The sequence below is a fragment of the Ictalurus furcatus genome, chromosome 15 (assembly GCF_023375685.1).
Source record: "Ictalurus furcatus strain D&B chromosome 15, Billie_1.0, whole genome shotgun sequence".
Lineage (NCBI taxonomy): Eukaryota > Metazoa > Chordata > Actinopteri > Siluriformes > Ictaluridae > Ictalurus > Ictalurus furcatus.
Window position 1 is genome coordinate 14,708,578 of NC_071269.1, and position 144,179 is coordinate 14,852,756.

At 38.7% G+C, this 144,179-nt stretch overlaps 9 protein-coding genes and 1 long non-coding RNA gene across 14 annotated transcripts in view; 2 read left to right on the top strand and 8 right to left on the bottom strand.

Annotated features, from left to right (window-relative positions):
* Positions 1 to 282, bottom strand: part of sephs3 (selenophosphate synthetase 3) — a 7,416-nt gene extending 7,134 nt beyond the window's left edge. Inside the window, exon 1 of the mRNA XM_053643972.1 lies at positions 1 to 282. This exon is cut by the window's left edge and continues 100 nt beyond it. Coding sequence (XP_053499947.1) covers positions 1 to 183 — 183 coding nt within the window. The 5' untranslated portion in view covers positions 184 to 282.
* A 1,976-nt stretch (positions 283 to 2,258) lies between these two features.
* On the bottom strand, positions 2,259 to 5,943 carry ssr4 (signal sequence receptor, delta). The gene is made up of 6 exons (XM_053644338.1): positions 5,792 to 5,943; positions 5,375 to 5,493; positions 3,143 to 3,217; positions 2,961 to 3,050; positions 2,752 to 2,817; positions 2,259 to 2,647 (listed from the first exon to the last, which is right to left on the bottom strand). The coding sequence occupies exons 1-6, from the start codon at positions 5,841 to 5,843 to the stop codon at positions 2,543 to 2,545; spliced, it is 507 nt and encodes a 168-aa protein (XP_053500313.1). The 5' UTR covers positions 5,844 to 5,943; the 3' UTR covers positions 2,259 to 2,542.
* Positions 5,944 to 8,114: 2,171 nt separating this feature from the next.
* ikbkg (inhibitor of nuclear factor kappa B kinase regulatory subunit gamma) lies at positions 8,115 to 21,828 on the bottom strand. 2 transcript variants are annotated; one of them, XM_053643740.1, is made up of 14 exons: positions 21,472 to 21,828; positions 18,248 to 18,441; positions 17,859 to 18,145; positions 17,641 to 17,712; positions 16,712 to 16,900; positions 15,028 to 15,086; positions 14,766 to 14,813; positions 14,474 to 14,576; positions 14,231 to 14,346; positions 13,951 to 14,103; positions 12,492 to 12,582; positions 12,178 to 12,321; positions 9,400 to 9,568; positions 8,115 to 8,755 (listed from the first exon to the last, which is right to left on the bottom strand). In XM_053643740.1, exons 2-14 carry the CDS (start codon positions 18,429 to 18,431, stop codon positions 8,616 to 8,618), a joined length of 1,755 nt encoding a protein of 584 aa, XP_053499715.1. In that variant the 5' UTR covers positions 18,432 to 18,441; positions 21,472 to 21,828; the 3' UTR covers positions 8,115 to 8,615. The 2 variants fall into 2 exon arrangements, with proteins under 2 accessions (XP_053499715.1, XP_053499716.1); XM_053643741.1 differs by lacking the exon at positions 14,766 to 14,813 and having other exon boundaries at positions 21,472 to 21,826.
* Positions 21,829 to 27,153: 5,325 nt separating this feature from the next.
* Positions 27,154 to 31,110, bottom strand: cav4b (caveolin 4b). The gene is made up of 4 exons (XM_053643209.1): positions 30,713 to 31,110; positions 29,332 to 29,510; positions 27,964 to 28,151; positions 27,154 to 27,775 (listed from the first exon to the last, which is right to left on the bottom strand). Exons 2-4 carry the CDS (start codon positions 29,503 to 29,505, stop codon positions 27,625 to 27,627), a joined length of 513 nt encoding a protein of 170 aa, XP_053499184.1. The 5' UTR covers positions 29,506 to 29,510; positions 30,713 to 31,110; the 3' UTR covers positions 27,154 to 27,624.
* Positions 31,111 to 31,314: 204 nt separating this feature from the next.
* arhgap4b (Rho GTPase activating protein 4b) lies at positions 31,315 to 60,848 on the bottom strand. 2 transcript variants are annotated; one of them, XM_053643208.1, is made up of 24 exons: positions 60,352 to 60,848; positions 55,043 to 55,492; positions 53,239 to 53,410; positions 52,982 to 53,144; positions 52,843 to 52,905; positions 51,843 to 52,016; positions 51,568 to 51,696; positions 47,947 to 48,168; positions 47,699 to 47,800; positions 47,251 to 47,436; positions 47,008 to 47,092; positions 46,840 to 46,867; positions 46,373 to 46,469; positions 43,779 to 43,839; positions 43,597 to 43,674; positions 41,414 to 41,542; positions 41,094 to 41,199; positions 38,223 to 38,453; positions 38,070 to 38,125; positions 37,546 to 37,672; positions 35,606 to 35,704; positions 35,321 to 35,509; positions 34,117 to 34,192; positions 31,315 to 33,846 (listed from the first exon to the last, which is right to left on the bottom strand). In XM_053643208.1, exons 2-24 carry the CDS (start codon positions 55,107 to 55,109, stop codon positions 33,628 to 33,630), a joined length of 2,859 nt encoding a protein of 952 aa, XP_053499183.1. In that variant the 5' UTR covers positions 55,110 to 55,492; positions 60,352 to 60,848; the 3' UTR covers positions 31,315 to 33,627. The 2 variants fall into 2 exon arrangements, with proteins under 2 accessions (XP_053499183.1, XP_053499182.1); XM_053643207.1 differs by having other exon boundaries at positions 37,546 to 37,717; positions 60,352 to 60,847.
* A 6,708-nt stretch (positions 60,849 to 67,556) lies between these two features.
* On the bottom strand, positions 67,557 to 76,497 carry zgc:103759 (U8 snoRNA-decapping enzyme). The gene is made up of 4 exons (XM_053644227.1): positions 75,713 to 76,497; positions 71,363 to 71,403; positions 69,346 to 69,571; positions 67,557 to 69,261 (listed from the first exon to the last, which is right to left on the bottom strand). The coding sequence occupies exons 1-4, from the start codon at positions 75,842 to 75,844 to the stop codon at positions 69,055 to 69,057; spliced, it is 606 nt and encodes a 201-aa protein (XP_053500202.1). The 5' UTR covers positions 75,845 to 76,497; the 3' UTR covers positions 67,557 to 69,054.
* A 14,568-nt stretch (positions 76,498 to 91,065) lies between these two features.
* On the top strand, positions 91,066 to 98,772 carry LOC128619310 (uncharacterized). 3 transcript variants are annotated; one of them, XR_008387914.1, is made up of 9 exons: positions 91,066 to 91,149; positions 91,368 to 91,479; positions 92,716 to 92,775; positions 93,382 to 93,505; positions 93,676 to 93,823; positions 95,063 to 95,171; positions 95,478 to 95,586; positions 96,763 to 97,552; positions 97,902 to 98,772. It is a non-coding gene; the product is annotated as an uncharacterized LOC128619310 (long non-coding RNA). The 3 variants fall into 3 exon arrangements; XR_008387913.1 differs by having other exon boundaries at positions 91,068 to 91,149; positions 92,716 to 92,796; positions 96,763 to 98,772; XR_008387912.1 differs by having other exon boundaries at positions 91,070 to 91,149; positions 96,763 to 98,772.
* Positions 98,773 to 101,867: 3,095 nt separating this feature from the next.
* On the bottom strand, positions 101,868 to 115,032 carry trpc4apb (transient receptor potential cation channel, subfamily C, member 4 associated protein b). Its single transcript, XM_053643413.1, has 19 exons — positions 114,872 to 115,032; positions 113,952 to 114,080; positions 113,742 to 113,858; positions 113,510 to 113,567; positions 111,900 to 111,955; positions 111,653 to 111,781; positions 111,355 to 111,556; positions 110,873 to 111,061; positions 109,677 to 109,819; positions 109,409 to 109,537; positions 107,642 to 107,700; positions 106,956 to 107,057; positions 106,769 to 106,852; positions 106,571 to 106,661; positions 106,333 to 106,473; positions 105,766 to 105,877; positions 105,557 to 105,669; positions 105,115 to 105,321; positions 101,868 to 102,615 (listed from the first exon to the last, which is right to left on the bottom strand). The coding sequence occupies exons 1-19, from the start codon at positions 114,992 to 114,994 to the stop codon at positions 102,478 to 102,480; spliced, it is 2,322 nt and encodes a 773-aa protein (XP_053499388.1). The 5' UTR covers positions 114,995 to 115,032; the 3' UTR covers positions 101,868 to 102,477.
* A 2,929-nt stretch (positions 115,033 to 117,961) lies between these two features.
* Positions 117,962 to 123,552, top strand: emp3b (epithelial membrane protein 3b). Its single transcript, XM_053643399.1, has 5 exons — positions 117,962 to 118,157; positions 120,680 to 120,768; positions 121,022 to 121,124; positions 121,239 to 121,379; positions 123,214 to 123,552. The coding sequence occupies exons 2-5, from the start codon at positions 120,691 to 120,693 to the stop codon at positions 123,387 to 123,389; spliced, it is 498 nt and encodes a 165-aa protein (XP_053499374.1). The 5' UTR covers positions 117,962 to 118,157; positions 120,680 to 120,690; the 3' UTR covers positions 123,390 to 123,552.
* A 963-nt stretch (positions 123,553 to 124,515) lies between these two features.
* nsfl1c (NSFL1 (p97) cofactor (p47)) lies at positions 124,516 to 135,652 on the bottom strand. The gene is made up of 9 exons (XM_053643973.1): positions 135,493 to 135,652; positions 134,812 to 134,909; positions 131,554 to 131,625; positions 131,070 to 131,235; positions 127,713 to 127,808; positions 127,507 to 127,616; positions 127,248 to 127,385; positions 126,339 to 126,509; positions 124,516 to 125,431 (listed from the first exon to the last, which is right to left on the bottom strand). The coding sequence occupies exons 1-9, from the start codon at positions 135,592 to 135,594 to the stop codon at positions 125,269 to 125,271; spliced, it is 1,116 nt and encodes a 371-aa protein (XP_053499948.1). The 5' UTR covers positions 135,595 to 135,652; the 3' UTR covers positions 124,516 to 125,268.
* Between the last annotated feature and the right edge of the window lie 8,527 nt (positions 135,653 to 144,179).

Consider the following 144,179-nt stretch of genomic DNA (forward strand, 5'->3'; position numbering starts at 1 on the left):
CTCCAGTCCCTGCAGGAGTTTGAGCAGTGTCTCCTGCGGGACTTTGCACCCTCATCCTTTCATATCGGAAAAGGCCGTGAGCCGAAAATTGCGGTCCAGGCCACGAGTTTCTGGAGCCTGGTAGCCGGCCGGGTAAAAGGCCGAGTGTCCTGCCGAAACAGACGACGGTGACGAACCGGACATGGCTAGCTCTCGCCTGTTAGTCGCCTCTCATTCACACGGCGAAATAACAAAACGGCGGGGACTAACAAATGTCGTTTCCTACAAGGAAGCGAATATGGATGATGTAAAAACGGTTGCAGCATATTGGCTGTTGTGTATAAGCTTGTATTCCAAATGGCCTTTTATGTGGAACTTAGTTTACTACAAAGGGCGTACAAACCATTATTTAAAACCCTACGTAGAGTACTTATCTAGGGAGTAAGTAGCCATTTGGGATTGAATCAGAAACCATTTTGGGTCGATACCATTTCAAGCCTGAGACAGGTAGTTAATATGCTATTGCCGTTTTTTTAAATTAGCAAACAATGTATTCAGCACAAGTGTTTTTTTTCCTTTTTAGCGAAACCCCTCGGAAAAACCCACTTGACAAAATAACATCAGACAAAACAGAACATAATTGGTACATGTTTGAATATGTTTGATATTGCCCCACCCTCTCATCTTTTTTCAAAATGGTATGGTCCATCTATTTCGGACGCCATACCACTTGCCAGTTGGAACGAGGGAGAAGAAAAATAAACCCTAGCAAAATAAAAAAAATGAAAAACCGTCCCTTTTCAGGAGACTGTATTTTAAATATAATTTTGTAAAAACCCTAATAACTTTACAGCTCTTTATTGGAAAGGGTTTAAACGATGTTTTTCATGCTTATGAAAAATGAACCATAAACAATTATTGCACATGCACCTGTGAAACAGTTCTGAAGACACGAATAGTTTACAGTCGGTAGGCAATTAAGGTCACAGTTACAATAACTTAGGACACTAAAGAGACCTTTCTACTGACTCCGAAAAACACCAGAAGAAAGATGCCTAGGGTTCCTGCTCACCTGCGTGAACATGCCATAGACCTGCTGCAGGGAGGCATGAGGACTGCAGATGTGGCCAGAGAAATAAACTGCAATGTCTGTAATGTAAGATGCCTAAGACAGTGCTACAGGGAGACAGGAAGGACAGATGGTCGTCCTTGCAGTGTCAAACCACCTGTAACAACACCTGCTCAGGAGCATACATCCGAATGTCACCTGCTGGACAGGTACAGGATGGCAACAACAACTGCCCGAGTTACACCAGGAACGCACAATCCCTCCATCAGTGCTCAGACTGTCCTCAGTAGGCTTGTAGGCCTGTTGTAAGGCAGGTCCTTACCAGACATCACCGGCAACAATGTCACCTATGGGCACAAACCCACCTTTGCTGGACCAGACAGGACTGGTGAAAAGTGCTCTTCATTGACAAGTTGTGGTTTTGTCTCACCAGGGGTGATGGTCAGACTCACGTTTATTGTGGAAGGAACGCACGTTACACCGAAGCCTGTACTCTGGAGCGGGATCGATTTGGAGGTGGAGGATCCGCCATGGTCTGGGTGGTGTCACAGCATCATCGCACTGAGCTTGTTGTCATTGCAGGCAATCTCAACGCTGTGTGTTACAGGGAAGATATCCTCCTCCCTCATGTGATACCCTTCCTGCAGGCTCATCCTGACATGACCCTCCAGCATGACAATGCCAGCAGCCATACGACTCGTATTGTAAGAGAGTAATATCAGTGTTCTGCCATGGCCAGGGAAGAGCCCAGATCTCAATCCTATTGAGCACGTCTGGGACCTGTTGTGTTGGAGGGCTAGGGCTATTCCTCCTAGGAATGTCCAGGAACTTGCAAATGCCTTGGTGGGAGAGTGGAATAACATCTCAGAGCAAGAACTGACAAATCTGGTGCAGTCCATGAGGATGAGACGCAGTGTAGTACTTAAAGCAGCTGGAGGCCACCACATACTGACTGTTACTTTTAATATTGACCCCCCCCCCTTTGTTCAGGGACTCATTATTCCATTTCTGTTCTTCTAATGTCTGTGAAACTTGTTCAGTTTCTGTCTCAGTTGTTGAATCTGTATGTTAATACAAGTATTTACACATGTTAAAATATTTGCTGGAAATAAAAGCAGTTGAACAAAGAAAGCTTTATTACTTTATAATCTAAAATATGCAGGACTGCTTTCAACTTTGTGGTCATGTGCAGGAGAAAAAATTATTCTGACACTATTAAAAATGTTTCTTTTTATTCAATGAATTTCATTGACAAGCAGACATTCCAAAAGCCAGAATGTGTCCTCAGTACATTTAGTACACATCTAATAACACAGGTTATTAGTCAGGCTTCTCCCAACTACATCATAAAAAAAAATTTTCTCCTGGCTGGAACAAATTACTTATAAAACTTAAGACGTGAGCACTTGCTGGTACAAGAAATGCTTAAAACCTGGTTATAAAGTATGTTTACAAGACTGAGTTGCTTTTTCACAATTTTTGCACTTGAGATATTTATGCCTGAATTGAACTTTTAGTGCTGTAAGCAAAATAGTACAGAACAATGCCGATGACAGCTGCTAAGATCTCAGAGGACACCCAAGGACCGTTCCATGCACCCTGAAATACACATGAAGCAGAGTTTGAATTGAAAGACATCTTTTAAATGTCAATACAACTACACTTGTACCTCATTTGAAGACACAAAGTACCACGTTACTCACCCTGTGCTCTACATTGACAGAAAACAGAGGCTTGATGGCTTCTACATCTTCATTATTTCTCTGGGCCTGAAATAATACAAAATGGTTGTCATCAGCACTATTTATGCAAATGGTGGCCTTGTGCATTCTATTAGCAATTCTTTCTAGCATAGCAAAACACTTTCATACATCACATATTGAAAATAAAGATTCAAATCGTTTTGCCACACCTTCCGCAGGGTGCTGTAAGCCTCCTCATCAAAGAACTTCACTTGATGAGTGCCTGAGCTGGCTTGGTTGTGGGGAACACTCCAGGAAACCTGCGAGAAAACAGTCAGGTGAACTGTATGTGCATCAGGCAACAGTCATGTTTAAATGGGTTTAATGTGAACATAAATATGGTATTATGTACCTGATATTTTCCAACATCCTGACCTCTGGTCACAGGAAACTGTTTTCCATTAACATCTGCGTAGAGGGCAACACTCTAGTAGCACGAGAGAGAGAGAGAGAGAGAGAGAGAGAGAGAGAGAGATTGAGATTGAGAGAGAAAGAGAGAGACCATGAATGAAATGTTTGCTTAGGCAATGTTGACTATAGGGTGTCCCAAAAGTCTCCATATATAGGGGAAATTAAAAAATTTTAGCGAAACATCTTCCACAATGTTTCATATTTAAGTCTATTTTATATATTGTATATTCTTTTTTTCAGATAGCCTTTAAGCATGCCTTTGACAAAAGAATGTATTGAAATCATTCTCACGGCTGGATCGGGAAGCTGTCGCAAGGTTGTGATGGACTAACAGGAAACAAGGCAAGCACATCTCACAAGACACTAGCTGCGTTTACATGGACAACAATAATCCACTCTTAATCTGATTAAGACCATACTCTAATTAAGAAACTACCATGTAAACAGCAATTTTTACTTACCTTAATCTAATTAAGGTCATAATCGAAGTAAGCAATAATCTAATTAAGAAAGGTGGAGTACTCCTGTTTTAGTCGCATTATGGACGTGTAGTAGTGACATGTAAACACCTTAATCACATTATGAACGTCGTGTGGGAGTTTTCACCGCATTTTGCGACAGGACACGATCACACACGGCAGTTTTACGTTTTACGGCGAACAAGGGAGTTCGGCTGTGTCCCAAATCGCATACTTTCCTACTATAGGCCTGTAGTGGGGAAAAATACATGTATCTCGGCTACTAAATAGACGGTAACTACGCGATTTGGGACACACCCACCACTTCAAGCAGTTGTCTATTAGCACGTATAGCATGACAAATAATTAACTGCACTTAAAGCGTTCGTAAAAAAATAAATAAATAAAAACACCCAAAAGTGTATACGGTACCATAACGAAGACGAACTGTATGTTGATACATGAAATTCTGGAGGGACGTCGGACGGCGTGGCGCGGTGACGTAATGACGCGGGCTGTTAATCTAATTATGTTCTAAAACATGTAAAACGGGAACATGATAGGAGTATTCTAAAAGCGACTCATGTAAACACCTTAATCACATTATTATCTTACTCAGATTAATGTCAATAATTAGATTACTGCTGTCCATGTAAACATAGTCATTGTTGCCAAACTTATTAACAAATTCAAAAGGACGAAGTGTCACAGACCAACCAAGAAGTCAACGTCCACGAACATCCACTGATGAAGGCACAACCGACGTGGTGCGGGTAAACATAATCCCCTAAATATGGAGACTTTCGATACACCATGTATAATATTTAACCTATGATTTTCTGGACAACACTTTATGTAAGCAGATTTAATGCACTTGGAAGTAAAAGGTACAATAGGAGATTTTTAAAATTTATTTATTCCTTACTCGTACAAATAATCTGGATATGAAGAACATGGTTCTTCATATACAAAAAAAACAAAAGAAAAAACAGTGGATTCAACAAAAGTGTATTAAGTTGCTGAGAAAACACGATTGGAAAATGCTTGTTTATGTTTGGGATGCACCTCCTGTCAGTCATTTGACAGACACTCTACAGGCCACCATAGAACCTGAGGGGAAGAGTTTCATGAACATAAGAGAAAATCATTCAAATGTCAGCTGGGATTCTCACAATGAAGCCTGGAAGTGCACTGTTTAAGGCAGTGGTCACCAACCTTCTTGCTTGAGCTCTACCTTCCTGCAGATTTCATCTCCAACCAAAATCTAACACACAACTTCTACTGCCAATGATTAGATGGTCAGGTGGACACAATTATGGTTGGCACTAAAGCCTTCAGGAGGGGAGAGCTCCAGGAAAAGGGTTGGTAACCACTGGTTTAAGGAAACCTAATATAATAAACAAATTGGAGAAATGTTTGTTTAGGGGTGCGTGGTGCAGTGGTGGCTTGACAGTTAAGGCTCTGGGTTACTGATCAGAAGGTCGGGGGTTCAGGCCCCAGCACTGCCAATCTGCCACTGTTGGGCCCTTTAGCAAGGCCCTTAACACTCTCTGCTCCAGGGACGCCATATCATGGCTGACCCTGCGCTCTGACTCAAATCTCCTGTATATATGTGACCAACAAAGACTCATTATTAATACTGTAAACCAAATTCAGAGGAACTGTTAACTCCTAGTCATGTGTACAGCTGGTTTCAACATGGTGAAGCTTTTTACCTGTGCTCCATTTCCACATGCCAGGCTCAGCTCAACAATGAAGACGGTCTCGGAGGAGATCACTGCATCAGCTGTTGTGTATGACGAGGTGGAGATCACCGGCTCTGTGCAAGTGTCAGCTGGGAGGAGAGAGACACTGAATGATTTATCCAAGCCATGGAAGACCTCAGACTTAGTAAGCCTAGCATTTCCCTACTCTAATTATCTGGCCTGTTTGATCAAAAACTCAGAGACTGTAATCCAGATTACAACCATCCAGGACGTTTAGTGAACTGTACTATACAGTACAGATAATATATAATATAAACATATATATTATCAGCTTTAACAGTTATGGCCATGGCTGGTTTAAAAGTCAAAACTAAACAGCGCACTAACCTCCCACACACAAAATAAACCAACATGAATAATACCCACCTGCACAAAGAGTCAGACAAAGAGCCAAAACAGCTGCAATTATTCGCCTCATTTTGCTTCTTAGTTGGTCGCGAGAACCCAAAGCGAGCAACTTCAGACAGGAAAGAGCAGCTAGAGGATCAGCCAATCAAATCCACACAGACACGTCATGTTTCTGTGAATGGAGTGGAGCGGGTTTAGAGAGCGCCCTCTGTCGGAACCTGCCGCTACTGCAGACACCCCGCTAATCACACGAACACCGCCAGAGTTGCCAAGTCCGCTTATAACACACGACTTTCGTAGTATTTTTTCTGAAGTCGCTTGAAAAAATCACGGGTCACGGGTTGCATTTTTTTTTTTTAAATATGCCTGTTAGGAAAATCTGACAAGCGAGTTATTTATTTATTTATTTTGTCTTACATTTATGGTCGCTATTTGACATTGTCTGCTCACAGCCTCCCAATAATACCAGTGCTCCCTCCCACAGTTCTTACAGGTTATAAACATAAATAAATACATACATACATAAATAAACCAAGCATAACATTCTCATATATACTAATAGTAAACTAGTTATGGTTCTAATGTAATCTCCTTTTCCACCTCTCCAATCATATTCTGCTGGCAGGTGATCAGAGATGAGTTTAAAGTGCTTGTCCTCACTATAAACTTTGTTGCCGTTTGATGACTTTATTTCTAACTAAAATAAATTCTGTATTTGTTTTTCAAACTGCGAGTGGTTTTAGTGTAATATATTGCAGGCTCAACAGGCTATAAAAATATTGGGCTTGTTTTTGAAGCTGCAGTTGATTATTTGTCTCGCGAGAGTTGGCAACACGGAACACCGCTGACACGTGATCTCCGGATGAACATAAATATGGTATACGAACCTGACCATTTCCAACATCCTGACTTCTGGTCACTGGAAAATGTTTGCTATCTGCATACCAGAGAGAGAGAAAGAGGGGAATGGGGTGCCTACATTGGAACCAAAACACACATCTGGGATAAAATTCTACCCCCGAATTAAACACACACACACACACACACACACACACACACAGAACATTTGACATTCTATCAGGGAAGTGAAAAACTTCCCTTCCTACTTGGAGAACGGAAAGGCACAATATGTTTTGGCCTGCCACAATATGAGGGACAGTGAATGATCTGTCTCGCCCTTGTGTCTCCTTGTAATTGTTATGATTGTCTTCTTTAGTGTATATATATATATATATATATATATATATATATATATATATATATATATATATATATAGTCTTACATTTATTAATAAATTCACTTATTATTCAGTAATTTTACTCATCTTTTTTCCAATGATTCTTTATATAGTTTTTATTTTGTCCTTAATTTATGTACATCTGCATTATTTTTGCTTGTTTGTTTATTTTAATCTATTAGTATCTTATTTTATTTCTCCTGTTTTTGCACTATGCATCCTTTGTACTTGCTTTAGCAATACAAATGTACAATTATTTGTCATGCCAGTAAAGCACATGAAAACTGAAAACAGAGAGCGAGTCTACTCCGAATAGACAGAGGAGCATCTCAGGCTGTAAGGATCTGAAGGACGAGTGACACACACACACACACACACACACACACATACACACACACCCACACCTGATTGACCTTTGCATTGATTGATTATTTATATATTTATTTTTTTTGCACTATTTTAATTTTTTCCCCTATTTATTAAAAAAAAAACAAAAAAAAACAACCAACAACTTAATTTTCATTTCAATACTTTGGCAATATCCTTCACAGCTGTAACAGTCATGCCAGTACAGCACACTGATCTGAACTGAAGACAAAGTGATAGACCTAGAAAGGCACACACATACAAGGAGAAAGAGACAGAGACACATTCTTCAGATGTTTGTATTTTCCCTTTAAGGAGCCTTAATTAGTAATTTTTTTTTTTTGCATTGTAACTGCCATTGTTAGCTAGTTATTTAGCTGATAGTTTTTGGGATCTTCTTATCAACGCCCCCCCCCGCCCTTTTTTTTTGTAAGTATGGGCATAATGCAACCGATGTTCAGAGATGGACACCAGTGGCCACAGCAGTGACTACTAAGTAAGTTGTATTTATAATACCATCGACGATGATGTTCCTCTAACATGATGAAAGGGTAAATGTCAGCAATAAGACTGAAACTCTGGTATCAAAAGTATTTCCAAAGCTCCCACTTGTCGTTACACCTTCAAGGGAGGCTTGCGTGCAGTTTTTAGGTCAGGGACCCATTTTATTTAAAATAAATCAGATTAAATCTGCAGCAAATTTGTTCAGCTGCATTAAAGTAATATTCCTGCAGAAAGCAATTTCAACTTCTGTTTTTAATCTTTAAATCTCTCCATAATAGTCTGTACAAAGTATTTAATACATTCAAGCAAGATTATAGACAATATTAACACACGAAGATATGAATCCATACATTCAGAACCCATACATTCAGAGAGACAAATAGCACATTTATAAAAGGACTGTTGTCACTGATAGACTTGTGCCATACATCAAAAACGCGTGCAGTACATTACACTACACTGTCACAGAGAGGCAGTACACATCTTTTCTAAAAGATAACTAATATACTATGTCAAATAGTACACTGCGGACAGTTCTGGCGCCAGGGAAAAAAAATGTCCATTGCAACTGCCTGGTTTCTTCTTTCTTGGTCAGTTGCCAAGGCCTGTTCTTTTACAAAATTTTCTGTTCATTGATTCAACTGTGCTTAGATTGTTTACGCTAAAGTTGCTGTAATAGGATTCCATCTCTGTAGATCACGCTCGTTATTTTTCCGTCTGCGGCTCTCCTCTTCTCACTGGATACAGTCCATGACGTGAATCTGCAGGGTGTCCATGTCCGGAGCATTGTACTGACACTTAGGGCATTGGTATTCAGGCTGCATCTCGGGGGCATTGCGATTCGGCTGTGGTATCCCAGGGCCTGGCAATATTGCTACCACAGAAGAAGAAGAAAAAAATAGGCCAGTTTGCAACTGTAACTGTATGTTACTATGGTTATAGTTGTTTATAGGCAGCACATTCATTTAAAACGGTGATTAAACTGACTGGAACTACCGATGTATTATATGCTTTTAAGGTACACCTTCCAGCCAATCAGAATCTAGTATTCAGACAGACCATGGTATTAATAGCTCTATATATACACATCATATATAAATATACACACACACACACATATTTGGAAATCTAAAATGTTTCTGTACTGACTCGATAATGTAGAAGTCATAAAATAAAAATCTATAACAAAGTTTGTACTAAACAAAATAGGCTGCCTAAGACTACCCTAGGTAGCAACTGATACTATTGTCACTTTTAGGCATATTGTTACTTGGCTAGTGTCTTTTAGTTAAAATGAGAAACAGTTTTATATATATATATATATATATATATATATATATATATATATATATATATATATATATATATATATATATATATATATATATATATATATACACACACACACACACACACACACACACACACACACACACACACAAACTCCAAGTGAGAAGAGGGGCTTGTCGCTTGCACAGGGTCAGAGGGAGATGGCAGATGAGATATTAAAGTGCATACCAGGTGGAGGTCTGTAGCTGTCCATGTGTCTTTGCTGCATCTTCTCCTGTTTGAGGAGATTGAGTTCAGTCAGTGTTTGGTTCAGTTTTTCCTGCAGCTCCTCCTTCTTTTGGTTGAGCTCCTCTCGTGCTCGTCTCTCTGCAAGGAAGTCTGACTTGAAGATCTCCGCCTGAGAAAGAGGACATGTGTATGAAGAGCTTGAAGTATTTTGGATGTATTGCTGTCTCACAAACATCTCATGAATCAGCCGTTATTGAAGGGTGTATATTACTCAATGGAGCTAATTAAAAGTGGGAAAAAAGGGAGTTACATCCATTATGTTATGGGTCAAAATGACTTCCACAGTTTAAATACACACAAAAACAGCAAATAACAGCTTAAAACAGTAAACCTTTATCATGGCTTGTCTGGGACAAGCATAAGTCCATGACCCTAAATCAGGTCAAAACATTTCAAAGGGAAAGAGAGAGTAACCTGCATTTCAGACATCTCAAATGTGGTAAAGGGTCAAACAGACCCATAACATAATAGGAGGGTTAATTAAAAAACAAAATGCAATTTTTATAATCCCTGTTATTTTTATTTTTTCTTATTAACATTTTGCAGATACTGCATATAAACTTATGACCTCAACTATGTTTGATTTGTTTATACTTGGTTGTTTCCAGGATCCTGTTGTTAGCTGGGAGTTTCAGGCAGAAGATGAATATCACTACATATCAACTACATAGAGTTGAGCTTGAATATAATGATTACAACACCAGTTTGACTGGTGACTATGACTATTGTCTATTAGTTCACAGACAGCCAGGACTGTCAGATTGCCAAAGCAGAGGAACATTCTCCCCACTCTCACCATTGCCCTCATGAGTGGGATTTGAACTTCTCCCTAAGACAGCACAAAAGCTCAGGAACCCAAGTCTTACGCCCTACCAGCTAGCCTGAGACTCAAATACTACTGAGAATCGAACATTTTGCATATTATTTCTTACAAGTTATACTAAAGTGTCTAGCAAACAGTTCTAAAGATAGTTAAAGATAGTCTACACTGTACTTCACACTACGCATCAAAACCTAAAGTCCCAATACATGCATGTACCTAATAACCCACATAACATTTTTTAAAAACTGTGTCACTATTAGCACCTGTTTTAGGACATACCTTCTCTTTGTGGTCTGGCTTAGCTTTGCACTTTGTGACATTTCTGTATCACTGAGACATAAGCGCACACTATTTGTGCCTGCAAACATTTTTCATGACTGTAGAACTGCTAAAGCCTTAATCAGTGTAACTTTCCATCAAACTAGCCGGTAGCAGTGCAGCAGGAGACAAGCAAGGGCAAACCACAATCTTACTATTTTTACTGTTTGCACCACACCCCTAGAAAGACATACAAGTACACCATGCAGCTTTGCCTCCCAGCTTGGGTAAAAACAGCACTGCAAAAAGAGTCCACTTTATTATTCAGACTCTGCCACTGCTGTTGAGTGTGTTTATGTTGCTGGGGAGCAGATGAACATTTGTTTGTTAGGTTTTTTTTAACGCAACGCCAGCTTCTATGGCTATTTTCATGGCGAGAAATGTCTAAGGAACTCTATATAAGCTTTTTAAAATCCATTTTTCCTAAAAACTCTAAAACTGCAATAGGTTTGACTTTGTTAAAAATTTCTTTCAGAGTGTTGACTGAATAAAAAAGGTTTCTCACGGGGTTAAGACCAGAACAGTCCAATAAAACATGTTTCAAGGATAATGGATTCTGGCAGAAGGTACATGTTGGTGAGTCTTCTCCTAATATTAAAAACTTGTGTGTCACCCTGGAATGAACTCAACAACGGGTGTAGACGATCTGGTCTCAGCGATTTGAAAACAGAGAAACGTTTCTTTCGCCAACAATAGGGCTGATTTCATGGAGTTCGTTCATGGTGCATTGGTCCCACTCAGTTTGTCATTTATTATTAATATACGAGTTTATTATGGGTTTTATGTCAGTGGGAGGTATTGGACACTTTTTGAAATCCGCTGATAATACTTCTTTTGCAGCAGTGTCTGCTTCTTCATTTCCCAGGATTCCACAGTGTCTTGGTACCCAGCAGAAGTAGATATTAAAATTTTGGGCCTCCAGATCCAGAGATATGCAAAGACTCTTTACAAGCGTTGGGTGGTCTTTTTTGAGGGATGACATTGCTTGAACACACGATTTTGAATCTGTAATTATCAGAAAGTTTTCCTGTTGCATAGTCTTTATGAAGTCCAGTGCTAAGACGATCTGTTGAGCTGTGGCTGGGAATGGATATTCCTTTTTTTTGTGGTTGCTCACGAATGCAGATCATACATGGTCTTCAGATTTTGATCCATCTGTATATATATAGGGGTATTTGACAGATATATTTCTCTAATGTAGAGGAGTTGTTGTTGGAAGTCATTTGGGTGGGTTTCAGATTTTTTGTTTCTTGTTAGGTCTAAAATTATTTTTGTTTTTTTAAAGTTCCAGGGCAGATTATACAGAAGTGTATCTGTTCCAGCATAGAGCAGATGGGAAAAGAAGCTTTAGCAGCATGCTTAAATTGTAGTTGCTAGCTCAAAAGTTCCTGAATCTACCTCTGGTAAATGCTTATTAAATGTCTCTCATAAGTTGTGAGAGACTTTAAAAATATTTAAATGAGCACATGAGGCTTTCTCTCCCACAAATCAAGGTAGAGGAAAGCAGATGACATGAAAAAACAAAAACATTACAGTTACCAATGAGGGATGCATGTGTATTTGTGTAAGATACACACCTGTGCTGTGAGCACTTCATTGGTCTCCTGTAAGGTCCTCTGCTGCTCCACTTCTTCTTTGAGTTTGTCGATGTGAGCTTGTTTCAAGGCCAGAGCTTTCTCAGCTTCCTCTAGTCTATGAGTAAGCGTCTCTGTTTCTCCACTCTAATACAGAAAGAAACACGTATACATATACAGAGAGAACATTTTTAAACACTTCCTTCTCCTGCCTGGCACTCAGACCATCTGAGCTAACCAGTTTCCTTACATGTAACCATGCCAACCACAACTAGTTTAAAAAGGATTCAAATTAATGGCCAACTTATTTCACACACCCTGTGATTGGCTAACTTTTCATTTTTCAGTTTGGAGTCATAATCCTGGAAGAGACAGGTGTAAGCGTGCTGGAGTTGAGCTAGCTTCCTCCTAGAAGGGAATAAACAAAAAGATGGAATTAAGATTAAACTAGTCAATATTCATCAAGGTGGATATGAACAGATGCTATTCCTAGTGGAAGGACAGCATGCAAACTGCTTGAAATAATGCACTGATTCAACACTGAGTCAGTACTGGACCAGTATTGGGATGATCGGATTTGACAGATTTGCCAAAAAAGGGACCAAATTCCTTTTTATTTAATTGGCTGATGATATGAAATCTATTACCAGATTTTGAAAGCACATCTAGCAATTTTGTTACTCACAGTTAGACATGTCACGATAATTACATCAATTTATTGTACGATATATGGACAAGACCTCAATCATTTTTGTTGACCTCGACATTCATTCTTACACAAGCATGAATGTCAACAACGTTTTAGCCATTTATGCTGCTTCTGTCCTCTCGTCTACTCTAGGGCTTTGAATATTCGGGGTAGTTACGATAAAAATGAACATTAAAATGTACACAATTTAAGATGTGTAATAAAAGAATATACTGTTTAGTGCTTTTTTAATTAAAGCATATACTGTTGAAAAAATGACGCAAGATATTAACAATGCACTAACAATTAAAAAAATCTACAAAGAATAGTTCTAATGTTTCAAAAAATCCAATAAGTCGATAACATCGGGGGTTGAGCCGAAGCTGAGCAGTGAATGAACAGCGGTAAACTGAAGCGGGTTATAATTAACTCATCCAAACACATCCTGTACACATATGATATTAATCAGACATATACACAACATAATCATCATATTACAATTCTGTACAAAATGGCCCGAATGCACAAGGGAACTTGAACTTTTTGACACTCCAATGTCTGAATATTCTTAAGAATTAAAACGTTTGTATTATCATTATATCAGTAGTATAAAATGGTCTTAAAATGACAATAAATATTGTTTATCGCAATTATTTCTGGGACAATATATCATCCAACAAAGTAGTTATCGTGACAGGCCTACTCACAGTAACACTTTTTAAACAGCTACTACATTTATTACAGTGAAAAATTATGCATTGGGTAATACTTTCTGATTCACTGAGTTCAGTGTAACAAACAAAATGATTTAAAGTATGCAGTTTTCTATACATCAAGATGAAACTCAATATTCTTGAAATAAACTTCACACATTTACAACTGACCTAGTTTTTGGTTGTTGTTTTTTTTTTTACAAACTTGCGTCAAGATTTTTGCTTGGTCATTCTATACCGTTCCATCATAACATCAACTGCAGAAAAAATTCATTTACTTAGCACAGCACTCCATCAAATCTCTGTAGCCCCACCCTCTTATTTGTCACCATGCACCTCTAGCAACTCACAGTCGAGCAGCAGCTCGGGCCTCACCTCTCCTCCACAATGACAGCCCGTTCTTTCTTCAGTGCTGCCTCCAGGTTCTGCGTCTGCAAAAGGAACTTGTCCACGGTCACACAATGCTGCTTCTTTTGCTCCTCCATGTCACGCTCCAGGGTCTGCAGGCTATCTGTCTTACAGCACAGCCTAAAGTGATACACATCAGCTCAATCAAAAATGCGCGTGCGTGTTTAAACCATTGTTTTGGCGATTATCCATGACTAACACACACAACACACAAACATGCATGTGTGCACACAACATGCTCACTCGCCTTTCTTCTAAACGTCTTTTATCATCTTCACACTTGTCTAGGGATGTCTGGCGCTCTTTCAGCTCACCGAGTAGAGAGGTGACCTGAGCCCTTAGAGCCTCACTGTCCTTGGTCAGCTGTAAAACAAACAAAATTGAGTTGCTGGATTTATTTATTTATTTATTTTTATTTAAGGCCAAACAGCCACCATTACACAAATGTCCAAGAGACGTAAAAGCAAAAGGAGTGTTTGTGTGTGCATACCTGAATACAATCCTTCTCCTTCTGTTTGAGTAGAGGCTCAATTCTATCCCTTTGCATTGTGTTCTGTTCTAGTACATTCAGTTTCTCCTGAAGCTCTCTATACCTACACCAAAGGACAAATACAAAGCATATACATCCAAATCAACACCCATCTTTAAGAGTACCTCATTTAATTATGTTCCTCGTCTTAAACAGCAAAAATAAAACATGCTCTAATTGGACCAGTGGCGACTCAACAAAGGGAAGGAGGTACTGTACATGCACACATACAGTGAAGCACAGCTCTCCTCACCTGCCTTGAGTAGCCTGAAGCTGTTCTGTTAGTTTAGCCAAGTGAAAGCTAAGCAGACACATGGAGTAGAAGGTTAAGATGAACTTGATTAGGGACAGTCACTAAGAAAAAGTTTGTGTTATTTACAGCAATCAAGAGAAAAGTGGAGTTTGTCATTCTCAAAACTATCACAGAACCCACACACATAGTGTAGAACTGTGTCGAGTCCTTATTGGCCATGGCAAAAATAAATCAAAAGGGTGATGAGAATGCTGAACTGTACCTTTCTGGAGAGACGGTATAAGGATTTTTATGCAATGTCTCCTCTGTCACAGCATCAGTCTGTTTTTAAAAAAAAAAAAGGGGGGGGGGGGGACAGCGTTTTAAGCACATTTTTAAGCTTGAAGGTGTTTTAATATTTCTATATTCCAAGTACTACTTTGACAGGAACACGTGTACACTTCATGCACCTAACCAATCAGTTAATCATGTGGCGGCAGCAGCACAATGCACAAAATGCAGATACATTATACTGCCAAAAGTATGTGGAATCCATCACATCTGTATGTGTTTGTTGAACATCCCATTCCAGATTTAGTGTCTTTTTGCTCTTATAATAATCTCCACTCTTCTAGGAATGTTTTCCACTTAGATTTTGGAGTGTGGCAGTGGGGATTTGCCCATTCAACCACAAGAGCATTAGTGAGGCACTGACGTTGGGCAAGGAGACCTGGGAAACAGTCAGCATTCCAGTTAATTCCCAAAGGTGTTAAGTGGGGTTGAGGTCAGGGCTCTGTGCAGGCCACTTGGGTTCTTCCATTCCAACCTTGGCACACCATGTCTACATGGACTTTTGCTTGATGTACTGGGGTATTGTCATGCTGCAAAATGTTTGGGCTGTTTTTTTTTTTGTTGTTGTCACCTGAGGCTTGTTATTTAGAAGTTAGAATGTATTTTCTTTTACCTAAGACTGTATGTGTGTGACACAGGTCCACGATTTCAGTAACAGAGACAAGTAACAGGGGAACTGAGATTTTCTCAATTTTATGCAAATTGGGTATGCGCAACAAATCCAAACAATTAGCTTAAATGACCAATCATATGGCGTGAGTGATACAACCTTTTCTCATCCCTCCTCTCCCAACTTTAGTTACTACCTGCAATTAGCTCCTATGTACTAAACTCGAAAAAAGGAATAAAAACTGTGTTTTCTAATCCTGTCATACAGAAACTTCCATTAAATATATCTTGTATGTAAATCGTGTGCTGCAGACTACATTTTGTCTGGGTTCACGCCATGCCAACAAAAGAGACAAACTAGTAATCACGAGTGACTTGTACACTAATAGTTTCTGTTAGCCCATCCTAGAAACTTAATTTTTTTTTTTTATCTCAGAGCCCAGGGTAGTGGTGTTAGTTGACAGAATATGTAAATAACTAACTGGAAAAAAAAAAAAAACAGTGAAAGTGGTGCTTGAGGGTCTCGTGAAAATTACGTGGCTCAGGCAGAATTTGAGTTTGACATCCCTGTGCTACATCATAAAAAGGCATCCTATACAATTGTGCTCTTACAACTTTATGGCAACAGGGAAGGCCCACATCTGGGTGTGATGGTCAGGTATCCACAAACGTTTGGCCATATAGTGTACAGGTGTGATTGTGTCAGATGGGTTGGTTTGAGTATTTCAAAAACTGATGACCTGGGATTTTCACACATAACGGTCTCTTATAAATCTCGCTGAACATATGTTTTCAATTTTTTTTTTTGATGGCACTCAGCTACTAAACATCAAGATACATGTATACTTAATAAAACAAAACCTTCAAGTATCACAATGTGATTTTTGCAATATCGCTCATACCCAGAAATTTACTTCTGTCAATACACTTACATCAAACAAAAAACATAAGTATATCAGTGGATCAGGTCACATATTTTATCTGCAGTATTTACTAAATGAAAGCACCTGAGTAAGCTGTGTCAGTTTGAAGCGTAGCTGGTCCACAGTATTCAGAAGGCCTTCATTTTCTTTTTTACTCTCCATTTTCTCCTTCTCCAGTTCCTCATTTCTCCTCTTCAGCACTCTCATTCTTTCCTCGAGCTTCTCTTTATGACTCTTCAGTATCTTTAGGATTTCGTTAGAACCTTCATTAGGCTACAGAACACAGAGTTGTATGGATTTAGCAAACCAGCAACACATATTGCATACTCATAAGCAAGAAAGTGTACTGAAACAAAGAACAAGTCCTCCCCACCCCACCCCTATTACAACTATTAGAAACATCCATGTTTATCTTAGTACATACATGCACAGTGCAGAATCATTTATCAAGCTTGAGACCAGTCAAATTTAAGCTGTTATTATGGAAATCAGTGTGCCTCCAGATACTATTAATAATCAAGTTACCTGTAACTGGTAACCTTCTCAGGTGATTGTCGGCATTATTAATATATGATTAATAAAACTGTGGGAAATGAGAAGTCTCAGCTAATCAAGATTTTCAAAATCATCTGAAATCTGGAGCAGTGCAGAATATCACCTTTTATAATGGCATAGGAAAAGAGCAACATGGAGCAGCTTAAAGAGATAAAACAAAACAAACAAAAAAAACAACGAAAACAAAATATAACCAAATGTGAAGATTTTTTTCTGGACTCATAGAAGCAAACACCCAGCTTAAAGAAGCTGGGAGGGTGGTGACAGGCTTACCTGACAGGCCCCTCCCTCTCGCCCATTGGGCAAGCTTTGACCAAAACCTGGAATAGAACTATTGATTGAACTATTCTCACTAGTTCCCTAAACAAGCGCACACACACACACACACACACACACACACACACACACACAAATAGACATTATAAATCAGACACTTTGTGGTGTAAAGTGTTCTCTACCAAACTTCGAGGCATTGCCTGTCTGTCAGTGTCTTGTTCTGCATCAACCTTCCGCTCAATCACAGCTAAGTCCTGGTAATGCAAAACAAAAACAAATAAACAGACTGGAATCAAGTTTTCGAGAGATGCAATGTTTACTCAACGAATTAATGTCTGAATAAAGGAGATTCTGAAATCTAAAAAAGAAAGGAGATTTGACACTGTTCGTGTAGACTTACATTAAGTTCCTCTGTCAGTCCGTTAATGTCTGCACGAGAACTCTCTTGGTTCCGATTTTGACATGCTGACTCTGAGCACAGAGCGGTGCCTTCAGGTGCTACATGACTGACGTCAGGTTTGAGTTTGCTCAGCAAATTCTTATTCTCCTGAGCCAGTCGCTCAACCAAAGCCCGTGCCTCATGAAACTTCCCACTCAGAAATTCTCTCTCCTCCCTAGATCTTCGTTGCCATCCCTCCATCTCCTCGCACCTGCTTTTCAGGGCATCATTGCTCCTCCTCAGTGCCTCTGTAGGAGTGTCAGAAAGTCACATAGCTGGCAAAAAAAAATGACGTACAAACAACAATCTGACTCTGCGTTGGTCATTTTGGATGAAATGGCTTACGATACCTCGTAACTGGTGGTTATCCAAAAGAAGTCTGTTGACCATTTCATGTCCAGGTAGTTCAGGTGGCACCCTTAGTGATCCTTGAGAACTAGTCGTTAGTGAGCCTTGGCTGGCAGCCCCCCCGGCCTCCTCTCCTGCCATGTCCCACTGAAAGGCGCTGTCCCCGTAAGGCTGGGGCTGGACCATGACCTAGGACCTAAGCCACACAGAACACCACATGTTCACGTGTTTGTATCTGGCACTCCTGAGCACTAAAACTTGCTCCAAACCTCATGGTTAGTTATTTAATTAACCCTTTGTTCTTTTCTACAACTTACACATTTCTGACCCAATAAGTCTACATCTCCATTAATCCGGATAAATCTGAAAACACATCTTTTTCTCTACGTTTTAGCCTTTCGTCCACACTGAGATGGTGTTTTTGTCCGGCGAAAACTGCTTTTTGAAAACGCCCACCGAAACATATAGATTTGAACACGCCGTTTTACAGTGTGGTCTGAAAAAGGGAGCTATTCAAAGACTATGATGTATTTTCAATTGTGTGACCCGCCCAACTCAAAACAAACAAGACAGTGGGTGATGCTGCACTGCAGTTGTTGTGCCCGCTAACCAGTTTGATAGAGCTGTTAAAGATTAATGCCAATTTGTACAACCTTCAGACTGCATTTTTAAATAATCCCCTGACGGAATGATGCAGGCAAAGGCTTCTTACGCTTTTATGCATGCGCGGTATTGGGATGTAAAAGTTTTCAGACTTTTCGGTGTGGACGAGCAATTTTTGGAAAACGTTTAAAAACGGCAGTGTTGACGGAGAGCATTGTAAAATTAAAATGCAGATGTTTTAAAACGAAAAATGCTGTTTTCAGATCTACCTGGATTAATGTGAATGTATCCTAACGTGCCCATGAAATGCTATGACAGTTGTGATTTTGATTCTGTATGTTGGCGTACTCCCGTTTGAAACAGAAAATCAGGGAGATCATGTCTCAAAGACCTTGACTGATTTCCATAACAGTTAATAACATCCGAGATACACCACACCTCCCGCCGAATCTAAACAGAATTAACAGCGGCTTAACAAACTGGCTGAATGAAAAGCGACACGTTTAAACAGAGCTCGTTTTCAAGTAGTAGGTAGATTTCTCACTGCCAATTTGGCCGCTGCAAACATGTTTGGTATCGTAATGTACAGATCTCCAACCACCGCATCCTCAGATTGGTACAAGGCCATGGGTCATTTGTTACCGTCCCAGGTTTTTACCTCTTCTCCATGGAGGACAGGGGAAAGGACTTGCCGTTTAACACGAGACAGTAAGATAAATCTGTAGAACAAACAAAGTCGCGTCTTGGTATGTCGAAATGCTCGCTAGTTTGCCGTTTCCTATGCATACATTACCTGTATATTAAAGTGCACCTCTTATGGTTTTGAAACGTGTTTAATTTTGTTTTAAAGGCCTCTCAAAATAGCTTTACATGCATCCAAGGTCAAAAAACACTTTAATGTGCTCATAATTAAACTGCAGCATTACCTTTATTCCCCCCAGTGTCAAAAATGACTCGTTACATGATTCGTTCTAAAGGATTCATTCATACTCTGCTCTGATTAGTCAGATGTCCCAGTCTGTTGTGACTGGTTTACCACTGTCAGTGTGTCTAAAAGGAAACGCCTACTACCATAAAGAATTTCAGCTCCCTCTGTTCGTGAACAGCCAATAAAGACCAGAGGTTGGGTTTTTGTTACAAACCTATGTAGGTTAGTACAGGAAGTAAGTCTGGAATTACTAATGACTCGTTTCAGCTGTGCAGAATCGGTTCCTTCTTTTGGGAGGCAATAACCCTGTTTGTTGTGCGTGTTGAATTTTTAATCTTTGCAGACGTTTGTACGATCACAAACGGCTCTATACACTCACACTACATGAAAGGTAATATTTGAAAAACCATAATAGGTGCACTTTAAACAGCACACCACAGCACAACCCAGAAAGGTCATACGTTTGAGCCGAACTCGAGATTTTGGAGAGGGACCGAGTGCAGACAGACACATAAACTCCAACCAAATTTTCCCCACACACAACGGATTGTTTTGAAGGAGGATAAAACGCAGAAAAAGTGAACAAGCACAACTACACAGCCAACCCATGTTTGCTACTGAAAAGTAGGGATGGGCAATATACCATTAGAAGTTCTCCCCACGATAAGAATTAATCTTCCCGCGATAATAACAATAAAACCTAGTTGGTGATGTATTTCTGTATGCAACACATTCGCAGCTCACGTGCAGAGCGAAAACAAGTACGGCAGAAGGCGGACATGAAGACGAGGAGGAGTTTATTGCTAATCGAGGAGTTACTTCTACAATCAGGAACTGGTTTGGTTACAGAAAAATACTTTACTTATAGATCAGTGTTTCTGTTTCTGAGGCTCTGAAGACTGCATGCAGCTGTCACATGTAGCCAAAATAGTGATGAATGGTACTATACTTATATCGTCATGGATATAGTTATCGCAATAAATACCAGAAAAAATCGTGATATAGTTTTAAATCCACATCACCCATCCCTACTGAAAAGCAATGTTCATTTAATTGGATGCAAAATGCAAATGAATGCAAATGAATACAGGATGAATCAGAAGAATCATCCTATTTTTCTCCTCCATAAACTGTAAAATTATAATAAAAATATCTACAAGACACACTTTGTGTGCGAGTGTGTGTGTGTGTCTACCCAAAAACACATCAACTTTGTTTTCCTGGCGACTTCAGGAGGTCTTGCAGCAGTTGTATTAATTACTGTGGCTGTATTTTAGATTTAAGCTCCCTTATCCTCCAAAATGTGGAGGAAGTAACGTTACTGTCAACGCCACAGCTGAAAGAAATCAATCGCGACGTGGCTTCGTTTAAACTTTCATTTCAGTCTTGACCATCATGTCTAAATTCCGCCAAACACAATAACATATCCACCCACAATCTTTACTGTGACTAGGACAGACAGCTAGCTGTCTAATGATGCTATCTAATATTCACATGAATGTTTAAAAATTCATTCTGGCTAGCAAGATGCTCAGCTAGTTAACTAGCTACCTGGCTAGCAAGGCAGAGAACATTAACTACACAGCTAATAACACATCAACAACACAGGTAACAACTCATGGGGAATTGAGAACAATACATAACGTAACAGATGTAAAAAGAAAAATACAACAACAAAAAATCAGAAACTGTTACCTGGCAGTCTTAACGCGTTATCTAAACGCTTTAGTCGAGTTAGCTAGCTAGCAAAACAGATAGCTAATTTAGCGTTGCTCCGAGTGCGGAAGCCTTGTTGAGGCGGCGGAAAAGCGCTGACAAACACCACAAGGCTAACAACGTTAGTAATTAACAATGGCCCTGAAATTCTGGTAGCATATTTAATCTAAACGCGCCTCGCAGACTAGCTTGCTAAAGCAACTCGATTCAGTACGTTCATGTAGGTAGCATAGCTCTCAGGAATTCCCCTTGTTTCTTCCGCACTTCATCACAGCGGCCCGACCGCCGCAGAGCCCTGTCACTACCCGACCTGCGTCCCTTGCCCGACACGTACTGCGCATGCGTAAACGTTTAACGCACTCGAAACTGGGACACCCATAAACAAGCCTGTAAATACACACATGCTTACTTTTATATGACATACACGTCGTGTATCTATATTCATTTATCAGATATATCTACTACATTGTATGTGCAGTTTCAGACTGTAGCCCGTCTGTTGTTATGCACAAATTGTTCTATCAATGGGTAAAGTAGAGAGAGCAAAATATACACAAAGATGGGCTACAGTCAGCAATTGTATAATACGTGAACCGAGTAAATGGTGGATAAAATGGTCAGTATAAACTTGGCACTGAATGTGTACCCACAACAGAAACAGATCACAAATGTGAAAGGGAAAATGTGAAAATGAAGACTAAGGAGCATTCTGGGGAAGTTAAAGTAATGGAATATCATAACCTAGGAAAAGGATGTAAAATTGTATCTTAGAGGGTGGACATTCCATTAAAGGGCTAGTTCACCCAAAAATGAAAATTCTGTCATCTATTACTCACCCTCATGTGGTTCCAAACTCATAAGACTTTTGTTCATCTTCGGAACACAAATGAAGACCTGGGAGATTTCTGTCCCTCCATTTACAGTCCAAGTAACCAGAATTTTCAAGCTCAAAAAAGTTCATAAAGGCATCGTAAAAGTAATCCATGTGACTCCAGTGGTTTAATCCCAAGTTTATGAAGCTATACGAATGTTTTGTGTGTGCAAAAAAAACACAAAAAATAACAAAAAAAATTAACACGAGATAACCATGACGCATGCGTGTTGTGTTGATGCAAGAGCGAACATTTTTTTTGTTGAGAGCGGACAAAAAAATGCAAGTCCTCCTCTATGTCAAAATCTGCAGACATCTTTGATACAAAGGATGTAATATGTGACTCAGTTTGTGTACAGCATTCCTCTTCCTCTGCTGTAAACAGTGCAGAGCTTATGGGTCCCTTTGTATCACGAGAACACTCTCGACAAAAAAAGTCAGCTCTCGCATCTACACAACACGCAAAAAAAAAAAAAAACTCCGAAGAAACTTCACCTTTCATCTCAATATGTCAAGGGACTAAACAAGCATCTGAGTGACTTCCATGGGGGAAAATTTCTGGATCTTACTGATGTTGTAAAGGAGAAACCTGCATGACTGCTAACAGGTCAGGTTAGCAATGTGAGGAGAGTTGGTTGTCCAGATTTACCCCAAGATGTTATTATCAGATTGTGTGTTCCTGCTGAGAGGTCAATGAGTAGATCATTTGCCAAATCTAGTGGAATGAGCTTCTCAGTATCATCCACCAGGGCCATGTTTGTGAAGTGTGTCACTTTGAAGCCAGACTGTTGACTGGTGGCTTTTTTTTATTTTATGTTTTTTTTACCCATAATTTTGGAGGTCATTCTGGGTAAGAAAAAGTGACAACTGATTGTATAAAACATATTCAAGAATTTTAGAAAGAATGTAGTGATAAGGTCAATAGTTACTGAGATCTGAGATATCTAGTATGGGAATTTTCAGGATGGGTATGACCATTTCTATTTTGAAGGCAGTCAGTATATGATGTCATTGACTATGGAAGTGATGAAAGGGAATAGGCTTCCATAGATGTTTTGGATCATTGTGTAAAGGATGGGATCCAGTGGATAGCTGGCAGGATTGGACAAAGGCATCTCTTCTGTGGAGAAAAATATGTTTGACAGATTTGATCTTCTCATCAGAGAAGGTGGCAGCAGTCAGTGAGCAGGGTGAGCAGGGTGAAGGGGGAATTGAGAAGTGAAGAAAAATTGAGCTCATACAGATTAGATGCAGATGCTTCTTTATGGTGTGGTAGGGTTTTATGATGCTGGAAGCTACAGAGGCGGGAGAAGTATAGTCGTGGTTACAAGACGTGTGGGAGGGGTATGCATAGTTGTTGATAGCCAGGGCAGAGAGGGTGAAAGTGAAGGACACAAAGTGAAAATCTGAAAAGTGGAGCAGGGAAACATTGATGTCTAGAGCTGAGGAAGGTCAGCTGAAGACTACGTCCAGGTCCTCTCTTGTGTTTCAGAGTTCCAGGTCCTCTCTTTTGACCACTGAAGGTCTGGTGAAAAGAGTACAAGAATGAGCAGACGCAAGAGGACTGGAGGCTGAAGTCCCCAAGGAGACTGGATGAGGTTTCATCAGAAGGGAAGAGACTAGGAAGGATTTTTTCTATGAGTTCATCTCTGATATTTCTCCAGGAAGTTGGGTGGGCGGTAGATAACATCACTATGAAGATTAATGGGAGAGATAACAATAACAGTATGTTATTTGTCCAGATGTCCAAAGAAGATGAAGGTGTGAAGTGCCATTTCTTGGTCAGATACGAGCCTGTGCCCCAATGACAGGGTAGAAGGGCGGCTAACAAATTGTGCATAACAAAAGATGTACTACAGTCAGTAATCTTTGTTTCTTACCAAAGCTTTGATATCTCTCCATGCCATTATCCCCAGTGGCAATAGTTACATATAGTACATTCTATCTCCCTAAACTGACTCATGAAATAGATAGTTGGAAAAAAGAAAAGTATGTGGTGGTTCATCAAGGTCAGGTATATTGTTGCCTCTGCATTATGATTTTATGTCTCGGTGTTCTTTCTCAGGTAAGTTCTTCAGACTATCAGGGGACATACAGTATATCTTATGACAGTGGTTTTCAAAGTGGGGGGCCATCAGGGGGCCTCAACAATTTGGTATTAAAAATAAATTCTCACTCTCAGACAACCACACACACACACACACACACACACACACACACACACAGACAATCAATTCCTAATGTAATGTAATGTAAAGACGTAAGATGTAATTATTAATAATAAATGGGGGATATAACCAAAAGTTTGTATTTTTAATGTGTTTTAAAGACATCTTGCAAAAGGGGGGCCTCGGTCGAATGTCAATGCCATTTGGGGGGCCTTGCCCTGGAAAAGTTTGGGAACCCCTGTCTTATGATCCCTAATTTTATTTACAGCAGCTCAACTGTTTGCTAAAACCTCACCATTAGAGGGCAGCAGCTTTCAGTGCATTGCCTGTCTGGCTCAATATGTTTACATGGACAGCAATAATCTAATTATTGACTTTGTTCCGAATAAGACAATATTGTGGTTAAGGTGTTTACATGAGTTGCTTTTAGAAGATTCCTTTCATGTTCTCGGTTATAGAACATAGATCGATTAATGGCACATGTCATTACATCCCCACGCCACAGCGTCCGACGTTCCCTCCAGAATTTCACATATCAACGTACAGTTCGTCTTTGTTATGGTACCATATACAGTTTTGGGTGTTTCAAGTGCAGTTAATTATTTATCCTGCTATACATGCAAATAGATGACTGCTTGAAGCCAAGGGCTGCATCCGAAACCATGTACTTACCTACTATATAGTACACAGTTTCAGACGCAGCCATGCTCTCTTGTTTTTCATCAACCGGTTGAGCACTGCTGTGTGTGTACGTGTCCTGTCGCAAAATGCGGTGAAAACTCCCACACGACGTTAATAGTGTGATTAAGGTGTTTAAATGTCTGTAATGCACGTCAATAATGCCACTAAAATAGGAATACTGCACATATCATAATTCGATTTGTGTGTACTTCGAGTATGACTTTAGTTGGATTAAGGTAATCAATAATCACTGTTTACATGGTAGTTTCTTAATCAGAGTATCGTCTTAATCAGGTTAATATCAGATAATTATTGTCCATGTAAATGTATTGACTGACACTAGAATGCACAAGCAAAATGCATATAGGATCTACAAGGTGATATACTGTACAGTATATGCTACCTTTGTATTTGAGATTTAGCCACCTTTTGTTACATGGAATAACGGACTGTATAGTACATTCACACATAAGTGTCTGGGAGTTGACCATGGCCATGTCAAATTTGAGGATGTGATTATATTTTGCTGCTGTTCATGGTTCACATGGAGTTTTACACAAAAGTGCATGAAAAATGCAGATATAAGACAGACATTATTATAATTCTGTTCATCCGCAGCAATTGAGAAATAGTGATTTCTTAGAGTAATGACATGTGGATGACATATACTAAGAGAATCCATAAAACAGAGCAATGTTATGAACACCATTGTAGTATATTAAATTGATCCAAATTGCCTAATGCTGTAATAATTAATTTCTCATGGGCACTGGGTAAATCCTTCAGCAGATTGGCAGTAGCAACATGGAAAATTGATGAACCTTGGTAATGCGGAAGCAGCATAGCCATCATCATTCCTGGTACTTTAGTTCCAGAGCAGTTATAACATGTCTGGGGGAAACATATACTTATTTAGGGGTATCAGTCACATGTTTTACTTGATCATGGACGCATTACTAGCATTGCTGTGGAATTTTAAATGTACACCAGTTGGATTATACTGGGGAAACCATTTTCCAGGGGTGTCAGTGTAATCTCTTTCCCCTGCGTTCTTAATCATAAAAGCAAATGGATGAAACTTGTAGAGTTGAAAGGAAAAAGAGAGATAGATTACCATCATCAGTGTTTTATTGTAAAGACATTTCAGATGTAATATATTGTAATACATGTGGGAAACTGCCTTTCTTCCAGTACCAGGAAACACAGTTCTTAAAAAATGGATGAAACTTGTTGAATGAAACTTGATAGCCTAAGTGAGATGTGTAACCTAAAATAATAACACAGATTACTTAATAAGCCATGCAATATAGTTTATTTATGTTGTCAATGTCAGGTTGTGTGACATACATGATACAAAAACACAACAACAACTACAACAACAACAACAACAACAACAATAATAATAATAATAATAATAATACAAAATAAATTACCTACTATCCAAACAACAAAATGTCTGATAAACTAGGGATTTACAGTCCTAATTGAGGTATATATTGGTTAATTAATCTTGGTGCATTAACTCTAGTTAAGTTTCACAGAGATACTGAAAACAGAACAAAAGCTAGAGTTACAGTATATCCGTCATACGACTGAGTGATAAAACCTAAAACAAAACATTCTATACTTCAAAGCATGTATTTAATTACAAACTATTTGACATGCAATGTAAAATTTACCTTACCCTGATGAACAGATAATAATAATGTTATAAAGCAACACATGGTGATTGAGCATACACAGGCTGCTCAATGCAGCTACTGGAGACATGTCATGATTTCTCACATGGGCACTGGGGAACTGAATTCTCCGGAACTTCGGGCCAACAGAGGAACTGAATTGTAAACAGGGGAACTGAATTCTCCCTAACTTCAGGCCAAGCCGAGTGTAAGGATTAAAATGAAAAATGGAGGGGGGCTCAGAGGCTTAGTGGTAAGCATGTTTGCCTCACACCTCCAGGGTTGGGGGCTCAAATCCTACCCCCACCCTGCGTACACAGGGTTTCCTCTGCGTACCACGGCTTCCTTCTTAAGCCCAGGCTGCTTGGCATTTCCAAATTGTCTATAGTGTGTGAATGTGTGTGCAATAGGACACACTGTCATTGTGTAATGCAATGGACCCTGTGTAGGATAAGCAGTACGGAAAATGGATGGACGAAACCTAGATTCTATATATATTCCTATATGTTAATATGTTATATGTTATGGTTGATTATATTTGGCATATCAAGCCACACAGCGATCAGTGTTTATTTAAACATTGTTTATATTCCATTCATTAAACTCCAATGTAGTTGTATTTAAGTGCACTGAATCTTGAAATACATTTTTTAATGTAATGAAGTATGTACTGTATGCTTTAATTTAAAAAATTATGGTTCTGATATATGGAGTGCATTTTTCACTGTGTGCCTCATTCATTAGAGAATAATACATATATTCCACTACAACAGTGAGCTGCAGACATGCAGAGTGGCATGATGAAGATATTCACCACACTCATCCACAGGGACCTAACACAGGGCAAACAGGTATGACACACCTGTACACAGGGCATCACACACCTGAGAAAAAGGAAGTGAGGAACAATAAAACTGTGAGAAGTATTGTTATATGAAGTCAATAGTTTGAGATGTGATATTTGCATCTGATATTGCTGTAACAGTAGTGCATTGCTTTTCATAGAGCATGAAATTTGTAACAAGAGAAGCAGTGCACTGGAAGGTGTGTGAATTCTGAGGATTGACCTTACCAGATGTGTAAGCAGGCCAGCAGTGCAAAAAGACAACCAGAGAGGCAGGAAATGGGGACTGCGAACAGTGCCGTGAGGCAGCGGTAACTCCAGATTCGTGCTGACTCAAACCCAATGCTACTGTACACCCAAACACGTTCGTAACTGTGTGACGAGGCTGGCTCGGCCAAAACATCACTAAGCTCCATCTGTAGAATCAACAAGAGGCCAAAAAAAGAGAGAGTCCAATTAGCTAATGAGAGAAAGGAATCACATGTACTTTTACTTTTACAGTATGACAATATCTTTGTACACACTAGGGATGTAATTGAATATGGACACATTATTTGTAATGAACACAGTGTGTTCTACACAGATATAAAATACAGATATGAATAGGAGGTGCACTGTTCATTTTGGTTGGTAAGAAATCTTGCTGAGTGGGATCCTGAGGGACATTCAGGCCAGCTAGGGGTTTCTACAGATATGATGCTTGTGGGCATGAGCAAGCAGTCAGATGATACTGTAAGCTTGTGGGACCAAAAATGATCACATTCATAAATATGCTTTTACATAATTACAGCATTTATTTATTCATCCTTAGTAACTGCCTGGTCAGGATGGCCGTGTTTTAAATTAGGCTCCTACTTTAGTTATATTTTGGTAAATAGAACTAACAGAAATTCATTAGAAATTGTTACTTTGTTGTGTGTCCCAAACACAAAGTAAAAAAAAAAAAAGAAGAAGTTTATGCCTGGCCTCTTCAGGTTTAAATCTGATGCTGCCTTCAAGTCCTGTAAAGAAATATTATAATTATGAGGTGAGAGCACTAAAATGACACCAAAATGTTGTTATTACAACTCAGGAAGTCAAATTTTTCTATGACCCCCAACTTTCCGAGTTGGGGGTGTGACAGTAAGAAAAAAGTCATGGCAGCCACCAATATGAATGTGACACCTACAGCAGACAGTAAGATTTAAGTGGTAATTTCTTCACTTTTTTGAGTAAATAAACTTCTTGTTTTCAATTAAACAAAAAAAAAACAATAAACAAACATAAGAAGTTTTCTCAAGCTGTCCATTTTTATGTCATAATCACCACGTCAAAACACGTACGCATGAACTTCTGAGCAGGACTTGAAGGCAGCCTTAAACAGGTACAGATAGTGGCATTGCGTTAATTAATACACACAAGCCTAAAACAACCAGTGTTGGTTGTGTTTGACATTATTAAATAGCTAATAAAACTTCTGTAAAAACTGGGCATTACCTTCTACATCATGCAAAAAGAATGACTTGATTTACTTCAGAACACCTTGGCATTTAACATTAGTCAGAACTTTGTCTACAATAAGATTGAAGACTTCCTTCAGTAAATCTACGGTCTCACCCTCAAGTGATTGTTGGCTCCATGGGGGTCTCTGGTTTCACCATAGCTTTTGGACACTTGGGAGCTGGAGCAGAATTCTGATGGGGGAGTTGGAGTGGGCTGGATCTTCATCTCTTCCTCGTCATAGTCATCATCATCTATTTTGCAGTCCACCAAGTACTCATCAGACATCATGGTGACTACAGTGCATCAGATCATACACAAATATTTACAACATACCATCAAATCAGTTATTAGTACATCACTTAAAAGTGACAGGTGTGATTTTCAAAATTGACAGCACTGTCTGAATAACTAGCCGGCTAATTGGTCTCTGTATTATTAGGCTAGCTTGTGATGTGTGGATGCAGACAGGCCTGTTCATCAATTATATAAATAACTAACACTGACAGGCCTATTCATCAAGTAAATAAATAATTATATCCTTTCATTGTATGAAAAACAACATTACAGGAAATGGTGACTGTAATGGATTATACACCTGATATAACACTGATAACTGATATAACAACTGACCTGTGCAAGAATAATTTTTTATTACATGTTCAGAGGACTTACTCTACTGACAGGTGTAAGTATAGCACCCCATGTAAATGTATACCCCAATATATGAATATATTGATATAGTACATAACTATAAAAGCAATAACAAGAATAATAATGTTAATACTAAAATGTTAGAAAAAAATAATATAATTGTTAAAAAATATATAAATATATATAGTTTAAAAAAAAAAAAAAAACCTCAATAATTGATTTTTGAAACTAGGCAATCATACTGACCCATGGCAATAAAATATAAAAGTCAGTTATCAGTTAAGAAATCATTTAAGTACAGACGTATCATGTATAAGAAGTATAGAAAAAACGTTAGTTTCATTTTTCATACCATTGACTCTTGACAGAAAAATTATACTCAGCAAACTTTGAAATATATTATAGTTATTGAATGTACTGTACCTAATGTGGAAAATCCTACGGCATGCAACTAAGTAAGATCCAGTTTGGAACATGTGTGATCATTACTATAGCTATAGAATTACAGTATGTCTATGAAGTTTCACGCAGGTCACTTTGGATGTCTTGTAGTAATAAGTTAAAACAACTGGACCTGTGGTATTTTCTTAACACATTTCTTCACTAATTCAAGGTTGCAGAACAGCTGCTTTGGCTGAATAGTGAAATGTCCATACAGGTCTAGTCACATACATTCATTACTGAAGCATTTACATTCTAACCAGTTGTCACAAGTCATCAAATCAAATTACTCTATAAACTGATTGATTCATGCACTTACTAGTAAGTACTAGTGTTTTTGTGTTTTAGTGCCATGTTCGACAGAGAGGGTATATTTAGCATCAGTGAATATTTTCTCACTTACCCACTTCAATTTAGTCCTGGTATGTTCCTGTACAATAATTTATATCTGCTGAAACAGGTTCTACTTTATAATATGGTTATCAGATAAGATGTCTGAAATATATCTTGGTCTGTAATATAGTATAAACTAGAATGCAGAAGAAGAGATGAGGGAGTCCTGTAGTTGTGACCTCACTTTTTTTTTCCTGACCATTCGCCTGTATCATATAGCAGGAGTGTCAGTCAAGTGGTGTGTGTGAGCATGTGTTGGTGCCCAGTGAAGAATTAGAAAGGGGAATATGGGGTTATTTTTGGGAAAGGAATGGCATGGGCCTATAGATGAAGAGAGATCATATTACTACTGAATAGACTATTCAAACACACACACACACACACACACACACACACACACACACACACACACACACTAAGTCATCTACTAAAAATAAAAAAGGTAGCTTTATTCATTAATACAGATATTTTAAAGAATAAAAATAATTCAGGGAAAACTTTTACTTGATAAATGATCACATAGATACTGTGTAATATCTTATATTATTAAATGTGCCTTTGAAAATATTTGGTTAAGTGAGTTATAAAGTTATTAAACACAGACACAGAAAATTCATTCTTGATCAAATGTATTTTAGAATTGACATCATTTATTGTGATAATATTTCAAGTCATACAACAACAACAAGTCATTATGTAACATATTTGTCATTATGCAACACATTATAAAACACGTTTTCAGAAAGGATATAGGAGTGAGTGGCACAAAAAGAAGAAAGGTGCAACATATATAGACTAAAAGCCCAGTCAGCTTGTAAGGCTGCCTATAAGTACACCTATAAGACCAAAGCAAATTTCATCATAGTTTTTCCTCAGTTCATACATATATTAGGAATATCTCTGGAATCATTTTGGTCAATTAATATTTGTTGACTATTTGAGCTTTTGAAGGTTCTTTAACTTAATAATTAGCCTAATCTTGGATTCCAGATACACTCACATCAATCTTTAGGACTGATACTCAAATAAACAAGCTTGCTGTAAGGAATGCACTTAGCTACCTTGTTACCCTGACAGGATTGCAGTATTTTCTCAAGTTATGTTTGTATCATCCTTGAACGTGGCACAAACTTCTGATGCCGGAAGGTTGTGAGTTCAAGCACTGCCAAGCTGCCATTGCTGAACCCTTGAGCAAGACCCTTAAACCTAAACCTCAAACTGCTCAAATATATAAATGAGATGAATGAAAGTCGCTCTGGATGAGGGCCTCTGCCAAATGCTGTAAATGTAAATTTAGCTCAAATTTGCATGATTAAACTAGAAAAATTGACATGATATGACTCATGCCCAGTCAGACTGGCTTGTGTTTTATAGGCTGTATGCAGCCTTAGAGGCTAAGCTGCCTTTTAGTCAATATATCTCTCCTCCCTTCTGAATGCAGTAAAGCAAGGGGAAACCCATGAGATGTGTACACTAGAGTTTAGTAGGAAGTGACAGTGCTGCTGTACTACATGTGGTTGCATCAGCTTGTTCACAGTTTGGTCAGACATATCAATCATTTCCTCTCCCATCTACAACTCTTAATTTATCAGTGTTCCTCTCTCTAGGTGCACCTGAACAATCAAATGTAACAAACACTTGTCTTCCCAGTTTTTGCATGTGTGTGTCCAAATGTGTCACTTATTGCACTTCTTGTACAATGATCTTTGACTTGAAGATTTCACATTATACATACGAGTGCATAAAGACTAGGGAGGCCTAGACTACTATTTTTGTAATCTTTTTTCCTTCTTCTTCTGTGACCATGTTGCAAACGCCTAGTCTTAGATTAAATGGCATATTCCAGCATTTTCAGTGGATAGTCCTGTATTTATAACAGTGGCCATATTGTTTTGTTTTGTTTTTTTAAAGGTAAAGGATTTGTCTAGTTTTAACACATCTCCTCTTCTGTAGAAAGAGTTCAAAAGAAGTTCAGTAAGGTCAGGTCAACAAATATAAACATCTAACAAAATGAAAATAAAATAATTAATTATTAAGCAAACAACTTGGAAATAAAAATAATCATTAAAAAAACAGAATTATTATAAAAATATTACTTTTCAAAAAAAATAGTTGTCTATTCCGGTTGCCAGAATGGAAATTTATGTTTATAGCCATGTTCCCTCTCTAAGTAATAGATGACACACTCATAAAGCAGTGGATTTTTACGTTTGTAGGCAATAACCAATAAGTTCCAATGATAGTGAAAGTTACACTACAATAAAATGCTGCATTCCAGAACTGTTTTTAATATGCCCTCATTAACTTTCACATTATTTCCCCTTAAGGGAATGAACAGCATCTGTGCGTGGGCTGTGAGATGATGTCTTAGAGACTTGAGGGATTTAGTAAACCCAACTGTAGTAAATACCAGAAATTGCCCAAAAGACACAAGAATATTTGAAAAATAGCATTTGGTAAGTTACATAGCCATATAGCAAACAAATGCATTCTGGTTGAAAAAACTGGGTACCACACATGAGGGGCTGTTGCAAGGGCATGTTAAAAACAGTATATGAATGTAAGGAAAGAAATAAGTTACTCCACTGCACATCACTATAATGAATTATCATTGAAACGGGGCAATAACAAATGATAAATAAAAGGTTCTACTGTACATTACCGTACCATTACGTTTATGATAAGCACAAACAAAACCAGTAACATGACCAGTGAATACTTTCAATACCATTATGAATGAAAGACTCACTGGCACTACATGAACCAAAGTCACTTTTCATAAACAATTTTTTTTTTCTTCAGAATTGAGGTCACACAAACATCATATTATATTTTAGAAAAAATATATTAATCTCTTCTGTATGTTAGCTCTTGGCCTTGCCTTGCATTCATGCATTTTCTGCTCTCTCTTTTATGCCTCCTCCATCAGTCCTGCTGGTCGGAGGGTTTGAAGAGGCCTCGGTTGCGCAAGCTGAATCCTGTCTGAATCCCCCTCTTTATGGACTGCCGAGAAGGTGCACTGGACACTGAGGGGGTGGAGGAGGAGGAAGAGGAAGAGGACATCGCTGGTGAAACATTGCTGTCTTGAGCAGGTTGCCGGGAAAGTAGCTCTTTGAATACCGAGTTCATCTGCCGGGTGATCTCCTGAGGTGGTGAGAGAGAGAGAGAGAGAGAGAGAGAGAGAGAAAGAGACTAATTAAACTACTGACTTAAGATTGAATTAAGTCATAAATGCAGTGCAACATATAATCCAGGTAATTTTGGTCACACATAGTCATTCAAAGACCAAGATCAACTGATTGAACGAGTGGAAACCTGTTTGGGATGAAAGCCTGCAGTCCTTTGCAGGTAATATTAAGCAACCCTGGTCTATACGCTAAAATACAGTAAGTTAGAAAATGTAGTAAGTTAGACCTTATCAACTGTCTGTCTCTCTGCTGTTCCTACAATGGGCCTGACGCTGTCCAAGGTATGTCTCCGTTCCTGTAGACTGAAAGAAAAAGAAAAGATATTTATAAGGTCAATCATTTGTGTCTTCTTTCCAGATGAATAAGAGTACTTAGTAATTATTGATCTGTTGAATTTGTGGTGTAATGTGCTGAGTGTATTCTGTGGTATAACGGGCTGAGGTTATAATTGAATAGACAATTCCACATACATGCATACACTGCAAATATTTTATATATATAGACAGAGAGAGAGAGAGACAGAGAGAGAGAGAGATTCGGTATATAATTTGAGATGGTTTATAGTCAGTTGGGAATGTTTCGGACCATGATTTCCATCCATCCATCATCCATACCACTTATCCTTCATAGGGTTGCAGGGGGGCCTGGAGTCTATCCCAGGGAACTCAGGGAACAATCACACACACATTCACACACTATGGACATTTTGGGACCACCAATCAACCTACAACGCATGTCTTTGGACTGGGAGAGAAACCAGAATACCCGGAGGAAACCCCTGAAGCATGGGGTGAACATGCAAGCTCCACCCACACAGGGCAGAGACAGGATTTGAAACCCCCAAGGTGCGAGGCAAATGTGCTAACCAAGTTACCATGTTCCCCCTTGACCACGACTTGTTTTTAACATTTAATCCAATCTGGCAACCCTGATTTTTTCATAATCAGCTTCTTTGAAGATGCATATATGCTTTACATCAATACTAACTTTATTCATTTGATGTAAAGAATTCCAGACTATAGAGTAAATATCAAATATGGATTTAAGTAAAATAACCATAATTAATCCAAAGACGAAACTAACTTTATAATTAGTTTAACCAGGGAGATGGCAGAAGAAGCCTTTATTTGTCTTATATATATTACAGTACAGTGAAATTCTTTCTACGCATATCTCAGCTTCTTAGGAAGTTGTGGTCAGACTGCAGGATCAACCATGATAAGGTTGCCCCTGGAGCAAATAGAATTAAGGGCCTTTGCTCAAGGGCCTAACCATGGAAGCTTGGCGGTGATGGGGCTTGAACCCCAACCTTCTGATCAGTAGCCCAAAGCCTTTAATAACTAAATAACTAATACTATTTAGTTATATACTCTACTAAATACTATTTAACTAAATAATTAAGGGTATTTTGCAATGTTCTTTTCTCCTACCCTGTGAGTTGTCGGGCCATGCCAGGTGATTGCGCCGGGAAGAAGAGTCGGCCCTCTGGTACCTGAATGGGGAATTTGCGTATTGGACTGATGTTTCCGCTGCCCCCTGCTTCTCCTACCACGACACCACTTCCACTGGTGGTCCGCTGCCTTCCTGGCAGAGACGCGCTATCGCTGTTCACCCGCATGCTGGGAGTGAGGTACATAAAGATATCAACAGTTACATCTCAAATCTTTAAAGGGTCACTTAATATATCTGTAATACGTCCGCTTCTAATGACTCACCGGGTGCTGTGTTCAGCCTGCTGCTGCTCATCAGCTAGATTTCCTGTACTGCCGCCTCGGCTCTCCTCCCTCTTCCCTCGCTCCTGCTTTCGCTCCGCCCTGGGTTAGAGGAGCATACAGTAAATGATTCTAATTTAGGATGTGACAAAATGAGTGGAAAATGAGTATGAGTGGGAAAAGGGATAAATGTATATTATTTTAAGATTACCAGATACCAGTTAAATAAGAGCATAAGTGAAGAAACTGTATAAAACATGCATTATGTTACGTTTATGTTAAATGGAAAATAGTCTCACAAGGCCAGGCATCATATCTAATGATAATACATTGAGCAAGTTTGGCTTAAAGGTGGGTGGGAACCTAGTGGGCAAAAAAAAGAGATGGTATGGGTAGATACAGGCCACCTCTTGAAACATGTAAGGGACAGCATGTAATGCTCAAGACGGCGGCTCTATTACTTCAACCCCCAATAAAACCCCCACTGGCACATATGGAGATATATTAGTTCCACTGGTTATAGAGAAACGTGTATGCAGAGGAGCCAGAGCAACCTGAAAAAGTTTTTTTTTTCTTTCCGTGTTATTGAAGACCACACTGTCATGTCACGGCAAACCAGTGACTCCATTTCCCAGAATGCACCACGAACTACAAACATGGCCGATGACTACAACTCCCAAAGCTACACACTGTCACAACAGGTGTGTCTGATTAGTTCTCAAGAAAAGGTTCTTGAGAACTAATCAGACACACCTGTTCCCAATTACAATATCAAGGACACCACACTACTTAAGAGACTCTCAGACACACATCCATTGTGAAGCATATGCTCAGTTGACTAGCTTTTTGTCTAGACCAAGCCTTGATATAGTGTTTGTTTTTCTGGTTTTGACTTTGTTCTCGTCTCTCTGCCTAACCTTGTTTTGCCTGTTTGCCTGATTGCCTGATTGCCTGACCTCTGCTTGTTTAAGTTTGTGGATTGTGCATTACCCTTTGGACTTGTTGTTTTTGGTATTAAACTACGTGACCTGCACTTGCTTCTGTCTTTGCCTCCTTTATGTGACACACACATTATTACATACTTTTTGTCAGATTTTAACATCCATTTCAAATTAGTGTTTAAAATGTCATATTGTTGATCTGTTTCAGATTAATGGGTCACTTCCATTGAAGCAGATAGGGGTCTGGCCTTGTATGACTGAAAATAGCTGTCATGGGGACAGACTTTATAAGGACTTGGTTCTATATTTCTAATCCAATCCAGTGGAGATGAAAGCTGGGGCAGTGATTGAAAATGGTACACTTGTGACTGACTGACAGCACACATACTGGATGGATGTAAGCCAAGATGGGCTAAAATATATGACATCATTTAAGCAAGTGTCTGTACCAGAACATATTCTAGGCAGTAAAAACAAACATTACTGTATCTTTTGTAAGCCCAAATCCATCCATCCGTCCATTTCCATACCGCTTATCCTACACAGGGTCGCAGGGATGTCTGGAGCCTGTCCCAGGGAACTCAGGGCACAAGGCAGGGTGTACCTTGGATGGCGTGCCAACCCATCGCAGGGCACAATCGCACACACATTCATACACTACAGCAAATTTGAAAATGCCAATCAACTCATGTCTTTGGACTAGGGGAGGAAACCAGAGTACCGGGAAGAAACCGCTGAAGCACGGGGAGAACATGCAAACTCCGTGCACACAGGGCAGAGGCGGGATTCGAAGTCCCATGACAAACGTGCTAACCACTAAGCCACTGTGCACACACCCCACCCCCATCCCACAAAGGCACAATGATTCAGTTAAGCACAGGATTGTTTTCGGACCAGTTCTTGAAAGAACTTGTTTATAGATGTGTATTACGTCTAACCTTTCTAAACAAAATAGAGGTCATGAATAATCTTGTAATAACATGATTAGAAATAAATTCTCACCCCTCAGGCACACTGATGTATTTATGTGGAATGAGGCCTTTGACTCCTCCTACTTCTCCTTTCCACCAGTCTGCAGAGGCCTTGCTGTGGAGTAGGACGTGGTCCCCCTGCTTGAATGACAGCTCGGCTGGAGACCGTGCAACATAATCAAACATAGCCACAGCCTCCCAGTCTGCACAGCCATACATACATACATACATACATGCATATACATATATGTGTATATATATATATATATATATATATATATATATATATATATATATATATATATATATATGCACAAAGCACAAGGAAAACAACACAGCATGGCCCGTGGACACAATGCACATGATGGCACATGAAACAAACAGCACACAAGCAAAACAATGTACACACAAACACAGAGATGAGCATTTGTGACCCAGGTGCACAAGTACTATTGTATTTAATGAATAGTGAAAATGTCTACACTACAACTTCCTCTCATTTTGTGAATCAAGGGTGTATTTATAACCTTTATAAGTATAATTTTACTTCCTCACCATCCTCACTTGGAGCATGTTCGGTCTCTCCTTCACCCTCCTCTGCAATAGGTTCACTGCAGATGGAAAGACAGATATTAATGGATATAAATCAAGAAAATTAGTCTACCATTACCAGCAGATGTTAATGCCACTAGTGATGAAGAGTCTCACCAGTATTCTTGCTCCAGGGTCATGCATTTCTCATACACAGGGCCTGGAAGCTCAGCCTGGCTGGGGAAGATGCTCTCATGCTGGAGGATCATGCTCTTAACCAGGGCATTAATCTGGGGCTGCAGAGTTACTGCTTCGCCTGACTCAACCCCACATCTCAGCAGACTGGGCCCGAAGCACACAGCCAGGTTATAGGGCTGCATCATGTTCTCATCACTGTACTGAGAAACACTGCACACACACACACACACACACACACACACATTGCATGTTCATTTCACTGTAGTTCACTGTATGTTCACTTATCACAGTGCTCCTCCTAAACACCTGTCAACATTAAGATTATGCCTAAAGACAATATAAACCCTTATCCACAATTTTTTAGCATCGGATGTATTTGAGTCTATCAAACATCAGAATGCTGTAAAGATAAAAAACATCGTTATGTGGTCACAAACACCTTGTCCAAACTGTTCGAACTGACAGGAAGGCTATGGTAACTCAAATAAACACTCTTTTACAACACTGTAAAAAAAGACAAGTTGACTTATCTTAAAATTTCAAGGCAACTTGCTGCACAGCTTTTTTGAGTTTGCTCAACTTTTAACTAAAGTAGTTCACTTAACTCGTTTTTTTAACCTTGAGTTGAGTTAAGACAACAAGTTTAGACAACTTTTCTTTTTTTTTTCTTACAGTGAACCGCGGTAAGCAGAAAAGCTCACAATCTCAGAAAGCACAACACAATGAACCTTGAGGTGGATGGGCTACAACAGCAGAAGGCTATATTAATAGGAATAGGAATCTGAGGCTACAGCAGGCACAGGCTCACTGGAACTGGATAGTTGATTATTGGGGTGGGGGAGGGAGTTAATCGCCTGGTCTTTTTCCAATCTTCAGTTGCCCAGTTGTTTGGGATTAAAGCAACTGCAAAATGAATAAATGTAAATATCTTCATCTCACTTTTTAAGCAATACATTATATAATAAACATTAATAGAAATATTTATGGAAACACAAAACCCATATATGAATAGTAGGGTAGCATACTGTGTACAGGTAGTGAAACTATGAAGCCTATTTCCATGATCAACAAGGGAAAAAAAAGTCTTATAAAAGGCCCAAGATCATGACAGAAACCTGCTGAGTGTTATAAAAAAACATGTGTGATCAAGCTGATCAGTGCTACTATGATATACAGTACAATTAAATCAGCTCCTTGTATTCCGAGCGTGTGCAGTGATATTTTCATAATGATGTACATATGGTTGCATTCTGATTTCAATAGCACTGAAATTTTGAGCCAAATGGGTGCTCACTCACATATAGACATTTACATTAGGACACTTAATGTTTATAGAGGCTAATTTCTCATCTTTGATATACGTCTCGAAGCTGAAAGTGCCATTTGTGGTGCATGAATTCTTTTCATAAGTACAAAGTCGAAAGACCTCATGTATATAAAAAGTGGATATATGCACTAGTCTGAATACATGTCTGAATACTTATATACAGTATGTCTGAATACTTATTTCACATTCTGGTATTTTGTTAGACATTCTATTGATTCTGTTAATTGCAGACATGTGACAAAATACAGGGAAAAACCTCTGTGGCTCTGCAGTGCTGTGGTGGCATTTTGCTTGTGTGGTTTGGGTCCACTTGTTCCCTTAGAGGGAAGCGTTAATGCAAATCAACAGAGTTTTATTCTTTTTTGAACTGATAGCCAGATCTCACCTGAACACTTATGGGAGATTTTGGACAGATGCATTAGACAGCACAATCTATCACAATCATCAAAACAATATTTGATATAATATATTTTAGAAGAATAGTGTCTGTTCCTCCAGTACTGTTCCAGAGATTTGTAGAATCTATGCCAAGGCATATTGTAGGGGTTCTAGCAGATCATGGTGGCCTAGAACCTTTCTAATACAATACACTGTTTTTTTTTTCTTAGTGTCCACTGTCACTGAGTTTAGTCTGTTGTATTTAGTTAGTACACTGCAGTTTAGTTAGCACACATCTTAGCAAGTGAAAATATCTTGAATCTAGTCACATGTACCTACTATTTCTTATTATAAGATTACAATAAACCAAATATTAGATTATTAAGCCTATTTCTAGATATATTAACTATTTCTAAGCTTTATATTTTCTTATTCTATTGGCAAGTCATTTTGCTTCTTTCTAAAAATGAATGCTCAAAATTAGCAAACTTACCCATACCAATTACCAATAGAACAAGAAAATTTGAAAATAGTAAAAAAAATATGTCTAGAAATAGGTTTAATAATCTTAAATCTGGTTTATTGTACTCTTATAATAAGAAATAGTAGATATATTTGACTAGATTCAAGATATTTTCCCTTGCTAAGACATCATCTTTTGCAGTGTTTTTATTTGGGCGAAGCAGCCTACTTAGTGCACAGTCCACAAAAAGTAAGAAATGGGACCTGACGTTTAAGGCTTTTCTTGAAATGCTGAAAATGCCATTTTGTATTTGTGTCTGTGGTTAGAGGAGGTCAAAGTGGTATTGAGAATATTGCTTGTACCGCCAGATATTGAATGTCACACCCTGTTTTTAGCCACTTCACCTACATTAGTGTAGCCACATTCATTTGTGGGCATGAAAATGGGGGGGGAACAACAACAAAAAAACAAAAAACAAATTAGCAATAAGTTATACCACTCTATTGCACTTGCACCTGCACAAGCCCACAGATTCATGTAGGATGACAGGAAAGTAAATGATTATTTTTTACATATACAGTTCTAACCATTAATGAAATTTCTTATTGAGAAATCATTTATAGTATTGCCTCCTATTTGTGCTTGCAGCTCATCATGATGAGAGAAAGGCAGCACTACTCACTGATGGAGGAAGGCAAATAGATAGCGCATCACTATAATGAGGGGTCTGGGGAAGGATGAGACCACTAGCTTCATCTGAGCTGCGCTTTCTGCCATGTTCTCAATTTCTGTTGACGACACACAGAGGGTGGATTAAAGAAACAAAGATGAAAATGATCACATCGTGTGCATTGTACACTGGAGTAGCTCCAATCAATAACATAACATGTCATGTTCTAAATCATTATCTAAAAGGTATAAAGCTTGCACAGTAGCACAATAAAATATTACAATGTCGATTCATTAGACTACACACACAAAAGTGCATGACTGTTATCTTACGGACACACTCCATCAGCTGACTGAAGTGCTCCTCTGGGAAGAGAGGTTTCTCCAGGTCTCTGAAATACAGTTTCAGGACTCCTGCTACAGAGTCAATGTCACACTCGCTGTCCGTCAAAGGGTCTTCCCCTGGGAGAAAGACATATTGTATTCACAAACTAAATACATTAAGTGTTCAATTTTCAATTCAATTCAATTTTATTTGTATAGTGTGTTTAACAATGGACATTTTCACAAAGCAGCTTTACAAAAATATAGCAATTCAGTATATTCGTTTTAAATTACCCCAATGAGCAAACCAGAGGCAATAGTGGCGAAGAGACTCCCTGAGACGATATGAGATAGAAACTTTGAGAGGAACCTGACTCAAAAAGGGAAGGGAAGTATATAATTCTCTGATATTTATGATTGTTTGAAGAATAGCATGAACACATCGTAGACTTTTGACATTCTCTACTAACTAATATCTAACTAACTAAATACTACTACTACTACTACTACTACTACTACTAATAATAATAATAATAATAGGGACCATAGTACAGAGATGTAGAGTTTCAAGTTTTATGTTTTCTGTTTGAATAAGAAAACCTGAAGCTGCAATTGACCAGGCTGGCAGAGATAGTGACTAGTGTTTATAAAGTCCTTGCTGAAAGTCCTTGTCCTCATTCAAGCCTTTAGTCACCATGGAGAAGTAGACAATCCCCAATTCAGAACCCAAAGCAGATTGGCAACTTAACACGAGTAAATGCCAGAAAAACACAGAAAGAGGTGCTCTCAGTGCTCAGTCAACCAGCTTCTAGAAAGGCTGGTTCATTCAAACTGGACAGCATGTGGTTAAGCAACACAGTGGTTATGCCCTATGCCATCACCACAAAACATTTTCTGTTGTGCTTCATAGACCACATTTCTGCTAACCATTTACGGAGATTGATAGACCAAAACACTGCTCACTTCCTTCACCAACTGGTTTTCTATCAACCACTTCAAACCTAGCTGGTGAACGGGTCATATATCAACACGTCCCTATATGCACTGACACTAGTACCATTCAGAAAAACCCCAACAGCTCCACTGTTTTAGGATAACCATAGCTACAGGCTCATAACCCAACATTATCCTGGTCAGAGCATGAATTCACAGCCTGGTCTCCCCAATGTAATAGCACCGGTATATCCAGCCATAAACATAACATCTCAAAGCCCTGAGATATATCACTCAGTCAAAATCCCAAATTTTTACTCCGAATATCAGATTTCATGTGCTCTTCCTGCTCACAAACCTTTGAAACACTATTGACTATCGTTGTCAACAAAACCACAGTCGAGTACCGATATCCATTACCCATTGTACCTTCTGATTTGTATGGCCTGGTTAAGGCTCCCTCCTTGTTCCAGGAATTTATAAATGGAGTCCTCGGGGACATGCTAGGCAGGGTTGTCACACCCTATATATAACATCTTGATATACTCCAATTCACTGGAAAAACATATCCAGAATGTTAAAAAAAAAAATCTTGGACAGACTCATGGCCAAACCTGTTGTTAAAACAAAGAAATGCAAATTTCACATGCCCCTGAGTCACTTCCCTGGGTTACCTTATCAATAATGAGTGGGTCATTATGGATGACATAAAAGTTCACACAGTCTGAATAGCTAACTCCACAAAGCATTGATTAGCTCCAGAGATTTTTAAAGCTTGCCAAATTTTATAACAGGAACTTTAGTTCCCGAATCCTCACCTCTCTCTAATGAGGTTTGTCCAAGACATTAGTTTGGGCCGATTAGGCCTTCTCTGCTTTTAAGCAAGCATTCAGTACATTCAGCTATGACCACCATTGGAAGGAGGTCTACAGGTGCCTGGAGCAGTCTGTTCAACAGTATGAAGACTTCACTTACAGGCACTGCTCTGAGATATGAGTCTGCATATGAAGTAGGGGACTGGGTGTGGCTGTCCATGAGAGATTTCCATCCATTTAGAGGTGGTCAAAAAATCCCACTATCCCACTGCACCATACCAACTACTGTACAATAGTTCATAGTAATCACCACCATAATGCCCTAAGGTCTATGTAATTGATATGATGAACACAGACACCTGTGTTCACTACAACTTGGTTTGACTTTTGGAAATGTTTATACAATAAGTGAATGAATTTACAGAATATAGTGAATTTTCTTACCTCTTTCAAAGGCATCTCTGATATTATTGACTTCGCTCTGAGAACCCGGCACTCTGAATATGCCCTCGTGATGCAGACCTTAAAACAAACACATTTAATTTGCAAACATATTATTCATCTGAATTACAAATAGGTACTTCTTCTAGCAGCATGAGTCACGGCAGGCTGGTGCCTGTGCTCACCATGGAGGTTGATGAAGCGGATACAGCTTTCCACCACTAACGGGATCTGCTGCCCGGAGCTCTGTTAGGCAAGTAGATACGAATAGAGAACCATGAGAATTGCAATGAGTGGCTATGAATGAGGCCACAGAGAATGGGAACATCAAAGATAGGCATAGGAAAGGAAATAAGAATGGCATGCATATTTAAAGCTGTGAACTAGGGAAAGTGAGTAGCGTATTAGTCTACACCGCCGTGTGTAGGTAGTGAGGAAGACTAGGACAAGCAAAGCAGTACCTGAGTCCTGGACATCCGCCTTCTTCTCCTGATGCACCAGCCAAACAGTTATGGGGGAATGAGGAAAAAAGGGGAAAAAAGACACAAGAAGAAATAGAAAATGTTTCATAGGCAAAAGAAGGTGTGAGATCCAGAGACAGAAAAGAAATACCAAGGTAACCACAAGCAAATGGAAATTGGAAAGAAGGAAGCAAGAAAAAACAGTTGGGAAAAGGGGTAGATGGTGGAAACAGATAAAAAGCAGAATCAAAAGTCAGATGAAAAGCAATTAGCATAAGTCTACATTTGCTCTCCCCATTTATATTCATCAGACATCAACAGCAATTTGAATGCATTTACACAAAGGAACAGGACACCACAACTTAAACACTCACAGTAATACACTGTCAGCATGGCTCAGAGCAAACGAAGTCCTGTTTTTTTCTATATTAATCTAATTTCTAACCACTCAGCCAGAAATGTGTGCATTTTAGAGTCAAGAGGCCACCCACGCTCATAACTCACTTAAGAGAGAAACAGTTCTGTAATCCTGACTGCATTATACAACACAGTGTGGCGAAACAAGAGGGTACATATATATTAATGTCCACTTCAGAGAAAGAGATGGGCTAGGGTTAAAGCACGGTGCAGTCAATATGCAGTTTGATTTATTAAATAATAAAGAAAGGGAGTCGGAGAGATGCAGAGAGGAGGAAATGGAAGATAACACTGTGAAAACTAGCTGAATAAGCAAATGCCAGATGGCAGTCCCACCAGGCTGGTGCACCTCTCTCAGTCACCTAGCTATCAAAGATGCACATGTATTGTGTCGTAGCCAGCCAGGACACCAGAGATAAAACATTTTCATGGCCAGGAAAAAAGAGCAAGCTGAAATGACAGCTCGATGTGCTATGTGTTTCATTACTATGAAACCCTGTTTAAAAAGAAGCTGAAACCTATTTTCAAGTCCCAGAGAAAGAGGTTTAGCCAATGTAAAGGATGTTTTTCTTACATTGACCCAGAGAAGATTAGGAAAGCTAGCTCAGTAACTTATATAGTAACTATATATATATATACAGATGAAGTATACTTGTTTAACTTGGCCTATTCTTAGTCTTGGGACTAAGAAGCTTGATTTATACTAAGAAAGACTTCCCAATAGCATGGTGGCACCAAAGACAGCAAAGGGTGGACCAACTTCATGTTAATGCACATGGTTTTGAAATGGCCACATATGGGTGTGCACATAAGCGTGAGCACATCATTTTGGAAATATAGTGTACTTTATAATAAATAACATGTTTTGACCTTGTAATCTTTTGCATGTAACACACTATGGAATGAAATGAAAAGTGCTATATACCTAAATAGATTAGTATAAATGGCAGCTGTGTAAAGTACTGATCCAAGGGCACCAAGTCATTAAATATATTCAGAATGTCGTTATATCAAGTGGACATGCAAGTGGACATGCATTCACAAGCTCAAAGAAGCACTGATGCTCAAGGAGGACAGGACACTGTAACAACGCACCATAGCACATATGACAGCTAACCAAAGAATGCATAAGGACAGTCAGTTACATAATTACAACAGCAATAACTGCATAGTCATGGCTTAGTAAAGACTCAAGCATGCCTAAAACACAAGCGCAAACACCAAAGAAACTGCTCCTTAAACACATAAATCCTTCTCTGCTCTCCATCAGATGCACAAACGTTTTCATTACAAAGAAGTAAATAGAGATAACAATAGCTTTTTCTACATAAGCTTCTTTCCAGCACCCAGACAGTATAGTCTCATGCAACAAATACACAATGACACATCAATTCAGAGAACTTTACACAATAATTTAAGCATGCAAGCACAAAACACAGCAGTTGAACAGGAAATGTTTCAGGACATGATCACACAGGGGAAAAGGAGAAATATGATTTTAATGTAGATTAACAGTTTGAGTGCAACTGTAAAATAGTACAAAAATGGCTGCACATACTCAAACTGTTAACAATCAAAAATTCATTAACAGATTATTCCCCCATAACTTTTTTTTGTAATGCATGTGTATCAGACTAGTAAAGCAGAGATTTCCAGGGAGAGAAGATAAGAGCAAAGCAAAGAAACACAGTTCGTTTCATAGCAAGGCAAAACTCAGACAAGCAACACACACAAACACACACACGTGAGCACTGTGAAACAATAGGAGACATGATTGGCGAGTCAGTGACAGGAAATCTCATATCACAGAAGCTAAAGGGAGGAGTGACGTTGCAGAAAGGAGCTTTGCAGTTACGTATCATAAATCCAGCTAAAGGCTGTAGTGGAGCACGGGGCTGTACCTGGATGAAGGACAGCATGTCTCCAGAGAAGAGTTTGTGGTTGTACTGGGAGCAAGGCCTGGCTTTCCGCACACGCACTGACCTACCAGACGGCATTCTGGGAAATACATACAGCGCACTCCACTGTGAAACTATGGCATCGTTACATGCATGCAACAAACATGCACTCCATTTTCATGCACATACACACATGCACACAAGTGTGCTGCTTTATGAACCGTGACATGTGAATGAATATATGATTTTCTTAACCCTTTTAGGTCAAGTCTTATATACTGAGTTTGAGACTAAATTCCAGATTGAGCTCAGTGGCTTTGGTTCAGGAGTTTCTAAAACATACAGTGAGTCTTCATTGGCAAATATGAACAAATGTTGTCTGGGTTGTGGCCAGTGTCAGCAACAAACCCATGTGTGAACCGTGCCAAAACCAAGGACAGATAGACAAACAGATGGAAAATGAGCTGTACCTGGAGGGATCACGGTCAACTGCCTCAGCTGGACGAGAGAAATGAGAGCAAAGAGCGATAATTACAAATAGGTCAACGCTGTGCACCTTTACAATTTAATGTAAGTTGGTTCTCGCATGTCTTTTTTTTTTTTAGATTTAAATATTGTCTTTGTATTTGTTTTTGTACCTTTCTCTATGGCCTCCTTCAACAGGTCATGTTTGGCCTGGAGTTTGGAAATCAAAGAGTTACCATTGAGATACTCCTTCACTTTCTGAAAAAACAAAACAAACACTTATCAACACACTATAGCTTTACAGCTTTCCGATTTTACCAGTGATCATCACTGTTTGTCCACTTGTATTCCCATAACTCTAGCATGCCTGCTGATATGAATCAACTTTGCATATACCAAACTTATTTTGAGCTTACATTAAAGTAGAAGGTCTCGGTTTCCTGCTGATTGGCTCTGCGCTTGGTTACGCTCAACTTGGTGTTCGGGCCATCGCCTGTGCTCTCCTGTGATATGCTGGTTGAGACGTCAAGGGCGGGGATACAGTCATCATCACAGATACTCTCCAGTAGCGCAGCATAGGTCGCCTTGAGAGTTTTACTGATCTGTGAGAAATTAAATGATGAGAAAAAAGTGCGAGATAAATATTCACCTCTCTATATAAATATATACAGAAATATGCATGTACACAGATCATTAACTTATATGTATTTGACATATACTTGACCAGGGCAATAAAAATAGGCAGTATTAATTTGAATGAAGGCACAGAAATGGCTCTTGAATAAATAGTATGATTAATAGAGTTTATGATTAATAGAGATGAGATGGGATGTGATGATGCAGTTTACGCAAGTGTACATGTACCTCCTCTGTTTCCAGGGTAACCGTAGCCAGTCTGGACTGCAACTGCTGATATCTGGTTTCCATCTCATACCTCACCTGACAGTCAGCACTCACCTCACACACCTGCCACACATACACACAGTATCATTATATTCCCTGAGTATGGAGTATGTCAGATCTCCCTAGCACAGATTCTGACACACACCAGGTGTGTGTGTGTGTGTGTGTGCGTGTGTGTGTGTGGGTGTGTGTGGGTGTGTGTGTGTTACCTGGTCTCCTTCATGTGGTAGGTGCTGAAAGCGGAACGGCAGACAGAAGGCTGTGTTGTGGGCCTGCAGCAGGGCATCTCGGTCCTGGCCCTGGTCCATAGCACTCACCGCGTTTTCAAGCTGCTGCAGACCATTCTTCAGGTTCTGCTGCGTCCGGTTCCTATTGGATAGGTAGCCACGCATCACCCGTGCCACAGACAGGTGGTAGCCAAGATCCGTGCACTGCAAACAGACATAACAATAGAATGAGTTTTAAAATAGTATATAGTATATAGTGTGTATATATATATATATATATATATATATATATATATATATATATATATATATATATATATATATAGAGAGAGAGAGAGAGAGAGAGAGAGAGAGAGATAGATAGATAGATATAGATAGATAGATATGATGAATAGTCCTAATTGTAATTATCACATTACAAATTTGGTTTAATTTTCCAACATGGCTGCCACATTAATCAGCACTTGATCCAGCACATCCTTTAACTACAAGTACAGCGGCAGAAAGCCTGAAGTTTAGTAAAAAGTAAAAAATGCTCTATCTATTGCTGAGAGTTGCAACAAGTGACAGGACCTGCCAGGTAATATATTTATTTTACGTTTTATTATCATTCAATGATAATTACTTGTTAATTATGCAAACAATTTAATGTGGTCACAAGATACTAAATCCTGGGGATGAATACTGCAATGTATGTGCATGATGCAAGTTCTTTTATCATGCTTTTAATTTGCTATGTTGATCTGTCAAATGAATAATTAATGCCAGTGATTTTGTTAGTATTGGTGCATGCTCTAGTTTAATGGATAAGCTGGCCACGCATGCATCTGCTATGATTATGACTCAGTTTAAGTAAGAGTAGTTCTTAATTTGATCTATATAATATTCAGTCCATGAGATAAGCAATGGCATCAATTAAAATGGTGTCTGTTCTGACTTCCTCCATACAAAAAAAAGAAAGAAAGAAAGAAAAACTTTCTGTGGGCTATATAGATTGTGCAATTAAATAATCATAAACTCTCTGTATAGTTTATGTTTAGTATAAAGTTTTTATTTAATATATATATTTATATATATATTACACTAATGAATTAATTTATTAGTGTCATATTATGTATATATGCCCTTGAATGGCATGCCATTAATGTCTTTACAGCCCCAAACATGAATTTCAGAATCAAGGACAGGTGAAGGACAGAATCACACACAACTATCATACACTAAAGGTACATTCACACATACAGCGATTTTATCGCTTTACTATGAACCGCCTTCAAGTAGGCATTCCTAGTATTGGTTGCCATAGTAACATTTATCAGTGGGTGGCGCAACTAGCATGCCACTTTTGACAACAAACCAGTTTTCTTCAAGCTAAAATTAAACATTCTAGATGGAGAGCTTTTCTATATATAATTCACCAGTGTATATATGTATCAGAAGCTGTATATATGTATAAGCAGTGTGTGCTCTCTGCCACTGCGGTCATCTAAGGGGTGTGCGATATTGACAAAAAAATGTATGTCTCGATATTTCTTCCTCAAAAATTTATCGATAACGATAAGTAGACGATATTTTGCATCCTTCAAAAAATGCTTTTGTTAAAAGGATATTAATTGTTCCTTACTAATAATATTAATGGAAACAACATATTTAAACAAAAGAGGTCTTATTTATTTACTTAAAACTGAAGCATTCAAGTAAAAACAATACAAAACACACCAGCATTTGTTATATCTTGCAATCCGTTGATTTTCTTGTCGTAAGGCACTTTTTTTTGCAGAATAATTCGGCTAAAGTGAGCCGAGTGCGTTTTTGTGCTGGTATCCTGGCTAGTTTCGAAGTGTCGTGGACAGCTGACTCCCGAAGCTTTTCATATTCTGTGCGGTGGTTAGTTTGCAGATGGCGAAACAAGTTAGTTTTCGAGCTGTCTTTAACGGCAACCAATTGTCGACATAGTTTGCAGATTGCCGTCTTTTGAGCATCATCCATCATTTCAAAGCCAAACCACCTAGATGCGAGTGAGCATGACTCGCGTCTAGCAATTAAATTTAATGACGCAGATTGAGAGAACAGTGGTGTCTGTATTTTATCTTCTCATTTTTAACTTCATTCATGCATTTATAGGCAGTTATGCTAGCTTAACTTGCAAACTGCATTCTAATAGGCTACATCACACAGTGTAATCATGCACTCTCAATGCGCACACGCAGTACTCTATCCTACTAAACTACATCAAGTAGTGAATGCGTGGACACTCAAGGCGTTTTTTTTATTTTATTGTTTTTTGCAAATTGATTGACATACTCGATAATGCCAGCTCACACATCATTAAAACAACAATTAAGATATTATCGTAGATGATACATATCGCACACCCCTACGGTCATCTATCTGCAGTGAAAGTGCAAGTACCAATTCATTTCAAGAATTCCACTTGCAGACAGCATGGCGGATCACGGCTCCCGTGTGCTCTGCTATCTTCACTCAGATTGGTAGTTGCTGCACTCCAAATTTGCATAAAGTCACTGAACACACCCACATCTAGTCACCAACATCGCCGGAAGTTGCCAGCTCTCATTGAAAATGAATGGTCTCTGGTCGCTTTGCCGCTGCATGTCGCTGTATGCGTGATTTTGCCTTATAGTTTTCCTATATGCCAGAGTAGCATATAAGTCTGTAGTTGCATCTGAATTCTAATGTGCATAATTTCAGTAGTAACTCCTCACTACACATGCTCAACTCTGAATACGACCACCATGCATTTTACACCATGTTCTAGCATTGCTGTTGCTCCTTTTGTTATATTAAAGTTTCTAGCCTTCTACACCAGGGACATGACTGTGGTATGTTTTTGCACATGGGGTTTATATTTCGCCACTTGCAGCAAGTAGCACCAGTGGTCTCTCCAAAAGACACAACGAAATACAATATTCACGCTATATTATGCAGCCTAGTGCTTAACTATGAGCAGTTGCTCATAGGTTGAAATGTGAAGCTATGTATCTATCTATTACTAAGCACAGGAATTAAAACACCATGAATGTACACTGCAGAAAACGATAGCTTGACAAGTGGAAATTCTTAAACACAGGCAAATTTTTCTACCATATCTTATTATGAGATTATCATATACACATTATTACATTATTGAGCGTATTTCTTGATATTTTACTAATTTCATGCTCATCCCCCACAAAATAGATAGAGCAGGGCCATTTTAAACATGAAATACTATTAATGTCTAAAAATAGGCTTAACATCCTTGTCTCATACTGAAAAATCTTAGATACCTTTGTGTATATTTGAGGCATTCACACTTAATAAGATGTAAATATGCTGTGCATATAGTTGTAATGAGAAAAAAGAAAACATATATAAATGCCAAAAGTTGTGTTCAGTTTGTAATGAAAAGTACTGTACTATGGAGAGAATGCAGACTGGCAAGTAACTGTAAACACTCCAAATCATGAAACCAGGCATCGTGAACAGAGAATTATACAAAGGAAACTAAGCTATTATTGGCCTGCCGTTAACACAGAATAGGGAAGTAAAACATATTTCCCAGTAAAACAGAAAGCAGACAGGCATTATTATGGCACTCACGTCAATCAGAGTGCATATGTCCTCAAGATAGTACTTATTCATGGCAGCGTTGGCTGCTGCGAGGTTGAGCAGGTAGTCGTTGCGAGCTTTAGTGCACTTCAGCTGGGTCTCTTGTACTTTTCCTTGCCTCTGCAAAACACACACACACACACACACACACACAGAGAGAGAGAGAGGAAGCAGCGGGTTACAGATATGAACTGATACATTTTCCTGTGCCATCCTCTGACAAAGAAAACTGCACATCATCAAGTGAAAAATAAACTCAGCTCTACCTTTTCCATTAGCCTTTCCATCTTCTTTACTGAGCTGCGCCTCTGCCCTCCTGATTGGCCAAGGCTGAGTTCAGACCCCTTGCCAGTCTGTTTCTCCTCCAGTCTTGCAGCTTCTTTGAGTTTGCCCTCAGCAGAAAGACATTCGGAGTGATACTGGTGATAAGTCTTCAGAGCCTAAAGTGGGCATCAATAATGACACACATGACTTATTGGCTAATGGCTGCTTTTATTTGGTAGCTAAGATAAAGGTCTCTTTTGGCAACTCTACAGAATAAAGAACACACACACACACACACACACATACACACACACACAAGCCAAGAGCCTTGAGCCAAGACACTCGTGATAAGCAAGCTGTTCTGTGAAGGGTGAAGGCTTTCAGAGAGCAACCACCTGGCAGAAGGGTTGGTAGGTTTAATCAGGACATGTGACCTGGGCTTGACCACAGAAGACCATTGGGGTAGGGGATCTATGCCCTACCCCAGGGATCTGAAAAAGCTTTTGATCATGAGATGCTATCATAGAATACATGTACAATCTTGCACAATTAGCACATCCATATTATATCATATTAAATACTGTAAAATAGATCTAGGGCATTTTCACTTGACCTGAGGCCGACTGGTTGAACAAGAAAGCTGTGTTCAAATACAGGGTAAGCACTTCCAAAGCTTTCATGTAGCTTGTCATGTTATTTCCTATTTTGAGGTTCAAATCCACTTATTTTTGTCAAAAGCAATAAGCTTTGTCTGACAGACTTCACCCAAACTGTTGACCAGGGTAGAATAATTATATAATAAAAACTAATTAAATACCAATGCATTCATTAAAGCAATACAAAACTGCACGTACAGCATAAAAACTGATGATATAAAACAAGTCTTCCCCTAACTAGACTTGAGTATTCTGGTGAAGATTGAAAATATTTTTAGTCTAGTTTGATCCTATTTAACCACAGAGATGCATGTTGGCTACATTTAAGCAGCAAAATCACACTCACCGTCTGCAGCTCTGTGGTAACTTTTAGGAGTTCATCCTGCATCTGCAGACCCACTTCTTTACTCTACAACACAATCATAAAAAATTCAGCCCAGTGCGATCATTGGTGAAAGAGAGACAATGTGTGTGGATGTGTGTACCTTCTTGGCCAGGCGGTTTGTGTCCTCGATGCAGTGAGACAGGCGCTGGGTGAAGGTGGTGCTGCAGACCTCACTGAGTGAGCTGTGGTCCCGGCTCTCCTGCTTGGTCTGTATTAGCAGCTCTGACCAGCACTTGGACACAGACTGGTCCGTATGCTCTTTCCTTAAAGACAAAGGAAAAACTTTTAACTTGAAGCTCATAGACAAGCTGTTGATAGTGTGCAGTTATTTGCATGTAGGTGGTCAGGATGATGTACTTTTTGGTCTTGAGGGTGAACCTCTCGCTGAGTTTTTCCAGAGAGCGTGCATACTCAGCCTCGATCTCCCCCCGACGGCGTAGATAATCACTAAGATCCTGGAGCTGCTGCGTCTTCTGCTCCAACTGTGCATCCAACACCTTCAGTTGCTCTGAAAGCTGACTACGCACCTCTGAAAAAAAAGGGGGGGAGGAAAAGACATTCTCAGACATTGCTCTCTTTCACTCAGACTGCACATACAGTTGCAATCAAAATTATTCAACCCCTATTGCAAGTCAGGTTTACTGTCAAAATTTTGAGACTTTCAGCTGTTTGCAATAAACAAATCAAACAAATGAACAATAAATAATCAACACAATGAATGCTTCAAGTGGTTTCCCCAAATTCAACTGAAAATGCAACTTATAATGATTTCTCCAGTCTCAGAATTATTCAACCCCTTCATGGCAAGCATCTTTAGTACTTAGTAGAGCACCCTTTTACTGTTATGACCTGCTGCAAATGAGATGCGTGGCTTCTAGAAGCATTCCTGGGGAATCTTAGCTCATTCCTCATGAGCAATTGCCTCCAGTTCAGTAATATTCTTGGGTTTGTGTGTTTCAACTCCCTTCTTCAAATCCCACCAGAGATTTTCAATGGGGTTCAAGTCAGGTGACTGTGATGGCCCTGTAGAATCTTCCAGGACTTCTTCGGCAACCAAGTCTTGGTGGAATTTGTGGTATGCTTGGGATCATTGTCCTGTTTGAAGGTCCAATGACGCCCAAGCTTCAGCTTCCTCACAGACAGCATGACGTTTTCTCTTAGGATTTCCTGATACTACAATGAATCCATCTTGTCTTCCACACGCTGCAGGTTTCCATTGCCAGAGGATGCAAAGCAGCCCCAGAGCATCACCGAGCCACCACCATGCTTGACTGTTGACAGAGTGTTCTTTCTTCATTCTTCTTCTCCAGGTATACCGCTGAGCCATCATGCTGAAAAGTTCCAGTTTTGTTTCATCGCTCCACAGTACAGAATCCCAAAACTTCTGGGGCTTATTTATATAATTTTGAGTCGACTTTTCTTGTGCTTCTGGGTCAGTAGTGGTGTGCGTCTTAAGAGTTCTAGCATGGAAATCTTCTGCGTTTAGTATGCCTCTTAGTGTGCTCACTGAAACCTCAGTGCCTGTTGCCACCAAGTCTTGCTGCAGGTTTTTTGCAGTCACTCGAGGGTTTTTCACACCCTGCCTTCTCATAAATCTGGTTGCCGCTGTTGATAGCTTCCTTTTTCTGCTCTGTCCAGGTATTTAATATATTCTCTATCCCTTGCCACTTCAGGTATTTCATGTGTTCCAGCTCAAGCACACCCAGTGCAACTAATGAAGCCCTTAATTAGTTGCATCAGGTGTGATTGAGACAACACCTGTTTTGCATATTTGTGCTGTTGTGAGAGATTCTATTCAGGGGGGTTGAATAATTATGAAACTGGAGAAATCATTATAAGTTGAATAAGTTTTCAGTTGAATTTGAGGAAGCCACTTGAAGCATTCATTGTGTTGAACTATTTCAATTGCTTTTGTTTGATTTGTTCATTGCAAACAGCTTAAAAATTTTGACAATAAACTTGATTTGCAATAGGGGTTGAATGATTTTGATTGCAACTGTAGCCTGGGGCAGTCACGGGACGCGATAAGCAGAACCAGTGTCACTAATGCAGACTACACTCAAATACATGACCGTGACCAAGAGGGAGAGAAAAACAAGCACGAGAGAGTGAAAGTGAGAGAGAAAGAAAGAAAAAGAGAGTACCATGACCCCTTCTTTACCTTTGAGCTGCGTCTCATACTCTGCCAGACACCCCCTTTCCTTCCTCAGTTTGCCATGTGATGTCATGGTCTTGCAGGAAAATCCTGTGTCGTATCAGGTATCTCAGGAATATGCGTCCGAATGCGTATTAATGGTCGTCTTCAAACTACCCACAGCAGTTTATATAGTGAGGAACAGAACCAGTCACAGTTTGATGTTGTGATTTTTCTGCCTATCAGCAAACACTGACACACACTCAAAAAAAAAAAAAAAAAAAACGGAAAAGAGAAATGATGGTGTGTGAGTCTCTGTTTCAGTCAGCTTAGTGACAGTTATCAGTTTCTCAGTGCTGCTGTTGATCTCCCTTTTATGTGCTTTTATGGATTCAGCTGTGGAACTAAGCAGGCAAGAGACTCAGTAGTTTTCTTTATCTCCTTCCTGAACGAGTGGATATATTTGATTGTCCTCGCCTGTGAAAGCAAAAAGAAAAGAAAAAGAAGAAGAGAGGAGTAGACAGTGAATTTGTGGCAATAAGCAAAAAACGTTAACTTCAGCACACCTGGCCACATCCGGTGTACCCTTAGATGCTCTCACCAAGACATCCTGTTAACACAGTACTGACAGCCATGGGTTTCTGTAGAGATGCGGTTACGATAGAGTGTTTACCCCCATTTATGACATGTACTGTGTCAGTGTTTGAGCTGTCTTGTTCAGAAAGATTTCTTTCTCACACATACTCTGTAAACAATTGAAATATTCAGTTGCAAACAATTCTGTCCCCTTTCATTCTATGATTTACATCGGAGGATGGTTTAAACACTTCTTTCTATGAGTAATGGGAAGAATGAAATGCTTTATGTTCAAGTCAACCTACATAACTTCTATGTCATAGCAGGCTGCTGATCATACTTAATGCTAAGCTAAAGATATGACCCGGTGTCATATATAGTATAGGGTAGCAGATAGCGTGTCTGTCTTAGCCATGTCTTATACATAAAATTAGTTCATAATTTGAATTGAATCACAAGGCATTTAGTGACTTTGTTTCAAAAGGTACATGTTATTGCAAGGTCTATAGAAAAGAAATTCTAAAATAAAAATAAAATAAAACACTATTTTGCTGATGTGTCTTCTGTATTATATACACAGTTCATAAATACTTGTACAGTGACAGTGTGTGATACTTTGGCCCTGTACTCCAGCAAACTGCCTTAGACATAAAGAGTGACTATGAAAATATCGGAAAGTATTTCTACTAGTTTATATATAATGTACTGTGCACACCACAGGTAACAGGTAATGACACAGTTTTGTTTACTGGTCTCTATATTTTAAAATTGGATTGAAAATGGAACAGTTTTTAGAACAAAGCGCCAATTTAATAAATGGTAGTTTCTATATTGGGTAATTTACAGTAAATTGGGCAGTTCTCAATGCTTATAAGCTTCTATATATTGCCTTTAATAATCCTCAAACCGGATGAAATGTTCACGAGGAGAGCTGAGTGAACAACGGTTCTGCAAAAAGATTTCCGTGTATTTCTAAAATTCACTTCTGAGCGTCTTAGTCATTGTGGGGATCCTGCGTAGGATGCGTCAGTGTGGTGGGCGTGTTGGTCCTGTTACTGGGTGGAGGGACTTGAGTCATATTTTTTCAGCCTCTCTGCTTCTCTTTTGAGTTGTTTAGGTTTTCAAACAGAAGCTTTTGGGAAAGTACCTCATGTGGACCAGCAACAAGGTTCAAACTGTCATGTGTTCCTAGCATCACGTGAATATTTGGACCAAATACATACTAATACTAAATAAATAACACTTTGACCTCATACACACACACACACACACACACGCGCACACACATGCACGCACACACACATTTTGTCTTGCCAACCTTGTGAGTACCTTCCAAAGACATGATTACTAATGCAGTTAATTAATGCACCTAAATCTAACCATAATCAAAGAATCTTAATCAAAAGTTAACAATCTGGCTCTTTTAGTTTTTAAATTAAAGCTGCAGCTTAAAAAAAAAATTCCCCTCATGGGGATTTCTATCCCACACACGCAAATGCGCGCACACACACACACACACACACACACACACACACACAGCAGACTTTTGAAAAATCTTGCAGTGCTGATGTACCCATGATGGAAGTGGCACAGAGAGGACTTTCATCTGAGTTGTAGGAGCTTTTACACAAAGAGAGCCTATGTGACTCTGTGTGTGTGTGTGTGTGTGTGTGTGTGTGTGTGTGTGTGTGTGTGTGCGTGCGTGCATGCGTGCATGCGTGTGTGTGTGTGTGCGTGTGTGTGTTTTGGACGGTCGGGGGAGGGGGGAGGCTGGGGGTTCAGCATGACTAAGGAAGTTTCTTTGAGTGACCCTGCATGTCACTGCAATACACTGTCTCCATCAGCAGCCTGCCCACACTTATGCTTTTGTAGCTCTGAGTCAGACACTCCAGAGCACGCCCAGAGTTTAGGTTTAGAGGTCACATCCCCCAACTATTATAAGGATGCAATTATTAGATCGTGACCACCATAGCAGTTTAGCATAAAATGGCCTAGACTCCAGCTTATATGTGCACTCAAGAGTGAACCACATCCGCTTATACAGTCCGTTTGTACTTTGTTCGCAGCGGCTTATAAAAGCACACACACACTACGAAAGACAAGAAAGTAGCCACTAAGACCACATGTCTATAAGAATAATATGTAATGACCATTCATCCAATTACATAACCATTTAAAATCTCAGTGCAGTCCTTTCATATTTGTTTTAAATGGAAATATATTAATGAAGTGATGGAATAAATGTGTACAAGGGCAGTATTGACTAAATGGGAACGCTTGAATAAACCTGAGCTGGCCGCTGTATTGAGTTAAGAAGCTGCAGGGAATTAGAGATCCATGGGATCAATCCTGTTTTATGCTCCCAGGGGGCTAAAGATGACACCAAGAACTGGACCTTATCTCTCCCTGAGCAAGGGACCAGCTCGTTATACACACTTATAGACACACACACACACACACACACACACACAGCAATCCACCCATGCACACGCGCACACACAAATACACACAAGTTCACATGTACACTCACTGGTCATTTTAATAGGAACACTTGTACATCTTCACATCCATGCAATTATCCAATCAGCCAATCATGTTGAAGGAGCACAATGGATAAAGTCATGCAGATACAAGGGAAGAGCTTCAGTCAATGTTAACATCAAACCAGATGGGCTGGTTTGAGTATTTCTGCTCATCTCCTGGAATTTTCACACACAGCTCTTGAGTTTACACAGAATGGTGCAAAACACAAAAAACACCCAGTGAGCAGCAGTTATGCAGGCAGGAATGCCTCGTTGATGAGAGAGGTCAGAGGAGAATGACCAAACGGGTTTGAGCTCACTGGAAGGCTACAGCAAGTCAAATAACCACTCTTTACAAACATGGTGAGCAGAAAAGGATCTCAGAATGCACAACATATCAATGTTTATATATATATAAAAAAAACACTGTGCACAGCATTAAAGCACATTAGCAGGCCTGATGATGAGACACAACACACTGCAGGTTGCAAACAGATGCCAACTGGTACACTATTAATATACATTACTGTATTAAGACTAGAGTTATACGTGCAAAACTCTGCAAAGCGAAAACTAAAGACACTGAAGCCTTCTTTATTTCAGTTTAGAGAGTAGCATAACTCTGTGACATGTGACAGCATTACTTACAGTAATTAAGTGCACAAATTGCATGTAAAAAAAAATAGACCGCCTCAATGCTGCAACAGCTTCTAGTACTTCTAATAAAATCCTGAAAATACAGACACTCAGTTCTACCCAAATGCAGCGCACTAAAATCCTCTAGTTTCCTGCTAAACATAGGTACAAATTACAGAGCTGCAATGCATAATAAGCAAAAGGATTAACCCAAGCGGATTATTAGCTGTGTTAAAGAAACTCCGTACAGTCTGTTTATATTCTCACTGCATTAATGAGACATGTGTTCACACTCACCACATCACACCTCCACATACCACCATACTACCAAACACTGTACACATTTATGTGAAAAGCCACACTTTCATATCTAGTCAGCACATGCAGAAACTAAAGCGCCATCAAACCAATCAATCAACCAATCACAGAAATGTTTAAATCAGTGTCTTTTTTGTAACATTTTACTTCACTTTCTGGCAGCTGAGATGAAAATACTTGCGTTTTCTATAACGGTTTCTGTGGCCAGAATAAAAATCAGTGATGTGGACCACCAATATTTAACCATTAAAGGTAAAGAAGGTGTCTCTACTCGCCTGTCAGTTCATGAAGCCTATCAACTCCAAAATCTTCCCCACTGGCACTAGCTTTGAGAGTGAAGAGCTGGATGAACTCTGCCTTCATCTCTGAAGTACTACAACATGGTGTGATCCATCAGTCGGACCACATGCTGACAGACAGCGAGCGACAGAGGGAAAGGAAGTAAGAGAGAGAGATTTTATCTTAAAGAAGATGAAAAAAAGAAGAGTGTGAATGTGAGAGGAAACGAAGAGTGAGATGAAAGACAGACACAAATGAGAGCGCGAGAGATGAGGCGAGACAAGAATATTAGCTCAGTGGTTACGGTTCTAATGTAGAGACTGGAAGATGAGTGAGCCACTTCTGGATCCTTGAGCAAGAATCTTAACCCTTAACTGCTCATGGGGGTCAGTGAGACTGAGACTGAGAAGAGTAAAAAAAAAATGAGGAGGCAGGGCCAGCTGTCTGAAACGGATCAATGCTGAGATATAAAGAAACAGGAAGCAGTATTATAATGTTTAACCGTTAGTCATCGTGTTCTCCCTTTAAAACCATCATCCCCAACATCCACCCACCCACACAGAAGCGCGCGCACACACACACACACAGAAGCGCACATACACACACACACACACACACACACACACCTCTGAGCAGTTCAAATGACAAATATCCTTCACACAAACAGGTAATGTACATACATGTGCATGTAGATTATAGGCAAGAGAGCTACTGAGATAAGTTTAAAGACTACTCTTATTCCTCGAATGTAAACAAGACTGTGTTCAGTGTTGATCAATTTTGGTGAAGTTACAGCTGTAGAAAAAGAATCCTTCCTGCTCTTGCATGCACAAACGTGTGTGTGTGTGTGTGTGTGTGAATATTTGCAGCTTTGCTGCCCTTCTAATTCACTCACACTTACACACTCACACACACACACACAGAGAGAGAGAGAGAGAGAGAGAGAGAGAGAGAGAGAGCAGACACTAGATTCACATGCATCAATAATAAACTCCAAAGCCTTACCTCATTCTCTGTAGCCTTCTGTCTGTCACTCTCCCTCTCTTTCTTCCTCTCCTCCTCCCTCCCTCACCCTCTGCACACAGAGAACACTGTGTTTGAGTCACACAGATTCCACGGACCAAATTTGATTTCTCTCCCTGTGACACATTCAACACAGTCGGCTCGCTCTCCTCCTGTTCCTCCCTCCCTCTCTCGCTCTTTCTCACTGAGGTGCGCATTCAAAATAGCCCTCCTCTCTCTCTTCCTTACACTCTCGCACATAAATACACACAAGAAAACAGCTCCCCTCCTGCTTGCTCTGAAACACCCCCTCGCCCGCCTCACCCTCCTCCTCTTCTCTTTCATACACACACCACAATCTGACACACACACAAACACACGACTGCACACTCAGACACCACCAATCCCTCGCCGTGAGAGGATGTCATAAACTAAGCCCCGCCTCCATCTCTCCCCACTCCCCGCAGGCTTGCTATAAATACAAGGATGGATATGAATATGCTTTCTTGTTCTCCTAGCTCTCTACTCTCCTTCATTTCTCATCCGTCGTTTCTCCTCTTTTCTCATTCTCACTCCTGCTATGTGTTGATGCCTATGACCTTGCATTGTGTTCATTGACCAGCAGCAGTACACACGTAGATATATGGCTTGTGGTCACACACACACACACACACACACAGAGAGAGAGAGAGAGAGAGAGAGAGAGAGAGAGCCACGGGGGTAATTTACAGCTATGAATCCACTAGATTCGACCACCCTGCAGACGATGTGGCTTTAAAGCAGATCCTGGGAGTTGTGACCAAATCAATAATAAGGATGGTTAGTCTTGCACAATAACAATTCCTCCACTTGATTCTGCACACAGAAAAACGTCGACAATCATAAACCCATGCAATGCAGCCTGTTTCGCCACAGGTGTATTACATATCAAGGTATTGTTTGTTTCTTGTTGTTGTTTTTGTCCATGCCCGATGGCTACTTCCTCTATGCTTGCGTATATGATTACCGTTTGAACAATAGCAACGTGTCATTTCTCTGTGCCACAAGCAGCAAAAAAACTGTATCTCAGAGGAAATGAAGGTGGCCAATCACTCATCACGTACCACACATACACTAGAGCATTAAGAAGGTGCACAAAGACTTCCAGACCAACAGAAGTGGGGGAGGGAAGACATGAGATCATGTATCTGTGTCGATAAGTGTGTTACTTTTCCATTAGTAAGGGTGTGTTTGTGTGGTTAAGAGAGTGGCTTAAAAGCAGAGGAATATGAAATTGAGATATACAAAGAAGTAAGATCTGTTTACGTACAACGTGAAAAATCTTCGCTGGATAAACAGCGGGTCAAGGTGGTAGTTTGACTTGGTTCTCGGCAATGTACAAGGTGCAACTTATCTGATTTATACACAGTGAGAATTAGAGAGAAGCTATGCACTCTCTACACCATCAGCTTTCCTGTACTTGCTTCCTTCCTCTGTTGCTCTGTGTCTGTCACTGCCTTTCTTACTCTATCTCAGGATGTGGTTACAAGACGACGAATACCGAAAAAAAAATGTTCAAAAATCAATCTGAAACGCACAACTCATGGAACAGTTTCAATACACTCCACTAAACTGCTTGAATGTTTCAGCATGTTGAACAGGAAACAAAAGGTTCAGATCCACAGCTGCATGCGCACTTGTCACAGTAATCCATTCCTAACCAAATGTGACAATCTCATAAGATGCCTCGTTTTAATTATGGTCAATAAACTCACACAGATGTATTGTAGTAGCTGTGAAAACAAGGATTACTCCACATGAATCTCTCCACCCGTGTGTGGCTGGAAAGATGACTCCACTATTAGAGGCTGGGGGGAAGCCGGCAGGGCGTCACAAGATCAGATGTGACATGAACAGCAGAATCTGTCGCATACTAGGGGTCTTATGCAACCTGGCAGGTAGCCTAAAATTGCACACTGAGTTAACACAAACAGTGATACACCAACATTATGCTAACATGGTCAGTGGCAACTCTTCTGCCCCTGCTTTGGCCGTATCCTATGATCCATCTCTTTCCCCTAGGGTCAGTTCAGTTTCCACTTGGTCAGTCAGTCCTCACAGGTCTGACCTATTTCATCACTCTGGCTTTCCACACATACATACACACTGAGGATAACTGCACATAATACAACTGGACAGAAAGCAACAAAATTACCACTCCATTAACGGTGATGTACAAAAACCCACTGAACATAAAAAAAACTATGAGTCAGCATTTTTAAAGGTCACCAAACTGGCAGTAACCAACCATTATTTAAGCTGAATTGAATCTGATGTCATAGTGAAACTCGAATGACCTTGACATTGTTCTGCAAGACACATTAGCTGTTGGTGGAACATTTGCTATTTCATGGGAGTTAGAGACGTTGACAAACAATAACCGAAATCAGTTAATGTTTTGAAGATAAGCCTTGAGATGCATCAGGAAAATCACAGGCACGATTACATCCGTTTGCGGTATAATTGCGTGAGTAGATGATGTAGTAATGCAGAGTAGATTAGCAAACCACATGTTGAGCAGCTTAAAAACCTTTCCTCATTTACCCTTTGTAGACTTAGACCTGTGAAAGCCAAGAATAATGGAAGCAAAAATACAGAAGTGTTACCATTGAATCAAGTTCCGGCAAGCCTAAACTAAAAAGGAAAATAAAAATATATTTATATAAAACTGTGATTTATGGAATGGCAAGCTGTCTCATGCTCAAAGCACTGCTTTCAACAAGAGCAATGCTCAGTCAAGTTATAAAGAAAACTGCATTACATTCAGTCCCAGCTGCACAATGGTGCCTAATTCTATTGATCACCATCTTAGAGAGTGTTCTCATCGGTAGGTGTGTGTCTGTGTTGCAAACAACATGTGAATCACCAAGTTCTATGTGCTACAATTGTATATGAGGGACTGTGACAAACCTATGAAAAGATAAAATACACAGTCGTGTGAAAAAATAAGTACACCCCATGGAAATTGTTGGCTTTTTTGACATATTTGGACAAGCAAACATTTGATCGTCTTTGAAACAGGGCCTATTAAGGAAGTTACTTGAAATATACTTGAACAAAACCACAAGGAAAATGAACTTGTATTGCCTTCTTTAGCATAAATAACTTCTTGTAGGCTTTTCGCATAATTGTCCACCAGGCTTGCTGGAATTTTTGACCAGTCTTCCATACAATATTCTTTCAGCTGCAAGATTTTTGAGGGTTTTCTTGCATGTACTGCCCATTTCAACAGTTGGTATGAGGTGCTTCTTGGGGTTCTTGAAGACTTCTTTTTGCATCAGACGGGGTCTGCTCTTGGGCTGAATTTGCTCTGATGGCCAGTCATAGACAAATTGGAGGTCGTTTGAAATCTGTGCCATTTTTAGATGATTTTCCTTACCATGGAATGATGTTTTTCAAATAATTTGGAGATCTTTTTAAATCCCTTTTCTGAAGGCCTTACAGAACTCTTAATATCTTGGCATGATTACACCACACACCTCAATAGCAAAGGGGACAGCATACACTAGATACGAGAGGTTTAAATAAGACTCCCTAAGCAGGTTCTCATCACTGGCACCCAATCTTGAACACCTGATTCTAATTTTATGGATTTGAAGGTGTGATGAATGTAGGGGTGTACTTACTTTTTCTATGTGACTGATCTGCTTTTTGTTCATTTAAATTGTGAAAATTACTACAAAATGTCCATTTTATGTGTCATTTGAGAGATTGTATCAACTTTATTTATAGGCACTGTTTCAAAGCGGATCAACTGATCAAAAAAGCCAACCATTTCCATGGGGTGTATTTATTTTTTCACATGACTGTATTTAAATGCATTATATTCACAAATAGTTGTTTTCAATTCACAATACCACAGCTTTATTTAAAAAAAAACATTACTCTGCTAATTTTATTAAGTCCCAAAATGGCTGTGATGAACTTAATAACAATTAATGATTAATACAAATGCTGTACTGTATTATATGTGCTTAATACAAACAGAGTATTTCATTCCATGTCATTATGGTTCACTACAGTTAAAACATTTTTACAATAAAATTTTTGAACACAACAGTGTAACACTGTGGCCATTCTGTAGACTGCACAATTTAAGCATGACATTGAGTAATGTACCTTCTCTTGTGACTTATCAAGGTCTATATTCATGGGAAAAATTATTTGAGGTTGAGATTAATTGTTCTATATCTAACAAATACTAAAACTAGTTTTGCTGAACCACCAATAATACCACTGGATTTATTATGCAGATATAAGTGATACAAGATATCTGACAGAATATTAAACTGTACTATAAAGGGTGAGTTCAGATATATTGGGGCACTTCTTGAATTTCCACCTTGTCTAAGCTATATTGGCATTAATAAAACAAAAACCCTAAAGTGATAAATTTCTGAAATCCTCAATGTGTTGACTATCTACATACAGTATGTAGGAACAAAATGTTATATATATATATATATATATATATATATATAATATATATATATATATATATATATATATATATATATATATATATATATATATATTCTAAAGAAGCATGACTTTTGTCAAGACTGACTGAAATCCATTTTAATGACGTTTGGTCATTTTGGACAGCATGTTTCATTGGTTAAGGCATTTACTTTCATCCATAATTACATGTTTTCCACCATATCTATTTGTAGCATACTTATTAATGGCATCAATAAAGTGCATTTCAATAACAGAATTTTTAATAAATAATCTTATCCAAATTCATCATCGCCGTATTCTAATATTGTATGGACAGACTAGTAATAAAATTGACATACATATTAAGATGCTGCTTAAGTAACATACTGTATATAATTAATTTCTTAATTCAAGCACAACAATAACATAATTTAGAAACTCTTCAGTGTTTTCCAAATTCATAAACAATCTTTTCTAAAATTCACAAAGAACAGATTAAGTAATTATCACAGTAGAAAATCGCCACTAAAAGGGAAGTAACCATCCATCCATCCATCCATCTTCTATACCGCTTAATCCTTTTCAGGGGCACGGGGAAACCTGGAGCGTATCCCAGGGAGCATCGGGCACGAGGCAGGGTACACCATTTGGCAGGGTGCCAATCCATCGCAGGGCACAAGGGAAGTAACATTTTATCATTTATTTTTTGTAGTAGCTTAACACAGGAGTTTAAAAAATAAACATCAGCATTAATATTATAAATATGTATACATTCTATATTTCCCAGTTTGCATTATTCCCCTGTTTAAAAAAAAAATTGTTACAGAAGTACATCTCATGTATACAGTATATGAATAATAATAGCAACAACAACAACAATAATAATAATAATAAGAAGAAGAATATTATTATTATTATTATTATTAGTAGTAGTAGTAGTATTATTATTATTAGTATTATTATATGTGTAATATATATGTCATTACCTAGTGTTCATTCATTCATTCATTCTATCTCCAAGATTTTTGGGATCAGCTTTCTGTTTGATGCTGACCAGACCTGGTCATGTTATTTCTATCAAGCAGTTTCACTGACTTTCATTTGTCAAGCCAGAAAATAAGTGCTGCTATGTTTAACTATCCCAATGTACTGGAATTCACCCTATAATATTTTAAATATAATACAACCCAAATTCCGAAAACGTTGGGACAGTATGGAAAATGCTAATAAAGACGAGTGAGTTGTAAATGTACATTGGCTTGCATTTAAACAAAAAAACAGTATAAAGACAAGGTATTTTATGTTTTACCTAATGAACTGCATAGTTGTTTTGAAGATAAAAGTTTATTTTGAAATTGTTGCATGCAACACGTTCCAAAACAGTTAGGACAGGGGCAATTTAGGACTAATGGCGATGTGACAATTTGAAATAAGAAGGTGATGTGAAACAGGTGAGGCAATCATCTAATCATAGTATATAAGGAGCCTCCAAGAATGGCCCAGTCCCATAAGAGCAAGGATGGGTCGAGGCTCGCCAATCTGCCAACAGATGCATTAGTGAATAATCCAACACTTTGAGAACAATATTCCTCAAAGACACATCGGTAGGATTTTGAGCATTTCACCTTCTACAGTGCACAATACGATCAAAAGATTCAAGCAATCCGGTCAAATCTCGGAGCATAAAGGGCAAAGCTGAAAACCACTTCTGAATATGCGTGATCTCCGATCCCTCAAATGTCACTGTCTTAAAAACCGTCATGAGTCTGTAATGGATATCCTGACATGGGCTCTGGAATACTTTGGTAAACCTTTGTCATTAAACACCAATCACCGCTGCATCCACAAATACAAGTTAAGGCTTTACTATGCAAAGCAGAAGCCATACATCAGCACTGTCCAGAAGCACCGCCAACTTCTCTGGTCTCGGTCTCATCGGAGATGGACAGCAGCACAGTGGAATCATGTTCTGTGGTTCGACGTGTCAACATTTCAAATAGTTTCTGGACAAAACAGCCGTCATGTTCTCCGAGCCAAAGAGGAAAAGGTCCATCTAAGCTGTTATCAGCATCAGGTGCAAAAGCATCTCTCATGGTATGGGGGTGTCAGTGCCCATGGCATAGGTAACTTGCACATCTGTGAGGCCACCATTAATACAGAAATATATGTACACATGTTGGAGCAACATATGCTGCCATCCAGAGCAGGACAACGGCAAACCACATTCTGCCCGGATTACAAGCGCATGGTTGCGTAAAGAGAGAGTGCGGGTGCTAGCATGGCCTGCCTGCAGTCCTGACCTGTCTCCGATTGAGAACGTGTGGCGCATTATGAAGCGCAAAATAAGGCAACGAAGGCCTCGTACAGTTGCGCAGCTGAAGAAATGCATAATGGATGATTGGGGAAAATTCCGCTTGCTAAACTTAACCAACTGGTGTCTTCAGCGCCCAAAATAATAAGTGTTATTAAAAGAAAAGGTGATGTTACACAGTGGTAAACAGTCAACTGTCCCAATTTTTTGGAGTGTGTTGCAGTCATCAGATTTGAAATGAGTGCATATTTTCAAAAATAAATAAAATTCACAGAGCAAAACATCAAATAATGTATTAATAATGTGCAATAATGTACAGGGTGAACTGAATTTTTAAATTACTCTTTTTGTTTTTTGTTTTTTTGCATTTTCCATACTGTTCCAACTTTTTCAGAATTGGGATTGTATCTTAAAGTGTCAACAAACCTTTTCTGGCCTGGTCTGGAGTTTAGCAGAAATTAAATACACAAATTACATGAGCATCAATTTATTTCTGCATTCACACTTCCAAGCAGTTACATTAACATTCCAGAGGTCAAAAAGCCCAGCTGTTTTATTTCTGAGCACTTATAAGGAATCAAGCCAAAAAGCTTATTCCCTTAAAATAAACCACAATTCTCAAACTGAAGACTTTACTGCAGGTCACTTCATTCCATTCAAGACCCAGGTCAGCAGATGGCCCACACTGCTTTACAAATCAAAGTATTTGTCCCATCCTGACATCTTCTGGTTTTGTATTGCCCAGGCCCTGAAGCAGCAAAGCATCCCCAAAACTTCACACTGCCACCACCATGCTTGACCATAGGTATGATGTTCTTTTTGAGGAATTCTGTGTTTGTTTTACGCCAGATGGAACAGGAACCCTGTCTTCCAAACAGTTCCACTTTTGACTCCTTAGTCTACAGAACATTCTCCCAAAGTGTTTGAGGATCATCAAGGTGTGTTTTGACAAAATTCAGACGAGCCTTAATGTTCTTCTGGGTTAGCAGTGGCTTTCCCCTCACCACTGTTCCACGGATGCCATTTTTGCCCAGTGTCTTTCTGATAGTGGAGTCATGAACAGTGACCTTTATTGATGCAAGAGAGGCCTGTAGATCCTTTGATGTTGTCCTTGGCTCTTTTGTGACTTCCTGGATGAGTAGTTGCTGTGCTCTTGGAGGAATTTTGGAAGGTCGGCCACTTCTGGGAAGGTTCACTACTGTGCCGAGTTTTTCCATTTGTAGATAAAGACTCTCACTGTGGATCTTTGGGGTACCAGAGCCTTTGAAATAGCCAGACTGATGTATTTCAATCACCTTCTTCCTCATCATTTCTGGAATTTCTTTCATTTTTTGGCATAGTGCGTTACTGGTTAAGACATTTTAACCAAATGTTGGATTTGACAGAACTGGGTTTGCAGTAATCAGGCCTGGTTGTGTCTAGTCCAGATGAACCTCATTATGAATGCAGTTCCATAGATTTGGGGAATTAGTAACTACAGGAGCAAATATATTTTCACACAGGCCCAGTTGGTATTGGAAAACCTTTTTTCTTCAATAAACAACATTATCATTTAAAAACTGTATTTTGTGTTTACTTTGTTTAATCTTACACAAAAACAGAAATCAGGATGGGGCAAATACTTCTTTACACCACTGTGTGTATATAAAAGTAAATAAATGTTTTGGGGTTTTTTTCCACATACATATACATTATATGCATACATATCAAACATTTTATATAAGGATGTACATAGATTAATAAACTCTAATTATTCCTGATAGATTCTGGTCATTTTAGTAGTTACATTAGTATGGAAAGTGACATGAAGACAAAAGAAAGATCCAGGGAGAAAAGACCAGCATTTCCCAAGCAGAAGACTGGAACAGTAGGGCTGTTCTGCTCATTTTGATGACAGTAAGTTCACAGAGATAATGTTAGTGCGGATCAGATTTGACTGTGTGTCTCATCTCCTCTGCCTTTTTTACAGCTTCCTCCAGAGCCTGAGGTGACACCAAATCCAAACGCCGCAGTGCCTCCAGCAGCTGGGCTCGCGAGTTGCTGATGAATGAGTGAGATAGGAACCAAGGAAGACCACCACCGTTCCTCAAGGTATAGAGGGGTACTCTAGTTAGACCCAACACCTAGATGGACAGATGGTTTTTTAGGTTCTTTAGGGGCAAAGAAAATAAAACAAAACAGCTTTAAGTGAAAGCAGGCAAAATTACCTCTAACCCATGATCCACTGCATTCAAAACTGCAGCTCTCTCAATCTCTAGCAGCTCAGCCTCTTTAATCTTCTTGCTATAGAAGTGCAAGATGAGGCGGGGAGGAGACTGAGCAAGGTGAGAGGACACATAGTCGTCCATGGTCACTGGCACTGATGCCCCCAACTCCTCCTGTAGCTCTCTGCTCAGCCCCGCCTCCAGACTCTCCTCAGAAGGTGTAACTAACCTGCAGTGACCGTTTCAGAAACATTCATATACTTTCATTATCAATCAATCATGTTTATTAAACACATTTTTTTTTTTAAAAAAAAACAACCAAGAGTTGACCAAAGTACTGTACAAAAACAAGAAAACATAACATAATACAGGCCTCATGCAAACCCCTCCCCCCCAAACCCCCCCCCCCAGATGTAACAGAAATAAAACACACACACAAGGACTCATGGCAAGTTAAATCAAAGCCCGTGAAAATAAATGAGTTTTGAGCATGGATTTAAAAACTGAAAGAGATGACGCCGTTCTAATGGATACCGACATGTTGTTCCAGAGCTTAGGGCCGGCTACAGCAAAGGCTTTATCGCCTTTATGCTTTAATCTGGACCTGGGGACAGAAAGCAATCCAAAATCCCCAGATCTAAGTGATCTGGATGGACTGTGTGTGTGCATTATTTCATCTTTATGAAAATTCTTTCATTGTTTAAACAGTTCACTCTGCATTCACACTAGTAGATAATGTTGCCCCCTGTTTGTCTGTTGTAGGCATGTCACAAATGCTACCATGCTACTTTGGTGGTGTAAACCTTTTTATCTGATAAAACCATATTGGTAGCAAAATGTTTAGGCTACTGTTTGCTATATATATAATTCTCTTATGTGTTTACTAGGTAATAGCACAGCACCATGGTGCAACTGGTATCATTGCTGCCTCTCAGGTCCAGGGTCTCCGGTTTGATCCTCTACTCAGGTTACTGTCTGTGTGGAGTTTTGCATGTTTTATCAGTGCATGGGTTTCCTCTGGGTTCTCCAATCCCAACAACATGCAGGTAAATGAACTGGTTATGCCAGGGGTGTCCGATCTTATCTGCAAAGGGCAAGTGTGGGTACAGGACTTCATTATAATCAAGCAGGATCCACACCTGATTCCACCTGTTTAATTGGTCGATCTTGGCTTTCAGTAGTCTCGGGTGTGGCTTCTGCTTGGTTGGAATGAAAACTTGCACTCACACCAGCCTTTCCTGGATAAGACTGGACACCCCTGGGTTATGCCAAGTTGCTGCTAGGTGTGTGTGTGTGTGTGTGTGTGTGTGTGTGTGTGTGTGTGTATGTGCATGGTGCCATGAATTGTCCTGGCATCCTATCCAAGTTGTGTTCCTGCCTCACGCCCAGTGTTCCTGGGATAGGCTTCGGATGGTTGCTGGTTACTGAAGATGAATGAATGAACACTAGGTAATATTAAACATTAACTACCTAATCACGTGCATTCAGAACACGAGCTAGTTATTTGTATGACGTTCAAGGCATATTTTTACTCCTTGTATTGACTACTTCTATTTAGGACTGGCTATAGTCCTAAATTATTTATTGGAAACAGAGCCAACATGGCATTTATAACTTTCTCGTTCATTTTTCTGTGATGCAAGCTGAGCTCTGATGACAGTGCTGACAGTCCATAGGAAGTAAAATCAAGCTGGGGGGAAAAAAAATAAATATGAGAGTGTATAGCTGAGGAATATTGGATATCTTATGCCAAAGGAGTGGCCCAAGTAATTTACAGAAGGGAATTATTTGGATTTGTTGCATTAACACTTCATTTGCATCAAACTCGAGAACATTTTCAATCAGCTGTCACTCGTCACTTTATTGCTTGCTGCTGTTGCAGCTCCAAATTGCCTACTTACATAAGAATTAATGCTTGTCTGTTACTGGTTAGTGTGAAAGCACTAGAATTAAAATTGAATAGTTTATTCAATTAAATTAACCGAATTGATTACATTGTATTTTTCACTTAAGCACTTACCCTCCTGGGAAACCAAGTAAGCCATCAAAACGCATCTGCATCTGAAAAAAAAAAAAAAAAAAAAAAAAAAAAAAAGAAAAAAAAAAGAAAAAAAAAAAAAAAAGAGAGAGTTGGATCTTTGTTTCATTTTCATGTGTGTGGTGTTTTTGACCCAATTTGGGACACATTAAAGGAAGTGGTTTGGTAAAGGCAGTGCAAAATCTTGTTTACTGGAATAAGCATTACTAAAGATTTGAACTGTGTCAATTTCACACAAATGGAAGGATTGATTAAAAGTATAGCCAAATATATAGCTGAAGTATAATCGTGATAGTCGCTAACAGTGAGGTAATCCTTGATACCAAACCTTTTGATGCTTTTTGTGTCAAAAACCAACATACAATTTTGAAACACTGTCCGAAAGCTTCATTCGCTCTAAATCACAAACCCATGACCAACGCCTGACGCTTTGTTTCGCAACCTCAACTATTTTTTTTTAAACTGCCAGAAAAGATTTACAAGCCCTGGCAGTCATTTTGAGGGTTGTGTAATGAAGTGGTCTAAGTAGTTTAATGATGCAGAAGTAATGATTTAAGAGACAGTGAGCTGTTTAGCAATACAGACATACTGATAATGCATCACATTTTAGTTTTGAATTCATCATAAAATATAAAACTGCTAAAATGTCTGTTTCAATTTGGGTTAACTATATATGCAGTTTACAGATATTCTTTCTTTTTATACATTTGAAATGATACCAATTTCTATACAAAATACTTGACATATTATGGGATTACACTCTTGTAGGTAACCAACTGCTTTCAGCAATCGATTAATAACAACACTCTTGTCAAAGGTGAGACAATTTGGTGGAAGGAAGCTGAGAAGCATTTACAAGCAGCCAAGGTAGTCCTATTCCCATTCATTCCTCACTTTGCAAATACTGTACTATTTCTACCTACACTCTAAAATATAATAACGCTTGTTGTCTTTCTTTATTCTTGGTGTGCATCAACAATCAAATACTAATAAATTAGCAATTAAATCAAATTTATAGTGCATATACACCAGACAAAAATATAAATAATGAACTGAGCATGGACTACAGGAAACAGAGAAGGATGCATGCTCCCCTAACCAGAAACGGAACCATAAACGAAGCTGCAATACAGAGGGTCAGCAGCTGTAAATTCCTTGGTGTCCTCATCACTGAGGATCTCACATGATCAGTGCATAGCGAATCTGTTATAAGGAATGTACAACAATAACCTAGAGACTCTATCTGAGAGCATGTTTACTAGCAGCATTAACGGCTGGTTTGGGAACTGCACTGCTCTTGACCATTTAAAAAAAATGTGCAGAGAGTAGTACAAACTGCCCAGCACTTCACTGAGGGCAACTTCCCTCCGTGCAGGACATTTACACCAGACCATGACTGAGGAGTGTCTGGAGGAGGATCAAAAAGCCCAGCCCACTGAACCAGCCATTTCATGCTACTGCCTGGAGGCAGATGGTACTGCAGTATTCCCACAGGCCAAATGACTGCTGAATAACAGTCATTGCACTAGACAGACACTAACTGCACACTGCACATTATCTTCATGTAGCATAGTCTACAGACTCCATTCTACACTTTTCTAGTAACCTGTTTACATATACTATTAAGCGTATATTAAATTACAGTTATCTGAATATACTACTACCAGGGGTGTAATCTAGCCTGAGCACTGGGGGCTGTATTCCCGAAGATATTTTCTTTAGCCCCGAATAATTCTCCAAAATAATTCTGGACCGGTTTGTCATTACGTAACTGAACGTCAGTAAAAGTAATTTTTTATCTTCAGTGAATAAAGTGCTGTATTTTCAGTATATGGAAAGACCAATCAGACAGGTTTTACAGGAAAATATGTGGAAATACTCATGTCTTGGCTGATGGGTCTCAATTCTGCCAAACACTAGCTCACACAGTCAGTTAGTGTGAGGGGAAAAATAGATATATGCAGATTTGTTTTTTTTACCAGTAAAGGGGTTGAAACTGAAACCATAACATCCTTTCATACTGAGCAGGAAAAGAAGGTGTGTAAATGTTTATATGAGTTCCAGTTTACGTGAACATGATATGAGCAGAGCATATGGACAGCTAACATACTTTGTATGGCACTGTAGCAGCTAAACCCTTACAGTGAAGTGTAGTTGTGCCTCCTTTTGGCTAGCGACAACAAACTAGCCTAGTCTCATGTTAGATAAACAAAACGTTTTATATTTTGTCGGTCTGGTAACAGTGATAACACCCGAGGCAAGTTTTATTATAAAGCCAATTTTTGTCTGATCATGTCATACACTGACAGCTAAGTTACCACAGCTTCCATAATACAAAACTTTAGGCTACTAGCTGAGCTGAGAAGGGTGAGCTGAAAATTAACCATTATTTTTCTCATGTTTTACTACCTGTACCAATGAGGTGGGAATTGTGGTTCATATCAAGTAGGTCCATCGGCAATGATTTTACAACCAGATTATGAACGTTTACTCGTAATCACTTGGTTTGAAACTGCCATTGCATTATGGGTTTTGAGGATTTTCCATCATGTAGGCCTAGTCATAATGGTAGTAGGTATCTGACATGATGCCATTTTGAGACATTTCAATGGCTGGATTATTCATGTGCAGATTATATGGTAAATCAAATCCAAACCCTTCCTTCTCCAGTTTTCACATTTTTTAAGCAATTAGCCCTCACATGCATGGAAGTACATTTTTAAAAGGTTTTTGATGGAGAAGAATCTGGGCTCAGCCCTGGATGATTAACAGTCCTGCTTACGCCCCTGATCACTACTCACTCTTAGACACACCAGAATTCTTATATCATATGAATACAGTTCAATATACACTTCTACTATTTATTTACTTTGTATTTTGCACATAGCATATATTTTTGTATTTTATTCTTCCCTTCCCTCTATTTTATTCTTATCTTATCTGACCGCAACATATTCTTCCTACACATTTATTAAGGGTATTTGGGAGATGCTCTTATCCAAATCGACTGACAGATGTGCTCTGAATTCTCCATCAATAAATACATCCTGATACTGGTTCACAAACTAAGAGTACAATCAGTCTAAAAAATTCTGTTGGGGAGGTAACAGTAAGAAAAACACACAAACAGATCAAATCTGCCTCTGTGAAATCACACACAGAAATCACAACCTAACTACGTCAAAGTTATGATATCTATTATTTCAGCCTTTTATAGTTATTAGACTGTTTGATCAGACACTTGAATTGAATGGGTATAATCCAAACCTCAATAACTCTAAAACAAATAATAATGTCACTTGGAACTAATGTGCTCTGGATGTGGAAAAAATCAGGCATAAAATGTTTTATGGCTCCAAATTATTATTATTTAAATGTTGAATTTAAATTTGCATAATGTATGTCGGTCTAAATATTAATATGAAGAAGGATAAAACAGTATGCTTGAAATAATAATAATAATAAATAAAATCTTTGTATTTTATTGTACTTTGGACAAATAAAATGTCCAATTTTTTTAACATTCAAGTTGAAGACAAATTTTTTTCAACCTGTATATTTCTGATGAATGATGCAAGGAGGTTAAAACAACAACAACAACAACAACAATTTACCAAAAACAGCACTAATTAAAAAAAAAAAAAAATCTAAGATGATCAGTAGAGTCTGGCACAAAAACAAGCAGACTCAGTAAAGACTGATAGCGACAACTAATCTGTAGCTTTCTAGATGTTTATAGCATATTAAATACAGAGTAATGCTGTCAAGTGATTTGAAGTTGATTGCTCCCTGGGATAGGCTCCAGGTTCCCCCGCTATCCTGAAAAGTAGTAAGCGGCTGAAGATGGATGGATGACATTCATATGAAAAAAAGAGCCTTATATTGACTGTCCATAAGTGTGGACACTATGCACGAAAGGGTTACATTTAAATTACTTATTTGTATATCTGGATTGTGTTTATAAAACTGTACCGAGGAGGTCTGTGGAATGTATTTTACAGTTAAAGAGCTTCCTAGCTGTAAAATGTTTGTGGCCCCATGCACTAGGACATACAGAATATAAAAGACTGCACTTCGTCCTTTTCACCGCTAGGCGGTAGTAACGTGCACTAAAGTTAGTTCGCTTCCTTTTCGCCACCCTCACCGCCATTTCACTGTATTTCAAAATAGCAGGCTACACTATATTTCCGTGTGCTTTTCTGTGTTGTGAATAAAATAATTCAAAATTCATTTTGAAAAGTCTGCTTCTTTCTGCGGTTCTCTTTGAATTTCCTAACATATTGCACGTAATAGTAAGAAATAATAATTAAAAAAAAAAAAAAACACCCTTACCAGCACGATATGTTTAACTGGGATTTTGCCGAAGAGTTTAGCTTGGCTGTCTGCATACAGCAGGATGTGACAGGCGTGTTTGTGGTCCAGTCGCGACAGCGCATCTTCTCTGCTCATGTCTCTAGCAGCCATTTCACACTGTAATTACGCAACTACTTTAGCAAATCAGGGAAATAACTTTATAACGTGACTTTTATATAACTGACGACCAATAACAGTGTGAAGACAACTAAAGTGGACTAATAGCATTATATTTCAAAATATGAGTCCTCTAAGATATTTGACGTCAAGTGATATATTAAAGAGTGCAGTCAGTGATATGAATAATATTCCTTCCTTCCTTCCTTCCTTCCTTCCTTCATTCATTCATTCATTCTTGTTCATTAAGCGCTTTACTGTTTTGACACGGGGCGCAAGGTGGGAATGCGCTCTGGGTGGGACACAAGTCCATCACAGGCCATCATTCACACATTCATATGCTCATTCACAGCTAGAGGAAATTTAGAGGAGACAATCCACCTGACAGCATGTTTTTGGGATGTGGGAGAAAACCAGAGAACCAGGAGGAAACCCACATGGACACATGGCGAACATGTAAAACTCGGCTCGAATGCTCAGGAGTCTAAGATGTGAGATAGCAATGCTACACTAGCAATATCCCACCAAGGAAAATATGTAAGGCGATATCAGTTATTCATAATGTAAAATCATATTTTCATATGCTACCATAGAATTTTCTACTACCATAGAATTTGAATTTAATCATTTAGTATCCAAGTCCTTGTTGTCTCAACATGCCTTACAAGATTCAGTTGTGTGTGTGTGTGTGTGTGTGTGTGTGTGTGTGTGTGTGTGTGTGTGCAAATCAACAATAAAAATCAAAGTGCAAAATAAGGCTACATACAAAATAAAACCCAATATGTCACAATAAGAGTGGTGGACAATCTATACATCATCATACAATTCATGCAACATACTGTGGTGAGTTGTTAAATAATATCTGATAGACTTGCTTATGTGTTTTCTGGCACTGTACAATATCCTGGGATCACTGGGCACGAGGTCAGAATACACAATGGATGGGACACCAGTTTATCACAGGACAAAATGCACACACAGTCACACACTCATTCACACCTAAGGGCAATTCAGAGGAGCTTTACTGTTTTCTGGGAGAAAACTAGAGAACCTGGAGGAAACCCACACAGACACAGGGACAACATGCACAGACAATCCACACACACAGTAACCCGGAGCTCAGGATTGAACTAGTTATCCTGCTGCATCACTATAACACCCACTGTATGATACAGTGTTATCTAAAAAATTAGTTACTATTTGATTGGCATATTTTGTTTTCTTAATATGGTAGGTAATTCTTTTATTCACATGTGTTTTGTATAATGGTGTTACTTAGCCAGTGTGTTGAGGCCAGTGTATGAGTATTTACATCAAGCCTAAAGTGGAGGCTAAAAACTTCTCCATTAGCCTTGCAGCATCAGTATAAAACTAAATCAGCAAACTTGAGAATAACAAATATGCTATGTGACCACTTACAGTTAGGAGTTGGGAAATATCATGCAAATTCCAATTTTTTTTTTAAAAGGAAAAAAAAAGTAATGTATGGTTTATTACTGCTCATGTTTGTCACGTTTATTTTCATCTATTTATTCATGCTTAATTTTGTTCTGTTTGGCTCTTGCAGACTTATTTTGTTGCAACTTTTTATTTCTGTCATGGATTTTGCAAAGCAACCTTGAGTTTAAGAAAGGCAATATATAAACAGATCAGCCATAAAATTAAAACCACTGAGATGATGTGAATTGATTATCCCTTTATGGTAAGGGCCAAATTGTGATGGCTAGATGACTGGGTCAGAGCATCTCCAAAAGGACAGGTCTTGTGAGGTGTTCCTGGTACTCAGTGGTTATTAAGTTGTTTAATACTGACTTACACTACATTGGCAAAAGTTTGTGGAAACCTGCTCCATCACAGCGATATGTGAGCTTTCCTCCAATCTGCTGCCACAATCTAGTGGAAAACCTTGCCAGGGTGAACAAAATATTTATCTCATTCTCTCTCATATATACAGATTTCCTCTTTAAGGAGGAAAAAAACGTGTTTATGTGTTACCAGTGAATTTTGTGGGTCTGTTCATGCATGAATACAAGATCATCTTAAAGAAATGTAGGTAACTGGAATTGCATTACAGTATTTTTAGTACAGGGAAATGTGGATGTGATGTGAAATGTTTCCATGCTCATTTGTAGTATCTTACATAGTGATGCAGTGGATAAATAATTAAGTTGGGAATTTTTTCTTCTTTTATTCTTTTAAGCCTTGTCACTTCATAGTAACAACTAGACAAGCTACCATAACAGATAATACTGTATTTTGGAGAAACCTGTTGCACCAGTTAATGATCATTACTTCTATTTCTCTTTCTATCTATACATCTTTGTTTTACTGTAGTATTAATACATTTTTGATTGCCTACTTGCGGTTTGACAAAATAATCTTCACGTTGTAGCCGCAAATACTTGCCTGCAGTTTTCTTTATTCTCAAAACAAGCTGCTAAGTGTCAGGCCATGCAGAGCGCTGTTGAGCGGTATGCAGCCCTGCCTGGAGTGTGTGTTGTCCATCTAAGGGGTGTAGAAATTCAGCAGAGAGACAGCGAGGCAGGAAACAGATGGCTGCTCAAGTGTCTGGCCTCATGCCCCCAAGCACTTGTCAGAATTCTTGAGCAGCGTTACAACGGGATTGGAGGCTTGCAGCATCACTGTGCTATGGGCCCAGAAGAGGAAGGAGCACGTTTCACAGCCACACCCTGCTCTCAGTGAAAAATCATTTGTCTTCATGGCTCCCGTGCCAGCTGGACATAGCTACACAGGAAAGCCATATACTATGGATCAGGAAGATATTAACCTCTGAGCCTTACACTCTGAGGCATGGCCAGCATGAGTGGGTTTTACTATGAGGACTATGATTTCACTTAGTAGATTTATGTGTCAGCATCATGAAAATATAAAGGTTTTTTTAGTGATTTATTTTAAATGATATTGTAGAGTGCACATTTTTTAGGGGAAATTAACACTTTTTAGCAAAAAGTTTTGCACAATTTATCATACTTAATATATATATATATATATATATATATATATATATATATATATATGTGTGTGTGTGTGTGTGTGTGTGTGTGTGTGTGTGTGTGGCCATAGGAATATCTGACAGTTTTAACAAAAAATGGTGCTTTAAAATAAATAAATAAATAAAGGAGCCAAATGATTTCCTTTTGTTTACTGAGGCTAAGATTAGGGTCAGGTTTAGGTGTAGCATTAATTAGTTACAGTAATAATTATGTAAATAGAAGGGCCTCATAAGAATAGTAAGACAAACATGTGCGTGCGTGCATGTGTGTGTGTGTGTTTGTGTGTGTGTGTGGCAGCAGTTGTTACAAGGGACAGGTGTGGACCTTGTCTCTCGAGGTTTTCTGAGTGAACCGGTCAGAGGCCTCCCCTCAATGCCAGCATTCTCTGCTTCTTTGAAGCTTTGCCTTCTCTCAGAGTGGCTCTCTATGAACAGACCCACATGCTGACCTCTCCTCACATGTCCTCCCCACCATGATCAAAGTTCCTGCAGTGTCACACCATGTTTGTGTAGGAGCATTACATTTGTACAATGTTGTGTGCACATTTATGTATAAAATGGTAGACTGGATTTTTCTGTGACGGAATTTTAGGTGTATGTGCTAGTGTAGGCTTCAGCAAATGAGTATGTGTGGTTTATATTTATCTGCATGAAAAACAGAGAAAAAGACAAAACGTTTATCATGACGAGTTCATCATTGGGAATGTCATTATCCAAAGAAGAAAGGAGGAAGGAAGATGTAACGGTTCCTCTTCCAAATGGAATAAGTACAAAACACAACTTAGGGGTTTTAAACAGAATGGAAACCTGTTTAACTATAAGGCCAAAAACCAGTTCTTTGATAACATATCAAAATGACATATCACAATGCTGTTGAATTCTCTATAACAGCAATAGTTCCTGCTACAAGGTAAATTACGTGTATATTAATGCACTTGTTCAATATGTTATAATTTCTATAGTAACCACTTGCACAGGCATTTCTATGGGCAACATAGATTTAATAAACAGATTTAATAAATGAGTGTAACTGATTTCTCTGAGGATTCATTTAGCAGTTAGGAAGGAGTCTTCAGCGTCAGTGCTTTATAACAGACATGTTGTCCTTATAAAATTGTAAAATTGTAATAAATAAAATTGTTAGCGCTGGCAAATTGTAATGGTATAAGAGGAATACAACCCTTCAGGACATGGTGTTACAGGAAAATAAGCCACATTGGGGTACTGTGATGTGTTACCAACCCAAAGTTGATTATTCTTCTCTAACAGCATACCACATAGTGTTTTATTTCTTACTTAAACCTCTTATAAATTGTGACATTTTATCATTTCATTGAAAAGCCATTACAATGGTAGAGAATTATGTTATTGATAATCAGAAAATTAAATAAATAGGGAGCAGTAATACAGTCCATTCTATTTAACTTACTCAGTGATGTAACAGTATATTACAGCAGTTGAATAGTGAGTATTTTCTCATTAGTCTCATTCTCATAGTCTCATTTTGCTCAGTAGTACATACTTACAGGTATACGGTTAAGACCATACACCTAGGATTATAGACATTTCACAACTCCACACAAAAGTTTACATACACTTTGTCAGTATTTGATAGCATTGCCTTTTAATTACTTAAATTGAATCAAACACTTGGGGTAGCCACAAGCTTCTCACCAGAGGTGGGTAGAGTAGCCAAAACATTTACTCAGGTACGAGTAAAACTACTTATAAATAATTACTCAAGTAACAGTAAAGTAATCATATTAATAATTACATGAGTAAGAGTAATAAAGTATCCAATGAGAAGACTACTCAAGTAGCAAGTTACCAGTTACTTCGGATCTGATTCAAATGAAGGGAAAATCCTGAATCTCAGACTACATGGAAAACTGTAAATCACACCTCTCCTTGAATGTCTGTCTGTTCTGTTATGTTATCTATGATATAAAACCTGGGTTCAAGATGAAGCAGCATATCCCAATCCTGTGATTCAATTCAATTCAACTCAATTTTATTTGTATAGCGCTTTTTACAATAGACATTGTCTCAAAGCAGCTTTACAGAAATATCAACATGGTATACAGATATTAAAGGTGCGAATTTATCCCAACTGAGCAAGCCACTGAGTGGCGACGGTGGCAAGGAAAAACTCCCTAAGATGTTTTAAGAGGAAGAAACCTTGAGAGGAACCCGACTCAGAAGGGAACCCATCCTCATCTGGGTAACAACAGATAGTGTGAAAAAGTTCATTATGGATTTATATGAAGTCTGTATGGCCTTAGGAGCAGCCGTAGTCCCAGCAGTCTGGAATTAGAGAAGATTTGAGCTCCATCCAGAGGCAGAAAGGATCTGGATCTCTAGTATCTCCATAAATTCATGTGGGGCTCGGCGAAAGGAGAGAGGGAGAAAAAAGATAATTATGACTGCGAAGTAGTAGAACAGAATCTAGTCAGGGTAGGCTTGAGTAAACAAATACGTTTTAAGCCTAGACTTAAACACTGAGACTGTGTCTGAGTCCCGAACACTAATAGGAAGACTGTTCCATAACTGTGGGGCTCTATAAGAGAAAGCTCTTCCCCCTGCTGTAGCCTTCACTATTCGAGGTACCGTCAAATAGCCTGCATCTTTTGATCTAAGTAGGCGTGGCGGATTATATAAAACCAAAAGGTCGCTTAGATATTGTGGCGCAAGACCATTTAGTGCTTTATAGGTTAATAAAAGTATTTTATAGTTAATGCGAGATTTTACTGGGAGCCAATGCAGTATTGATAATATCGGTGTGATATGGTCGTACCTTCTAGTTCTAGTTAGGACTCTAGCAGCTGCATTCTGGACTAACTGGAGCTTATTTATATTCCTACTGGAACATCCAGACAGTAAGGCATTACAGTAATCTAATCTAGAGGTGACGAATGCATGAACTAGTATTTCCGCATCATGTAGTGACAATATGTTTCTTATTTTAGAAATATTTCTGAGATGAAAGAAGGCTATCCTAGTAATATTATCTACATGAGCATCAAATGATAGGCTGGAGTCAATAATCACTCCAAGGTCTTTAACTGCTGCACATGATGAAACAGAAAGACCATCCAGAGTAACCATGTGATCAGAAAGATTACTTCTAGCTACACGTGGGCCTAATAAAAGTATTTCTGTTTTATCAGAATTAAGTAGAAGAAAGTTAGTTAACATCCAATGTCTAATGTCCTTTACACAATCCTCAGCTTTACTAAGCTTCTGTCTGTCCTCTGGCTTTGCTGAAACATACAACTGTGTATCATCAGCATAACAGTGGAAGCTAATTCCATGTTTACGAATAATTTGACCTAGGGGTAGCATATATAAAGTAAAGAGCAGTGGGCCTAAAACAGAACCCTGTGGAACTCCAAAAGTAACCTCAGTACGCATGGAGAATTCACCATTTACATCTACGAACTGATAACGATCGGTCAGATAAGACCTGAGCCAGGAGAGGACTGTTCCCTTAATACCAACAACATTTTCTAATCTATCAAGGAGAATAGTGTGATCTATAGTATCAAAAGCTGCACTAAGGTCGAGTAACACAAGCAGAGAGACACAACCCTGATCGTAGGTCAGTAGAAGGTCATTTACTACTTTAACTAACGCTGTCTCTGTGCTATGATGAGGTCTAAACCCTGACTGATACATTTCATGAATGTTATTCCTATCTAAGTACGAGCATAACTGCTTTGCTACAACCTTTTCTAAAATCTTAGAGATGAAGGGGAGATTTGATATTGGTCTATAGCTGGACAATTGAGACGGGTCAAGATCAGGTTTTTTAATCAAGGGTTTAATAACTGCTAATTTAAGTGATTTAGGTACATAGCCAGTGCTTAGGGAAGAATTGATTATATTTAGAAGTGGTTCAATTACTCCTGGACAAATCTGTTTAAACAAACATGTAGGTACGGAATCTAGTATGCAAGTTGATGAATTGGCTGAAGAGATTAATGTAGCTAGTTCGGTCTCTCTAAGCGAAGCAAAATACTCTAAACACAAATGAATACTCTAAATGCACAATAACACAGAACCTGCCATTTTCAACACAAAATCTCTCTCTCTCTCTCTCTCTCTCTCTCACACACACACACACACACACATAAAAAAACACAAATATTTTCCTAACAGTTGACTGTCTTTATTTTCACATGTTAATAACACAAACTCGTCAGCATCTGCATTTAAACAAGACAACAGAAAACAAAAGAACAGACCATGGAACAGGAGATAAAGTATGTAGAGAGAGAGAGTGAGTGTGTGTGTGTGTGTGTGTGTGTGTGGGAGTGTGTGTGTGTGTGTGTGGGTGTGCGTGTGTATGTCCTGCTTCCGTCGACACGCTCACTTCTTCCCCCGCTTCATCCATTATCTTCCAGGACTGAGCCACTAAAAAAGTGGCCGGTTGTTGCGGACGCATTCAGACCACTGCAGCATATCATGAGACTTGCAACCTCATTATATGTGACATATACTAATTATTAAAACTACATACAGTGGTGCTTGAAGAGTTGTGAAAAACCCTTTAGGATTTTCTATATATCTGCATAATATGACCTAAAACATCATCAGAATCCTAAAAGTAGACAAAGAGAACCCAATTAAACAAATGGAACAAAACTATTATACTTGGTCATTTGTTTATTGAGGAAAATTATCCAATACCACGTATCTGTGAGTGGCAAAAGTATGTGAACCTTCAGGATTAGCAGTTAATTTGAAGGTGAAATTAGAGTCAGGTGTTTTCAATCAATGGGATGTCAATCAGGTGTGAGTGGGCACCCTGTTTTATTTAAAGAACAGGAATCTATCAAAACACATGTTTGTGGAAGTGTATCATGGCACGAACAAAGGCTGGAAAAGGTTACAAAACTATCTCTAAAGAGGTTGGACTCCACCAATCTACAGTCAGACAGACTGTGTACAAATGGAGGAAATTCAAGACCATTGTTACCCTCCCCTGGAGTGGTCAACCAACAAAGCCACTGCTCTCCAAAAAGAACATTGTTGCCCTTGCTAACAATCATGTGGACAAGCCAGAAGGCTAATGGAAAAATGTTTTGTGGAGAGATGAGATGAAAATAGTATTTAAAAAATTAAGTATTATGTCTGGAAAAATGAAAACACTACATTCCATCATAAGAACCTTATCCCATCTTTGAAACATGCTGGTGGTAGTATTATGATTTGGGACTGTTTTTCTGCATCTGGGACTGGACGGCTTGCCATCATTGATGGAACAATGAATTCTGAATTATACCAGCAAATTCTAAAGGAAAATGTCAGGATATCCATACGTGATCTGAATCTCAAGAGAAAGTGGGTCATGCAGCAAGATAACGACCCTAAGCACACAAGTCGTTCCACCAGAGTTAAAAAAGAATAAAGCTAATGTTTTGGAATGGCCAAGTCAAAGTCCTGAGCTTAATCCAAGAGAAATGTTGTGGAAGGACCTGAAGCAAGCAGTTCAAGTGAGGAAACACACCAAAATCCCAGAGTTGAAGCTGTTATGAACTGAGGAATGGGCTAAAATTCCTCCAAGCTGATGTGCAGGACTGATCAATGCTTACCAGAAATGTTTAGTTGCAGTTATTGCTGCATAATGGTGTGACACCAGATACTGAAAGCAAAGATTTACATACTTTTGCCACTCACAAATATGTAACATTGTATAATTTTCCTCAATAAATAAATGATCACTTGTAATATATTTTTTTTAATCTCATTTGTTGAACTGGTTTCTCTTTATCTACTTGTAGGACTTGTGTGAAAATCTGATGATGTTTTATGTTATCTTTATGCAGATATCTAGAAAATTCTAAAGAGTTCACAAATTTTCAAGCACCACTGTAAATTCATTAATATTTAGAACTAACGGAGGAACGCCATCAAATGTAATGAAGTAAAAGTACATTTCTTTGATTAAAAATGAACTTGAGTGAGAGTATAAGTATGGTCAGTTAAACCTACTCTTAAAAGTAAAAATTTTTCAAAAAGTTACTCAAGTAAATGTAATGAATTAAGTATAGCATGTTACTATCTACCGCTGCATCTCACAATACTTTGCTGCCCATTCCTCCTGACAGAACTGGTCAGTCAGGTTTGTGGGTGTCCGTGCTCAGACATGGTTTGAGTTCAGTCCACAAATTTTCAGTGGGATTCAGGTCAGGATTTTGTAATGGTCATTCCATTGCTTTCACTTTGTTGTCTTGAAGCCATTTTGGAGGTAGGCTTAGGAACATTGTCCTGCTGAAAGACTCACTTGCAACCAAGTTTTAACTTTCTGACTGATGTCATGAGGTCATCATTATTTCTAGATAATCCTTCTATTTTCTATAGTGCACCAGTCCCTTTTCCAGTAAAACACGATGCTGCCACCCTCATGTTTCACCATCGAGATGGTACTCTTCAGACTAAAAGCTTCACGGTTTTTCCTCTATACATAGCATTGATCATTTTCGCCAAGCTGTTCAGTGGCAACTGCTCCAAAAGGCTAGGTCCTCATCCTGGTGATTGGCAGCAAACTTCATTCTGTTTTTTTTTTTTATGCCAGTCTTGGAGTAGGGGCTTCTTTTGTACATACTTGGTACCTGATGCCTTCCTTACCTGTTCTTTGTTGTTATCTTGTGGCTCACTTTAAACTTTTGGACCAAAGTTCATTCATCCTTATGAGTTAATTTGTGTCTCCTTCCTGAATGATGCCATGTCTATGTGGTCCCTTGTTATTATATTTGTATACAGTTGTTAATACAGATACTCATGGTATCTTCAGTTGTTTGGAAATTGCTCCTAAGAAGAAACTGGGCTTGTGGAGGGCCATATTTTGCTGAATTGCTTGGATTTTCCCATGCTATCAAGAGCATTTGCTCTAAATGTAGGCCCTGTAATATAGCCACAGGTGCACTCCCAGTTGACTCCTAATTATGAAAATTGGCAATGAAACTTTTAAAAGTCATTTCATCAATTTCTGGAATCTTCCAGACTGTTTCAAGAGACAGTCAACTTGGTGTATGTAAACTTTCCCACACTGTAATTCTGATATAGTGTCTCTAATCAATGGTTGTAAAACGACCTCTAATGTGAACAAAGTAGATGCCCTAACTGACTTGCCAGAAGAAATGTATAGTGCCATGAAAAGCATGGAGTTGTGAAAAACTGAGATAGAATATCTGTAGCTGTAGTGTTCCGGTTTCGCAATCGGTCAGCGCGTGGTACTTATACAGCAGTACAGGTGAAGCAATGCCGAGGTTGTGAGTTTGAGCCTCACCTGGAGCGTTGATTTTAAACACAGCCTCCAAACTTTCAGTGTGGCCAGATTATACTGCAATATTCATATAAAGAGCACAAACTCTCTTAATAATGATGGCTGTAGCATTCTGGGGGACTTATATGTTCTGGCTGTGGCTCAGGTGGTAGAGAGGGTTGTCCACTAATTGTAGGGATGGCGGTACGATTCCACATGACTCCACATGATGAAGTGTCCTTGGGAAAGACAGTGAACCCCAAGTTGCTCCCGATGGCAAGTTGGCAAGTGCCTTGCATGGCTATTCTGCTACCATTGGTGTGTGAGTGTGTATGGATAAATAAGACACAGTGTAAAGTGCTACATAAGTGCTGACCATTTAGGTGTATGTAAACTTTTGGCCTCAACTTTAAATTGCAACTAATTCTTTCTCAAAGAGAGACAAACAAGAATCAAATCCATCAAAACATTCTCTGCAAATTTTTGTTTTCTATAATTGCAATGATCAAAATATTAGTCACTGTCTCCTCTGTAAGATACTAGTAGATCATGCAGTTTATAGAAGCTAACACTACAGGTCAAACATGATGGCAGGTATGACCCTAGCAGTCAATGATTTGATCCCTTAATGGCACAGTACCCTCAAGCGAGGCACTTCTTACTTCAGCAGAACAAACCAATAAAGCTGTAGTTGCTTAACACAAGTCACTCTGAACAAAAGCATCATCTAAATACCTAACTGCAGCTATCTACATGGCTACATGGATGGATGACAGATAGATGGATGGATGGACAGATTCTATGCCCTAAAGTGGAAATTTGGTCACTACAGTAGCTAAAGAGCACGAGACATTAAATACACCTACTGGTCTAGAATCAAAGCCTTGTTAGTGCTGTCCATCTTATTTGGGCTTACTGTGTGGCAGCAGAGGGATTGTTCTGGCATGGACGTGCTATTCTGGATCCTGACTACTTGCTAAGTTTTATGAGCACTAGTGGCTATTGTCCTGGTTTAGGCGTCAGACTCGGAGAGGGAGGGTGGACATGTCGCTGTAAAACAATGACTAAAATAGACAAACAGCTGCAGGTGGTCCTATCTAGGTTACATGCTAGAGTGTGTGTGTGTTGTGTATGTGTGTGTGTGTGTAGTGGTAGAAGATGTTGGAGGACAGAAAGATCAGCTCTATCACAATGCAGTTGAGCCTGGACCTGGAGCCATGAGGTGGTGGTGATGACGCATGTCCATTCTGCGAGACACTCAAAAGACAAAAGACTGATTAGCTCACATTATTGCCAATACAGGGAGAGGGGTGCAGATTAGAGGTCCTAGATATAGCTAAAGTTAAACAGACTCAGTCTCTCTATCTCTTTCTCCCTCTCTTTCTCTCTCTCTCTCTCTCTCACACACACACATACACACACATACACGCACACAGTGTGCTGATTGATTGTGGTGCATGGGGTCAGGGTTTTAAAGTGAGATTAATGAGGGATATGACATGAAACTTTAATTTGGATAAACTAATAAAGGAAGGGAATCAAAAGCTACTGCCAGCTCCGGTGAACTCAAATGATGTGCAGGATCAAGGGAAGAACTGCAATAAAAAAAAATTCAATTTGATAACATGACAAGCAGAGAATCAATTATTGTGTGTATTTCTGTGTTGTTGCTGTTTTGTTTTGTTTTTGTTTTTTTTACATATAAAATAATATGTCATATAGGGCCCCACGCCAACACTTCAGTCTCTTAAGCCCAGTTGAAATAACTCTGTATGTGATAATCTTAAACAACTGCTGAGCTACACGCAGCACTCTAAACCCAGGTTCCAGGAAGTCTTCCTGAGATGAGATGGGTTATTGCACTTTTTTCAAGGTTTGCATAGCATCAAATCAGGGCTACTGCAAATATATTTCCTCTTGTTAAACATATTTGATGAATTCTGCTCAATTTAAATGAAAGTGCACATTAACAATAAGCACACCCTGTAACAAGGTCCAGTGTGCTACAGACCACAGCTGCTAATTATGTTTAATAAATAAGTCTTTAAAAAATTATTTTACATTGTTAATAATAATAATAATAATAATAATAATAATAATAATAAAACCAAACTCTGTCCTCACTCTAAGGTAGTTGTAACTGAAGCCAAGGACATGCAGATTTATTTAATCAATAACATTAATGTTGTTCAAGGCTAAAATAAATATTATTATAAATCAACTTATGGATTTAATTGATTGGATGAACTAAGCTAATGCCTTTATAAATAGAATAATGTGTTTTCATGAACATAACAAAACACTGGTAACTGATAATAACTGCACAGAAGTGGCGTCTGCCTCTTTAATCACAGAGCCATGCCAGACAGCAAGTCTATCTCTAAACATGTCTATCTCCACATGGAATGGCTGCCATCAGGAATGGGAGTATTCTCTTCTATTTTCGGCCTCCACAGTGGGCTCTGCTCTCTGCTAGAGGACTCTTATCTCAGCTCTGGCTTTCAAGGTCGAGAGCCTCTGAACCCCAACAACCAAAAAGGAGGTTCAGGTTTTATTAGTGAGTAAGTGTATACACCAGCCATTATATCCTAGCTTAATGGAGAATTACTGTGGCAATACAGTGGCATGCACTGAGAAATAAGTAATACACTATTCGTCCACGCTAGACTGTAATGTAAAATTCAATTCAAGTACTACCTCATATTCAAAAGCCTTTAAAATAACCTATTTAAATTAAATAGCAAGTGTGTTTAAATGTCATATGTAACTAGTAGCCTACAAGACATAATATATAGAGCAACTTATACATGTAATGTGTTATTAAATACAGATTAGTGACAAATGAAAAGAAAAACAAGTGTCTTGGTAATTTGATGGGTCCAGCATAAGCTACCAGAATATCATATAAATTAATAATAAATAGATGATTTATTCTTAATTACGTTTCTGAAACTCTTCTGGAGGGATGAACAGCGTTCTTCCAAACGATATTCTGTCTGTTGGTGTTTTGATGATCCTGGTGGAGAACCCTGTCTAACACATCAGTACAAAATCTCCCATGAGGTGATCAGTTGGGTTGAGATCTGCATGTGATTTACATCACTGACTGTACATACTCATCAAAGCATTCAGTGAGCCCTCATGACCTGGAGCACTGTTATCCTAGAAGAGCCCACTTCCATCAGGACAGAAATGGTTCATATTAAGATAAAGGTGATAAGAAAAACTGTGTATTGTAGTGATTTGTAGTGAGCTTCCCTATAATGGGACAAGTAGATCCAAAGCATGCCAGAAAAATGTCTCAACAGCATCATCGCCATTGTTTTTTTTGTTTGTTTGTTTTTTTTGTTCCTATAATTTGTCACCAGTCTGTATAGCTATGACCATATGCGCGATGCTATTTAGCTCCTTCTAATCAGCAAGTAATAAAACACACATTATGCATGGTAAAGCTGAATCTTTGAAAATACTGTTCTACTGATATCATTTGATATTAAACAGTATAATTTATATTAACAGTATAAATTAAAATAAGCATTCAGTGAAACAGTTTTTAGTTTTTAGATTATTTAAGATTAGGTTGTTTTACTCAATACATACCTAATGCATTTTCATAATAATAAAAATGAAATAATAATATGATTCACGTGTTATGCAGTTATTAATAGCATTGTTGTAAACTACAGCATAGTCTCATTACTCATAACAAATAATAAATAAAGGATGACTTTTACACAAAACAAATGCTCATGCAGACAACATTATTTGAGCTGTGTGTCATGAAGAAATGCAGTTTGTAAGGAAACTCAGTGATGAATGAATGGCAAAATTATTGCAATTGACCAAATGAGTTGCAGAAGAATTCAATGGCATGTCTGAATATTTAAAACACAGATTTAAAAAAAAGAAGAAAAAGAAAAGAATTATCAGTGTATAATCATGAACATAGTTTTAACATTTACTGTTTTGGTACTTTTAGTTTCTTGTGCAAAATATACAGTTAATCATTTCTCCTGTTAATATAATGCACAGTATGGAGCTGTGTGTTTAGCAGAAAGTATTCTGTATTTCTGTAATATTAAAAAAAATGTTTAAGTGAGGATAGAGGAAACATTTCCCTGTCTTGTCTTAACTACTGTCATGCTTCTTCTTTTTTTTCTCCTCATGTGTGCATGAAAGATGCAGGTCTGGATCCCTGATGTGGAGATGTCAGTGTAGAGAAGTATTTGCAGGCAAGATTGTTACTACAAAACCTTGCCTATTGATAAGACTGAACACAAATACAATGCAATAAAATATATTTAGCCTATTTATGCTTGTAAGTAAGTAAGTAAATGTTATTTATAAAACACATTTAACACAGCAAAGCTGACCAAAGTGAAGAAAAGTAAAATAGAAAACAGAAGAAAAGCAAGCAAAGACAGACATTTACAATAGTAAGAATTTGATTAAAACGCCTGGGAGAAGATATGGCCTATTACACCACGTTTTCAGATTATTTTATAGCCTATATAAATATAATAATAAGCAATCTTTATTACATTCAAACATTTCGATAGGCACATTTCCGATATATGCTTGAACAGTTCATATATCCGAAGGGACATTCTCGTACAAAAATCCAAATCTTGCTAATAAGGGAAGAAATATTGTTCCTGTCGAATTGCTAACGTTGTGCAAAGGGCGTCGTGCTAATTGATGGCTGCTTTCATGTTAGCGTGTGTGGTCAGGGTCTTGCTTTAACCTTGATTGCAATGTAGAGATCGGTGTAGAAATGTTCAGCACCGGCGAACATCAGTCGGCTTTTTTAAAAATAGTCAGCGTACAGTAGAGAGCTGAGCGCGGATAAAAATGCCGCTGGCCTTTTGTGCGCGCGCACAGCCAATGAGCGCGGAGCTGGCGGGTCGGCGCGCGCGCGCGTTTCTCCCCTTTCTGCCCAACTCTGACCTTGAGGGAGACAATAAAAGAGGGTCAGAGCGCGCGCCTGGGGCAAGCCGAGCCACCGAGAGCCTTCTGCAGGTCAGTACCCAAGTGCACTCCACATGCGCAATTCCTAACGTCCTCTGAGGGAATTTCTTTCGAGACTCAAACGTTCGTGTAAATGACAGTATCATTATTTTAAAGCTGTTCATGAGAGGCGACATACTTTGAGACGTGTTATATATATATAGCTATATTTATATAGCCTACAGTTTATGCTCTCTGACCTGGATATGCGTGCTGTAAAATGTGTGCAGGTGTGTGAGGGCAAGTCTTGCGGCCCGGAGTGTTTACTGTGTCCCGCTTTATGGAGCTGAGTGAGTTCTGCGCACAACCAGCCTGGAGCTGTGCACGCGCAGGGTTTGGACGGTACTGTCTCATCAGTCTGCGACTCTAGAGCGCAGTTCGTTTGGAAACACACATAATATATATATATATATATATATATATATATATATATATATATATATATATATATATATATATATATATATATAAGTTATATAAGTTAAAATTAAGGGGAAAAAACGTATTATTTGGTGAGGAATGACTTGCAGAAGTAGGCTAACGCGTGGACTTTTATGGCGTGTTTGCATTTCATAAAAATAAACATAGGCTACAATGTTTTCTATAATAATCGATTAATTATTAGTTAGACGTAATAGCACAAAACCCCTTTTTCTTTTACGATACTGATTCTGATACCGAAACTTTGATTGTCAGTCTATAGCCAAATAGGTTTTTTTTTCTTTCCTTTAAAAACTACAAAACTTTAAAATGAATCATTTTATTTAAAAAGTACAGGAAAGATGCACAGAACTGCAGCTTTTTACATTTCACTTTCAGACAAAATTCACTTACAGTGCACATATGAAAAAGTATAATAAAACGGATACACGTATGAAGTATAACTATAAATATACTCTAAAAAAAAAAAAAAAAAGCTATGTTAAAGTTATCAGTGTGGCTACTGTTGTTATCACGTGACCTACTTTAACATACATACATACATACATACATACATACATACATATATTAAGATGTTCATAGTATACATATTACCATTATTATTATTATTTTACTACTTTTATTCTTGTTTTTCTATTCCTATTATATATATTTTCTTAGATTTTTTTTCAATTCTATTCCTATTTATTGGCTATTCTTTCCTATTTGTTTTCTGTGTAATTGAGCTGCTGTAATGAGGGAATTTCCCCAGTGTGGGATCAATAAAGTTTATCTTATCTTATCTTATCTTATGTTAACCTGCTTTATTTTCTCTGATATTTCAGACTAGACGTGTAGGACGAGATCAAATTAGTTGGTTTTTTTTTTTGGTTGTTTGTTTTGTTTTTGCTGTTATAGACCTGACCATCTGTACTTGAATTTAAATTTAATATTGACCATTTTGTTAAGTTTTCTGTGCAAAATATAAAAATGTATTTTATCATTTACTGTTTTTGATAGACATGCACAGTAGGTCGCAGTATGTTTGTCAGAAAACACTGGGTATTTTCATATACCATATTATATCATATAATCTAAAGAAGGAAGGAAAGTTTTCTCAGCGTTGTCTTAGCTACTGATATTTCGTTCTGTTCGCAGGAAAGATGCAGGTCTGGATCCCTGATCAGATGGAGGCCCCAATGTGGAGATTAAAACAAAGTAAGGACTGAAGATGGAAGGGTTAGTATAGGCTAAATAATATATTGATATGGATGAACACATAGTCTGACAGAGTAAACATATATATATATATATATATATATATATATATATATATATATATATATATATATATATACATATATATATACATATATATACACTATACTGGATATACTATATATATATATATATATATATATATATATATATATATATATATATATATATATATATATACTGGAATTGGGAAAATGCTAATTAAAAATATACTATTTTATAATATAAATAGTAAAATCAGTTGTGGGTGAACAAATTTCTAACCCTATTGCTGCGATAGGTTTAAATGGGTAATTTGTGTAAGTTAGATTCGCACTGGCTTAAGACAAAAATGAAATAATAGTTTAACTGCTCAAACAGCTCAGCTTTTTAAGCCTCATAAAATGGAGGCCATCTGACATATCAGAATGTATGCAAATACCAACTAGTGGTTTTTCATCTCACTGTGGTTTTATTAGTTTTTCTTCCCTGAAAAATCTTGATTTCATGTCTGTATTGTCCCCTTCTCTTCACTACGGACATCGTCATGGCTGTTCTGTGTGACAGAGAACCCTAAGAAATGGCGACCAGTCTACACTGCTCATGTCATCTCTGATTATAAGAGCGAGCTCAGATGCTTGTCCTTACATCTACTCCATAGCTGACACTGCACACAATGACATGCTAAAACGTAAGCCAATGTCCACTTTTTTCATTTCACACTAATCCCAGTGTGTAAATATATGTGTGGTTAATAATGTGCATCATGACTATCACTTTCTCCTTTTCTTGTTGCCTTTTATCTCTGTGCAGTGCAAGTTAATAATTTTTTTTTTTTTACAAATATTTATGGCTTTACAGGTTACCCACACTGCTGGCACTCTGACCAAAGCTACTGATGAACACTTTTAAGACATTTTTAAGCAGAACTAATAAGTTACTCTGCTCATCCCTCCTTCAACAGTTCTTCATAGGGCTTCTCGACATAGCTGGATTTGAGCTCTTTGAGGTAACATGCATTCTTTTGTTAATGTTTAGGAATGTCCTTTTACCAACACATTCTGTAGGTTATAATAAAAGGAATAAATTTATTATTTGTGCATGATGTATATTGTTCTTAGCCTGTTTCTTTTTCTCTTAAAAGTTATGAGCAGTTGTGCATCAGTTTCACAACTGACAAGCTCCAGCAGTTTTTTTTAAACCAGCACATGTTCATCTTGGAGCAGGATGAATATAACAGATGGCACTGAATAGACTTTTATTGACTTTGGCTTAGACCTACACTGACCTCATTGAGTAGGTGAGCTCATGCTGTATAAGTGAGATTAAGTCATGATAACTTGATAAATGATTTGATCCCCAGGGATGTATTTTTATTGGGTTGATGGTAGCCTCTGGGTATAACATCTATAATGGAGGAGGCATGCATGTTCCCAAAGGCCACAAAACAGCAAAACTCTAATGCTAAACTCTACAAATACCTGAGCAAATTGTACCAGATTTAGAAACTAAAATGCAATGTCAAGGCTTACTAAGACCTTTAAATGAGTCTACTGGGGATGTATTAAAACATTGTCTTGCAAATTAATGACGTATATTTGAGAACTGAGTCGGTTTATTAATTTCACAATAAATTCAATGTGCATTTAAATCATTATGTAGTATTGTTTCTAAAGAAACAATAAACATTCTGACAAAGACCTCTGATATAAGACTCATAGTATATTTATTCTGTAGCAGGAGTTGGGCTTAGAGGCAAGGAAAAGAAGAAGAAAGGGGCTATATCCTGAATAAGCAATTTATCACAGCACAGAAAGTTGGGTCTGAATGCCAAAATCGGAAAGATAGAATTGATTTGGGGATTACATCAGATGCAGAATGACAAAGCAACAATAAAGTGTAGTTGCATGTTGAATAAGTGCATTACATAGGTATACATGAATATAGATTCATATTCAATAGAGAACATTTTAATGCACCCATAATGCCCACATTGATGTTGGAGAGCAAGGCAGTTAAGACTTGCAGTGATGTTTAGGTAACTTCACCCATGAACATCACTTTAAGTCTGTGCTGGCTCCACTCTCATCAGCAGCACCAAAGTTCAGCAAGGTAAGAGTCCATAGACTATCCATTTGGTTCAGCAGAACTACGACACGAGTGGTGTTTCTTCTTGTGGTCTTAATAGTGTTGCTTGATCACCTCATTGCTCATTGGCTAATGATGATCTTTTGGCATATTTTCACAGGAGAATTGTAACAAGCTGATGGCCAACCTGATGAGCACTCAGTCTCACTTTGTATGCTGTAGCATTTCTGTAATGCAGACCTACAGTACAAGTACTACTTGAAACTAATGTTAGTACAACAAAGCACCACATCTTCATTTAGACATTTAAGTGGGTACCTCTTAACCTACTGCTCTTAGGTTTGATGGAGGTGTCCCTGGTCCTTCACCATTTAATGGAGTTCTGGAGGACATTTGCATCTATAGGATGGGATTTTTCTACCCAAATCATGTGTGCTACGTTTAAACAGTTATGACGTTAAATTCTTTCTGCTATTTGATTTAAAGGACATATTGAGTTAAAAACAAACAGAAAAAGTCTTGTACCATTATATGCCTTAAGGCTTGATTGATTGAACGTTGTTCTGGTTTTCCAGCTACTGAATCTTGAACGCTTCCACCATTCCAAAGGACAAATGGACAATGAGACAATGAGGCTGCAGAGAAACTTCTAAGCTGGCTGGATACTGATCCCATGCAATACAGGTTAGCCAACAAAATGGTTAGAAAATCTTCATCTGTTCTTTTTGTTCTCTCAACTCTTGCACCGACCATAGTGTCTTGACCCTGAGTTAGTGACCTCTTTCTTGCTTGTCTGCTTGGTCACCTGGAAGACATGAGCGATAAGCAGATAACAAAAATCACCACTATGCTGTAGGCGTCCTGCAGGGCCAAACTCATAAGGATCGAGGAAGATAATAATAGGCCTTCAAGTATTTTATGCTTACCTAAGTCAAAATCAACAAGCAGCAACATTATAGACAGGAAAGAAAATAGTGAAATGCTTAGTGCAGTGTCATTTGTATATTTGGATGTTCCTGAGTTCTTTCTAAGCTAAGTGCTAAACAGTTGAATGTGTTTTTGTATGGCTGCAAGTTTAAAGAGCTATGTGAGGAATGCATGAGGTATGTCTGGCCTGTGGTGTGGCGTGTGTCCAACGTGTGTCCACAAACGCGTCCATTATTGTGTGTGGCCCCTTTGAAATAAGCCTGTTAAACCCCTTCTACCCCAAATAGCATTGACAAAAGCAGGTGTGGTGGTGGGTCATGTGGTGGCTCAAAGGAACCCCATGCCAGTTGTTCAGTATTCTTTCCCAGTATGACCCCCATCCCCCCATTATAAATAACCTCCTCTATCCACCTCCTCCCTCCCTCACTGCTTTGTTAGGAATAGTTGCTGTCAAGAGCATATGCATCGCTGAGATGCCAGCCCAGGTGATTGAGGATTAAGTCCTCTTGTTTCACCAGTGAGTTGGGTTGCAGATAATCAACAACCTCTGTCCAACCTCTGACTCAGTGTCCCTGATTGTGACGCCATGCCAGCAATGCGGAATTGATTTACTTTCCAAGCATGTCCAGTGTCACCATGGGCTTACTGATATAGAACACAAGACACAATGGAGTGTGCTGGTCTGACCCTATTTGGTGCTGGCCTCGCTGAGCTAATTTAGAACAATGAGGGAGGAGAGTTTGAGTTCCAAAATCAAAATGGAGGCGGTCACTCAAACTTACCCAAATGAAAAGGAAGAATACTTACTTTACTTTACTTACTTTACATTATTACATTTATATGACTGTTGTTATAAGACTTAAACTTTAAAATCACTTTAAAATGATCCTTTATGTTTTGTTTTGCTTTGTTTTTGTTTGTTTTATTTTACAGAGGAAATCACTGACCTGAGTATGTGGTTTGGTTAAGCAGGCAAGACATTCTGTTAGAGCAAATGTAAAAGTCTCTGGATTAAGAGCGACATCCAGGCAGCACTGGAGAAACCTCTTTGGTTGCAGAGGTCAGAGGATGAAGATGACAAAGGAAGACCTGCATGAAATGGTGTTTCAGCTTGACTATGCTAAAAAAAAAAACATGTAGCTGAATCACAAAAACTAATTTACTACCTACAAAGTAGTAATTTCTCTTCCTTACCTTCAACACTGAAGTTACATGACATCAGCTATATCAGTTAACTATAATCAGCAAAAAAAGAAACGTCCTCACACATTCACATGCTTTTATTTCCAGCAAATTTCATAACATGTGTAAATATTTGTATTAATATAAAAACAATTGAGACACGTGAAACTTGTTCACATTTGACGAACAGAAATGGAGTAATGAATCCCTGAACGGGGGGGGGGGGGGGGCAATATTAAAAGTAGCAGTCAGTATGTGGTACTACAGTGCATCTCATCCTCATGGACTGCACCAGATTTGTCAGTTCTTGCTGTGAGATGTTACCAAACTCTCCCACCAAGGCATTTACAAGTTCTTGATCACGTCTGGGTGGACACATGGTTACACGTGGTTTGCCACTGCAAGGATGATCAGCTGTCCTTCCTGTCTCCCTGTAGCACTGTCTTAGGCGTCTTACGTTACAGACATTGCAGTTTATTGCTCTGGACCCATCTGCAGTCCTCATGCCTCCCTGCAGCAGGTCTATGGCATGTTCACGCAGGTGAGCAGGAACCCGAGGCATCTTTCTTCTGGTGTTTTTCAGAGTCTGTAGAAAGGTCTCTTTAGTGTCTTAAGTTATTGTAGCTGTGACCGTAATTGCCTACCTCCTGTAAACTGTTCGTGTCTTAAAGACTGTTCCATAGGTGCATGTGTAATAATTGTTTATGGTCCATTGAACAAGCATGATTAAGATCTGTAAAGTTTATCTGGATTTTACAAAATGATCTTTAAAATACAACCTTGAAAAAGAGACATTTCTTTTTTTGCTGAGTATATATTAACTAAAATGAAGGGATCCATCCAATATTAACATATATCTTTATCTTTTTTATATCTTATCTATAAATAAGCAAGACACATGAAGGCCAAGTAGCATGAATAAACAAAGGGAACGGAGCTTGGTGAATCTGCATCAGAGTGAAAAGCTCAAGAAACAAATGGCAGTAACAGATCACCGTAACATCTTGCTGGCTCCCAAACTGGAAAAGCTCCAAACTAATTGAATAAATCGGCCAAATGTGCAAAGACTCCTGGAATATTTTACATGCACAGATGATCAGCCAATACTGATCAGTCTGTGCACTGATAGTTGACTGTGTGCCGAACCAGAAAAAGGTGCTGGGAAGTGATATCTCAATGCTGGCAGTGATGCAAGGATTTCTTTAATGCTCATGAGAAGGCCAAGAAGCCCTACAAGCTGAGGAGTTAGTGTGAAGAATAGTGTCTCATCTTAAAGTATTCTGTCTTGCTTGCATTACATATCTCAACACAGACAGTGTTCATATCGGTCCACATCACTGAGCAAGTGCAGGCTGCTTTGATTGTATATAAGGTGGAAGGAAAGGACATGACCAGCCGACATGACCAGCTTCAGAAAGATCCACCACAGTGCAGAGGAGAGCAGACATGGACGGACTCGTCCATTTAGCCAGCCGACTGTGCCTTTGCATAAAAGAGACGCATTATCAAGCCATGAGTGCTCCTATATTTAGAGCAGGTGACTTTACACAGTGATGAGGCATGCTCCTGATTACATTTTTGGTTTACTGTGGACGAGGATTCTTAATATGGAGTTTACATGTTAGCAATGGAGACAGAAAAAGATAACAGCTTTTGTGGTACAGAGTAGAGCAAGATGTTTTTCAAAACTCCCCAGATGTATCCCTGGATGCCCAAGTCCAGAAATGACTAGAAATTCTAAATAAAGCAAACTAAAGATAATTATTGGCTTAATGTATAAGTGCAATCCTTGGTACATGAAACAATGTGAATGTGTAGCTTTTGATTTTAAACTATGGGGCTACAGCTCATGGTAATGGTAGTGTACTTTTTTTTAATCATGTTCTGTCCATTGCAATAAGATACCTCCTAGCCATTAATAAGTATAAGATATCCACCAGAATCTTACATAATATTGAGGTTCATCTGTTACCTGAAACACACTTATGCCTCACAGTGTCACAGACCACCCCCCATCCCACCCCACCCCACCCCACATGATCGTCTGTTTTGATATATGCCTCAATTATGTCATACTGAGAATAAGGGTTGTAATTAGTTGCGTGCGCTAATCCCACGTTTCCCATTTGCTTTAAGGACACCGTATGACAGCGGTGGGTTTAAGGCAACTTGTGTCTTGTGTTCCCATGCATAATCTATGTTTTGTCAGTCAACACTTCACAACTTCATGGCCTGAAATATGTCAGTGGACCAGATCGGAAAATACAATGCCTAGATACTGATACTTGGTAACAGTCTTATTATCTGTCGTGGAGAAATCCCTCCAATCAAAGTAAAAAAAAAAAAACTTCCAGAGACCAGGACTTATGGATGTCAAAAGATATTAAACTGTATTTAAAACAATAAAGTGAGACAGTCTGCAGAAAGTCTGAATTACAGACACACAAACATGCCTTCATATACAGTAGGGGAAATAAGTATTGAATGTGTCAAAAATTTTTTCAGTAAATATATTTCTCATGAGGTTATTCACATGAAATTTTCACCAGACATTGATATTAACTCAAGAAATCTGGAAATATAAAGAATTCACAACATTAAAGTCCATAAATGAAGTTATGTGTAATATAGTGGAATGACACAGGAAAAAAGTATTGGACACTCTAACTTTTGTTGTGAATTCTTTATATTTCCGGATTTCTTGAGTTAATACTGATATCTGGTGAAAATTTCATATGAATAATCTCATTGGAAATGTATTTACTGAAAAAAATATTGATGCATCCAATACTTATTTCCACCTATACTTTTCTGAAACTCTTCTTTCTAAAAACAAACCAATCTCCATCACCTTAATTAATTATTCATGTCTATACGATATCTTAGATTTGTGGCGCATGTGCTGTGGGTTGGATTTTTTTGAAAGGTTTCATCAGGACAGTTTTTACGCTGCCCCAAAATTCATCCTTATACCTTAATGATTTTCTGGCTCTAATCCCAGCATGATTCTCTTCCTCTTGAAGTCTTATGTTATTTTGACACTGGTTTGCAAGATTAAAGGGCTTTGATTGACATTCAGTGAATGTCTAATTTCTATTTTATTGCCATAGAGTGAAGCTGCTGTAAACAAAATACAAGGTTATTCTAACTCAGTTTACACAGGAAATAAAGAGATACAGAAAAACACCTGCTGTGCAGTAAAACAGAGGTCTTCTAGCTCAATACACACTTAGAATATAACTTGATTAGAAAGTCTTTTATGGTTTTAGATTATGCTTCTAAATACATATAGATTATGCTTGTTAACTAATATTGATTATTAGATTATGCGTCTAAGTAATAATTCTTAGTTACACATATTGATTGTACTTTAGTAACATACCCAAATGTTAGTTACACATACTAATTACACTTTATCAATATATTTGGGTGCAGTCCTGGTCACAATTTAAAGGTGGCTTATAGGCTTGCATGAAATGGGCTGTGGATTTGGGGAAATGGGGTGTGGATCCAGAGCTTATAACAGGAACAGTTGGTCCAAGGAGGGAATACACCTCATATGTGATGCAAATCCATCACAGGGCATCACATGACCACACATTCATACAGTTATTGAAACATCTAGGCAATTTTCTTTTGGGAGGTGTGAAAAAACAACAACAAAAATCACACATTACCCTAATAAAATTACAACATACACTCGTCCTGTGTTTTGAGTGCCAATATACTAAAAGAACAAGTGTCCAGGACAAAAAGTGTGTCCAGCTTTCCTAATAGTTAAATAAAACAGTTTTTATTCTGTCAATTTACAAGCATGCTGAGCAGAAAAGCACCTCAGAAAGCACAATACATCAGACCTCGAGGATCAGATTGACCTGACCTTGGCTGAAAGAAGTAGAACGTGATGTGATGTTTTTCCGTTGTAGCCCATTCCACCATGATTGTAAAGAGTAGTTATTCAAGTTACTACAACCTTTCTGTTCGCTCAAACTAGTCCAACCATTCTTCTTTGACCTTTTATGTCAGCGAGGCATTTCTACCCACAGAACTGCTGCTCACTGGCTAGTTTTTTTTTTTGCCTCATACTGTGTAAACTCTAGAGCAGGGATGTTCAATCTTATCCGGAAAGTGCCGGTGTGGATGCAGGTTTTCATTCCAACCAAGCAGAAGCCACACCTGAGTCTATTGAAAGCCAAGATCAACTGATTAAACAGGTGGAATCAGGTGTGGTTCCTGCTCGGTTGGAATGAAAACTTGCACCCAGACCGGCCCTTTGCGGATAAGATTGGACACCACGATCTAGAGAATGTTGTGCATGAAAACCCCAGGACATCAGAAGCGTCTAGCAATACTCAAACCATCCCATCTAGCACCAACAACCATGCCACAGTCAAAATCACCAAGATCACATTTTCCCCAGTTCAGATATTCTGATGTGAACATTAAGGAGTAGCATAACACTCCTGTCTCTAGTAAAGATTAGGAAAGTACTGTTTCAACATTTAGGGACATGATTTAATCTTAAATATTGAACCCCTACTACATTCGCATTTGTTTCCTGTTTTCCTGCATAGCCCATTACTGCATTATTGTGAAATATGCTTTCGGAGTTAGAAAACTGCTTTTGGGTTGTGACTTAAGGATAAAAGTACAACTGTAGATGCTAAGGCAACACTATATGAAAACCACATCTTAAATGTCCTCACTAGTTTAATTACACATTATTCCAGCGGTAAAATTCCCCAGAGTCACTATTCCAGTTCCAGTTAAACGTTTCGGCTTTTTGTGCAATCAGTAAAATAAACAAAATGAATTTATTAAATATATTAACCCCACACAGACACACAAACACTCACTGCATTTGGGAACAATATTGTTTATGTAATCATAAGACATAGCTGTGATAAAAACATGTTACATCTTTATTTTCAGTTACTGTCCGGTCACTGGGCTGAAAAGTTAGAATTTGAGTTCAAGACTGAGCTACACATTATCCATAAATATAGAGGCAGTATTTAAACTAAGCAAACCACCATCATTAAATTGCATTGGCCCTGAATTTTGTAATTTTTTTGCAGATGAAACAGGCTCCTTTCATGGTTTTTTTTTAGGTTACAACATTCCCATATATCTAAAAAGGAGAGAGAGCCCTTAGACTACAGCTGAAATAACTGTGCCTCTGTAGGCCTGGACAACGACATCCAGCGTCTACTGCAACACACACACACACACACAGATTTAGAATCACTGGTTCATAAGAAGCAGTACACCCAAACACACTTGTAAAAACATATGTATATCCATTCCACACTTTCCCAAGCACACTCACTCTCTTTCATTCTCTCTCATACATACACCCTATATAGCAGTCCTGTTTAATGAGCTCTGCATGTTGCTCTGTGGAAGTGCACAACAGCAGCTCATTAACAACCTTCGTTTGCTTCCACAGCCACACAGTCACCATGATCACATCTCCAGAAAGTCTCTGTCCAGGTCCCTGTAGGCCTCATCTATGTAGGTGGCTATGGCACAGAGGGAGCTCCTATCTGAACTCAGCAACACCGTCACCGTCTCCTTCCAGTAGGTGAAAGGAATACAGGAACTCTGTACAGGGAGATACAAAGCAATGTTATAAACAGAAAAAGGTGTGTACAGTATTAGATTAGCTACTTTAAAATATCCGTCTACACTGGAGTCGATTGTTTCTGGGTTTAGGCAGGGGTGTAAACTGGACTGTTAATCATCCCGGGCTGAGCCCAGATTCTTCTCAATCGAAACTTAAACTTAAAAGTTAAAACTTTTAAAAATGCACTTCTAAATAAACTATCCAAGCATTTTTTTCTTGCATGTGAGGGCTAATTGCTTAAACAATGTTAAAACTGGACAAAAAGTTGGATTTATAATAAAACTTGCCTCGAGTGATATCACTGTTTGCAGCACTACCAGACCGATAAAATATAAAACGTTTTGTTTATCTAACACAAGACTAGGCTAGTTTGGTGTCGCTAGCCAAGAAGAGGCACAACTACGCCATCACTATGGGTTTAGCTGCTACAGTGCCATGCAAAATATGTTAACTGTCCTTATGCTCTGCTCATATCATGTTCACGTGACTTGGAACTCACACACATTTACACACCATGTTTTCCTGCTCAGTATGAGTTAGTGTTTTAGTTTCAACTCCTTTACCTGTAATAAATAAATAAATAAATAAATAAATAAATAAATAAATAAATAAATAATCTGCATAGATCCACTTTCCCCTCACACTAAGGCTAAGTTCACACTACACGACTTTCAACGTCGTTGGATCGCTGTACTGCTCACACTACATGACTTGCTCTTTTGTAATGGTTGCTCGGCAACAGGGGGTCACACACACACACACACACACACACACACACACACACACACACACACACACAACGATCTGACAACGACTGTCACCTGATGACTCTATCTGGTGGCCAAACTACGTTTTGTAACGAAAACACACGCAAGAAGAGACACGGATATATGACGCGAAAACCACGTACGAAACTGATGTTTATTTGAAGATGGACGTAGGACAGAAACCAGCGGTGCGAGCTGTTTGCGCAATGATTTGTGCTCAAGAAACCACAAAAAGGAAAATACAAAGAAAGCGGGTGAAAGAACGGATTAGCAGACGTGGCAGCAGGGATTGTGTGTGCTACAGAGAGAGTTGGAGTTGAGTAAAAAGGTTTCACGGGTTTCTCTTCCTCACGTTGACCTCACCCCATGCCTTGCTCTCTCATTGGCTGTAGATCGCCGCCGCAATCACTGCCAGTGATGACACTTTTCACACCACAGGATGTGGAGTCGCCCGACAGCTCCAGATATTTAGCATGCCAAATATCTGTGTGGCGTTGCCGATGGCGATGTGTTGGCGAGCCTCGGCGTTGAGTAGTTCACACACAACGACTGGTGAGCACTGATTTTTGTCGGTGAGATTGGTGACTTGCAAATCAGCCTTAAAATCGTGTAGTGTGAACTAGGCTTAAATGACTGTGTGAGCTAGCTTTTGACAGATTTGAGACCTGTCAGCCAATAAGACACGAGTATTTCCAAATATGTGCCCAGTGGAGAATTATTCGGGGCGAACAAAAAAACCCTGAATGCCCAGGCCAGCTTACGCTCTTGGGTTTAGGAAAAAAGGGGGGAAATTAATGCATGTCACTGTGAGCTCAGTCTCTCAAGTTCAGGTTCAGATGGATCATTATCACCTTATCTCCTATTCAAAGACATTTCAAGTGGTATGTCCCCAGCATCTCCTGCCAACATAAGGCAATTACTCCAAATAGCAAAGTTGTTGCCGTCAAGTGTTGAGGTACAGTCGAGGATAAGGATCTAACTCTGACCACAACCTGGATACCCCAATCTGACAATGGCCACTCATTCATGTCTAGAATCCAGAAAATATTAATTGCCCATCCGTATTTGTTCTCTTTAGGTCAGTGTATGAGTGGGGACAAATTATTAGCTAGTAATCTTCATGAAGATGTGGTCTGCATTAGGACCGCAACTAACGATTATTTTCATAATCGATTAGTTGGCCGATTGTTGTTATTATTATTATTATTTTCAATTAGTTGATTAATCGGATGGGCGCAGGGCAAAGTTTCCGTACACCCTTTTTCTTGGCTTATTTAAAATAAAATCCACAAACTGAGCGTTACAAATATAAACGTTGGTGACCGAGGTCATGTTGGGAATAAAAGGTAACGTTTACAGAAAGTAAAATGAAGAAAGTCACTACCCGTGAATCTGGGAGTCTGCTAATGCTAGCGTGCGTATGACATCATGCACCGTCGCCTAGAAGCGAGTAGTGTTATATTTGAGACGAGATTACCTTTCTAAAATCCAGAATTTGCAGAGTACACAGTGTAAGTGTACAGTACTTCATTTGGGACAAAGCTTTAATATTTACTCTCCGAAGCATGTTTTCTGAACAGAAGTAACGTAATGAGTAAATCTCCTGTGCCGCGTGCATACCAACTAATCCATGAGATTTATTGACAACGATTTTCATAATCGATTATTATCGAATTTATCGATTAGTTGTTGCAGCTCTAGTCTGCTTACATTCTCCAGACAGGTGCTGTCCTTGTCTTTGTTGAGGTAGTGATGTTGCCAGAAGCGCAGCAGGTGGTGGAAGTTGTTGAGCAAGCAGCCGGGGTATTTCTCAGCATACTCCTTCTCCTTAAGAGCTCTTAGGTAGAACGGCAGCTTGCCCCGCCACCGTGCTAGCATCAGCACCACCAAACTCGTGTTCAGGCAGCTCACATTCTCCTGGGATTGGACAACAAACACAATTTTTCTTTTTTGTTTTTTAAATGCCTGAACTACTGTAATGTACAGAGAAGTGACGAATAAAAGGAATAAAAACATGAAGTGTTAGTAAGGTGTTTGGCAATCATATGCAGGAAGGATTGAATACTGCTCATCCAAAATATATTCCCTCAACACCAAAGACTTTTCGTGCAACTACTGACAAGACATCAAAGAAAACAAAGTACAGTCTTGCCTGAGTTAGAGTCTGCACATTGATGATGTTGATCAGCCTGAAGAGGAAGGAGAGTCTATTCTCGACTTGAGCCATGTAGGACAACAGGCGGCACTCTGACAGCACCTCTATCACTGAGAGAGAAGAATACAGTTTGTGCAAAGCTGCCTCATGCTATGCACACGTAACAATCATTACTCCATTCATTTACTTATTATTTCTCATCGCACCTTTCATGTCCTCAGTCTGCCCTTCGAAGCGGTCCAGGGACAGAACAATGCAGCGTACCAGCATGTTGGAGTCCACGAGCGAGCTGTTGATCTGGTTCAGAAACGTCTCAAACTGCAATAATACAAAGCGCACGCAACAACCACGTTGAGAGCATTTACCTGAGCAGGTTCTAGAGGGTTTTTCCCCCCATTAAAAAGTAGCAATATTCCCATAATTATGTAACTGTGCATTAAATCAACTACAATTTGAGGGAAAACTTTCTCAGTGAGCTTGGCAGCAAAATACACAATAATACTGACATGAGTAGGAACTGACAGAAATAAAATGTCATTTTTTTCCCTCATTTGTCATCTATACACCCATTACAACTGGTTAGTTAAAATATAAATATAACAAATTTTTCTTTTATTTATTTTTTTTAAATCTATGAATCTATGTTGTCAGGCCTACAGTGATTTCAGACGCTCCACATTAGGTGTTTTCCCTCAAACACAGACACATCTGCAATATAATCCAATGGGAAGCTGAAAACTGAAGCACTTTGTGACTCGGGAGGCAACACGAACCTTTTCTTCGGTGTTCACGTATTTGTTAAATCTCTTGAAGGCGTCGATGTTGAACTTCATGAGTTCACCAAGCAGATCGAAATAGCTCTGAAGGACATCACGTGATTTACAGCCACTGTCAATGATGCAGAAGAGGATGTGCTGCATAGACACAGAGAAAGGTTTAAATATAGACAACATCGCATTCCATGGCATAAATGGATATGAATGTGCAATATAGAACGTCAAGATCACTCACCTCCAACAAGCCCCTCTTGAGAAGGAACATCTGATCTGCATAGGATGTGGCTCCTCGTAGAAAACTCTCTACTGCTCTAGCCTGCCAGAACCTACGGAGTAGATTAAGAGCAGAAGAATGTAATGTAGAGGAAATAAAAAAATCGATCGGATCATTTTTATGGTGTAAGATAAGACCTGTGAAGACTGGAGCGCTCACCTGAATGACGAATCGACGGGCTCTTTCTTCATGACTGAAATCAGCCGCGTCAGGAGACCCTTCTTCCCGTCACATGCTAGATTCCTGCATCAAGCACGATCAGACAACAGGAGATCATGCAAAACTGAAAAAGGATATAAATAGCAAATGAAAATATAAACGGCTAAGAGTATTTCTTCCTCCATACCTGTCTGTGTTGACCAACGCCTCCACTTCAGGAATATTTGCTTTCAGAGAGATGGCACTGAGCTCATTCAGCTCCTGTCCATTCAGGAGAAGATACTTGTTCCTGAGGTTAAATATAAGAATATTTTAATGCATTATTTTAACATGTTTATTTTTTCACTGAAGCCTTAAACACGCAAAAAACGAAATGCACTACATGATAGCTATGTTTCTGTCCAAGTTGCGAATATAACTTGTGAGAAAAATTGGAATATTGCATAAAACATTTGCGAATAAAGCACCGTTTCCTTCCCGTGTGTTCAAGAGAACGGAAACGGACGCAAAGTCGTCTATCCAAACATACCTCTCGCTCTCTGCCAGTTTTACTTTTCAGAGCCGATTATGCAATCACATTATTTGTTGAGGCAAAGCCACATTACTTTTTTGATACACATCAAGGTATTATTTGCTAAACGTGTATCTGTCATAGTTTACGCACAAGTCTTCTAACGAATAAAAAAAACCATTTATCCGCATCAATTTATGCGCATTGTGAAGATTTTATTTGCATCTGGTGTTTCCATCCAGCGTTTGCTTTATACGATATCCCAAAATTTTATATTAAACACACGTGGATGGAAACATAGTGAATAAAACATAGAATAGATAGTTAGAAAGGAAATGATGCACATTCACAGATGTACTCACTCATGGTGGTCACTGAAGCTCTGTAGCAGCCTGAGGAACTGGATCTTGAATGAGATCTCCTGCAGACAGAACAAAACGTGGCCTGGATAAGCCTGTGTACGTCTACATTATGAACACCTTTACTTTTTTTTTTTTTTTTTTTACATTTACACTTCAAAAACCTTCTCCTTGTTTTTTCACCACTACAGTTTAAAGTATTTATAATGTGTGTGCACTGCCTTACTTCCAGTATTGCAATGTGAACTAACTTCCACTATTTGTCACTAGCTTGTATTACCCGTAGTACTGAAATTTCACTGTCCTGCATCTTACTTTGCACTACTGTGTTTTTTTTAAGGTTTGTTGCACCAGAGAGAACAGGGAGTAGGTTTTCTGTTATGCTGTACTTTAATGGCAATTAAGTTGAATTTAATTGAATGTCCAGATCGGAATTTTTTCATGGAGGAGATTTTATTCTGATCAATAAAATCTTTGCTGTAGGTCTGATATGCAATTCATCTTTCTCCCCAAGCCACATGTCAGCCTGAATCCCTTCCAATATATTATGTGGACCAAAACTGCAGAAGTTGGTGCATTTAAAGTCCCTGTGAAGTACCTTGAAACACGCAGCGTTATTCAATGTATTGACGTAATTTCTACTGAAACAGGAAGTCAGGGCGGGACATAGAGTGGCTCCTCCGACTTTTCAAAAAGTGTCAATAGCGTCTAGCTTAACTCACAGCCCAGTCTAAGCTGTATTTGACAGTTAGTACTATGGACACGAGCCTCCTTCAAAAACTACCACCTACTTCAACGTGAATGAATTCAAGCCATTTCCTTTTCAACCAACTTATAGCTGGAAAACTGAATACAACGCACGTTCGAACAGCCAAAGACATATTTGCGATCTATGCAAGCTGATGTGATTTCTCTCGCTCAACCACGGCAACTTTGGTGAGGTGATTTTTTATAAGTTTGGGCACAGGACACTTCAAATTCTAGAGAATTAGATCGGACAGAAAATCTGAAGAGAAGCTGAAGTGCAGAATGAGGTCATCAAAACTGTTGATCTGTATTAGTGGTAGAAAGAGACTGTACACTTTGAATACTTCTCCTAAATGGGAGTTTTGTCATTGATCATTGTTTGTTTGGAGCACACTAGCTTATAGGTAATGATAATGAGTCTTTATTCATCACATATACACAGCACAGAGAAATTATTTTCTTCATATACCCCAACATGTCAGGAAGCTGGGGTCAGAGCGCAGGGTCAGCCATGATACAGCGCCCCAGGAATAAAGAGGGTTAAGGGCCTTGCTCAAGGGGCCAATAGTGGCAACTTGGCAGTGCTGGGGCCTGAAGCCACGACCTTCCAATCAGTAACACAGGGCCTTAACCGTCAAGCCACCACTGCCCCCGCTTAAGATAAGTCTTAAGGCTGACATTCATAGTAAAAGCCACAAAACTTAAATTCTGATTTCATGGGGACTTTAATAAAATTAAATATAGCAAGCCAATGGTGATTTCTCTATGCAGCAACCAGGCTTGGTATGAAATAACTGGGACGCGCTACGACAAAGGACATCGATGGTCAATTATGATTTGTATATTACATGGGCCTTAGCAGTCAGAATACAATCTGGCTAACCAGAGACACACTTGACTAGGAGTGTAAATGCATATGATTAAAATATTTATCAAGATACCATCCAGTTACAAGATGCATGAAACAAACAGGTGTTAATGTGGTCCTGTTTATGATAAGTGCAAACTCAGACGTAATCTTACTGGACTGCAGTCACAATTCTGGTTCTGTCTGTGCAAGACGTGACTTGATGGATGTCTCCTCCAGATCAGTTTGTCAAACAAGTTGTTCAGGCCAGGAATCAATCGGAACTCTGCTAGCATCCTATGAACCTGTGCGAAAGAGAGGGTTACATCTCCAGCTATGGTTGAAACGTCACAATTATGTTGTACATCAAAGAATTTATTCATGCACACTGTCAGCATTATTAGTTTAGACTGAATCTAAATTGAGTTCAAGTAAATATTCTACCTGATTTCTCTGTCGTCCCATGAGCAGTACACACAGCACGTAGAGAACCTCCACTTTGTACATGATCTCATGCACTATCTTCATGGACTGAGGCAACGTGTGCCTAAGAGGACTTGATGAAAGTGAGCCTTCATCAGATGACTCTGGAAAACAGGATGTGGAGAGGATAATTAGCAATTGAAATGGAAACAATGTTCTAGACATGATCTCTGCACCTACTGAAGGCTGATTTATACTGTCACAATGCAGATGTGTGAGGCAAAGGGATCATAGGTACACAATCAAATATAAACCAACCCTACAGCGCTGCGCATCAGGCAAATGTTGATTAGTTAAATAGGGAGTAGGGATGTCACGAGAACCGATACTTCGGTACTAAGTCGTTACCAACATTCTTAAAACATGACGGTACTTGTTTTCCTGGAGTAGCGTTGGAACCCGGTTCTAATTGAGGTACCGAGGTTGCAATTCTTCCGGACCTGATGGGGGCAGCAAATACGCGCAAGTGTTTTAGTCGGTCCACAAGTGGGGAAGAAGAAGAACATTAACACAACTTCACAAGCTGGGAGAAAACGATACGAGATACAGTGGGGGAAATAAGTACTGAATGAGTCAACATTTTTTCAGTAAATATATTTCCGATGAGGCTATTCACATGAAAATTTCACCAGACATCAGTATTAACTCAAGAAATCCTTAAATATAAAGAATTCACAACATTAAAGCGCATAAGTAAAGTTGTGTGTAATAAAGTGGAATGACACAGGAAAAAAGTATTGAACGTGCTAAGAAAAAGCAGTTGTCCAAGGCAAGGTAAGGAACCAGCTGAAATCAATAATTAATTGCACTCCCTATCTGTGCAAATTAATATCAGCTAGGTTAGTAAATTGATGGTCTATAAAAAGGCTTTTCGTTACCAAGGTGTCACAAAAGAAACATCTCATGATGGGTAAAAGCAAAGAGCTCTCCCAAGACCTTCGCAACCTTATTGTTGCAAAACATATTGATGCAATTGGATTAAAAAAAAACTATCACAGTCCTTCCTTTCTCTCCATTCTCCCTACTACTGGGAAACGTTAAACATACGTTCTGGTTTGTTAACTCTAACACAATCCCCTAGTGTACATATTCATGTTTTATTATTCAGGGCCATGCATGCTCTCAGAACTATAAATCAGGACTAAGACTTCTCTCACCTGTACTGCTCTGCTCGGCCTCCTCGATGGCCATCTGCATGAGCGCGTCCAACACCAGGGCGTTATCCAGCCAGCTGTGCCAGTCCTCCAGCTCCTGAAGCAGTGCAGCCGTGCCTGAAGCTTCCGAAACCTTCCTCGTAGCCAGCTTGCACAGTCGCTCAATGAAGCCCGGGATATTTAGTAGAGCAACTGCAGAGACAGCAGCCAGCCATGAAACTCTAGTTGTATATATTAATCTAAGTTACATTTTGTGTGGCCCTGTGTATTTATGGTCTTGCATGTGAATCCATAGTCCTGCAGGTCCAATATTTTATCCTTCTGTATGTGTATATTGATGAGAGGAAAATATAAATTGACGTGACTTCTTCAAACTTCGCACTTCATTCCAATGCACAATAGTTTCAAATCTGTGCTTATTGAGACAACACGTAAATCCTAATTTTACAAAACTGCTTTTATAGTTAAGTGTGTGTGGCTCTGACCTTGGTTGCTCTCTGCCTGTGACGGAGACGCAGTTATCTTCTGTTGAGCGTTGCGGGCCAAAAGGGTGTGTTTGTCATCCATTCCTGCATCCGGCTCCGATATGGTGACAGACAGGATACGGCAGAAGTTGGCCAGCTGCTGTTGGTTAAAGCTCTGCACCAGACTGGCCAAGTTGGGAATATCCTCCAGTCGGATCACCTCCTAAGAAAACAGTTTTGAAGAAAGGTTTAGAGCTCTTTTCTATTCCTTCAGGGTTAGTTTCTTAACTTAAACAAATAATTTTAGTTAATTACGTACCTTTCTGACCCCCATTATGTCTTCTATAAGTGTGGCGGTTTGTAGGAAAGTCTTCTTGTTTGACATTAAAGTGAAAAGAAACATGACAAAGTCGTCCCTTGCAGCAAGACTTTTTGTAACACCCTCTGTCTGCAAGACAGAACAAAAAAAAAAGGGAAATTCTTTTGCATTCCCAAGACTGATCAGCAATGAAGGGATTTTAAAGATTATATTCATATCCTAATGTAAATGTCATATAGATACCTACACATATACAGCAGTTGTAAAGAACACTTAAACAGTCCTTGATGAGATCATCACCCACTGCAAATAAAGGAAAAAGTGTCAGAACTGCTACATTGGCATTGTGTTGGTTTTTTTAAACAGTACCTACAGAAATAAATCAATTCTGCTTGCTAACCAGCAAATTAATGATTTGATAAATGTTACAGGCTGAAAAAAAACAATATTTCAGAAACCCACAACTTTCACTTGCATTCAGTTTGCAAGAACTGAGCCGTTTCTGAGCTGCACATATGAAGAAGTTAAGGCGCATTTAGACCAGAATTTCCTCTCACATTTTTAACAGGAACGATTAAAAAAAAAGCATGTTGTGCTACTGGTGCATTTCCAAGAAATCAGTGCCTTCCTAGCTGGGTTTCCCCATCACGAACTTGACTGACATATAAACAGATCCGTCTCAGCATGTTGATCTTTCATAATTAAAATAATGAGTTTATTTAGCCCATCACACCCTGAGAGCAGTATATTGTTAAGCTTATATAATTAAGTTAATGTTTTCACTAGCTAACCAAGATAAATTTACCATAAACATGTCTGGGTATGTTGGCTAAATTTAAATAAGCCCATTACGGAAGAAAACCTTCAAAAAAGTAATAATGAAATAGTAACTGGTTAAAAGAAGTGCAGCTCGCTACACAAGGCTATAACCCCATCTATGTCAAACTGCTGGATTTTGTCTGTTATTTTTAACTTCCATCCATTTTCTGTACAGGTCATCCTACACAGAGTCGCAGGGGAGCCTGGAGCATATCCCAGGGGACTCGGGCACAAGGCAGGAGACACCCTGGACAGGAGGCCAACCCATCACAGTGCACAGTCACATACATTCACACACTACAGACAATTTAGAGATGCCAATCACCTACATCGCATGTCTCTGGACTGGAGGAGGAAACCTGGAGAAAACCTCTGAAGCATGGGGAGAATGTGCAAAATCCAGGCACATAGGATGGAGGCAGGCCTCACCATGCTCCCCTACCTTTAACTTGCAATTAGCAAATGTTAAGAAAATGTCATGGAGTGGGGTCAGAGATGTATTACCACCCTTTACTAAACGCATCGTATTGATATTTTGCATTTAATAAAGTCGTGTTGCCATTACAGTTGTTAAATTCTGACCGATCCCGTCCTGCCTGCGATTTTCAGAAGTTTAATTTAAACCAATTAATAATTTAAACTACTGACGAATGAAAGCAGTAAATGTGTCGCAAAGCACAAACACCCCGTGCACTCTAATGTTAACGAACATGACCTTTCCTTGTTCTGCAAGCATCACTGCTCACTCTTTCCCACAAGAGAGTATCATTTTTTTTTAAAAAACCCACTCCCATGACTTTTTGTTGGGATCCCCGTCCCAATGCATACTTCTAACCATCATACAGATTTCTCTGGTATTTTTGATCGATTTCAGTCTTCAATAGTTGATCAAAACCATGCGTCCCAACTATAAAATATTTAAATAATACTAATAATACTCTTACAAACATATTACCTGCAATGCTGTATCAAGAACTCATTATTTACATATATAAACCCAGCCCTTTCCATAAAGCAGCTGAAATGATTGGTACTTACTAATGGGAACATTCCCCTGTATTGACAGAGTGGGCCGCATCAAAATCTCTATAAACAACTGGGGGGGGGGGAGAATTGAATTAAAAATAGCATTAAAAAGAGGTGACCATCATACAACACTGAAGACATGAGATGATTATGCGAATTGTGAACTTAACAGCGAAAAAATTAACAGCGAAGCTCACATCGCAAAAACGTCACTGCACAGATTTCCATGTAAAGCATCACTCACATCAACTCCTCCAAAAAGGTCAAAAGTGTACGTGTTGGGTGACACGGACTCCTGCGGTGTCTTTCTGTCTTCTGTCACGAAGGACATCGCCTCCATGGACAGCAGTGACGACAGCTCCTGCGTCAGCGCAAAACCAGAAACGTTGAAGACTTTTAAGAGGAATACAAAGCGTAGAGGTATTTACTTTGACCAGGGATTTGTTAGAGATACCTTAACCACATTGTGGCTCTTGGAAAGATCGCTGTTTATGTGGCTGCTGTTGTGAAGTTTCCTCAGCAGCAGTGGTATTCCCTGCCATCGAGCTTTCTTATCTCTCTCCTCAAGAAGCCCCACTGGGATCTAATTATACACGATGATTAACAAGCAATCATCTAGCAGCTGATGCACAAATACAAATCACTACGCAATCACATCAAAGTAAATACACTTTCACATTTCTCGCTTCATGACATGGGGATCGCATTCCTGCTCAACTGCACACTTTGCATAACGTTTCAGAGATGAACAAACAAGACATTCCTAATAAACACAAACGCGTATAATGATATACAAGTCACTAACTCGTAATAAACAGGAGACCCGGAAACTAATCAGTTACCTTAAGGGCGTTAGCTTGCTATGTTAAGACGTCTCCTTACAGTAATGTTAGCTAGGTAACAAGTTATTTGGACAACAAGTAGGCTAGTTATTCATAAGATTATCTACGCTTAGCTAAAAACAACCAGTTACTCAGCTCGAATATGTTTCTTAAAAAATAATAAAAATAAAAAACGTGTTACTTCTTCCCTAACAAGCGTAATGTGACTAATCTGAGAAATACTGGACAGGTCAAGACTACGTTAGCAAAACAGCTAACTAGGTAGCGAAAGCAGGATTGCAACCTGATAACTGTTTTGAAATCCAAATATGTTTGTGTATCTGGTAAATACATTGTGCGTTTCATTTTATCAGTTATATATATATATTTAATCCAACTAAAAATACATATAAACGAGCATGCTGACGTGATTAAAATAGCTGTTAGCTCAGGAATAACTTCAGGCTCGGGGCTCTTGCGGCCTGCTAGTCTGTAATCTACTGCATAGTCGCTTAATATCAACAACAACTCGTATTAATCGTGGCCTTCCTACCTGTGTGCCTTGTGTCATCCCCAAGCCTGTTGTCTGTCCATATTTGATCTTATGCAATATGTTATTGCTTCGATTTCTCCGTCTTGTTTGAGTTCGAGTCGACTGCTGCCCATTAGCCGCCATTGTTTTTCCTTTGACGTCGCAATGTTTTTCTTTTTCTTCAATACAGTATTGCTGACTGAAACAAACAGACAGATTACTGACCCCTACCGACCCGGAGCGGTGACGAACCACGCCCTAGTTTCTAGTCATGGGAGTTTCGGCTCTTTTTAATAAATCAGAGCATTCCTCTCGGTTCAGTAGTAGTGATGGGAAGTTCGGATCATTTTACTGACTCGGATCTTTGAATCTCGCTCAGCAAAATGAACGAATCTTTTCCCGAGTCATTTCGTTCATTTCAGCAGAATATAATTAAAATGTTACATGTTAAATCCACAAACACATCTAGTACTTAATAAAACTATAAGAGAAGCTATAGGCTAATGCAGCCAAGGCTTAATTATGAGAAACAGAAATAATTAATTAATAGCTTAGCTAGGTCTTCAGGCAATGCAGTCTGTCAGTTCACCTCACCTCCCGATCCAAGCCATTCTTTCTTTCGTCATGTCTATTCCCCGGAAACAGAAATGATTAGTTCACCTCTCCAGTCTTCAGGTTCGAGTCATTCGTTCATCCGTGACTGAACCATAGGCTGAATGCAGTGGGGCTGTGTTGTGATGAACGAACGACTCAAACCCAAAGACTCAAGAGGTGAACTAATCATTCTGTTTCCTGTACAGAACCTACCGCATGCGTGGTCAACACAGATTAACTAATCACTCTCTTAGACAAACTCGTTCCCGAATTATATTAAACATTCATTCAAAATGAAGGAATCGTTCATTTACATTTACATTTACATTTATGTAAGTTCATGAACGACACATCAATATTCACTAGTAATAATCAACTCCTTCCTCACAGAAACAAATGTGAAAACAAAGTTACTACATATTTGCACTGACTTATTCACAGGGGTGGAAAACACTTCAATTATTTTTCTCCGCCACTATACTTTTAAGTATACTTATTTTGGTGTATTTATACTTTATTTGATTATTGAAATTGAACTCGTACAAACAAATTAACTTTTTACTTCTTCTGTTTTAATTTAGACCTTCAAAGTACAAATTTCGAAGTTCTTTTTTTCTCTAATCCAGCCAATGACTGTAAGTTTCAAGTCAGTTTAGCAGCCAGTCAGTGTAGAAAAAACTTAGCCATCTATAAAAATGACTTTTCTCCCATGCCTTCGAGAAAGCATGAACTGAAAAAGCACATTGTAGTCCCCCCACCCCCCACACCAAACATGTGCTAACATTAACTGGCTATATTTAACAAAGCTAGCCTGGTTTCTTTGCTAATGCCTGATTTCCATGTTAGACAAGTATCAATTCCAGTAGCTAGCATGAATGGCTAGCGAGTCAGATTCAACCTAATGTTAAATATTGTTCATTTACATGATATTTTACTTCTGAGGAATTCATTAGGAAACTACATCACATTAGCCATGTATTTGACAAACAAACATACCAAGATTAAATGTTTCCAGGCAAAATACCGTAGTTGCTTTAAAATCATCTTCTAACAGTTTAAGCCCTGCTGAAAAACAAAACAAAACAATAGAAGCCATCACAGAAATTCTAATGTATTCCACTACAAATACCATTACCAATACTGGTCCTTAATGGTATCCACTAGACATAACATGCCACCAACAGACAGCAACAAATTACCAGTAGAGAACCACAGGGACCATTACAGTTTCCATTAAAACAAATACAATTCCCATTATAACCATTAAATCCATTACAAATTCTATCAGGGTTTGTATTGTTTTGTTTTGTTTTTCAGAAGGGAGAGCAGTAATAAGTTACTTTTCATATGAAAATGTTACACTACATTAATTTCATCAGTTTAAATATTTACTTTGTATTTTTTTATACTGGAGTGCATTTAAAAGTTGATACATTTTTGGCTGGGAATTTCCACTTTAACCCTGCCTTGTGCCCGATGCTGCCTGGGATATGCTCCAGGTTTCCCCATGACCCTGAAAAGGATTAAGTGGTATAGAAGATGGATGGATGGATGGACTTCCACTTTATTTATTTTTTTCCACTTTTATGATTTTGACACATTATCTATAGTTTCACTTAAGTATAATTTCTCTGTACCACCCCTGCTTATGCAATAATTCCTTCTGCTGTCTGTGCTTTACTTCCATTAAGATTCCTGTCCATCCATTCTTATGTTTACCTCCTCAATACACTACACATATTCAAGTATCAGTGCAGTCAGAGCCTCATGCTGTATCAGTTAAACTGCACCATAAAGATCAGGTTCTACAGCGTTATGCTCACTGTGCCAGACTACTTAGTCGTGAAAATGTTTGGATGCACAGGGATCACAGGGAGAATCATGAATATAGAATATTCATGAATTTTCAGTCTTGTCCTCCTTTTAAAAAGTGGCTCCCAAAAAGGAAGCTGTCTCCCAACGTTCACCTTAAAATAGTTGCTTAAAAGAGTTGGTTTGTTCTTGAACCTTTGAGCCTTTATCAGATACACCTACCAATTGTGAACTATTACTACAGGGAACAATTACTGACTGTATCCTGTCTGTCGCTATGCACAATTTGGCATCCCCTCTACTCCACCCTTCACTTGGCAGGGAACTCTCTAAGACCACGTCTGACCTGATGTTTTTTCTGTGGTGTACCATTCTCATTCACAGCAGTGGCACTGCTATGGTAGTGTGAGTGCTGCTTGTCAGGCACAGCAGCACTGTTGGGTCCTCTGTCATTTTAAATAAAATTGCATTTAATTTGAATGTTCTGATTCAGATCTAGTGCAATTTAGAACAAATAAACACAGTTATTCCTGTAATTTTCCTGTGAAAGGTGTTCCCCTTTCCCTGCTCAATTTGAACATGATGAAAGCCGCCCCTAAGCTCTGGGTGTAATACACAGCAGAGGAAATCTGGTGGGCTGAAACGACGTGTGGATGCTCTCGTGTGTCTTCTTTTAGCTGGGTGGGCCTGCTAAAAGTCTGGCCTATTTTTGTAGACGTGAGAGACTGCAAGGAAGTAAAGGGAGTGTTGCTCCTGAAAAATAGGAAACAGCCATCAACCAAGTCCAAAGCAAATATAAAGTGCGGTGTGAAGGGAGGAGAGTAGTGGAAGAGGAAAAGTGGACTCAGTGGATATCCCCCTCGAAGCTGCTGAAACGTCTTGTTGACTGTAATCGTTGTAGGTGAGCCAGCACTTCTTTTCATTATTGACATATTAAATTAAGTGCTAGATTTCAAAATTATGTTACCGTTTTGCTAATATAGGCTTATAAATGATATTAAACAGTAAGAATACTAATTAATATTTATTTTACTTATGCAAGTAATTATATCTGAACTGTAGTCTGTTGCAGCCTCAGGAACAGTTATATGCTAAATATGTAATGTGCTAGATATGAATAGATTTTATATAAATGTTGACATTTTGTTAGATAAATAGTAAACAGTTTTATAAACATAAAGGATTTGTAAATGTAAATGGTAACACTTTGAAACTTTTAAGAGAATTTTCAAGTTGATGGAACAGTAGGTGATTTATGTGAACATGAATAGAGAGGCAAAAAAAAGGTAGCTCATTACAAAATAAACTACCGTGAAGTAATTAGAATGTGACTCTGATAAACTGTTTCCTCTCCCTCTAATTAAATGGGAGGTAACACAATCTGGATGCTCCAGAGACTGGAAAACACTTGAGAATGCCTTACAGTTTACCCTCCCATACAGACATTTTATTATGTTTTATTTAGTCCAATTTTCACTCCTGGTTTTGAGAACAGAAGAGTTCAAGACACCACCCATAAGATACAGTGTCGTCCACTAATATTGGCACCTTTGGTAAATAAGAGCAAAGAAGGATGTGAAAAATTGGCTTTATTGTTTAACCTTTTGATCTTTTTTTTTTTTTTTAATTACAAAAATACTCTGATCTCATGGATATCAAATAATTGCAAACGAAATACGGGTTTACAAAAAAGAACTTTGTTAACTATAGGTGTGCATCAGTTATTGGCACCCTTTTAGTCAATACTTTGTGCTACCTCCCTTTGCCATAATAACAGCTCTGAGTTTTCTCCTGTAATGCCTGATGAGGTTGGAGAATACATGGCAAGGGATCTGAGACCATTCCTCCATACAGAATCTCTCCAGATCCTTCAAATTTCGAGGTCCACGCTGGTGGACTCTCCTCTTCAGTTCAACTTGTGGGGCAGCTGTGGCTCAGGTGGTAGAGCGGATTGTCCACTAATCATAGGGTTGGCGGTTTGATCTCCAGCCCACGTGTCTCCACATGCCGAAGTGTCTTTGAGCAAGACACCGAACCCCTAGTTGTTTCAGATGGCAGGTTAGCACCTTGCATGGCCTCTCTGCTGCCATTGGTGTGTGAATGGGTGAATAAGAAACAGTGTAAAGCACTTTGTAGAACTGATAATGTTTTCAAGTCAGGGGATTGGGATGGTCATGGCAGGACTATGTTTTTGTGGTCAGTAAACCAATTTTGTGTTGATTTTGATGTATGGTTATGATGTATCTTTCTGGCAGATGCAGTCAGGTTTTCATTTAATATCTGTTGATATTTGATAGAGTGCATGATGCCATGTATCCTATCAAAATGTCTTTGCAGAAAAACAGCCGAAAAACATTAAAGAGCCACCACCATATTTGACTGTGGGCATGAGGTACTTTTCCATATGGCTACCTCTCTGTGTCTGCCAAAACCACCTTTGGTGTTTATTGCCAAAAAGCTCTATTTTGGTTTCATCTGACCAGAGAACCCGATCCCATTTGAAGTTCCAGTAGTGTCTGGCAAACTGAAGACGCTTGAGTTTGTTTTTGGATGAGAGTAGAGGCTTTTTTCTTGAAACCCTTCCAAACAACTTGTGGTGAATTCAGATTGTAGTTTTGGAGATTTTCTGACCCCAAGATGCAACTAACTTCTGCAATTCTGCAGCTGTGATCCTTGGAGATTTTTTTGGCCACTTGAACCGTCCTCTTGACAGCACGTTGAGACAATAGACACACGTCCTCTTCCAGATTGATTCATAACATTTCCAGTTGACTGGAATTTCTTAATTATTGCCCTGGTGGTAGAAATGGTCATTTTCATTGATTTTGCTATTTTCTTATAGCCACTTCCCATTTTGTGATGCTCAACAACCTTTTACCACACATCACAGCTATATTCCTTGGTGTTACCCATTGTTATGAATTTCTAAAGGAATTTGGCCTATGTGTTACCTCATATTTATACCCCTGTGAAACAGGAAGTAATGGTTGAACAATTTCCTGTTCATAGTCACCCAGGTGTATTAAAATATTTAAAATATCAATGGGAATATATTTTTGTCATATGAATTCATAGGGGTGGCAATAATTGTTGCACACCTATATTTAACAGATTTTTTTTTGATAAACCTGTGTTTTGTTTGATATCCATGATTGCATTTTTGTAAATTATTTGAACAAAAGATAAAAAGGTTCAACAATAAAGACAATTTTTCACAGCTTTCTTTGCTCATATTTACCAAGGATGCCAATATTAGTGGAGTGTTTCTTATATGAGTATATTATATATAAATATATAAATATTATATGAGTGTTTCTTAGTAGGAAGCATATGTTGTGAGAATGTTTTAAAACCAATTTAAAGAACTATATCCTATGTTCCAGCATCAAGATTTGTTAAACAGATTATTTAATTTTTTTCCAGAGTGAGGGACCATGGCCATCCTGCTGATTTCAATCACCCTGCTACATATCTTCACTCTGGCGATTCTGTTCATTGCCACCATGGGAAAGGTTAAAAATAATTAAGCTTCTACTCTCAATTCTTATCTATCATATTTTTATTTATTTATTTATTTATTTTTACAAAACATTACCTGGAGAAATAAATCAGTTCATTCAAATAAACCAGTTCAGTTTGCTTCATATATAGACCTTGTGCTAAACCTAATTCCACATTTCAGAAATTATGAAAGAATCCTCTAATATTATGATCATCAGTCACCAGTTACAGTTTTTTCTGGGGTTTTTTTTCTGCTTGATTCAGTCCTGGTGGGTGGTGAGTAACACTGAGAGATCAGACCTCTGGTACTACTGCAACTTAAACAATGAAACCGAGACATGGTTTTGTGTGTCACTGAAAGAGACAGGTAATGTCCCCTGCTCACCTCATATATCCTAACTGTTCACAGTGTTAGAACTTCTTTGTTCTTTAGCTTCTTTATTGACTGAAAGCACAGTTAGTGTTGAAATTGATCTTTCAGAGTGGCTTCAAGCTGTCCAGGTCCTGATGGTCTTGTCTGCTGTCTTTTGCTCCGTCTCCTTTCTTGTTTTCCTTGGTCAACTCTTTATTATGTCAAAAGGAGGCCTCTTCTACCTTACAGGAGTCTGTCAAGCATTCGCAGGTAAACATTTGTGACATTTAGAAGTTGTGGTCCTGCCTGTACCTGAGTGTGAATTACAAAAGTATAGTCAAAGTTACATTCACTGAGTACATTATTAGGAACACCTGGACACCTACTCATTCATGCAATTATCTAATCAGCCAATCGTGTGGCAGCAGTGCAGTGTATAAAATCATGCAGATAGATTAGAACAGCTTCAGATCATTTTCACATCAACCAGCAGAATGGGGAACAAATGTGATCTTGACTGTGGCACGATTGTTGGTGCCTGATGGAATTATCTGAGTATTTCTATAACTGCTTATAACTACAGTTGTGGCGAGCAGAAAAGCATCTCAGAATGCGTCAAACCTTTAGGCAGATGGGCTATAATAGCAGAAGACCATTTCTACTTCTGTCAGCCAAGATCAGAAAGGCTGCAGTGGTCACAGGCTCACCAAAACTGGACATTTAAAGACTGGAAAAACATAGCCTGGTCTGATGAATCTCAATTTCTGCTGAGGCACACAGATGGTAGGATCAGAATTTGGCACCAACATCATGAATCCATGGATCCAACCTGCCTTGTGTCAACAGTCCAGGCTGTTGGAGGTGGTATAATGGTGTGGGGAATGTTTTCTTGGCACACTTTGGGCTTGCTAATACCAATCAATCATCACTTGAATGCCACAGACTATTTAAGTATTGTTTCTGACCATGTGCATCTCTTCATGGCCACAGTTTACCCATCTTCTAATAGCTACTTCCAGCATGATAATACACCATGTCACAAAGCAAGAGTCATCTCAAACTAGTTTCATGAACATGACAATAAGTTCAGTGTTCTTCAGTGACCTTCCCAGTCACTGGATCTGAATCCAATAGACACCTTTGGGATGTGGTAGAAAGGGAGATTCACAGCATGAAAGTGCACCTGAAAAATCTGCTGGACTTGTGTGATGCAATCATTTCAACATGGACCAGAATCACAAAGGAATGTTTCCAACATCTTGTGGAATCCATACCACAAAGAACTGAGGCTATTTTAAGGGAGAAAAAGGGAGGCCCTAATAAAGTGCTCAGTGAGTGTATATTATATACTTATTATATTTCACTTATATTACATACCATGGGGTCAGAATGTCTAGTGAAATCTTTTGTTTTATATTCTTTTGTACTTGAATACAAAATATTTCAATACAAATTATATTATCAGCAATAAATTGACTGAAAATACAATATTTCAATGGGCTCCCGAGTGATGAAACAGAAAAGAGTTTGCCTTATCGTCACTCATAACAGCAAGAGCCAATCATGGGCTTCTGTGAGCTCATGTATGCTGAAGAGGGAAGATAGCACTTTCTGAGTGTGTTACGCTGCTCTGTGATGCAGCATCCATAGCAATCCAAAAAGATGTAGTTGAGTGGCTTAACATACCAAAAGAAATATTTATATTAAAAAATCATATTAGTATTCGGTATGTATTAGTATTAGCTACATCCCCCTTTTACTTTAATGGCATTGTGCACTTTAGCTGGGGTAGATGCCACAAGTTTGTGTAACGTGCTTAAATGTAAATAGTGAACTAGAAATAGTGCAGAATATTGAATATTCAAGATATTAAACCTTTTGTTTTTTGTTTTAAATTGTTTCTAAATGATGTTTATTGTCAGTTTTAAATGATAAAAAAATTCCCAGATTTTCAATGTGGTTACAGACATTGTATACTGTATATAGCAAGAAGCAAGAACATTTTTATGAAAAAAGTGCAAGTTACATAATTACAGTCAACTTGAAGTCTCCTTAATGAAATTTTGGCTCTGTAATAGTTTCTCTCTTTACTTTTCTCTCACAGGTCTCACAACCTTCACTGCAATACTCATCTACACATTACACAGCAAAGAAATCCTTCAGCACTATAACGCATTGGGCTCAGGGCACTTTAATTACTGTTATGTTCTGGCATGGGTGTGTGTGCCTTTGCTACTGTGGAGCGGACTCGTGTACGTTTATTTGCGCAAAAGGAAGTAGCATCACGTTTTGTTTGAGTTAAATATAAAACAGCCACAGTAATATGTATAAATAAATTGCATCACTTTTATATTGTAACAAAAATAAACTTAATATTCTTTTTTTTGTAGGATAATGTACTGTTCTGCACCACAATACCCTATAGACTATATACTTACACACACACACATACACACACACATACATATATATATATATATATATATATATATATATATATATATATATATATATATATATATATATATATATATATATATATATAAAACTGCACATACATACATACATATATACACACACACACACGTCTGGTAATTCGTGCAAAAGGAGCCCCGACCAAGTATTGAGTGCATAAATTAACATACTTTTCAGATGGTCGACATTTCTGTATTATAAATTCTTTATTCTAATATTTTGAGATACTGGATTTTTGATTTCCATGAGCCGTAAGCTGAAATCAAAATTAAAACAAAAAAAGGCCTGAAATATTTCACTTTATGTTAATGAATCTAGAATATATGAAAGTTCCACTTTTTAAATTAAATTACAGGGAAAAAAAAAAACTTTTCCACGATATTCTAATTTCTTTGAGATGCACCTGTGTCTGTGTGTGTTTGTGTATACACACACATATATATACACACACACACACACACACACACATATATATATATATATATAAAATTATACCATACACTTTTTTTTATATATATAAAATCTGATTAAAACAACTTTGAGGCAGTAATTATCTAAAATGCCCATGCATTAGATTATTAGCTCAGAAATAACTCAGCCAATGAATATAGTGTAATCTAATTTTCACAAAAATAGAAGTCTACTATTATTTCATTGTGATAAGAAATGATTATAATAAAATGTCAGTAAAAAAAAAATAAATTTTTTTTCCCTACTGTCTGAAGTTTTCAGAGACGTTGTGTCTTATGATGAACACATGACTGGTTCAATGCTAATAGCTTCCATCACGTTGTATGATAAGCATGAAGTTCCTGAAGGCACAGGCTTCATAATCTCTTCTTTTATGTCAACTCTTATCTAGGCTTTATATGATTCCACAGGGTTGAACAAAGCCCTAGTAAAAATGAAGAAAAGCTCTCTCCAATGGTAGACAGAGAGATTTTAATCGCAGAATTACCACATCTCCACACAACCACACGACATCTCCAGTTCTACAAGTGGCTGCATAGAATACAATATTGCTGCTGGGGTGTTTAGCAGCGGAGCAAGTGGTCGACTCTCAGCCAACTATTTTGTTATCTCGCTAGTATATAATCATAATCAGGCAACAAAATGAATAAGGTGCAGTTGTCTATTCAAAATAAAACATTTTAGTGTTAACCATCAACTTTCTTACTGAAAGGAAAAAGCAATAGAAAAAAATAGTTTAACCTTTTTGAGTTTTGAACAGTTGCAATTAAATTTGAAGTCCATTGGAGTAGGTGTTGTGTTGTAAGGCTAAAGGCATTATGAGTTTGGTGAGAGTGGTGTTTATGGCAAGAGAAAGAATGCATTAAGAAAAGAGAAAATGAAGAGGTAAAAGAGGAACAGTAGAACTGCTTAAGAAACATTGAGGTAAAAACTATTTAGAAAGCTCTTTATTTGCAATTTGGATAGGTTTTCCTAGTATGTTTAATTGGTATTAATCTTCTCTCCTTCCATTAAAGCATCTCACAGGAATTATTTTTTTATTCTCCCCATTCTGTCATATCCAAAAAGTACACACCATCACAAAACTGCAAAAGAGGAAAAATGTCACAAAGGAAAGAAAAATTAAGTAATGAGAAGTCCTCAAGTCCATGTGTCCCCTGTTGAGTAGGGAACTCAGAGCGATGTGATAAAACATAGCCACTAGAAGGCACCATCACTTTAGCCGCTGCACAATGACTGCGTTCAACAGGTTGGCCTCCTTCAGTGTCTGACTCTCGTCTGTCAGCTCCTTGTTGGGGAAAGTCGTCATGAGGACAAACTCCGCTGCAGCCATGGCTGGCCGAGCGCTTGCCACAAACTGGCGTATATCAGAGACCCTGAAGGGAAAGAAACAGGTAATAAAGATGCTGTAATGGCTTTGGTTGATTCTGGAGTTGACCATATTGAGCCGATACAACAGCGCTGTTGGATTCTCTAATCTGATTGGTCAGTAGATCCGATTGTAATTCAAAGCACGTTTATATTAATGTCCTTGTTCTACTACATTGTTGTTTCTAGAAGAAAACTAATTCACTTGTATGGTGGACACCAAAATAATAATTTTAATAAACGTGAAAAAGCTTTCTGTAAGGACGTGCTTCTTTAGGGAAAGCATCTCATTTATCAGTGCTTTGTAATGTTTCAGTAAATTTTCCACCATGGGAGAGACAGAGGCCCTGGCACTTTCCACTTCCTCTGAAACATGACACACTGTGCCATGTTTCACATTGTTTTGTCTAACACAAAAAAAAAATTCAAGGGAGGGGGGAGGGGAAAAAGAAAAAAAAAAAGCTTCACATGTTCCTTCAGAGTTTTATTGATTTACGGTACCAGCAGTGCCATCATTGACCTTTTCAAGGGCATGAAGAGAAACACAAAACAAAACTTGTGGTTCCAAGTCTGCAAAGAAGTTTTCTGTTTCTGGCAGCTGCCTCAGTCAAACACAACATCCTTGTGGCAGCACGAGTTTGTGAAACCTCATCCAATTAAACCACTCTGACAGTCTCATAACTGAACATATGGATATATGGACATAACTACCACTGAATCCATCCATGTGCCATTTTGTAATAAGTTGTAATTGTTCTTTTCTTTTGGCATTGGTTTCTCTTTCTGGTTTCCATTACTGTTTTATGCACTATTTTAAATGAGATCTCTAGAATGTAATGCGCCTGACTACTTATGCAAGTGAAAGCCAGTAAGTCTGGCTGCGATAATTGAGGCAGTAGGTTTTTGATGCTGTACCTGTGGGTGTGGTTAAACTTCTGCACCAGTCGTCCTCCATCGGCCAGTCTGATCTGGATGCTGGTGACGGGCTGCGACTCGTCCACGCTGATATGCGCACAGGCCTGAGCCTCGATCGCAGCCTGAAGTGCCTGATCCATTCTTGGAACAGATACCAACTCTGGAGTGGCACTGAGAGAGGGATTTAAAGAGAAAAAGAAGGGAGAACACAATATATTCCTCCTTGTTAACTAAATGCTATAAACTCTAGAATTATTGGCACCCTTAAGTAAAATAGGCAATTTTTATTACAGCATGCACAAGTTATGTAGTTGGTATAAAAAAAATGTAAAAATAAAATAAAAATAAAATAAAAAACACAGTTAAAAATAACATTTAACACAGTCATATCATAACACAGGGTTATGATAAAAAAAAATTTTTTTAAAAAAAGGGACAAAAAAAAAAAAAAAAGTGTTGGGACTCAGGATGATGAGAGAGAACTGCACAGTGTAACTTGCTGTCAATTTTCAAAATGAGACAGCACTTCCATAACAAAAAGCTGTTTGGAAATTAACTTTTTTGCTTGAAAGTAATGCTTTCTGAGATCAACCCACAAAACGCAGTGTCTAAACTTCAATCACTGACACATACTGTACATTTGGAGATACTGTTTTTCCTCACCAGAAGAGACTTCACAATGCTAAAAGGTAAAGATGCCCAGAACATAAGTCATTATAGCCAATAATTACACTACTCGTGAAAACACTGGGTTAAAATAAAACTCTAAAATCCCAGTGTCCCCATATGTTCAGCTCAAAATATCACTCATTGCGTTGCAAGTGTTGTTGCTTTATATAATCAGAGTGATTATTATGTAGCAACTGAACTTTGAACAGAAAGTGGAATGTACATAGAGCACTTGCTCACCTGCCCAGTTTCTGTCCCTCCCCAGTAAAAGCCCTAAAGGCAGGCTTGGATTTGGTGAAGTCTTCGTCCCTATGGTCCTCCATATCCAGATTCACTTGCCCACCACGAGCACGCTGCCTCAGCTCCAGAGGAATCTCCCTGAGACATAAAGCGAGTTTACATGTTGTCAGAAGCCAGCTGTAACTGTAGAAGAACTTTAAGTAAAAGAACAAGTGAACATAATTTGGTCAATTTTTTTTTTCCAACAGCCCAAACTCACCCCCTGCGGATGGACTCCAGGAAGAGGGCATTCGCAGGATCACTGTAATTTCTGAGCTCTCCATCATCAAGGCTGAATCCTGACTTCCACAGCTTCAGCACCACATGTACCTGTATCACGGTAACAGTCACTAAGGTTACATCAGAGACTACCCTAATTAAACCTACTCACAAGCTCTAATGTAGTTTGGGAGCTTGTTGGCTCACATCTTGAGTACTGCTAGCGGATCTCCTGTCTCCAGCCACGTAGGCAGACGTTTCTTCTGGTGCTGCACCCAGACGATAACCACCTCCTACAAACGCCTGCAGGAGAGGCACAAAATTACAAGACACCGTCAGGAAGAACACAGAGTCTGAATCAGAAACTAAGTGAAGAGGTATCAAGACTATAAGCTGCAACAACAAAGCAACACAATTAATACAAATTTACAGTTGCAATCAAAATTATTCAACCCACACTGCAAATCAGGTTTACTGTCAAAATTTAGACTTTCAGCTGTTTGCAATGAACAAATCAAACAAAATCAATTGAAATAGTTCAACACAACGAATGCTTCAAGTGGTTTCCTCAAATTCAGCTGAAAATGCAACTTATAATGATTTCTCCAGTCTCAAAATTATTCAACCTCCTGAACAGAATCACAACAGCACAAATATGCAAAACAGGTGGTGTCTCAAACACACCTGATGCAACTAATCAAGGGCTTCATTAGTTGCACTGGGTGTGCTTGAGCTGGAACACATGAAATACCTGAAATGGCTAGGGGCAGAAAATACATTAAATACCTGGACGGGACAGAAAAAGGAAGCCATCAACGGCTGCAACCAGATTTCGGAGAAGGCAGGGCGTGAAAAACGCTCGAGTGACTGCAAAAGACCTGCAACAAGACTTGTTGGAAACAGGCACTGAGGTTTCAGTGAGCACAGTAAGAGGTGTATTAAACGTAGAAGGTTTCCATGCCAGTACTCCAAGATGTAGCCCACTATTGACCCAAAAGCACAAGAAAAGTCAGGTCAAAATCATAAATAAGCCACAGAAGTCTTGGGATTCTGTTCTGTGGAGCGATGAAACAAAACTGGACCTTTTCGGCACAATGGATCAGCGGTATGTCTGGAGAAGGAAAAATGAAGAAAGCATGGTGGTGGCTCTATGATGCTCTGGGGCTGCTTTGCATCCTCTGGGACTGAAAACCTGCAGCGTGTGGAAGGCAAGATGGATTCATTGTAGTATCAGGAAATCCTAGGAGAAAACGTCTTGCCGTCTGTGAGGAAGCTGAAGCTTGGGCGTCATTGGACCTTCAAACAGGACAATGACCCCAAGCATACCTCAAATTCCAACAAGGCTTGGTTGCAGAAGAAGTCCTGGAAGATTCTACAGGGCCATCACAGTCACCTGGCTTGAGCCCCATAGAAAATCTCTGGTGGGATTTGAAGAAGGTGGTGGAAGTTCAAGTGATACGCAAACCCAAAAATACCACTGAACTGGAGGCCATTGCTCATGAGGAATTAGCTAAGATTCCTCAGGAACGCTGCCAGAATCTGGTGTCTGGCTATGCATCTCATTTGCAGCAGGTCATAACAGCAAAAGGGTGCTCTACTAAGTACTAAAGATGAGTGCCATGAAGGGGATGAATAATTTTAAAACTAGAGAAGCCATAAATTGCATTTTCAGTTGAATTCGGGGAAACCACATGAAGTATTCATTGTGTTGAACTATTTCAATTGCTTTTTTTTTATTATTATTTGTTCATTGCAAACAGCTGAAAGTATATAAACTGACAATAAACATGATTTGCAATGGGGGTTTAATAATTTTAATTGCAACTGTAAAATAAGAGTTGGCAAGAAATTTCACTATTAGTCTGAAGCATGCAGTGGCACACTACTTCACTTTCACTTCTATCACTTTATTTAGAATAAAAAATACATTTGAAGGAAATAGAGTGTGTTACATTTATACCATGTTTTGATTTGTAATCATTCCTTTTGTGGTCAATATCATAAACAGTAGAAGCACAATGTACTATGTAATGCTTGAATTATGCACAATATATATTATATTACTCAATATTCATTTCTTGTTTATAGAGCTGGTGTGTAAAAGCAATATCACATTCATACATGCTGAATGATACAAATAGTGAGATGGATCAGTGCTGTCATATTAAATATAAGCACTCTTGGATAACCGCTTGTTCAATCAAATAAGTGGACTAGAATTAACTGTTGTAAAACATAAAATATTATTTTGTGCTACTTTGGGCAGATGTCTGTAGTATGCATGTATGCCAACTTCGTGGGCTGAAAATGAGCATAGCTATAAATGAATGATTAATCTACGACACAAATGTTTCCTCCCTTTAAAACTTCGTCATGACACGAGCAGCCAAGCTATCTGAATCAAGTAACTTGTAAGTAGTCACAATCTACGATCATACCATGACTATTATTTTTTATTTTGGACTAAGACTTCTTTCCAATTTTATTTTGCAAGTTACTGAACACAGAAATCAAACCAATTTCCCTACTGATTAAAATATATGTAGCTAATATTTACCAGCCGAAGAACCTTTTCAAACTTGCCAACAAAATATAAAAACAATATTTGCAAAATGAAAAACGAAGCACGGATCATGCATTTCAAAAATGTTCAGTAAAAAGTATCACCTCTACTACTAATGTTGCTACTAAGTGTAATTACTAAGTGTAATAAATGGAAAGGTGACAGACAGGCGAGGGAGTGTTTAAATACTGAATACGTTAGCTGAGTTGGTTTTAGTTTTATTTAATAGTTTTAAAATAAGCAATTGGTATTTCATTGTTTTGGATTTATTTAACTTCTCTAAGCATTCTGGGTAAAACTGAGGAATGGCAGTGTAAAATATCTGCCCCTCAGTACGTCATGACAAGGTTCTAGTTGTATTTGATTTTTTTTTTGGAGGGGGGAAGTCACTTGAAACCCTCATTTCCAACTGTTTTGATGGGTAGCAGATCCTTTGCCAAGCAAAATATCATGACAGCAATGATGCCTGTCCAGTGCTTAAGTATTTTTTCTCATGACTAGTAACTTTTTCCAACGTATTTGTTTACTTCAATGTTTCTGGCTGTGGTGCTGTGGACATGTGCTCCCTATGTTCTCTGGTTTTTGGTGTATTCTTTGGGGTGCTTCCTTGATGGTTAAATAAGTTTGTCATGTATCCTCGACATGCCAATCTTCTCTTTGCATGCTTTGCATACAACCATGGTTTGCCAGTAGTTCCATGTTGTGAGCTATGCTGCGTTGTTACAAAGCAAAACAAGGAGGAGGTGTAAGCTAAGGAATCACATACTCTTGGTTTGTTCATTTCTCTGCCAGGGAGCTCCAATCAGTTGGCTTTCGGTCCTTGTTCTGCATTCAAAATGGTGCATTATTTATGTTGGATGTGAACAAGTGCTACCCAAAAATGCTATTTGTTAAATAGTAAACAGTGAGTATTTTTAGTGTCAGTGATGATGCTGTGTTAAGAAATATATTACTGTTTGTTGTTACTTGCCTAGTGTTAACAACTCATGAGTATATAATACCTTAGCCTTGCTAGACTCTCCAAGCCCTTTGCCTGCTTTGTCGACTGGAATGGCCCCGTGCTCCTTAGCACCCTTGAACAGGTCCTCAACCACCTCATTTGTGCTCTTCTTCTTGGGTGGACCAACAATCTGCTGACCACTGCGTTCTGAACCACCAGCAAAGAATCTGTGGGATAAGAAATCGACCATCAGTGAAGAATAACGCTGACAGCACACTGTAGCAAATTCTCCACCAGGTAAGAGGTCTCCAGAGATTATCGTCAGCAGAACGTGCTTGCATGGGGTATTTAAAAAAAGTGCACCCACCTGCCAGTGGTTTTGTATAATAACAAACTGTTTTGAGAGAAATTCATTTTCCACTGGAACTATTAAACACCTGGTTTTGGACTTTAGTTTAATATCAAAACACGATTTACATACTGGACTTACTACAAGCCATGTGTGGAAATACTCAACTGACAACAGTTCATATACGCATACTGACCTCTGACCTTCTTCATCGCTCTCTTCTTCATCTCCATGTGTCAAGTCTCTGAAGGAAGTCACTCGGTGTTCACTAAATAAGAACATGTGTCAAATAAGCCTGTGCAAATATTAAGACAGTTAAGGCTTACAGCTTGCAGAGGGTTGCAAAATGACTGGTATCACTGGACCATGTGGCAAAAGGACAGATGAAAAGAACAGCAAATCTGCAAACCCCTCCAAAGACGAATATCAAGTAGTCACAAGAGTGTTTGGAATCACATTCTAATTATCATAATTTGTTAAGTGTTATATTCGACACTTTGTTGCAAGCTTATTTCTTTGTTTTAGTCAAAATTAACCGATGTTTACTCTACAGTATACAGTCCCCTCCAAAACTATTGGAACGACAAGGCCAATTTTTTTTTTTGCCGTAGGCTGAAGACATTTGGGTTTGAGATCAAAAGATGACTATGAGAAGAGGGTATAGAATTTCAGCTTTTATTTACTGGTATTTATATGTAGATGTGTTAAACAACATAGAACATATAAAATGTGATATCAGACCACCCTGTTTGGAGGCGAGCAAAAATATTAGAACACGTGACTGAGGTGTTTCTTGTTAGATGAATTGTTTAACTTTAAACAATGAATAGCTCTGATCATCTACTGTTGGTTTTAGCCTTCGGTTTCACCTGTGAAGACAGTATTTGTTGTGAAAAAGGATAAACCAACAAAGATAAGAGAACTGTCTATGGGAGAAAAGCAAGCCATTTTGACGCCGAGAAAAAAAAAAAAAAGGGAAAATCGATCAGAAGCATTGCACAAACTTTTGCCATATATATTTGGAATGTCAGACACCGAATGGGTCGGCCAAGGGAAAAAAAAACCAACAACTGATCAAAGAAACATTGTGTGAGCTGTGAAGAAAAACCCCAAAACAACAGCCAGTGACCAACAACCTCCAGGTGTTCACTCCAGGCAGGAGTGAAGGTATCACAATCAATCATTTGAGGAAGACTTCAAATGCAGAAATATAGAGGCTGTACCACAAGATGCAAACCACTCATCAGCAGTAAGAATCAGAAAACCAGATTGGGATTCGCAAAGAAATTCAGAGATGAGCCACAAAAGTTCTGGAACAAAGATTAACCTCTACCAAAGTGATAGGAAGTACATAGCGTGGAGAAAGAAAGGATCTGCTCATGATCCAAAATATACAAGCTCATCTGTGAAAAATGATGGCGGTAGGATCATGGCTTGGGCTTGCGTGGCTGCTTCTGGAACAGGCTCACTGATCTCTATTGATGATGTAACTCATGATGTTAGTAGCAGAATGAATTCAGAAGTTTACAGAAACATTGTCTGCCAATTTAAAGAGAAATGCATCCAAATTAAATCAGGAGGAATTTCATCATGTAGCACAATGACCCAAAACACACAGGCAACACAACAAAGGACTTTATCAGGGAGAAAAATTGGAAGGTTTTAGAATGGCCAAGTCAAAAACCAAACCTTAAGCCAAGTGCACATTTCAGCTCCTGAAAGGAGGCTGAAGGGAGAAGCCCCCAGAAACAAACAACAACTGAAAGAGGCTGCAGTAAAAGCACCACAAATGAAGAAACCTAGTGATGAAACTTAGTGATGTCATTGGGTCACAAGCTTGATGCAGTCATCACCAGCAAGGGATATGCAACCAAATATTAAGTGTTATTTACTTCAAGACTTATTTGTTCCTATACTTTTGGGGAACAAAATGGGTGGTCTGATACAAAAGGTTCTGCTTTATGTTGCTGAAATCCTAAACTCTTGTCTCATATCCATCTTTTGATCTCAAACCCAAATGTCTTTGGTGTATAGCACTAACAAATGAATTGGCCTTGCTGTTCCAATAGTTTCAAAGGGGACGGTACTTGTTTACTGTTAGACAAGTTAGGCGTATGTTGATAGATTTTATTTCACATTAATGAACTCAAAACAGTCCCTGTTTACTTTGACAGAACACGAGGGCGTCACACCTTTCAAGTGGAAAAAGTGAGTAAAACATGAGAAGCGGGGAAGGTGGTCAGGCTTCCAGTAGTGACAGTTGGGGAGTGCAAAACACCTACACGACTGTCAGTCATTCAAGACACACGTGTTGATTGGCTCTCCTGCCATTTTTATTGATAGGGGAAAAAAGACGACTCTTTTGATCATTTGTTGAGCGATAACTTGCATCCGTGCAATCCGATGTAAAAATGCAGATACCTTACACAAAATGTGCAAACGTGGCAGGTCTGGAGAAGTTCAGAGAAAACCTGAATTACACTATTTGTTCCACCCCACTTCCTTTAGTTTTGTGCTGGAGCTATGAGAATATAGTTTGTATAATGTATTGGAAGTCAAGCTCACTCAAAATCTTTTCCATAAAGACAAGTCAAGTTCTTGCTGATGACATTTAGGACATAATATGGCTTACCAAAACCTATAAAACTATAGTTTCTCACAAAACAACACCACAGGGTATTATTTACATTCTCAGAAGACACACATAGTATGTTGCCAGGCTTCCATCGTCACAAAGTTACAAATATGGAATTGTTGTAGAAAGCTTTAAGTTATGTGGATGATGTAGTACTACTTCGAACTAAACTTGTTTAGAAAATGAGCTCATTTTAAGCATATGTTTACAGAAAAGGTAAGCTAGATGGCCATTACTGGCCATCCAAATAGATCGAGGCGCGACAGATGATGACTGAGGAAGTTAGTTGTGTGCTTGTCCTGTCAGGTCTATGGAAGGCACATATACATATATATCATATTATAAATAATTTTATAAAGTGTGTTCCTGCTGTACATGTGTGGGCAGTGGTGCCAATAGGGGCGGTGGTGGCTCGACGGTTAAAGGTTCTGGGTTACTGATCAGAAGCTCAGGGGTTCAAGCCCCAGCACAGCAAAACTGCCACTGTTAAGGGAATTGCTCAAGGGCCGAACAGTGGCAGCTTGGCTGTCCTGGGGCTTGAACTGAACCTCCTGATCAGTAAGCTGGGATATGTGAAGAAAAGGATTCCACTGTGCTATAATGTATATGTGACAAATAAAGGCTGCTTCTTCTTCTATTGGTTAGTTACATCAGATGTATAGATGTGCAAAACTAAGAAACAAACAAGACACAAAACTTGCAGATCAAGTATAATTGAGGTACGTGGGCAATTATGTTTTTTTTTTTTTTTTAAATAGATCATTCCTTTAACAAATGTGGACAAAAGCTGATGTGAACATAACTGTGCTGCTGCTTTACCTTGGGCCTGTGGATCTAGGGCCCGGGCCACTTTCTGGCTGAGAAATGGTAACAATATCATCATCTCCTCCATCCTCAAAGAAACTGGCCAGGGCAAGCTGAGGAGACATGAACACCAGCGAAACAAGCGCTTCATTAATGAGGCGTAAAGGCAATGTGGCTGAATCTGACGTTAGCAATTCAATAGCAATTCACATCACTAACAGCACAGCTGATTATAAATCGTAAACGAAATAAATAATAATAATAATAATATTAATATTAATAATAATAATAAAGCAAAGCTTTGATCTTCTGTATTCGACAATATCATTCAAGTGTGAACATTTGTTGTATGTCATGAACCTAACAAATTATTATTGCACGTTTAGTGACTCGTCACTGCAGTAGCTAAAAGAGCTATCAATCTATAGCGCCTGAGATGTACGTGACGTCGTTAGATAACTAGATAACGTGAAAACGTCTGTGGTAGATTTAATTTATCACGCCAGTCAGGGTAATTATAATGATAAAGTGTTCAGACTCGGGGTGTTTCCCATCAACAGTGACTTGCACAATTCACTAGCCGGTTAGTTAGCTTATGCTAGCTAATTAGCAGCCTAGTGAGCATGCCAGCTTAAAATGAACTTCTAATTTACAGTCAGATGTACTGCATGCAAAGCAACTTAAAGTCTGCTTCACCTGCAAATCCCAGCCAGCTGATTCGAGGAAAAAACGGGCTCTTTCCTCTTCAACACCGGTAACTGCAACAAAATCCCTCACCGATTCATCTTGCGACGCCATTTTGATGTGTGGAACTGCAGTTAGGTCCGACTGCTCGATGGGAAACAGTGGACTGAAAACTTTGGTTCCGCTTTAGGTATTAAATAAACGTTCCACAGTGTCTGTACTACAAGAATAGTCCAATATAACAGTAATAGACAGCATCCTCGAGGTTTCTCTTGAAACAGGCTCTCCATAAATGCAAATACATGTCATTTTTGTATGACTAAAGCAAAGGTTCTCAGAGTTTTGCAGCCAGGAACCAATTTAACTCTGAAATAAATTCCACAGTCCCCTTCAGTACAGATTTATTTAATGAACATTATTTAAATGTACGGAAGCCCTAAGCGGCCATGCATTATTATTATTTTTTCCTTGTTGTTTTCTCGTGATCTTGACATAACAAAAAGTTGTTTCTCGTGATATCGACTTAATTTTCCTGTGTACTGGACATCCATCGTCCCGAAGTCAATTGTGTTTTTGAATGGGTTTTATTTTTGTTTTGTCTTTTTTGTTAAATGGCTGAAATAAGGTCTGTGGTTAACATAAGCTCAATATATGTTCAGGTTTTATACCACGACATAAAATACATCAGTAAAACATATACATCATTGTATTCCTGAGCTTTCCACCCACAGAACACATTAGGCTGAAGTTGATGGTTTAATGCGTGTATTTTGAATTATTGTGGTTTACCCATTCAACTCAAGGGACCAGTCAAACTGCTTAATAACTGTAAGAACTCAATGACAAATGTAATGACTTTAATCATTGTTGAGTTGTGATTTTCACAACAGTGACTAAATTTACAAAATCGCAGATTTGCCTCACGGACCTTTGGGGTTCATCGTCGGATCCCATGCATCGTCGATTCATCGTCGGATCCCATTCGGAGAATCATGGTATTCATCAATGAAAATAAACCTAGACGCGCCAGATGATGACTGAGGAAATTAATTTTGTGTTTTTCCTGTCAGGTCTATGGATTGCACATTTATAAAAATTATATCTATCACAATCTGTATATAATTTTATAAAGTGTGTCCCTGCTGAAAATGTACATATGTAAATTAGTAAGAAAGTAAAGTTTAAAATGTATGTTTTTTTGTTTCTTTGTTTCTTTGTTTGTTTACATTTTGTGGCAGAATATCTAGCTGTAGTACTCATATACGCCACTAGATGTCAGTGTAAGTTCGAAATAAAGGTGGACAAGCGCCAGGAAAGCTGTCGGGTCAATGCGGGTAATATCCTCTTAGCCAAATATTTGCCAACACTACTTTTGCACAAAAGTGCATGTTGTCTTGATGAGAGAATAAAGTGAATCCAGCTTTGTCCCTAGAATGTTTTGGAAAAGTGTTTATGAACACTTATGAAACATCTCTGCTGAAAAAAACAACAATGGAAACCCTCACAGAAATTGTAATTACAATGGTTATTTAATGGTTATAATAGGAATTGTATTGGTTTTAATGCAAACTGTAATGGTCCCTGTGGGTCTCTACTGGTAATTTATTGCCTTCTATTGGTGGCATGCTATGTCTAGTGGATACCATTAAGGACAAAATAATGATAATGGTAATGGTTGTAATGATTAGCTGATGGTCGGTAATGGTATTTGTAGTGGAAACCATTATAATTTCTCTGATGGTTTCTATTGTTTTTTCAGCAGGGATACTTTTAGAGTGTTATTGAGGAGTGATTTGCAAAGCAACACCAGATCATAATATTCTGTTATTTAAAATAGTATATTTTTGTTGCAGTAAGCTGCCAAAAGCCAAATTATGTACGCTACTTTACAAGAAGTACCTATTTTTCCTGTATAGGCCCTGAATGGATCTTTATAATTAGCATATGGTCTTCAATGACATGCAAGATTTATTTGGTAATTAAATTCTCAGTTGACTTTTTTTAGTTCATACTTTTGGTCTGCTTTCATTTAGGGTAACAGTTTCTTACATGACTTTTGCCTACCAGCTAATAGTGGTGCCAGTGCGATTTAGTCTTCCCAAAAGAGAGCAACGCAGCAGCGATTTAATCATTTAGTCTGTCCAGCTCTCTCGGCTCCTCATCTGTACACTCTGCTCAAACAGACAAGGTTCCAGCAAAGCTTCAGCTTTCACACTTAATACTGCGGGCAATGCCATTGTGCTCATCATCTTGTAGATTTCTAATTATCCAAGCTGAGTCTCTGATGTAAATCAGCACAATTGCTTTGTACAACTACACTGCATTCTGTAACTTTGAGTCCAGTGTTTGTTGTCTCCTGTTTGAAAGCCATTGAAAAATCGTGGGTGTGAAATGAAGCTTTTGTTTTTAGGAGCCAACAGCAAAACCTTTGAAAATGTTGACTTTTTTTCTTTCTTTTTAAACTGTGCTAGCAATATCCCCCTGTGAGAGAGCCCAGCACACAACTGCTTGCATCTCATGAGAATAATTCAAATACAGCGCCCACAAGCAAATTAGCACCAGATCATTAAACACATCACAAATATTTCAATATAAACATACTGAATGTGTTTCAGGAAGGACTTGTCTTTTAAGGTTTTTGTTGAAATCTGGATAGCAGTGGTGGTAAAGTACCCTTTAACACAATCAGGATATATCAGTCTTTCAAAGTTCTTTTCCTGATGAGGTAAAGAGGAGACACAAACACTAAAAGCCAGCTGGCTGTAAAAGAAACAAAAGAAGAAGAACAACAAAAATCTTCTCTCTTACATTTTACATGCCTCTCTATACACTCTGTGTGTGTGTGTGTGTGTGTATGTGTGTGTGTGTGTGTGTGTGAGGGTGCGCGTTTATATGTAACATTTAAAATCACACCTATAAGAAGCTCATAAATCTGAACAAAATAAAAGCAAAATAATAATAAAAAAACTAGTAGACTGATTATAAATAAAATTTCCTCTGCTCTTGTCCCTTATTTACAGTGTACCACGATGAATAGTCAGTGTCTTCTCGGTGTGAGATTTGAGACACAGCTATTGATAAACCCATAAACCCAGTGTACCCTGGTGTGAGTATATGAGAAAGCAATCTTCACAGCTTTGTCTTGGTCTTTGGATGAGGGTCTGGAGTTGGAAACAAAGAAGAAGAAAAAATCAACCACAATGCCTGAGAGTAGAGGCCTGTTAGGATTTGCAACTAATGTAGGAAATGCTGCCAGACAGAGACACTCTGCTCCCAAAATACTGTGCGAATCTGTCTAAATGAGGAAGTCTGAGAAACTGAAATAACAGAACGAGTTTGACCACAATGAGGTGAATAATGAAGTCTATGGTTGATCCCAAACACTCTACAGCTATGCTATTGTAAAACACAATGAAGTTACTATGAGTATACTGTGGTTTGGGCACCCGGAATTTTAACTATTTTAAAATGACATGTTGTATGTATATTCTCACAGGAAACAGAGCTCTTTAGAGATTGTTAATTTTTTACGTACAATCAAAATATAGTTTCCAATCATAAGATTTTCAGTCTGTCATTTGCAATGGCACCAGAATGGCTTGATGAAGGAGTGGTGAAAGGCAGTGAGTAAAAGTGAGTGGCTTCGATTAATCTGACAGACAGAGAGGAAGATCAAGAAGTAGACCAGTCAATCTAGACCTTCCTGTAAGATCTAAAGCCAACAAGCACAATGGCCTCCATCACACACACTCATACATCTCAAGGACATGTAAATGCACACAGAATGGAGGTAAACGTGACTGCAAACTGGTAAAGCATGGCAACACACATATCTTTCATCTCATTTAGACAGTGAGGCTGCGATTCTCTAAACAGGAAATCGTAAACCATGCAAGAGAGAAGAGGGAAGCATAATTATATCTCCTGCAAAGATATCACACACGTCCCCCTAGTCCCTGTTGGGGTACGTTTTTATGGTGGATGGCTCAGAGGATAAGGCTGTAAAATGCACTTAGGACCATTAAAACTGGCCACCACGGAAACATCAGCAATGATTTTGAGCTGATTATCCAAGTGGAAATCATCTGTCACGTTCACTTGCTCTTTCTCTCGTTCTCTTGCTCACATACACACTCAATGTCCCACACGTCTTAACCTCTGAGCACAGTTTTGCTTTTGTGTGTTAATCCCATTCTCACCTTCATGTAATTAATGTCTTCTAGGCAACATTGCACACCCAAACTCTTGGCTATATTCTGAATAGATATCAGGAGAAATCAGGTCTGATGTGTTATCATTACTAACAGAAACTCCTTAGAGGTGAACGTGAGAACCAAGTCAGGAAACTAGATCTCCATAATAATGGTGCATCCATTCAAAAGGCAGTAAATTTATCAATATGTATGAATAGTAAATATGAAATGTAAGGCACCATCGGGGGGCCTTATCTATGTAACTATGATCATTATTGTTAATTTAGAAGAAGCATGCTTCCCCTGCTCTCCTGGGCTTTGCTGTTGCAGGAGCTTGATGTCTGTGTGGGGGCACAGTGACTACTTTGGGCTTGGATCAACAGGAAAGCCTGCATATGTCCTGAAACAGCCCTGGTTTTATCTCTCCTCTTCTGCCTTTCATCTTATCTTTGCCACTACTGTCCTCCTTTCCGCCACTATCTCAGTGCTGGAGAACCAGCACTCATAGATAACACTATTCCCTCTCTCTCTTAGTCCCTTAACTCACAAATCCCATTTTCTTTTCTTAAATTTATGTTTACTGATATTTAAGAGACCATGAAGCAAAACAGTGAAAACACATCACAATACAAAATCACATCATATAAGTAATACATCTACTTGTACAGTAAACATAGAACCACTGGTTTTTATCTTTATGATCCTCTTATGATCCTTGTCCTATGTCTAGTGAAAGTGCTTTTAAATTCTATTTCACTCGAGATAAATGGCTGGTCAATGGTGATTTTTTTTCAAGACAATTTCAATTTAACAACATTGTTAAAATATAGTTTTCCTTTTTGTGTGATCTGTTCTTCAAAAATACCATAAAATAGTGACTTCAAATTAATTTTAATGTTAAAATCAAGCCCATATATTCTTAGACATATAAAAACCTTAAGGAACATTGAGTGTGAAATCACTTTATCAGACCACAGCGCTGTAGTTGTCTGTATATAAAGCTTCTTATATGTTATGTTCAATTATAGAGCTTCTTATATGTTATGTTTGATTATAGAGCTTCTTACATGTTATGTTCGATTATAGAGCTTCTTACATGTTATGTTTGATTATAGAGCTTCTTACATATGTTATGTTCGATTATAGAGCTTCTTACATATGTTATGTTCAATTATAGAGCTTATTACATATGTTATGTTCAATTATAGAGCTTCTTACATATGTTATGTTCAATTATGGAGTTTCTTACATGTTATGTTCAATTATAGAGCTTCTTACATATGTCATGTTTGATTATAGAGCTTCTTACACATTATGTTCAATTATAGAGCTTCTTACATGTTATGTTCCATTATAGAGCTCCTTACATGTTATGCTCTTTAGGTTTTTGTTTTTTTGTTTTTGTTGCAGCCAAAAAAAGCTTAATTTTGCTGTGGCTTTAAAAAAAAATTGCAGTGCAATTTGCAGAGATTTTTGTGCTTTTTTGGGACAGAAAACTACTTGAATTGGTGAAATTGCAATTGCACAGAATTGCAATTGTCTTTTGCATGAGCAGCTGTACTCATGTTCGACGCACATGAATCGAAGACAGCTTTGACTGAATGTGCGTTGTGATGGCATCACGTGATGTGTCTTGGCCAAAATCTGCAGAAAATCAGCACGCTCCGGCAAATATTGCAGAATTTGTTTGATTTTGTGTTAGTTTCTGAGACTGGAGGGACTATTAATATATTCTTTATTTTCTTCTAGTTTCTCCAGTATATCCAATACAACTGTATCAATTATTGAAAAACCCAATTAATATCTAAAATCCTAAAAACAACATATTATAATATCCCTCTAGTCTGACCCTATTTGTGACATTTCCAGTCCTCAATCTTCTTTTCTGTTTATGTGCTAGGCTTGTTTGTATCCCTCCTGACCCCCTCACTCTGACCTGGGTGTCCATGTCATTTTTCACTCTGACACTTTAATCAGAAGGGTTAACCGAAGACCGTCTGAATCTCCGCTCTGTCTCTGTCCTGACTACATAAATCAGCTTTCCTCTGTCTGTTTCTGATAATTTTCTTCTGTATTTGTGCTAAAAAAAACATTGCCATTACGCTAATGCTTAATCATATCTAAATGTGTAGTCTACAACCTTTCACTCAGTTTCATAGTACAGTCGTGATTAGACACTGTTTACATTAAGACTCTTCAGTACTCTTTAAGAATGGATAACAACAGCTTGGATAATTTTCTCAGCACAGGAAAGGTTCTTTGACACTTGATCTCTTCTTTTTTTTTTTTTTTTTTTTGAATGTTTTTGAGTCAGTAGAGGACCTTGGTTTCTTATTTGGTACTTTTGGACCCATAAATCAGAGCTAGGACCAGTGGGACAACAAGGGCAAACTGATCTCTCCCTTGATAGAGTGAGAGTTATAAATCTGCATCTGGGAGAGCAAAGCTAACAGCCACTCAGTTTTACAGTGAGCTTCACCCAGCAGCAGGCCACCTGCTGCCACTCCCCTCTTCGTTCTCAAAGAACAAGCCAGCCTTTCGCTGTTGCTTTAGGGACTTGAATTTAAACAGACTGGCTGAGAGTGTTAGAGTCCTACTCTGAGACTAATGTTGATTGCGGGGGGGGGGGGGGGGGGGGGTTAACTGTAGAGGGAGGGACTGTCAGAACAAACACATTGACAACGGAATTTTAGAGCCTAATGAAATGTAAAAGACGTTTGTTCTGGCTTACACTTGATACAATGAATATGCGAACAGATAAGGCTCGGCCCTTCAGAGACAGCATGTCACATCAAGGCTTACTATGCATGTGTGTAAACAATACACAACAGTGGCTCGCTGGTCCCTTGTTAATGACAACTTTCTTTGTGATTAGATAAGACCCGGCAGCCTTGATGCAATTACCGGCACAAAAGACCCAATAAAAGTAAATGAGTGCTGTCCAAAACAAATGCCTATAAAACTACTAGAAACAAAACCCAGAGCCTTATGTCTCAATTTACGGCGTGGTGCCACAGAGACCCTTGCCCTGCTATCTTTATATTTAACCTTGCTTGCATATATTTGGATATTAAGGGTGATTCATTGTGACATACCACTTGCAGTTACCAGGGCAATCGCTCTTCTGCCCCTTAAATGCACTATAATGACTGAGGGGGCAGCAGGGTCTCCGTGGCAACCGCAGAGAACCTCATCTACTTTGCCAGGCACATGGACTAAGCCTGACCGCAAATGTAGTAGATCTCAGCTGACATTTGCGACCTTAATGCTTTTATGTCACTGTGTGCATGTGTGTGTGTGTGTATTGATGTATGTGAAGGGGTTCATGGGGGGTTGCTTCACCACCCTGGTGAGGTTAATCACCATTTTGAATGTTCAACTTAATTTAAGTTTTAATTGAACAAAGCCATAAAAAAGCTAATTTCATATGCGCACAGATCTGAATGGGTTTGGCTGACTAGGACAAATATGGTCAACTCTATAATTATGGGCAGCCTTTAATAGTATGGACACAATATACTGTATATGGTCAGAATATATGGGCAGTGGATCCAGAGCCTATGCCAGGAACAATTAGACTGATGTGGGAATACAGCCTAAATGGGACACCAGTCAATCGCAGGGCACCATGCACACACACACATTCACGCCTAGGGGCAATTTATATAAGCCAATTAGCCAATTTATATATGTGCTTGTTTTAGGGAGGTGAGAGGAAACTGGAAAACCCACACAGGCATGGGAAGAACATGCTAAACTCCACACAGGCAGTAACCTGAGCTCAGGATTGAACCAGGGACCCTGGAGCTGTAATGCGGTAATGCTATCTACTGCTCCACTTTGCCATCCACGGACAAAATGATTGTGTATAACAGAAATTACACACAATGATTCAAATTCATGACCAACATTAAATAAGACCAAAGATAAAACATTTTGACTAGTAAAAGCACCCAAACCTGCACTAAAATATGATGGTGGATCAGTGCTTTGGGGCTGGTGTGCAGTTGGTGGCTGAAGGGTAAACGAACAAAAAAAATCAATATTTGGCATCTGCTATCTTAGGCTCCAGATATGAACCCTGTTGAAATCCTGTGGTCAGAATTGCAGAGTGCTGTTCTAATGCCCAAACCTAAGAATAGGAATAAGAAATTGCTTGAAATGTTGTGCATAGTTCAGTGGTACAACATCCCTCTGAAATGTCTCCAATATTATTAGACATTACAGGAAAAGACTCATATACTCTGCAAGGGGGTCTTCACCAAATATAACCAAAACAGGGTTCCAATAAATTTTAAAGTTTTTTTTTTTTTTTTAGAAATTGCAGTACTTAAGAGAACAGTTTAATGTTTAAAAACTATTCTGCCAACAGGTTTACATTTAAAATATAATTTAATATAATTTCATGTCATTTTTCCCCCTACATTTTTAAAAGGTGCCAATAATTTGACGGTATATAATCTCCTTTTGTTTATGAACTAGTGAAATAAGGTGTTGGATATTAGT

Excerpts from the sequence above, each read along its gene's own strand:
- ssr4 (XM_053644338.1), bottom strand. The coding sequence starts at position 5,843 with ATGAGGCGAATAATTGCAGCTGTTTTGGCTCTTTGTCTGACTCTTTGT. Across the intron at positions 5,494-5,791 it reads TTGTCTGACTCTTTGTGCAG|CTGACACTTGCACAGAGCCG; the intron begins GTGGGTATTATT and ends CTCTCCTCCCAG. Across the intron at positions 3,051-3,142 it reads AGGATGTTGGAAAATATCAG|GTTTCCTGGAGTGTTCCCCA; the intron begins GTACATAATACC and ends GTTTTCTCGCAG.
- ikbkg (XM_053643740.1), bottom strand. The coding sequence starts at position 18,431 with ATGGTCCAGCCCCAGCCTTACGGGGACAGCGCCTTTCAGTGGGACATG. Across the intron at positions 14,104-14,230 it reads AAAAGACGTTTAGAAGAAAG|GCTGTGCTGTAAGACAGATA; the intron begins GCGAGTGAGCAT and ends GTATCACTTTAG. Across the intron at positions 8,756-9,399 it reads CAGCTACAGACCTCCACCTG|CAATATTGCCAGGCCCTGGG; the intron begins GTATGCACTTTA and ends CTTCTGTGGTAG.
- cav4b (XM_053643209.1), bottom strand. The coding sequence starts at position 29,505 with ATGATGTCTGATGAGTACTTGGTGGACTGCAAAATAGATGATGATGAC. Across the intron at positions 28,152-29,331 it reads GAGCCAACAATCACTTGAGG|ATGGAGCTTAGTGATGTTTT; the intron begins GTGAGACCGTAG and ends TTGATTCTACAG. Across the intron at positions 27,776-27,963 it reads CTGGCCTGCTTACACATCTG|GTGTGTGATGCCCTGTGTAC; the intron begins GTAAGGTCAATC and ends CCTTTTTCTCAG.
- arhgap4b (XM_053643207.1), bottom strand. The coding sequence starts at position 55,109 with ATGACATCACATGGCAAACTGAGGAAGGAAAGGGGGTGTCTGGCAGAG. Across the intron at positions 52,017-52,842 it reads TTACCACAGAGCTGCAGACG|GCTCTGAAGACTTATCACCA; the intron begins GTGAGTGTGATT and ends TGCCCACTTTAG. Across the intron at positions 46,868-47,007 it reads GAAGGAGGCCATAGAGAAAG|CTGAGGCAGTTGACCGTGAT; the intron begins GTACAAAAACAA and ends TCTCTCGTCCAG.
- zgc:103759 (XM_053644227.1), bottom strand. The coding sequence starts at position 75,844 with ATGGCTGCTAGAGACATGAGCAGAGAAGATGCGCTGTCGCGACTGGAC. Across the intron at positions 71,404-75,712 it reads CAGTTAAACATATCGTGCTG|ATGCAGATGCGTTTTGATGG; the intron begins GTAAGGGTGTTT and ends TTTTTTTTTCAG. Across the intron at positions 69,262-69,345 it reads CAGTGGATCATGGGTTAGAG|GTGTTGGGTCTAACTAGAGT; the intron begins GTAATTTTGCCT and ends CTGTCCATCTAG.
- trpc4apb (XM_053643413.1), bottom strand. The coding sequence starts at position 114,994 with ATGGCGGCTAATGGGCAGCAGTCGACTCGAACTCAAACAAGACGGAGA. Across the intron at positions 111,062-111,354 it reads ACAGGCAGAGAGCAACCAAG|TTGCTCTACTAAATATCCCG; the intron begins GTCAGAGCCACA and ends CTGTCTCTGCAG. Across the intron at positions 109,820-110,872 it reads GGCCGAGCAGAGCAGTACAG|AGTCATCTGATGAAGGCTCA; the intron begins GTGAGAGAAGTC and ends CCTGTTTTCCAG.
- emp3b (XM_053643399.1), top strand. The coding sequence starts at position 120,691 with ATGGCCATCCTGCTGATTTCAATCACCCTGCTACATATCTTCACTCTG. Across the intron at positions 120,769-121,021 it reads TCATTGCCACCATGGGAAAG|TCCTGGTGGGTGGTGAGTAA; the intron begins GTTAAAAATAAT and ends TGCTTGATTCAG. Across the intron at positions 121,380-123,213 it reads AGTCTGTCAAGCATTCGCAG|GTCTCACAACCTTCACTGCA; the intron begins GTAAACATTTGT and ends TTTCTCTCACAG.
- nsfl1c (XM_053643973.1), bottom strand. The coding sequence starts at position 135,594 with ATGGCGTCGCAAGATGAATCGGTGAGGGATTTTGTTGCAGTTACCGGT. Across the intron at positions 131,626-134,811 it reads CCTAGATCCACAGGCCCAAG|TGAACACCGAGTGACTTCCT; the intron begins GTAAAGCAGCAG and ends GTTCTTATTTAG. Across the intron at positions 127,809-131,069 it reads GAGAGTCTAGCAAGGCTAAG|GCGTTTGTAGGAGGTGGTTA; the intron begins GTATTATATACT and ends CCTCTCCTGCAG.